The 120,261-nt window shown below is 44.8% G+C and overlaps 2 protein-coding genes across 5 annotated transcripts; one reads left to right on the forward strand and one right to left on the reverse strand.

Annotated features, from left to right (window-relative positions):
• Positions 1 to 12,925: 12,925 nt before the first annotated feature.
• On the forward strand, positions 12,926 to 28,891 carry ctxn1 (cortexin 1). 3 transcript variants are annotated; one of them, XM_082525125.1, is made up of 3 exons: positions 12,926 to 13,126; positions 21,977 to 22,077; positions 25,378 to 28,891. In XM_082525125.1, the coding sequence occupies exon 3, from the start codon at positions 26,396 to 26,398 to the stop codon at positions 26,774 to 26,776; it is 381 nt and encodes a 126-aa protein (XP_082381251.1). In that variant the 5' UTR covers positions 12,926 to 13,126; positions 21,977 to 22,077; positions 25,378 to 26,395; the 3' UTR covers positions 26,777 to 28,891. The 3 variants fall into 3 exon arrangements, with proteins under 3 accessions (XP_082381251.1, XP_082381253.1, XP_082381252.1); XM_082525126.1 differs by lacking the exon at positions 12,926 to 13,126 and adding an exon at positions 17,491 to 18,485; XM_082525127.1 differs by lacking the exon at positions 21,977 to 22,077.
• A 730-nt stretch (positions 28,892 to 29,621) lies between these two features.
• fbn2b (fibrillin 2b) lies at positions 29,622 to 93,010 on the reverse strand. 2 transcript variants are annotated; one of them, XM_082523671.1, is made up of 65 exons: positions 92,752 to 93,010; positions 89,158 to 89,473; positions 82,096 to 82,178; positions 81,869 to 81,964; positions 75,619 to 75,714; positions 75,161 to 75,256; positions 66,979 to 67,176; positions 63,951 to 64,076; positions 59,777 to 59,902; positions 56,807 to 56,959; positions 55,184 to 55,402; positions 54,939 to 55,082; positions 54,644 to 54,763; positions 54,417 to 54,542; positions 54,216 to 54,338; positions 53,322 to 53,597; positions 53,155 to 53,208; positions 52,949 to 53,074; positions 52,427 to 52,552; positions 52,208 to 52,327; positions 50,869 to 51,006; positions 50,691 to 50,741; positions 50,460 to 50,585; positions 50,150 to 50,377; positions 49,950 to 50,075; positions 49,727 to 49,855; positions 49,482 to 49,607; positions 49,240 to 49,365; positions 48,447 to 48,569; positions 48,245 to 48,370; positions 47,866 to 47,991; positions 47,481 to 47,603; positions 46,605 to 46,727; positions 46,398 to 46,523; positions 46,195 to 46,317; positions 45,982 to 46,104; positions 45,673 to 45,834; positions 45,519 to 45,587; positions 45,311 to 45,436; positions 42,696 to 42,821; positions 42,449 to 42,598; positions 42,296 to 42,367; positions 42,080 to 42,205; positions 41,586 to 41,711; positions 40,942 to 41,067; positions 40,494 to 40,610; positions 39,986 to 40,114; positions 38,994 to 39,113; positions 38,778 to 38,900; positions 38,532 to 38,684; positions 38,376 to 38,441; positions 38,161 to 38,286; positions 37,858 to 37,977; positions 37,646 to 37,768; positions 37,324 to 37,455; positions 37,113 to 37,238; positions 36,823 to 37,029; positions 36,499 to 36,624; positions 36,303 to 36,425; positions 35,823 to 35,939; positions 35,586 to 35,714; positions 35,341 to 35,460; positions 32,697 to 32,928; positions 32,438 to 32,591; positions 29,622 to 32,347 (listed from the first exon to the last, which is right to left on the reverse strand). In XM_082523671.1, exons 2-65 carry the CDS (start codon positions 89,334 to 89,336, stop codon positions 31,970 to 31,972), a joined length of 8,634 nt encoding a protein of 2,877 aa, XP_082379797.1. In that variant the 5' UTR covers positions 89,337 to 89,473; positions 92,752 to 93,010; the 3' UTR covers positions 29,622 to 31,969. The 2 variants fall into 2 exon arrangements, with proteins under 2 accessions (XP_082379797.1, XP_082379798.1); XM_082523672.1 differs by lacking the exons at positions 75,161 to 75,256; positions 75,619 to 75,714; positions 81,869 to 81,964; ... (1 more) ...; positions 89,158 to 89,473; positions 92,752 to 93,010 and adding an exon at positions 70,488 to 71,031.
• Between the last annotated feature and the right edge of the window lie 27,251 nt (positions 93,011 to 120,261).

The raw sequence follows: 120,261 nt of genomic DNA on the forward strand, positions 1-120,261 counted from the left end.
AATGTCTGAAAAAGGCCAGGAGCACAAACTGGACTCAAAGTGAGTGAAAACCTTCAGAAAGCCGGGAGAACGACAGCGCAGCGAGGTATGGGCTCACAGCAGGAAGCTCCTGGGTGTGTGTGCGTGCACTCGGGTCCTCGGGCTTCCTCCCACAGTCCAAAGATATGAATGTTAGGTTAACTGCAGATTCTTGACTGATGTGAATGTGAGTGTGACTGGTTATCTGTCTCTATATTTCAGCCCTGCCACAGATGGGCAACCTGTTCACAGGTGTACCTGCCTTCCACCTTATCACAGCTGGGCTAGCCCTTTGCTTTAAGTGCTGGTGTTTACAAACTGACAATAAAGACAAGCTGAGGAGTTGCAGGTGTTTGGTACTGAGCTAATTAAAGTTTGGCCCTGTTAATGGGAAGAACATTATTATGATTTGTCCTGAAAGGAGGCGATTCACTCAGCATCACACACGTCAACATTATGGTCACGTTAAAGCAAAAGTCCGGACCAAAGACACGAGACACACGCAAAGTTAGTCATGTAATGTGGCGCAATTTAACACTGTGACCTGCTTTTGGCATCACAGAGAACAGGTATCATGCTGAGCTGCCAAATTCATATTAATCCAAATCGCTCATAAACATAACACTAAAATCTCGACTTCATAGTTGAATTCATATCTTTAACAAATAGATATTTCTTTGTCATGAGACCAGCGCATCGTCTCTGACAGTCACGATGTTAGAAAGGGAAACAGGATCTGACTGCAGAACATTTAAACCCAGGCCATTTCTATTTGTGGCATCCGTTTTTGCTCCCATCTTCTCTTCCTTGTTTTCATTCTCTAGCTTGCTCGCTTAAACATTTTCCCACTTTCCCATTCTTCCACCTCCCAAGCATAACTTTTCCTCCTCTCTGTGGATCTAACGACCCATCCATCTTTCCTTCCCAAAGGCCAATCAGGTGACTGGAGAGATGTTTACTAAGGAGCAGCTTGTGGCTCCATAAAAGGCGTGCCACAGAGTCAGCGTAGTCACGGCTGGAGTGACGGATTGTGCCAGGCCTGCCTGGCGGAATAAATAGAGGCATTAGCAGCTCTGCAGCTGGCCCAGGCCACTCCTTGGGCTTACTGGTCTATGAAATGTGCAGCATGGCAATGTCCTGGGCCTCGCCACAATGTGATGAATGGCTTATATTCCTCTGTAAAGCATATTAAAGTCAGATCACATGATGGATAGCAGAGAGAAGACAGCAGGGGAGGAAGAGATGGGGGGGGGGATAAAATATGCAAAGAGAGGAAATTAAATCCCAGACAAAAATATCAAAACTGGTGCCCCCTTGCTCCCCAACTTCCATTTCTAGTGACTGATGAAAAGAGTGGAGGTGATTTTGAATATTTCATGAGTCCCCTTACTGTCTGGTCCGTGCATGCCCGTTAGCCTCAGCAGGAAGGTTCTTGTGCACTCGCTTTACTTCGCACAGTTCAAGTGAGCTCCCAAAGGAAGCATTTCTGCCCGTGACCCATACATCTCTGAATAATTGCCTTGTTCACAGTTTTCCCAAGGTAACCATACAATACCTGCCCACTGGCAGAATATACCTGAACCTCACATGCCACCAAAATGTTTCCGTTCTCTTCAAACTACAAGTGAAAGCAGAAAGACAGAGATCATTCTGTCAGATAGAAGAACTGTTTATCACATTATTGTTTCTTGCTTTCTTAACCTGTACCTCAGCTCACCTTCACACAGGAACTTGTGTTTATAGCTTGTACACTCTGTTTTAAATCAGTAATGCATTCTTAAAATATGTTTGCTATTTGAGAAATGGACTTTTTGAATCTTCCTTACCGTGAGATCAAAGATCATGCTGCTATCCTGTATATATTGTACATACTATTGTTTGAGTACTTACGATTGTTTTTTTTGTACTTTTATATTTTACATTTATATTTATTATTGAAACTTGCACCAAGGGAGTGGCACTCCAATTTCGTTGTACTCTGTACAATGACAATAAAGGCTATTCTATTCTATTCTATTCTAAAAGAGACCTTTTCTATGTGGCAGCTCGCGACCTTAGCCTAAATAAAGACTGTGCGCATGTTGCATCCATAGGATGAAATTAGCACCAGCTGTTCTTTTTTCTAACCTCGTGTAGGTTTATGAACGTGGTAAAGGGACTGATTGGAGTTTGGGTTGAATTACAGAACTTTGAAGTTATGGTTCAATTCATAATTACACAAAATACTTGTGTTTGAATCAGAAAACACACTCCAGTCTCTCATGTTCAAGTTAAATCAACCCAGCAATCCCCCCTGAAGTTGGCTGGACCAGTAAAACTCTGCTTTCTATCAGTGTAAAAGAGTTTAACTACACATTTATTTCTGTAATGTCATCGTTTATCTATCACTTATTTCCTCCAGTGTAGTATGCAGAGCTGTGGGGGAGGTCTTTATTAGTAGCCAAAGCATTAAAACATGTGAAAATACAGTTAAAAGTGCTATGCCCTTTTATTTATGCCCAACTTCACATTTTTCAAAACGATCCTGTCCGTCAGACTGAAACCTTTGGCCCGGCTCGGGTCCCCGGGCTGTATGTTGGACACCCCTGTTGTAGATCTAGAGTCCACATGTAAGTATGTCTGCAACCCAGTCTCACCGCTGTTCATGATATCTCTTGTGCTCCTTCATGGTCATTCAGCATGAATTTTCAAACATTACTTTGTGAAGGCCACCTTTCACCGTCTGCTCTCATGTGTGCATTTACCTTTTTATGGCTACTTTTTAATTTTTTGACCCCATTTGACCTCATGTGAAAGATGATTGCCATGTTCAGCGTGGTTGTCAGCAAAGGCAAGAAAACAATTTATTTCAGGGAAAGTAAACTAAACGTATCTTTATGAAAGATCGTTGTGTCAAATCGTTCAGAAGTGTAGAAGCTAATCTTAGAAGTCAGACTATGTTTCAGTCATAGCGGATGGAGCCCTTCCACTTCCCACCGGTTATCCAAATCTCATCCACGAACCCCCAAAATTCTCATTCGTGGCGGCTCACGGCGTGGAGCCTCGTTGAAGGATCAAGTTGGATTAGTTACTCAGCCAATATAAGAAATAGCTGAGCCACACAGTCGATGTTTGTCAGGTTAACTGCTGATTCTACAGAGTAAATGGTTGTATGTCTCTGTGACAGGTTGACAACAACAGTATTATTATAATAACATTTCATAAATTGGTCCCATGACTGTATGCTTCAAAGTGAAGAAGAGGTAATCCGTCGACCTACACTGTGCAGCTGCACATTCAGAGCTTTGGAGCAACATTGCGATTATTTCATTTTACCTGACACAGAACAGTGTCTCTGTGGTGTTTTCAAATTTCATTGGCCTGAAACACGCTAGCTTCCTCACAATAGCCTCTGAGCTAACATGCAGTAAAGCGTATGCTAAGCTTTCAGCTGAAACTGTTCTGGATACGATTGCTTGGGTGAGACCTGCTGCTGCTTTCTGAAATGAAAGACCAGGTTTCACATTGTTCAGCTGAGCTAGCTCATTTTGATAGCTACACCGCTACAGCTGATATTGGCTAACTGCTGATAGCTAACCTATGCTAGCCTGTTAGCTGAGCTATAATTACCTTTCTTTTGAAAGACATTTATTAACAGGCGACTTCTCTCAGTCTGCTCTCTCTCTAGAATAAATGACCTGTGCTTTACAAAATACAGGGTCTGTCTGTCCAGGGTGGACCAAACCATTTGATTCATTTGTAAGGGGTGAAAGTGGCGTCACAGAAGCTCTAGTATTTGTGGCATCAAGGTTCTTTAACCCAATTGACTTATTCAATCAATTATAACAATAAACAGAATTTTTAAAAATGGAAACAAAGTGTTCATTCATACAAGAGCCCCGTCTGCCTTTGGGGCCCTAATTAGTTCTACTTTTCTCCCTATTTCAGCGGCTGTGCTTTAACGAGCTTAGGTTCAGAGGTAGTTATGGCTGACAGTGTGTAGCTGTTGGAGCGAGCTGTTTTTCTAGCATTCTTGGCATAGAAACAACTCTAAAACTGAGTTTTTATCACTTTGTTCAGTATCGGCTTACATGGGTCTGCAAAGCACTGCAGGAATAGAGCTTCTCAACAAGCAAACAGCTTTAAATGAAAAGATCATACGAAGTGTACGAACACATACATCTGGTAAAGCATTGAACACGTGTCGCTCTGTGTGCATCTCTGTCTCTTACAAAATAACTTATGTTACCTTATGTGACCTTTAAAAATATACCTGCAGGGACATTTAAAAAGAGGCTTCAGCTGAAAAGCTGTAAGGAATATTTAAGGTTAACCAAGCATGTAACTTTCCTCTGTGGCTCCACATCTCTGAATTTTCTCATAAAACAAGTGGAGCAAACTCTCCTCCTCGAGCAGGTGCTGTGTGCCTGAAGATAAAGGCTAATTCTCCCGTGAAGTCGCTCAGGAGCACATAGAAGGTCTTTAATCCAAGTATATTTTACTGTCTTTTCTCAGGTTGTAGGCTACATCAGATCCAGCAGTTAACTACAGTTTGTTTAAAGAGGTTCATTCACATATTTAAATATGACACTTTAACGTAAAAGCATCAGAATAATGTTAAACAAATCCAGTGCTGAATTATTACGGCGTAGCGGTGACGTAGCATCCACTCGCGTGCTCCTGTCAGCTCATACAAACCCAGTGAAAGTTGGGTTTACATAACACTTTATACAGTCTACATCTTATTCACAGCGGGATATAGAAAACATCAAATGATCAAAGTGAGTAAACTGACCATTGTATAAAAACTGTGAGCTGGAAGCAAATGGCTCTAAAAATTGTGACCAATGTAAAATTATGAAGACTGTGAAAAGTGTAAGGCTCTGTCAGATATGAACATGATGCAGGAACATCGCAGCTTTTTTAAAACGGACTGAGGCAAAGTGGAAATCGGTATCCTTCAAACTAAAGACGACCTTTGGGCCTAATGTGAGCACTCAGCTCAGAAGCCTGCATCTCTGATGGGAGCGCAGCATTGCCTGTGGAACTGGTGGCTCGCACATCTGGAAACCATCAGTTTCAGGTCTGGATGCTCCTTTGCAGATGACGTCTGTTTCATAGAAGGCCTTGCATATTTCAGCAAGACAATGTTAAACCACATAGTGCATGTGCTACAACAGCATGGCCTCGCAGGAGAAGAGTCTCGGCCTGCAGTTCAGTTTAAAGAAATACGACGATAAAGACCCAGGACAGCAGCAGCTGGTCTCCACAGTTCACAGACATTTATGGGCTGTTGTTAAGAAACGCGGTGCTAAACACACAGTGCTACACACACAGTGCTAAACACACAGTGCTAAACACACAGTGCTACACACACAGTGCTAAACACACAGTGCTACACACACAGTGCTACACACACAGTGCTAAACACACAGTGCTAAACACACACAGTGCTAAACACACAGTGCTACACACACAGTGCTAAACATACAGTGTTACACACACAGTGCTACACACACAGTGCTAAACACACAGTGCTACACACACAGTGCTACACACACAGTGCTAAACACACAGTGCTACACACACAGTGCTAAACATACAGTGCTAAACACACAGTGCTAAACACACAGTGCTAAACACACAGTGCTACACACACAGTGCTAAACACACAGTGCTAAACACACAGTGCTAAACACACAGTGTTACACACACAGTGCTAAACACACAGTGCTACACACACAGTGCTAAACACACAGTGCTAAACACACAGTGCTACACACACAGTGTTACACACACAGTGCTAAACACACAGTGCTAAACATACAGTGCTACACATACAGTGCTACACACACAGTGCTACACACACAGTGCTAAACATACAGTGTTACACACAGTGCTAAACATACAGTGCTACACACACAGTGCTAAACATACAGTGTTACACACACAGTGCTACACACACAGTGCTAAACATACAGTGCTACACACACAGTGCTACACACACAGTGCTAAACACACAGTGCTACACACACAGTGCTACACACACAGTGCTAAACATACAGTGCTACACACACAGTGCTACACACACAGTGCTAAACATACAGTGTTACACACACAGTGCTACACACACAGTGCTAAACATACAGTGCTACACACACAGTGCTACACACACAGTGCTAAACATACAGTGCTACACACACAGTGCTAAACATACAGTGCTACACACACAGTGCTACACACACAGTGCTACACACACAGTGCTAAACATACAGTGCTACACACACAGTGCTACACACACAGTGCTACACACACAGTGCTAAACACACAGTGCTACACACACAGTGCTAAACATACAGTGCTACACACACAGTGCTACACACACAGTGCTACACACACAGTGCTAAACACACAGTGCTACACACACAGTGCTACACACACAGTGCTAAACATACAGTGCTACACACACAGTGCTACACACACAGTGCTAAACATACAGTGCTACACACACAGTGCTACACACACAGTGCTAAACACACAGTGCTACACACACAGTGCTACACACACAGTGCTAAACATACAGTGTTACACACACAGTGCTACACACACAGTGCTAAACATACAGTGTTACACACACAGTGCTACACACACAGTGCTAAACGTGGCTGTGTCACAACTTTTTTGAGATGCCATCCAATTATTTTAAAAAGTGCCTCTTTTACCTAAAGTTCCCAAAGCTTAAACATTTGATATGTTTTTGTGTTCTGTTGTGATTAAAATGTGGACCTATGAGATTTCCAGATAAATTTATTCTGCTTTTATTTCCATTCTATCCCAGCTTTTTTGTAATCATTGTAATCTGATTTCACGTGTTCAAATAATTGATAATCTATACATTTATGATCTCACCATCAGATTAAAAAGAAGAGAGATTTGACGAGGTTTCGGCTGCCGCTGCTGAAGGCGTGAGGAGGACGGGGAGGAGAGAGGAGGAGAGATAAGGAGTGCGACAGACAGATGACACAAGAGGGGTGAAGAAGAGGAGATTATTAGATAGATAAGACGCAGAGCTAAGCGACTTTGTCACAGTTCACATTTGTCACAGTTCAAAGAGCAGGAGCTAAACCAAGGTTGATCGATTTTCAAACCTGGCAGAGCGACATCCGTCCTGCCTGGGATACGACTGCTTCATCAGTGTCAAAAAACATTTTCTTTTTTTACTTATGCTGCTGAAAACTGTTTCTATAACAACAGTATATGTGTACACTGCCAAAAAGCCACCCTATGCACCTCACTGAGGCAGTAACGGTTCCTCCTCTGGGCTTTTCCCTGTTTTAAGATCCTGACGACATTCCTGTAGCAGAGGTGTGTGAGATTGATGCCAGCATTCTTTCCTCTCTGGCTCTCTATAAATCACCTGAAGGTGTCACATTGAAAGAGAACTTTCTAAACGGCGCGTGGGCTTTTCTCTTCCTGTGTGAACAGCAGAGCGCCCTCCTGAGTCACTGGTGTCACGGATGAGTCACAGAGGTGGGCAGCTGAGAAGTGCTTGGAAATGTTTTTGACAAAGAGTCGCAAAAATGGACTGAACTTGATTTGTAAGTAAGTTTAAAAAAGTGTGAATGGTTTGTATGACTCACAAAGAAATTTGACAATTCCTTTTCCACGAAATGAACAAAATGTATTAATAAATGATCATTAACGTCCTCGGCTATGGCATCAACTTTAAGAATGGTAATTACATGAACATTTCCCCTTTCATTAGCTAGCTGACTTCAAGTAATAGTTTTTTTTTTGCTGAGATGATGTCATTGCAGTGAGTGAAGTTGAGGTTTCTTGCAGTTGGTAGAGCTCTGCATAGAGACTGCAGCAAAAACCTGAGCACGTCTTTTAAAGGCTACAAGCTCTCTTTCTTCTGCTGAGGGAATCCTGCTCAGCACTGATCAAAACCTGATCTCTTTACTGATATCAGAGAAATTCTGCACCATCGTTAATATTTCATCTTACCTCATGGATGAGAGGAGGCTGATTCCTGGCCTTTGCTGTCTGATGGTTTGGACTCATTGGCTTTTAAGTTGAGTAGTGAAGGGTTAAGCAGGACGCATCAACTCCATGAGTCTCCACAGGAAAATAAACTAGGTGCTGACAAGATTCATGGATGTGTGTGTGTGTGTGTGTGTGTGTGTGTGTGTGTGTGTGTGTGTGTGTGTGTGTGTGTGTGTGTGTGTGTGTGTTTGCAATATCCTTACATGGCATGTAAAAAAAATGCAAATAGCGAATTTGAAATTGATGCATTGCAGCAACATGGCTGGTTGCCTTTCTGGCAAGGCTTATCCCTCACTCGTTACTAATATATTTATTATTTGTTTCATTAATTTATAGCAATGATCAATCACTTTAAATGTGGCCAGAATGAATCCTCCGGTGATGTTAATCGTGTGGAGAGAATTTGAAACGGTGCATCATCAGTCAACTGGCTCCATCACACTATGTTATCTGAACCAAGTGTCCTCTCATTTTAATTTCATTCAGTCCCCCTCCCACCGCTCCTGCTCCCCCTCTCTTGTTCTCAGAGAAGTAAAATTATGCCGTGAGTAGCGGTACAAAATGATTTTGGCAGCCTGCTCTGACAAACTCCTCCAGTCACTGTGCGCTGCTGCTGCGTGATCAGACCTTTACAGCTTTACACTTAATTTCCAGAGCTGATATCAAATGGTCATCAATCATTTAAGTCTGGCAGAAATGAATGTCCTCGGGCTCCGAATCGCATCAAGCAGTTAAAAAGTCTTTTACTGGGGACTTGCTTTCTCACTCTGCACGGGGATTGTTTACTGTTATTGAACATCCATGCATAATTAAAGCTCTTATGAATAGCTAAGGCCGTGCATTTAACCACGCAGCTCTCTCAAAATAAGCCCTTACAATGCTCTTACCGAGGTCAGGGGCTGCGCTAACGTCTCATTAAGATCCCATTTTGCCATCAAGGTAACAGGAGAGTGATGGGCTTCCTTAGGTATTGATCCAGATCTGATATGTTGGCATGAAAGCTGTATGTACTGTATGTGATGCACTGGATATTCACAGGTCTGTGGAACAGCCACGACCGACAGCAGGTGAAGAAAATAATAATAATAATAATAATGGATTGCATTTATATAGCGCTTTTCAAGGCACCCAAAGCGCTTTACAATGCCACTATTCATTCACTCTCACATTCACACACTGGTGGAGGCAGCTACAGTTGTAGCCACAGCTGCCCTGGGGCAGACTGACAGAAGCCAGGCTGCCATATCGCGCCATCGGCCCCTCTGGCCAACACCAGTAGGCAGCAGGGTAAAGTGTCTTGCCCAAGGACACAACGACCAGGACAGAGAGCCCGGGGATCGAACCGGCGACCTTCCGGTTACGGATACGCTTCCCAACCCCCTGAGCCACGGAAAAAAACCCAAAAACAAATTTAAAGCATTTTGTGGCTCAAAATTCAGATTATTGATTGAATCAAAAACAGAAGAAGTGAATAAAATGATACAAATAACTGTACAGTGAAGCTGCCATGTTTACATGTGAGCTGCTTCGTTATCGAGTCACAACACAGACACTGAAATCCTGGCACAGCCTTAAACACTTTGAGTAATTAAAGGAAAATAGAGAATCAAATGGACCGTGAAGTGTAGTTCAGCTGGTTGGGGATTGATGTGTGTGTGTGTGTGTGTGTGTGTGTGTGTGTGTGTGTGTGTGTGTGTGTGTGTGTGTGTGTACACAGTGCATGGCACTGGGACAATCCAGGGTGAAGTTGTGAGGCCGTATGATGAATGTTGCCCCCTAACCAGGACTGAAAGGGGACGATTAAACCCCGTCCACCAATCACCTCCCCTGGAGCTTGAAGGAAACCACCGGGGAAAGAGGACACACACAGAGGACACACAAAGACAAACGCCTACTGTATGCACACACACATTTAAAAACTCCTGAGCCTTGTTGACTCAGAGTTGAATATTTGCACATATCAGCAAACCCAGTAAACTTGATATGATTTAGTTCAGAGTGTCTGGATTCTGTTTGAAGGTCCACACTGATGCCTAAATGTAAATCGATGCATAACCTCAGCTTTTTTCTAATATGTGTCCAGAGATGGTGAAGAAAGGGGAAAATGTGCTGATACAGAAATGTTCTTCATCCACTGAAGAGTCTTCACCGAATTTCAATTAATGTTTGTGCGTTTAGTTGAATCCCACATTCAACACCTCGTAACGCTGCTTCTAAATATCTTTTTTGGAGGAACTGGCACACGGCTGCAAATGCACCGCTGTATCTGTGATGTCATCAAGGTTCCTCTGTGGTGATCAATCAGCCAAACACACACAGTAAAGTGCACACACACACACACACACACACAACAGCACCCCACAGGGGAAGTGACACGGCTCTGAAGGTCAGTGGCTACAAAACAGTCTGATTCCCAGAGGTTTTTGTGACTTTCAGACAGCCTGCTCTCTCTCCCACTTTCACTTTCAAAGCAGCCGCTTTTCATGCATGTTACACTCATGAGCCCTGAGTGTCACCTGTCTGCAGGGATGAGGAGAAATCTTTCACGGTTTGGGTGAAATTTCCCAAACACACACACACACACGAGAACACTGTGTCATCACAGCTGCTCAGTTTGTTTGCAGCCACACGTGTCTCTACAAAGTGTGATGCAATCCTAAATATCACGTTAATTTTCATTTCTGCCAGTCGTGATCACACCTCAGTCTCCTACAGCCCAACACGTCACTGTAACCCGTCACGCTGCGTCTACAAAAAAGGCTTTTCGACTCTAAACTGATGAATATGCTGCGCATCACATGCAGCCGAACGCTCCAGCTCAACACTAACTTTCCATACAGCACAAAGCTGATAAAACCTGCGAGCTGCAGCCCAAAAAAGCAGACACGTCATCTTTTTCAGACCATTTAAGAAACAGCAACATATCCTCCAACGCAAGAAAAAGCTTTATTTGCCAAACCATAAATGCGAACAGCATCCGGGGAGTTGTAAACGGCGTCTGGTCGGTGTGTGCGGCTCCAAAGGTTAATGAGCTGTGTGCTCTGTCGGAGGAAAAGGAGACAACGATGCTCTTTACGGTACAGGAGGCGTTACTCGCCCAAGGGGCCGCCGCAACGACACCACTCAGATCTCATTATCAGGCGTATTGATTAGTCATGGCCGCCTGCCCCTCCACCCACACACACACAGACCCTAAATGACATTCACAGACAGAGAAGTAGAAATGATTGCACTTCCCTCGCACACAGAGGCACTGCAAGGGTCCCTTAAATCCTGCAAGGATATGTTTTATTTAACCGAGAGCATCAAGAATTTCCTATATATATATATATATATATATATATATATATATATATATATATATATATATATATATATATATATATATATATATATATATATATATATATAACTTCTATATAACTTCTTAGCCTGCAGATTCTTTTTTTTTTGCATGTGTTAAAAGTGAACAAGTTTTGGGCACGAAATTTAAAAAGATAGGACAGAAACATTTATTCAGCTTCCCTGTCAGAGTCTAGTTAGGATGACACATATGGGCTCTCTAGCGCCAATCAAAGGTCCCCACTCCCACACACACATTTCAGCAAACACACCTAGGAAAATGACACACTCCACATTCATAATGTGCTCGCTCTCACCCACACAGCCACTCCACGGGGGACAAACACGCGCTCGAACATACACGGACGTTTTACAGCCCCTAATGTGAAGCTGTCATTTTGTTCCAAGAGAAAATTGCTTTAATTAAAATTAGCACAGCGGTAATAGGTGAGCTGTTGAAAGGCTTGAACACTGCTCTGTGTCAGCCCACATGTTCCCAGCATCACGGATGAACCGTGTTTCCGTAACGCGGCCTTCCTGTGTTCTGGTGGCATCTGCACAGAAATCGCTGATATTAATCAGAGGATTTTTTAAAAAGTCATTAAGCCTCAGCTTTGGTTGGTTTATCACTCCTTTACAAACTGGCACATTTTCACATTTAGCCCTTTTGTTGGTTACATGTTTGCCAAGATGCAAAGAAATAAACTCTCAGGACCAGAAAAGAAATCCATCTCTAGATGGTAAAGTAACATATGCTGCCTCTTCGCCCCAACTTCCCACCTGCCATGACCTGCTCTCCTGTGGACGTGGGCATGGTGCCTGGCATCGGCAGCTCCTGGCAGCAGGTGGCTCCCCCACCTGGAAACCTGAAACTGGAAGAGCACGAGGATCAGACTGGCTTTGGTTAGGATAAGAACCTGAGGAAGGATTAGTGTGACAGAATGAAATGAAACCATCGTGGCTCAATCGTGCTGTTAAAATGCTTCAGAAAACAAAAGTGAGGCGTGATTTGTCTTCCTGTGGGAGGAATCCCGAGTCTTTAGTGAACTGCACTGACTGTGCTGTGTGTTCATCCTCCCCGGACGCTGCCGATGACTTTAAGGTACCAGAAAGAGCCTGAATCACTTTTGTACTGGAGCATGAAATTAAAAAATAAAGGACTCATGTGGCTATAAATTGATTTTTGCTTTCGATCTCAGTCAAGTAGTTTAAACAAAGTTTGGCACTTGATAACTTCCATACTCAGCTGAACATTTCTATTGGTCCTTTAGCGGAAGCAGCAGAGAGGTTTGTGATTTGACAGGCGCACACAAACACCGACTTATTGCTGATATTTATCAGTGTCCATACAAAGAATGACCTTCACACCTGCACGTCCGCCCGCGTCGGTCTAAGCTGTGTTTGAGTGATCAGGTCTTTGCTCTCATGTTCTCCTCGTGACACATTCAAGTGTTTCTTTACGACAAAGTTGTCTCGCGTAAGAATCGTCTTTGTATTATTGTGCCGAGACCACATTTGTGATTGGCTGCTCGCCCTGCGGGAGGCCGGAGTGGGTGGGGAGCTTTGAGAGTCGCTGCCTGCCTTCAGTCGTGTCTCGGAGCAAAGCGACTCTCAGCAGCAGCAGCAGCAGAAGAAGGAGGAACAAGCGGAGGCGCAGGAGGAGGAGAGCCGAGCACATCCTAAAGTTTGTAGCTGCAGCTGTCTGGACGCAGCGGACGCACGTACTGCGCACCTGAATCAGGTTGGTGTCGTATGACGGGCAGAGATCTGCGGGCACGCAGCTCTGTAATGACTGCGACTGAAAAACAGCAGGCAGGCAGCGATCATTTAAGTAATCACAGCTCAAGTGTTCAGCGGGGCGCCTTCGTGTGTCGTCGTGTCGCTCCAAGTTCAAAAGTCCGCAGACGATCCGTTTGCCATTTGTGGCCAAACTTTCTCTGCTCTATCCTCCTGGAGCTCAGCCCCAGCCTGCCAAAGCACTATTAGCTGATCAGTGTTTCTGCCAGAGAGCAGCAGCAAATGCTCCTGTAGGTTTGGGAATAAATGGGGGTGAAGATCGAAGGGTCGGACGACCCACACTGAAAACACAGACGCTGCTGCATCGTTCCCATCATCGTCTGATTGTTTCATCTGTTGGAAATGTTGTAAAAATGTTTAGTTTTTGCAGTTTTAAGAAGGTAACCTTAGATCAGTAACCACGTGACCTGCTCACCTGGATATGCTTGAAAAAAAAAACATGCTATGGCCCGCTGTACCATGAAATTACTCTGACTGTCCTCTTGAAAGACAGAATTCATTCTCTGCTCATAGCCCTGTGCAGGCCACCTTCAGGAACTACGGATTGAATTATCCTGCTGAAATGGGCTGTTGTTGTTGCTGCTCTCTGAGTGCCCTGCAGGGCATCAGGTAGGACAATAGGATGGCACAGGTGCATACGTCCTACACAAATGGCAGAACTGGGGTCATTTCAACGTTGGTCAGAATAAAAATAGACGTTGGTTTCATCGTGAATTGAATTTGCTCGTATATTTGAAATCCATCTGCACACTGTGATCGGCTCTGTGCAGCTATCGTGCAGTTTGGGTTTTGGCCTGTCCTGCACCGTATCGTTAACTTATCAAAGTATAAATCTGTGTCAGCCATTGGATGCTCCACAGCCTCCTTGGCTTCTTCCATCCATATTGTCTCCTGTTACAGTGACAACTGCTGAATAATTTACCGTGCCTCGCTAACTGTAATCAGGAATCCAAGTTTGGGTATCTGATGGTGATTGCTGAGCAGAGAGGTTCGGTGCTTTGGAGACCAGTTGGAGCTTTCAGATTAAAATGTAAGTGATACCCCAAAAAGAGAGCTATTTAATTGTCTTGGCTTAAAATAGAACCAATAAAAAGACTCGCTCCGGTGTCTACACTGTGCTGGCGGCTGCATATCAGTGAGGCAAAGTACAGCTTCATCTGTCTAAAGTACAGACAGACATCGTGCTGTAATGCATAGTTACATATTTCATAAAAACGTTTTGTTTTTCTTAAATACTCCATTGGTATCTCGCTGCACTGCAGCTTTTAGACTTCTTCTGTGGTTTTGCTTGCACATTGACGAGCCAAGGCACCTTCATGCAAGGCAAACATGACAATCGAGAGCCATGGATTGCTTTCTCCTCCTGTATACAGACTAAATATGCAGGCAAACCGTAAGATTTTTACCTGGAAGAGTTGAGTTTGTACACAGCGTTCAGTTTGGATGAAGAGGAATTTACAGAAAAAGGAAGAAGTTAATGTGAAGTAATGGTCTGTGGCTACTCTCAGCTTACCAGTTCAGATAAAAACACAGCGTAGTAACGCTGAGTGCCACAGTCATCGAGTAATGACATCGAGAGATGGAAAGAAAAGAGGGAACCCAGGTGGGTTTAAGCCCGTCTTCCTCGCCTGTCAGGATCGACAGCATGGAGCACGTTATGTCTCACTGTGTCACTGTTATTAGCTTTGACATCATTTACTCTCTGTTGCTCACCAGGGTGGCTGCTTTATTACGTTGTTTGGCCCTCGTTTAAAATCGGCCGAATAAGGAGACAAAGTCGCTCGCGTGTCTTTGCTGCATCGTTTTAATTTCACTCCTGAAACGACTTCTTCGCGTGAACCTGAATCACCTGTATGTTACACTAAGCATGATTCATTTGGACTGTACATCATGTAGCACCACAGCCCAGTGAGCATAAACATCCCTTCTGCAGCAGGAAGGTAGAAATGACTTGTGTGTCAGAGGAGATGCAGCAAAGTCGCTGTAGGTCTTCAACGTTAACCAGTAAGAGTGACGTGGCCGGCTTGGATTCCTCGTTGAAGATCAGCCATCAAATATTCATCAAGCCCATAACTTATCAGCCTTCTGTATCTGACTCTGGGATTTATTTGCTCTGCTTCAGCTCGAAGCACTGACAGAAACTCCCCCACACGATTCTGTTAACTCCTCTGGAAAGAGAAAGGGAGACCAGTTCACTTACTGGAGTGACTCTGCCGATGGCTCATGATGCACGCTGTGCACAGAAGCTGTCCTTTCTTCTGCCCCAGGTATTTGGGAGGCTTAAAGGCAGACCAGATTTGCTGAACATTTCACCCTGATATTCTACTCTCACGGCGTTGGGTGGGGGCCGCTAGTTTTTATTCCCTCGTTGACTGAAAAGCATTGTTTTACGTCCGGACTCTGACTTTCAGGGTCATTTCCTTTTACTGTCCGGGAGAAAGCTTTTGCCTTTTTCCTTCTTTATGCTGACTCTCAGCCCTTTTCCACCTTGGATCTGAGCAAGTGTCGTGTGGGCAGGGCATGTAAAATATATGGCCGTCACCCTGGGCCGGCTGACTGGCTGGCACAGGTTCTGTTCTGTCCCAGTGGGCTTGACAGAATGGCTGTGATGGGAGGAAAGTGCTGCCTTCTGGCTTTAAGAGTGCTGACATCTCCATACTGCTCCTCACATGCACTCGCACGCCTTCCATCTCATCTGTTTGCTTCTCTTTCACCTCCTTCAGATTTCTTACCTGCAGATGCCCCCCCCCCCCGTTAGCTACACACCTCTGCTCTGTGTGAACTTACAGACTTGAGTCACAGATATTAGCGCCGCCACCTTCCTGCTTTTCTCTTTCCTCATCATTTGTCTGACCACTCCTCACTTCACCACCAGCTCTCTCTCTGAGGTCTTTCAAGGTGAGCTGCTGTATGTTCTTCGACTTATCTCTCATCCTCTTATCCGTTCTCTAAATTAATAAAAAAATGTTTCAAGAAGCCCACTCACGAGCCTTTGTCCACCCACTGCTGATCTGCTCAAACTTGTGAACTGGTCTCCTTTCATCCTCATCATTGTGTGAATGTTTCATGTCTGTGATTTGTGAATTAAACATAGGATCTAGGCAGATATGATTGGGCTGACATTTATTCACACTGACTGGTGGGACGGATGGGTTCGACCTGATTAGAGCTGCGGTGGTGAACAGGAGCGTCCTGTCAGCACACCTGCATCGGTGAGGTAGACGTGTTCTCAGCAGTCTCTTTGCTTTGAGTCGACCCCCAAAGGTCTCATAAATAGGAAAAAATGACATTTATAGTTTAGAGAGTCACGACTTGGTCCAATAAAATTCACTCTGTGAGTGTGTGCATTTAATCTTTCTGGGGGGTTTTAGTAATACTTTTATAGCTGCTAATATTTTCTATGACATTTATTTTACAGTAACCTTATTTAGCAGTGGAGGAGGGCAATAAAACACTGAACACACCATGCAATGCTCTTAATATCCAAACAAAGGTCTTTTATGCTCTGAAATCATGGCCAAATATTTCAACTCTGTCTGTGTAACGCTTTCTATTAGCACACAAGAACACACCGGAAAGTTGGGAATATATTTTTAAGCTAATAAATCTCATGATTTTCCTATTGTTTTATTCCTTCCCTGTAGCACTGATATTTTACATTTCTTGAGCTGCGTTTTAATATTTAAATTGAATTAACTCCAGTGAAACAGTCCATAAAATACAAGGAGAGCTGCTTATCCCCACTAATCTGGAAAGTGGTGTATATATGTCCAGCTTTCAGAAACTGTAGTTGAAAACGGTGGCATTTACTAAGTGTTCACTTTTAAGGTGTTTTCCTCATGCATTAAAGGTATTTATACATATATTGTACATAAACCATCTGTACAGTATGTCCCGTGTTACAAAATAACTTATAAGGCCTTGCACGGCCTAGAATTTCTTTATTTTGTAGTTAATCCCATATAGAGAAAAAATAAAAAACATTTACAGTGTAGCTCATTAGACTTCAGTTGCCTCCGTCACTCACTACAGACCTCTCTGCATTGAATCATATCTGTTATTAATCTCTGTCTCTCTTCCACAGCATGTCTTTATCCTGTCTTCCTTCTCTCACCCCAACCAATCACAGCAGATGGCCCCGCCCCTCCCTGAGCCTGGTTCTGTTGGAGGTTTCTTCCTGTTAAAAGGGAGTTTTTCCTTCCCACTGTCGCCAAAGTGCTGCTCATAGGGGGTCATATGATTGTTGGGTTTTTCTCTCTATGTATTATTGTTGGGTCGACCTTACAGTATAAAGCACCTTGAGGCGACTGTTGTTGTGGCGCTGGATAAATTAAATTGAATAGACGGTCTCGGTCTTTATCGATGATTTTCCCTTCCTCACTTTTCTATGGAGCATGTTTTGTTAAACTTGTGTTTTGCCTGATGACAACAGCAACAGGCTGCAGCCCCAACATGTCCCCGAGTAGGATAAGCAGTTAAGACAATGGATGGTTGGATGGATTGTAAGTTAGCAGGAATTGGACCTTTGAGTAATAAGTGTGTGTGAAGGTGGCTGTAGGTGCTAGCTGCTGCCCACCATGACGTCAGCTAATTCACATCACTGAACTTCAGCTCTCGATTGTGTTTTTTGGCGTTTGTCTCTGTTGCAGCATTTATAATTGGATTGTATCACAAATAATACAGCTTCTTGATTAGTTAACTGTAATGGCAACCCGTCCAAGAACTCTGCCGGGTACTAACCTCTTCTATGAGCATGGTCTCCTCTAGCTCCGAAACAACATCACCTAGCATTGACCACAGTACTAAATAGAGCAGGGCGATATGACCAAAAATATTTATCACGATATATATTTGAAAATTTGCGATAACGATATAACTGACGATATAATTGACACGAGACAAAATACTTTACAACTCCACAACTTTGATGGGTTTTTGCACTAATAATGTATTTTCACTTAAACAAGCAGCTGTTTTTTATCTGCACTAAAGTTATATAAAATGTAACAGTGCAAATGCAAACTCCTCGCTGACAGTTTAACCAAAAGGCGTTTCCAGTGGAAACTGGCCGACATATCCTCAGCATAACCATGTAAAATATCCACAAAACCTAAAAAGAGCTTATACACACACAACACGGTAATATTATGTTGAAGCACAGTACGTATCACTCCGCGAGGCTCCGCCTACGATAGCCGTAACGCTCCGACAATCCATCAAGCGGTGCAGCTTCGTAGCTCAGCAAAGTCGTACTGAAACATCTGACAGATTTTCGAGCGCCGTGCACATAAAATCATTTCGAGGTCAGTAACACAACCAGAGTTCATACATAAGGCACACGGGATTATAAGGGGCTCTGTCGACTTTCAGAAAAATCAAAGGGTTGATTTTAAGTGCGCCGTATTTTCCAAACAACACGGTAATAACGACGGCCCGCTAGCATGCGCTACCAAAAATAGTGCTTTGTTGTGTATCTGACGGACGAAAGCTAAACCAGTTCCACACCACTGAAGCTGCAGCATTTTTACAAACCAGTTCTGGTTCATCGTTTCATTCAACGATCCACTTTCGCTCTTCTCATTCTGCGTTGCCGCCATGTGCTTATGTAAACAAAGGCACTGCGCATGCGCATTTTACCCATATTCTATCGCCATATTTCATTTTCTTATGGTTGCCCAACATTACACCGGTATCACCGTGAACGGTATGATATGGCCCAGCCCCAGTACTAAATCACTGCTTTAAAACAGGAAGTAATCAGTGGTTGATGTCACAGTAACTACAGTTATGTAGAGCCCATAACATACCATTGTTACAGCTCAGAGTTGGATCTGCATTATGACCATGAAACATGTATATTGCGGGTTGTTGTGCACGATTTTGTCAATATTAATCCAAAGAAACATGTCAAAGGTGGACAGCACACGTAGACTATAATGGGCATATCAGTAAATATGCACAGTTTATGTCTGTAGAGCTTGATTTGGTATGAATGTGTATCGGTTAACGCCTCACATCTGCACGCCTTGCACAATGAATGTTTAAATGTTAAGGATCCAGGTCACAGCAGGACTTCCAGTCCCGTTCCTTCACTGAGCCACAGGATCCTTCAAAATATTCCCTGTTGACAGTCAGACGCAGCTTCAGGCTGTCAGAAAGAGTGACACGAACATCCCGGCGAGAGGACGCAGCACGCTGGACACTAAGTACACAGCAGGCCCCTCCCCCTAATGTCAGTAGACTTGATCCCACTTTTCTTTGGAGTAACACGCAGGTCAGTGTACAGCACACGAGTCTCTCGGGGATTTAAGCCTCGCTGTGCTCATGTAGAGCAGAAGGCCTGTCTTTAAAATTAAAAAACGAATCAACAGTGATGAAGAATCTTGTTTTATTTCACTGTTGATGCAGGGGTGACCTTGAGGCCTAAATATGCTGATAGAGAAACGAGACTTGTGCTCATCTGGGCTGTGATAAAATGATAGATCGCAGCTTTGAAGATGGATTTGTTCAGCTGCTGTTGAGAATCACAGAAGCCCTGTTTTTGCCCCTTTGCTCCCTCGTCTGTGCACAGCTCCATTTGTCTTTGCCTGTTTCTTCATCCCTTGTTTCTCCTGGTTCACTACATCAAAGGTTTCACGTGAACCGTCACCAAGAAAGTTTCCTGTAGAAGCGCCTGATCTCCAAACGTCTGTGTGGGAGCACGTCTCTGGATGTGTTTCTGTGGACTGACGGGTCCCTCAGTATGAAGTGTGTTGCGCTCTCTGTTATTTGCATCTACCTTTTTGTTTTCAGAGGTCAGCAGTCTTGAGTGCACTGCTGTCTCATTTGCATGTCTACTCAGTAAAAGAACAGGATGCTCGCTCTCACTTTGTGTTGTTATATCTGTCCTCGCACACACATACACACCTTCTCATCCAAATGTGTCCACGGAGCCGAACGAATGGCTGTCGGAACACTGGAATATTTAATTGGCCGACTTTATCACCATTACTGTAGCCACTGACTGTCTGCCAGCCCAATTATGACGGGCTATCTGCTGGCCAAGAGTAAAAAGTGCAACGGCTGCACAGACGCTCGGTGCTGTCTCAGTTTAAATGCTAAAAATACCTGTTAGACAGTCGTGCGCGGGTCATTAAATGTTTTTATGCTTGCATATGTACACGAGACCGGAGCTGCTGTGAACTCCAGGTTCAAGCCAGACGCGTCTGAGATCGTTAAGGTGGATTTTTATTTTATTTTTATTTTTGGAAGTACGTTTGTTGTACACAATGCAAGGTGACCCGGTCCCTGTTGTCCTCATTAGCCAATTGTCAACTCCCTTAGGCGACAAATGAAGCGAGACAGTCGTGCACATATGAAAGTCCCCCAAACCAGTGTCTCATCAGTGCTACCAAAGAGCTTCAGCAGGGGCCTCCAGCTCTTTGAATATATGCGTGCATGTGTGTGCAGTTTATGGGCAGATATGTTTTTCTGATGCCCTGGAAACAGCATTACTCCTCCGATGATGTAGTGGGGATGCCCACCTGAGCTGGTGGATCTCATGCAGCTGCCCTTTGCCTTTTCTTCAGGTCCACTTTATCTTCATAAGTAGCAAATTGGAAAGGGTTAATTCAATTCCCAGCAGGCTGTGGCTGGGAACATTTACCATCTCTCGCTTTCGCTCCCTCTCCTCCCTTTCTCTTTGTTTCTAAAGTCTAATTACTTTTAGAGAGTGGCTTTACTCAGGCTATAAATAATGACAAATCAAGGCTGTCTCTGCACTGAACCTTTACAGCCTTGCACGGCTGGCTATCTGTGTACATGAAGCGGTAGGACGGTTGTGGTCTGTGCAACTTGTGTTGGCTGAAAAGACGATGCAGGGTTTGGGTGTGAAATTTGCATGAGTGGGTATCGTGGGCGGAGAGCGGCAGCCAAAAGATGATGGAGACCACAGGGCAAAGAAAATATCATTTCTAATTCATTTTTACAGAAAGGCTCCGCAGGTTTGCCTTTGCTGCCCAAAGATGGACCAAAATATAATCAGTATATGAAAAGTTATGATGAATTCTTACGTGATACTAAGCGTGTACTTGTGTTCAGCATTCAGCTGCTTCGCCGCCTTTTATAAAAATGTAACTATTTTTGTCTTTGTTTAGTATTTAGATGAATAATCTACAGTAAATGGCCTGTATTTGTATAGCTTTACTAGTCCCTAAGGACCCAAAGCGCTTTACACATCCAGTCATCCACCCATTCACACACTGGTGATGGCAGCTACATTGTAGCCACAGCCACCCTGGGGCGCACTGACAGAGGCGAGGCTGCCGGACACTGGCGCCACCGGGCCCTCTGACCACCACCAGCAGGCAACGGGTGAAGTGTCTTGCCCAAGGACACAAGGACTGAGACTGTCGGAGCCGGGCTTTGAACCGGCAACCTTCTGGTGAACTGCCACCTCTTGAGCACGATCGCCCCCTGCTTTTATCTTCACCACCACATTATACAGAGAGAGCTGATGATGTGGTGGCTGGAGACACTAACACAGACCCCCATTTGTGTGGCCGCCTAATACTCCAAGTATTATACGAGTCCTAGTTTTGCTGTAAATATTTCCCCCTAGTGTCTCTGTCTGTCTGTGTCCTCATCCTACGCCTGCTGTGTACGTCTGAGTGGTGCTAAAGAGAACAAGAGTCTGCCCACTGTTGCACTGTCTGTTTTTGCTGGTGCACTCTTTGTGTGTCTGTGTGAGAGGTGTGCGTTTAACGGCTTTTTGACGAAGACTGACGAATGTCCGTTTCATTCCTCTTCATCTCAGGGGTCTCGTCACTGCCTGGAGGAAGTGTCCTGGAGGAGAGATGGAGTGGGCGAGAGCTAATGCGAGACGAGGCTGATGGACGTGTGCGCGCGTGTGTGATGGTGGGAGTGAGACTTAACGAGGAGGAAAATAAGCTGAGCAATCTCTCTGTCCTCCCTCTACCTCCCAATGACTTACACACACACACTCACTCACTCACTCACTCACTCACTCACTCACTCACTCACTCACTCACTCTCACTCTCTCTCTCTCTCTGTGAAACCTTATCTACAGTATGTGGCCAAAAAAATCGACTTCTCTGTATCCTGTATGTTTTACACTCACGGTTCTTCAGTCCAGCTCATTGCTTGAATAAATCAATATACATTAGCCACGTATGATAAATTTCACTATTTCAAATACAATAAATTGTTTTTATTAAATTCTTTTTCACCAAGTAATTAGAGTGATTAGAATCAGATGAAGAGGTTACATTTGTAAGTTACATGCATGCACGTTGCAGGTTTAAAATAAGACTTTACATGCCTTTGATAAATAGACTTTATTAATCTTTCACTGGGTAAATTCAATAATTACAGCAGCACAAGGCCGAGGAAGAAAAAGTCCATCAGAAATTTATTAGAAACCAATAAAAATTGCAAAATTAAAATAAATAAATAAATAAAGACGGGGTACAACAAAAGTGCAAAAATGAATGAAATACAAAGGTAACTTGTACTATATACAATATGCACGATAATATTTTTATGTACCTAAACTGCAGCAGAATGATACACGTGTGTATTCGTGGTTGTATGTTGCACTTTTTCCATGCAGGAGTCCAGCTGCTGTGACGTCTTCACTTTGGTATTAAGCTTCTAGCTTTGGATGAGAGCCTGGAATGCTAAGCTATCAGCTAACGTTAGCTTGCTGGATAGCTTCAGCGCTGATACCTGCTGGTCTGTGCTAACAGACTGATAAACAGTGCTGCAGTTTAACACTGAGCACAGACCAGACTGTCAGTACAGTTTGCCATACAGGAAGTGTCAGATTATTGTGTAGAAAAATGCTCAAAGAGGTCGCAGTGAGTTATGTCCCTGCACAGTTATTATTACAGCAAACGAAAGCTACAGAGACACTAAACATATTTTGACCTCATCAGAACATGTTGGTCATGTTAGCTGGTTAAAGTCTGTCGGGGTTGACTTGCTTTCAGAGTCTCAAGTGGCCATTAGTGGAACTGCAGCAGTTTTCTGTTTGTCTACATTCTTTAGTCATTGATGTTATTAATGACATTTTAATTTTATCACTTACTAAAAATAAGAATGTAACAAGTACATTACTGGATTAGAGTTCACTTTCATTGGACGTCTGATGTTTGTCTGCTATTTTATTGCAACTTGTTACATTTACCTTTGATCTCACCCGTTTCTACAAAAGCTACAATATGCTTTACCAAGACCTCCTACCAAAAACGTGTTATTTATGTCATTAACAGGTCATGTTATTATATTTATGATGAAAATTACAGTCTCTACTAACAGCTGTCCAATTATTTCAAACAATAAATTACACTCAAAAACATGTTTAAGCCCAAAATGTTGACTTTAAGAAACTGAAAAACATTTACGTGTAAACAAAGTAAAATGGAAATTTATCCAATCCAACTAGATGTAAACTGAATGTTTATCAATCAAGCATAGTTACCTTAAAGATGAATTATTTGACTGAATCAACCTTTGATTTTCTATATTTCAGTGACCTTTTACTCAAAATGATTGCTTCATGTTTACGAGGCAAATGATCATTTTCTTTGAGAGTATTCCAGCTGGTCGTGCTGGTTGAAGTTCATCATGCTGCTGGAAATCTGCTGCTGCTGCATGTTAGATAGAAATGCTGTACGTTATAAATACATTATAGAACTACTGACCCGCGACATCAAGAGCTTTGAAATGAGTCTTTTCAGTTTAGACAGCAGTCTGTGCAACAGCCCCACCTCTGAGTGGTATCAAAATACACCAAGTATGTTAAGTGGTTTGTATAAGTGAGCCACAAATAAACTGAGAGGTTAAACATTGAGTCTGTGAACGCAGCTTTTCTCCTACGAAACGCTGAAGACGTCCAGATGAATCAACGTTCGGGGATTTCCTCGCCTGGTTGATCGAGCATGCGTCAGGATTATAAACCAGTTCCAACATTTACAAAACTGTAGCAACAGTTTCAAAGCTTCTCCCGCGTTTCAGACGTGTGACGCCGTCCGTTCACATCGTCCTCGTCTTTGAAATCGGTTTCAAGGTTTTCGCTGATCACGTCACTCAGAGGCCAAACATCTGGAGCTGCCGGCACGTGCGCAGCAGCTCTGTTTCGTACACGCATGGATGTGCACGTTAGGGTTAGCCCCGGCGCTCATGTTTTTACACTAAAAACATGAGGGCAGGTGCTGAAATAGGAACAGCCTGCTGCCGGTGTGGGGCAGCAGGCTGATGAAGCAGCAGATAGAAAACCTTTAAACTGAACCCGGGACACAGAGAGGGACGGCAAAGGCATTCTGCCATCGTCACGCAGAGGAGAGTCAGTCCAGTCTGTGCCAGCAAACCTCTCCTCTGTACTGCTGCCTGTTCGCCACAGGAACTCCTGCTCTATTCATCCATCTTTCGCTCCTCCTACACTCCTGTTTGACTCCCTGTACATCGAGTCGCTCGCTTGTTTTTCTTCTTTAACGCAGCCATAATGTTCTGTGCAGGGCGGCTGTGAATCATGAAAATTCTTAATCCCTGCACTAATTTCCCTTAAATGACAATTTTAATTGTCCTTCTTTTTCACCCATCTCTCCCACCCACTGCTCTCTTATGACCACATGTGACCCCTCCTCTTGGTATCATGTTTATTTAAGCAAATAGCGTAGCCGCCACCCATCAGACAGGTGAGCAGGTAAAAATGCTTTCGTATCATCTTTCCTCAACTATTTGAAACCTGGTCGGCCGCAGGAGATTTTAGATTATTAATGAGGCTCCTCAGCACATTGTCTTCCCCTGAGTGAGTGAGCGAGTGAATGAAAGTCCTGGTGTAACAGTGCACCGACAAATACGGGCGAGGCAGCGTGGTATCGGTGTTTATAATCGTGCATTCATTACTGCTAATGTGGCTGTAATGGCAGCGTAATCAGAGTCCTAATTGAGAGTCATTATCGGGATGCTGGTGCTGTGTTCTCCTCACAGATGGTTTATATCACTGTCACTGCTGCTTATTAAGCACAGGGTTGTAATAATCACATTGTGGGGAAAATGACTTCATCTTCTTGTTACGCTTCACATTAAAAACGGTGCATCCTATTGGTGCAAATTTGAATGTCATGATTTTAGGCATATAGAGACGAGGGGCAATGTTCTAACCAGGTGGCTTTCTTTGGTGTTTCTTTCAGGTGTGGGAGTGGTTGCTCAGCTTAATCCGGACAATCTCACGACGCTTGGCCCGCTTCGTATCGGCCGAGGAGTGGAACGAGCCCATAAAAAGATTCTGCCAATCTGCATCTGGATGAAGACACTCTTCATCTGTGACCGACAGCCTAACGCATCAGATAAACATTTTCTACCTCTCGCTGCTTCTCTGCTTGTCAAGAAGGGCGTTTTTCTGAAGCGATCACCCCAGAAGGAGGCGCCGGAAAGGAGTGGCTTCAGCATTTGACAGCTCTGACCCACTTATCACGCTCCAGCCGGTCGAAGGGAAAACTTGGCATTTAGCAGACAGCTTCAGGAAAGGTTATGCATTGTTTTATATTCAGGGCCACTGAGCAGCTGACCTCCCAATCTGATTAGCTCCATACCAACAGCCACACATGTGCCCACACAGGCGCGCGCACACCGGGCTGCCGGCCTCTGCAGGCGCTTTAATAGTGCGCCGCTCGTGTCTGCGTTTCACTTTAGCGTCACAACACGGAGACGCGCGCTGAAACAGCTGAACCCAACTTGGTGTTAGAAGTCCATCAGCGCTCTTAACTCCCTTAGAGCACGCTGACCTTGACCGCCATCAGTGACGTTTGCGTTAGCGGGAGGCGGTGTCACGTCCTGTCTGCTCTGTGAGACGGAGTGAGAATGAGAGCTGGCGTGGCTCCGATAAATTCACTAAAAACATGAGCGCCGGAGGGCAGGCGCTGAAATAGGAACGGCTGAGCGTCATTAGACTTTTTAGGCAAATGTGTTACACAAAAAATAGTCCTTATTAATTGAAAAGTGTGTGTGTTTGACACACTGTCAGAACACATGAGAGTCAAAGCTGTCTGGGTCATGTCACTTTGACTGGCCTACATTTGATCCAATAAAGTGGCGACCATGGGACTGCGCTCATCGTAGACAAACGCTCTGCGGTCCTCGCTCGGTAACTATTCTTCTAAAAATAAATAAACAGGGTCTGCAATATTAAAAACTTTCAACATTTCCTAAATGAACGCCTTCCCTTCCTTCTCCGCACCTCCACCCAACACACCAACCATCCAGTCAGTGTGTAAGCCCTGTCTTCGGGCCCCGTGGAGGATGAACGATGTGCCCACGCTTGACTACGAGTTGCTGCTGTCCCCAGCCAGCTCCTCCCTCACCGGCAATCATGGCGGCGGCAGCAGCAGCCCTCCTCTGGCCTTGGTCGGGGTGGACACGGAGCAGCGTACCGCTTTGGCCTTTGTAGGCCTCCTCATGCTCTTCTTAGTCTTCCTGCTGGTCAGATGCTTCAGGATCCTTCTGGATCCCTACAGCCGCATGCCTGCATCATCCTGGACTGACCACAAGGAGGGGCTAGAGAGGGGTCAGTTTGATTATGCACTGGTGTAGGGGGGCACGGCGCAGGGGAGCGTGCCATTGCACACAGACACTGTTTTAAAGCACGGACTGGTTTAGAGGGACTGGTTTAGAGGGACATAACATTGTGACTGCACTGCTTAAGAAGGACGTCAACTATTGCAGGAAGTTTGTACTGAGTCACTGTCATCGTGTACTGGTGTAAATACGCGGCTGCAGGACCACAGGTAACCATAACGACTGTGGTTTGACATGAGGCTCGACGCACAGCTGCCTTAACCAGACCTACTGTAACAGGGGAACCATGCTACCCAGGCCACAGCATCACTTTAGGGCTAGCTGGACAGGATTTGGGAAATATTCACTCACAACTAACCTCAAAGCTAGATTTCTTTTTTTTCTTTTTTTTTTAAAACCCACTCCACTTGCATAAACACTAGGGGTGCAATGATACACAAAATTCACGGTTCGGTTCGATACTTTGGTGTCACTGTTCGATATTTTTTCAATACAAAAAATGTTCGTGCCTTTTTAATTTGTCATTTATTAAAATTATAAATATATATTTTAACTCAAAAGTACAGTTTTTAAATTTAATGTTGCTGAAACAACAAAGTAATAAAAAAATAAATCTGATGGAGGAATCCCTCATCTTTGGAAAAGAGTTTATTACAGAGAAATGGCTCTTTCAAAATAAAAGCTCTACTATACGCTTCTTCTGGGCTATATTCTCAGCAGCATATTAAACATATCAGGTCCCCATAAGGAGAATCCTGTGCTAACGGCTGTCTAAATGACTCGGCTAAAGTTTGTAGCATGCTGCTTGTTGTTTTTGTCTGCTTCCACTTGTCTTTGCACTAGGATGCTGTCGGAGTAAATGTGCAGTCATATTCATTTTGTTCCCACTAGTGCTGTCAGCGTTAATCTGAAATGACGTTAACGCCACAACATGGCAAATCTCCGTTAACGAGCTACCGTGGATCGCCCTGAGCGTGGGGCTGGACGGCCAACATGTTAACGAGAAAACTGCGCTAACACACTAGCTCCCACCCATGTAATTGAGCATTGCGTGGCACATCCAACATACTGTTTTACTTTAGTCCATGACTCGCTTACCTTCAGGGTCATACGTCACATGAAAACCAAAATAATTCCAAAGGCAGATCTGAATGAGGGTGGGGGAGGTTCAATTTGCCATGTTGCAAGGAGAGCTTAGCTTCTGTCTTGCTAGCTTGCCCTGCGCTCAGTGGATCTGCGCTCGACAGTGCAGCCTAGGCGGAGTAGTCGAACGCAGATTCACTGAGCGCTCAACACAGACAGCATCGTCAGAAGGAAAGTTTATAAAATAAATTAAACATTTTGTATTGTTCGATACATATGAGTACCGAACCGGAAGCACTGTATCGAACGGTTCAATATCGATACGAATATCGTTGCACCCCTAATAAACACAGCCAGAGCTTAGCTGAAGGAGTTTACATTTAAGCAGATGCCCCTTTAATGAACCGAAGCCCGTCACGAAGCGTGTGACCTTTCAGTGCTTGGCGAGGAGCACAAACACTCACCTTTATCGTGCTTATTCTGACTGCTTACACCGAACAGTTCCAGATGCTTTTAAGGCCCAAGCAGGTCGTTTGTGGCACTATAAAAATATTGTCCGTGTATATTTTGTCTGTGTCTGTAACTGAGAAGCCATACTGAAACTATATAATCCCGTATTACTGCGAGTAGAGTTTGTGTTAGCCGGTCGTGTCCTTTGCTGTAGTCAGCCTGCTGAGCGTGTTGATGAGGCAAACAGCAACCTTTAGGCGAAACAAAGCTTTATTTTTCTATTCTCGACTCGGGTTTTGGAGTCTCCTTTTTGCTATCCTTTTCTCTCTTCCTCTTACTGTGTAAACCTTTAGACTCTAGAACTTTGAGCTAGTCCTGCAGCCCAGTCTTAGGAGGAAAACACTTTGCTTTTTTGAGTTTTGTAATTCAATATTTTTCTGACTATACGCTTTGTTTTTGATACGCTGGAGTGAAACAGTGAAAAACTATGATTTTCTTCTTCAAGTACTCTTATATAACTTCCACTGATGCTGGACTGTGTGTGTAGTCCATGTTGTTCATGTTTGAAATGAAATAAAAGGACTGCTAGTTAAAGTCTCCTCGTGTCACTTTTGCTGTGGGCATTTACAGACTCGGCTCCTTTTAAATCTTCTGTTTACGAGGAGCAGCCAATCAGAGGAAAGTTGTCTTAAATGAAACGAGGCCTTAAAAGGAGACGAGATAAGCAGCTGTTTCGTGCACCGAGGCCCGCTGGACCTTTTTAAAAATGTATTATTTTGAAGTGCAGATAATAAATCTAGTGTTTTTCTTGCCCCAGCTAATGATCTCTGCATGTTCTCACTACATCATGACCCTCTTCTGTGGCCTTCCTCTTTGTCCAGTATTTGTGCTGTCCCTCTGGACATGTCCGAACCCTCTCAGCTTCTCTAACCTTGTCTCCAAACCCCACACGCTCATCTCCAGCCGGTCCACCCTGCCTCCACTCTCGCCTTCACCTCTCTCGTGCAGTGTCTGATAGCTGACCTCCAGGTATTTGAACTCCTGCTTCCATCTTCATTGTTACACACATGCTTTCATTCCTCTTCTCCCCAGAGCACACCCCCACCTCTCCAGGCTCTCCTCCGCCTGATCTCGCTACAGATCAGTCCACGGAGACTCCTCCCTGACTTCATCTGTCAGCCTGTCTGTCGCCATCATAAACACCACGGGGGTCAGAGCAGGTCACTGATGTTAGTTCAGCCACCTGTCACACCTCATGCCTCAGTTCCTCTTTTAGCACTCTATCGTATGCGTTCTCCACAAAGACGCAGTACCAAGAATACACAACTTAAAAATATAACCCACAATACTTTATTGCCATTTATGTCAGTGGACAAAGGTTTACAATATAATAGGAAGGACTCTAAGTTTTACAGACTGCCCTTTGGTGTCATAAATCTTTGGTTTTCAGAGATGATGGCACAGGATGTCCCGCGATGGCTGCTTTATTGCGTGATCCTCATCTTGTAGATGCTGTGTGACTGGATGATTGTCATATCAGCTTTCAGTTAAACTCTGGGATCAACAGGTGTGACAAATGCTGCTTTCGTTAAGCACAGGATACCTCGACGATGATGACGATATTCAAGTCTGACGCTGAAGCTGAGATACAGTAAGCACAGGCAACACGGTGCCCTTTCAAAAACATAGTGGCAAGTTTAAAAAAACATCAAAATACAAAATGAGAATAAAGATACAAAGTATACAAAGGTTCCCAGGTTAGAACGTGGTTACGTGTTAGAAACGTCGTCTTCGATGAAATGCCTCAAGTGTTCAAAGAGAAGGGTTAGCATTTAGCACCACAGGTCCGAGCACGGTGGCATGTCGGCCTCGATCGTTGTACACACAGTGTAAGCTTCCCTACTTGTTGTGATAAAAGAGCTCCTGATCGTCTCAAAGACTGATCTGACTGCAGCAGCCTTAACGCGTCAGTCAGTGGTGACCAAGCGCATGCTCGCTTTTGGTCAATCTGAGTATTTGGTCTGGCAGCTGTGACATTTAAAAAAAATCTACATTTCACTTAAAAATATACAATTAAATCTTCAAGAAGCAAGTTTAATAATAATAATAATAATATTGGTTTATCAGCACTGAGACAAAAGACGGAGACAACCGCAATAAAACCTGGTAAAAACAACAGACTGCGCTTCTTCTACAGCGTTTGGTATCATGTAGCACCTTTTTCCCCTCAGGAGGAAAAAAATCATGACAAAGGATGTATGACCTGAAGCATATTCTTGTTTTTGTGAGGTTTTGCGTTCTAATGTGCAAGCCCTTACTCTGTAAAGCACTGCTGTTAGTTACAGCTTAGCATGTCGTGTACCTTTGAGGCTGCTACTGCATTCACGTGTACGTCCCTTCAGCTGTTTTCACACATGAATTCTGGGAAGCGTCGGGAGGACGGGGTTGGTACGACGTCCCACACGGCAGGAGATGGTTCTGGCTTCTGGAGATGCTCCGTTTGCTTTGGACGGTGCCGTCTGTGTAGAGCGTGCAAGAAGGCGAGAGCGACGCCCGTTTGGTGAATTCAACAGATGCTCTCGAGTTCAAGTGAAATGGACGTCTGTGTCCTCAGGGCTGCAGTGCACGTAAATACGGCTCAGTCCTCAGACTCACGGTGAAGCCAAACAAGGCAGATAAAGTCAGCTTAATGTCATTAAATGTGTGACTGCAGTAAAGAAGCTGCAAGGCTCTGACAGCCAACACTGTAGGAAGACTGTTGGTTACATGAAGGCTCACAGGTCCTGAATCGGTGAAGTCAAAATCACTGAAAGCTTAGATCAGGTCAGATCAGGTATTTATCTTCTTTAAAGTCTCCGAACTACTCGCTGCTGCATTCCCTGCTCACGGTGGATGCTGAGGGACATTAGCACCCTCTGTTGTTTGAAAGTCAGCATCACAGCATGGTGTTGAGAAGTACTGAGGTAACCGAACGTGACAACACACACGCGCAAACACGCAGGACCAACGTCAGGCACACGAGAGGAGAGCTTGCTGTTTTCTAAAAAGACTCGTTGGATATCAAACGGAGAGCGAACGTTGCAGTCCTTTGTGTTTCTGAACAGCACAAATACAATAAATGACTTCCTAGGATACGTGAAGGGCCCAAGATCACAGAGAAGGGAGCTTGTTCTTAGACCAGAGTGGCACGCTTATCTTCAACCTTATTTTTCTCGACGCTACTAAACACAATGACGTCTGTAGATGCTGCCTGTGATTTAAATACTCGTCTAAACGCAGTTCTCAGCACTTCACTTCTAATTAAAGCTTTGTTTGTGTCTCATCTACAAAAGTGCTTCATGGACTCGTGAGCCTCCTGCCTGCTTTTGTTTGGGTGGAGGTGGCCGTGGTCCAAGCACAAAGACACCTCTCTGCGTCTCCTCCGCTGGGTCTCCGGGTGGAGAACGAGCGCTGGGGCGGGTAGGAGTGGAGGGGAAAACAAAAGCACAAAAACACAAAACAAGAACACAGAATAAATTGAACATTAACAAGGTGGTGGTAGAGCTGACTCAGTCTTTCGTAGCCCTCGATTTCCCCGTCAGTGAGGGGGTCCTGTAGGGGACTCTGTGTAGGAGTTACTGGATAAAAGGTTAAAAGGCTTTAGAGATCAGTCCAGAGCAGGATGGCACTCTGGGCTCAGTGCAGGTGGACGTGGAGCTTGATGCGCAGGGCGTCACCTATCTCCCCTTGTAGGTAGTCAATGTCATGCTGCTTTTCTAGTTGGTGCAGTTTTCGGGGCCCAAACAGCCGAAGGCTGGCAATCTCCAGCCGGTAAGATCCAGGTGGAGGCGGCTTCTTGCCGAGTCGGAGCACGCTCTTTCCGTCGCGGCGTTCCAGCAGGTGGAAATGTTCGTCGGCGTTGCCGTGGGTTATGACGTAACGGACGTGGTGCTCCAGGGGCTGCAGGGCGGGCAGAAGCTCGAGCAGAGGCTCCTTGTTGAGCAAGGAGGCCAGAGAGATGTTAACAGGGATGGAGGCCTGCGTGTCCACACTGGCCATGCTGACTGCTGCTTCCTGCAGGGGGAGCGAGGATGCAGAGGATGGCTGTCAGTTCTCATAATCTAAGAAAGTTCAACCTGAAACCAGAAGGAGCAACAAATATACCTGACTGAGCTCATTCTCATCAGCATCGCGCTTGTGTCGGCCATTCTTTCCTCCTCCGTTGATCTTACATTCGTAGCAGGCCTCGGGAGACAGGCTGTCTTCATCCTCACCCTCGACGTACTGGCCTGGGAAGCCTGAGCCGGTTATGCAGTGACTGGGTGGAGACGAGCACATCAGCAAAGTTCAGCGTGTGCACAGAGAAAATTCGTTTCACGATCAGCATCGGGAAAAATGTTTTGGTGAAATGTGAGCCCCTCACCCCTGTCCTGCTCTGTAGAAACCTCCAGGACAGCCACACAGGTAGCCTCCATCAGTGTTGGAGCAGCCATAGATGCAGGGGTTTGTGGACGTGGTGCACTCGTTCACATCTTGGCAGCCACCGGCACCCTGATCAAAGTCAAAGCCAGAGGGACACACGCACTTGTAGCTGCCCAGCGTGTTGTAGCAGGAGGCCGAGCCGCAAACCGACGCTCCCTGACACTCGTTCTCATCTGCAGTGAAAGAAGAGAGGAAGTTCTTAACTTCTTATGCACTCGCTGACCACCTGTGTTAACCAGCTGAACTGCTAGTTAACACAGATATCACCAGCTAGTTACATGGTAGTGACCTGAAGCATTTAGGCTTGTAAACATGTAGGTAAGGGTGTATGTCTGTTGGAGGCAGCGAGGCTGGTGTTTCAGAAACTGCTGGGACTTCTAGGGTTTACAGAGAGCTGTCATGAAGACTCCAAGCAGGTCCAGTGGCCGGTAGGTGTGTATTAAAACATTTCTGTTGTTTATCAATGAATGAACAGCAGAGGATGCAGAAAACACTGAAATGTTACACTAAACTTGCACAGACGCTCTAATAGGAAAAAAGGAAATGTATTTATTTGTGGCAGCAGATGATAAAATAAATAACATTTTTATTTATCCTTTCAGGACAGAATCACAAAGTGCTGCACATAAGATTACAAGTCACAAAAAGATTTAAAAAGACAAAATAAAACCGGCAAAAAATGAACCAAAAGCAGTTTTAAAAAGGTGAGTTTTGAGTTGTTTTTTAAAAACAGCTGCTGCGTCCACAGTTAATGTTGGGGGGGAGAGTCCACAGTCTGGGGGCCACAGTGACAAAAGCTCTGTCACCCTCAGTCCTCCTCTTAGTATTTTTTATAGCAAGTAAGCCCTGATCAGATGACCTCAGGGACCTGCTGGGACATCGGGCTGTAGCAGATCAGAGATGTAGGCTGGTGCCAGTCTGTGCACAGCTCTGTAGGTCAAGACCAGGATCTTGACTCTAAATTCAACAGGAAGCCAGTGTAGCTGAGATAACAACGGTGTCACATGTGAGTACTTGCAGGATTTAGGCCTAGCTGCAGCGTTTTGCACAACCTGCAGCCGATCCAGAGAACCTTTGCTTAGACGCATAAACAGCGAGTTACAATAATCCAAGCGTGACGAAATAAATGCACGTATAGCAATCTCCAGTTCAGAGCGAGATAACATCAGGCTCAGCTTAGCCGCATTTCTTAAATGATAAAAACAAGACCGAACCAGAGATTTCACATGCCCATCCAATGTGAGACTCGAGTCAGATTCCTGATAGAGGATTTAACACAGAGTGAGAGAGGACCGAGGGCTTTCACTATCTGCGATAGAAACCTATCAGGGGCGCATACGAGGACTTCGGTTTTCCCCTCGTTGAGTTGGAGGAAATTTGCAGCGTTTCCAACGTTTGATCAAATCTAAGCAATCATTCAGACGCTGAAGCTTAGATAAATCCTCGGGCATAAAAGAAACGTACAACTGAATGTCATCAACATAACGGTGATAAGAAATGTCCTCAAAAGAGCCCATTATATGCTGGAGGGGGAGAAGATATATTAAAAACAATAAAGGCCCCAAAACTGACCCTTGAGGGACACCATAGGTAAGGGAGGTAGAGGATGACCTAAAATCGGAGACCGCCACAGAAAAGGATCGGTGATGGAGATCAGAGAACCACTCTAATGCAGTTCCAGATACACCAACACAATATTTCAGCCTTTCAATGAGGACGTGATGGTCAGCTGTGTCGGAAGCTGATGTGAGGTCCAACATGAGTAGAACAGAGCATTTTCCTGCATCATTATCCATCAAGATATCGCTTGAGACCCTAAGAAGAGCTGTCTCCGTGGAGTGAAACCGACGCAAACCGGACTGAAACTTATCGTAAATGCCATGTTTATCAGGAGCTGCCATAAGCTGCTGAGCTACAACCTTTTCTAGAAGCTTAGCGATTAACGGTAACTTAGAGATAGGTCTGTAGCTGCTCCAAACACAGGGGTCAAGCTGAGGTTGTTTTAAACGTGGGAGAATAGCAGCGCTTTTAAAGTAAACCGGAACTATACCAGACGCCAGTGAAGAGTTGATTAAAGTGAGCACACATGGGCCAATAGACTGGAAGACATTTTTGAATAATGATGCAGGTACAGTGTCAGATGGCCCCGCCCCTCCCTGAGCCCGGTTCAGTCGGAGGTTTCTTCCTGTTAAAAGGGAGTTTTTCCTTCCCGCTGTCGCCAAAGTGCTGGTTCAAAGGGGGTCATGTGATTGTTGGGGTGTCTGTGTTATTGTAGGGTCGACCTTACAGTATGAAGCACCTTGAGGCGACTGTTGTGATTTGGCGCTGTATAAATAAAGCTGAATTGAATATTTTGATTATGACAACGCTTATTACAAAATAAATAAAGATACTTCAAAGCACACAGAGCTCTCAAACATCCGGATATTTCTGTATTATCTAAATCATTTTTTGCTCCAGCTTGTCTTATTATTATAAATATGAATCTATAGTTTCATTAAAAACTAAAATCACTAGCTCCTCTATCTGGTCTCTGCTTACTGCCCTGAACAAGACGCTGACAGACTCTGGGTCAGGCTACTCACCCACACACTGGTTCCACTGGTAGTGCTGGACGTAGCCCTGAGGACAGCCACAGCGGTAGCCTCCCAGCATGTTCTGGCAGCCGTGCTGACAGCGGTGGTTGCTGCTACATTCATCCACATCTGAAAAACATGAAAACTTCTCACTTAGTGACACGAATCAGTGCAAGAACAATTCTGGATCCCGCTGCAGCCTGATCATCTCGGCAGAAACACTCGTTGATCTCTGGCTGTAAAGGACACCTTACCTTCACACTCAAAGCCCGTCGTGTCCAAGGAGAACCCTTTGGAGCATTCACAGTTGAAGCTACCAGGCGTGTTGATACACGAGGCCCGGGAACCACACACGCTGCTCTGAGCGGTGCACTCGTTGTTGTCTGGAAACATTGAAAAAGTGTTTCTGCACCCGTGAAGTGTAAAAACACGCGTGTCTCATATTTAACCGGTTTCAGGTTGATCTGGTTTCCTTTTTCTTTTGCACTCACCAATGCAGGCAGTCTGGTGCTGAGAGAAGCCAGCGGGGCACTTACAGGTGAAGCCCCCAACGGTGTTAACACAGAGGAACTGGCAGTTGTGCTGCTTGGTCGCGCACTCGTCCAGATCTTCAGAGAGGAAAAAATCACAGTGGTTGGAAAAGCTTTTTCCATAGTTTAAGAATCTGTTTGTTTGAAAGCAGGAAACATTTGGAGGCCCAGTGAAACATTACAACTGTGCTAAACCAGATTAAAATGTAATCATATAATCATCTGTGTTTATTGTAAATGATGCAGTGCTGTCATTGCTCACCAGGGGGGTACAGACGCCTCAAAGCCATGAAACTAATACTTATAATATGTTTGTTACGTTGAATTCTAACCTTCGACTTTAGTTCAATAAACAGAACTTAGCGACGACAGCAGCTACAAACAGGACCAACAGAAACAGCTTGTGATTCGGACACAGCTACAGAGAGATGCAGTGGGTACCTTTGCAGGTCTTCCCATCAGGCTGCAGGCTGTATCCTCTGGGGCAGGAGCACAGGTAGCTGCCTTCTGTGTTCTTACACAGGAAGTTGCAGGGCTTCGGGGACAGGGCGCACTCGTCCATATCTGACAAAGTAAGACCACAGTGAGAACACAGACATTCTTTATCATGTTCAGGGAAAGCAGAGCGCAGACGTACCGACGCAGGAGGTTGCTGTGAAGTCGGCTTTGTATCCCACGTTGCAGTGACAGCGGAAGGATCCGATGGTGTTGATGCACTGACCGTTACGGCACAGATCCGGCATCACCTGGCACTCGTTGATGTCTGGAAGAGATGAGCGGTTACAGAAGACGGACAGCCACGCCGAGAAACACAGCCTCGTGCTCTGCTGTGTCAGCGCGCTTTGTGTCCCAACATTAATTCTTCCAGTCTTACAGGTTAGAATTGTAGATAATAATAAATAAATATTATTAAAAGCAGAAAAACAGAAGTAAAATCTTTTCTCATCACTGAGCGTCTCACCTCTGCCATCAGTGGTGTAGCCAGGACCGAGTGGGCACATCTTCTTGTACTGTATGGTGCCAGGCAGCGGGCAAAGCTCGCACTGCGACCCCCAGCCCCGACCTGCGTTGCAGCAGCACTCAGACTTGGTCACGCTGTTCCTGTTGGTTGATGACTGCTGGCACATGGTCTGCAGCACCTCTGTGAAACAGAAGCCCTTTCTGTTGTCTGCAGGGAAAGAAGCAGCACTTTAGTTACCGTTCACCCCAGCGCTGCGTGCTCAGCGGGCTCTTATGCTGCAGCGGTCTCACCGATACACTCGGTCCCAGTGGAGCTCGGCTCAAAGCCGTCGTTGCACTCGCAGCGGTAGCTTCCCACTATGTTGACACAGCGGCCGTTCTTGCAGATGCCGGGCTTGGTGCGGCACTCGTTCAGGTCTGCAGGGGTACAGAGACGAGTGAAGAGCACAATGCTGCATGTGCGAGAACTCCATCTCCCCCCGTGTTGGTCACTGTCACTCACCCATACATCCCTCTCCGTCCGGTCGGCGCTGCATGCCAGGCGGGCAGATGCACATGAAGGTGCCGATGAGGTTCTTGCAGGTCATGCCTTTGGAGTCACAGTCGTCCAGTCCCTCCGAGCACTCGTCCTGGTCTGCTCAGAGGAATGAGAGAGGGGTCATCCAAGGTTAAAGCTGAAGCACTAAAAAAACCTGTTACACTGTTTAGAAAACACACGAAACACGATTGTGTTCGTCACACATGAACACGGAGACGCAGGAAGGTGAGCTGTCTGCAAAGTAAAAGCAGCACTTTTAATAAGGAATCTGCGGTGGCGGGCTCACCTCTGCACATGCGCTGGTCGTCTCGCAGCACGTAGCCAGCGGGACACATGCACTCGTAGGAGCCAAACGTGTTCACGCAGCGGAAGGCGCAGAGCAGGGGGTTCTGGGAGCACTCGTTGATGTCTGCAGTGAAGGAGAGAGTTGGTTGGAGCCGTTATTTTATTAACTGTCCTCTGATGAGTCAGTTTGACTCGTGCTGCTGAATGACTGACCTTCACAGGTCATCATGGGTCCTGGTTCAAAGCCCTCCTCGCACGAACACTCGAATCCTCCCACCACATTGGTGCAGGTTCCATTTCCACAGGGGTTTCCTATCGAGCACTCGTCGGTGTCTGCAGAGGCCAGAGAGCAGACAGATGAATTCAAACTGAGCAAAAATTGATGCTGCACCGTGGATTTTCAAAGCATTCATTAGCAGGTTAAACCCCAGAATAAATCAAGGCCGGAAAACGACCCGGACACGGCGTTGATTTTGTGAATTAATGTGAAATAAATGCAAACTCTGCACGTCTCACCGATGCAGTTAACGCCAGTGTAATCCAGGTTGTATCCAAAGGGGCATTCGCAGCGGAAAGAGCCGTCTGTGTTGATGCAGATGCCGTTCTGGCAGATGCCCGGGTTGTCCAGACACTCGTTCAAATCTACAGAGAAGGACAGAGCGTTAACCCATCGAAGCCTCTCGCCACTCTTCTTCAAATGAAAGCGCTTCGCTCGGTGTTGCAGCGCTCACCTTCGCGAGCGTCGCCCAGTCCAGGCAGGGCTCCGTGGCCGTAGGGACACAGAGTGTTAAAGGCAGCTGGAGACACATCATAAAAGACGGTTTTAATATTTGAAGCATGCTACTGCGTGTGTTCGAGCAGCTTAATAATGACTCTGTTGCACAAACCGTCGGTTTCTCGTGGGCACAGCTCGCAGGGCAGTCCCCAGCCCTCTCCGGGCATCTTGCTGCAACAGCACTTGGCCTTGGTGGTGTTGAAGGCTTTGGGGACCGAGCACTTGCCTGCCTCGAATTTGGTGAAACAGAAGCTCTCTCTGGTATCTGGCAAAGCAGAAATAAAGAGTCAGCTTTGTTTTCAAAGATCTCCTCCAAGTTTATCAACGTGCCTCGACTGTACTCGACAGCTTCTCTCACCGTAGCAGCGTCGTTTGTTGTCAGAGAGCACGAAGCCCGGCTGGCACGAGCACTGGAAGCTGCCCGGGGTGTTGGTGCAGGTCCCAAACTGGCAGAGGCTGAGATCCACACACTCATCGATATCTTGGAGGTGAGCATAAAAGAGCGTGTGCATGAGCAGACGGCCTGACTGTCTTTGACTCCCTGATGTTTACGCGCACTCTTTGCGTGTCTTACCTATGCACTGGTCATTTTGCACCTCGTAGCCAGGAGGACAGATGCATCTGAAGGATCCGTCCAGGTTCTGACAGGTTCCCGGAGAGCAGGTGCCAGGCAGACTCACACACTCATTGATATCTGTGAAAACCGGACACAGGTGTGTGTCAAACACGCTGCCAGGGACTTTCACCACAGCTTTTCCAAACATACAGTAGCAGTATTAGTATTTCAGATGTTATTTTACAACAATGACCAGAGTCAAAATGATTAGCCTGATGCTAACAGGCCTTTTAGCTGGATAACAGCTCACTCGTCTCCTGAGCGATCAGAGCCCGCTCTTCTTCGGAGAATCTCTCGGGCTCTTCCTCATTTGATGGTCCTCAGACGTGGACCTTGGTCTTCAGTTCATCCCACAGACTTTCAGTTACGTCACACCTTTGTTCAGACCACTCGTTATTCTTCACTTTGGTCATCTGGAAGTAGTTCTTCACCAGGATGCTTTGGACCCTCGTCTGGTTGTAAGACAAAACCTGACCACTGAGGCTTCCCTGCAGCACAGCACTCCCATCCCAACTCAAACATCGTCTCTGTGGTTGAGGAACGTTTGTCTCAACGGACCAAAGGACCTAATCTTTCCTCAGGTTGTCCTCAGCACACTTCAGCCCATCGTGTCGCTTCAGCAAAGTCGACTTTTCTTGGTGGTAGTTATTGTCTCGTAGTTGCTGTGGGGTCTTTAGACACGTCTCTCACTAGTTTCCTTTCCAGAGTCTTTAAAATCTTTTGCTTCCTTATCTTCCAGCCTCGTTCTGACTCTCTTTGGATGTCTTGACGATACTTTTCTTGACACTTGGAAACCCTGTGAGAACTTTTTAGATCCTGCTTTGTGAGCATCAACAAGTCTAAACTGATTTCTTACAGCATGATGCTTTCTCCAGTGACAGCTCGGCACTTTTGTCCTGATCGTACCTCGACCTGGTTTCCTACTCTTGAGGATTTGGCCGATGACTCACCAACACAGTTCTTCCCATCAGGCGTGTTCTCATAACCTTCGTGGCACAGACACTGGAAGGAGCCCAGTCCGTTGATGCACTGTCCATTCCTGCACACTTGGCCCTGGAGAGCGCTGCACTCGTCTATATCTGTGAGGTAAACGGTGCAAAGATTAGGATTCGTCTGAATTTCTTCCGATTTTGGAAAGAATAAACCTATTTTCTCCTCCTAACATGCAGACTCTGTGACAAAGCTGCCTTCAGGAAAAAGTTCAAAGATGTTTAATACAGTTTGACAAATTTCCCCATGAAACCAAAGAACAGTAAGAACACAGGGCGAACATCTAAATCTTACTTCACGTCAGTCCAAATGTCACGGCGCAGCAAAGGGCAGCTTGTTTTTATTGAATTGTCAGGGCGCAGCTTTTAATAATATGACAACTACAGCTTTGTCAAGAAGCCGTTGACCTTTCACACAAAGCCCAAACTGCCGTTGACCTTTGTGGAGGAGAACAGCAGTGATTCGTACCCATGCAGTCGTTGTTGTGAGTGAGCTCAAAGCCGGGGAAGCAGAGACAGTTGTAGGATCCCACGGTGTTTTTACAGGTACCGTTACCGCACGGCTGCCGTTCACACTCGTCGATGTCTGAAACAGACAGAACAACATCAACGTAAAGTGCATTTATATTACGGTGAACCACTCTGTTGATGAACTTAGACCCAGTAGCTTGTTGACGCTGCACGTTAAGCCCAAATGTACACAACTGTATGTTTATTGTAACTCCTGTCCTGATTTAATCTTCCCTCTGACACTGGGCCTCTGTACAACACTGATGAAAAACACTAAAAGTAGCAACTGAAAGTCTAAATGAAATGTTTTTGCACAATAGTTGTTGTTTCCTCCTCTTTAGTTCTTCTCTATTTCCACACTCTGTGTGGTTGGAGCAGATAAAGTGTGCGCTCTGTGGTTTGCTCACCCATGCACATGGTTTGGTCAGCAGTGGCCTTAAAGCCGTTGTGGCAGATGCAGCGGTAACTGCCCTGCGTGTCGATACACTCGCCGTGGCTGCACACGTTGGGGATCTCCTGGCACTCGTTACGGTCTGTGGAGACGGGACAACAGAAAATCAGCTAAACGTAGCACACCGATAAAAAGCTTAGTTATGATCATCATGGACAGATTCCCAAAGTCTAAGCTGACATCTTTAACCTCCTAAGACCCGAACTCTTCCACAGCAGCATTTTAAATGTCTCTTTGATATTTGGGCCGATTGGCGCCCGATGAATGTAAAAACAAAGAATTACCAGATTTATTTTTTTTTACCTTATTTTTGTTTTTAAGAAAAATCTGAGCCACACATGAGGATATTCATTTACAATTTTGATAGAACAGTAGCAGCATAATGTCCTCGTAAGTGGATTTCAGGCCATTGTAGAGCAAAATTGAGTATTTTGGTCTAAATAACCCAAAATGTGATGTCCACATATGTGGACGCAGGTCCTAGGAGGTTAAATACATTTCTTTACATATAGAGAAGCTGAATGAACCTAAACCCATTTCGTGTCTCCCTGGACTCCTTACACGATGGCTCTGTGAGCCTGTCACACAGTGTGGACTCACCCAAACAGGCCCCGCTGGGAGACAGCTTGAAGCCTTGCGAGCACTCGCAGCGGTAGCTGCCGGGAATGTTGATGCAGTTGGCGTTGCGCTGGCACAGGTTGTCCCCGCTGTTACACTCATCGATATCTACGCCAGAGGAAGGAGGAGAGAAACAGTGGGCATCAATCACAGGCTCTGTAACTGTCTGGTCAGAGCACGGCGTCAGCTCGCGGACAGCAGGAAACACAACAGCGCCATTTTGGCTCTGATACAGTACAGACAGCTGCTGACTGGCTGACTGATGGCTCTGGCAGGTACTTCCGCTTAGAGCCACTGTGCTTTTTTACAAGGAGACACCTCTTGTTGGTAAAGGCAGCAATGACTATATTGGTAGAAGTGACTGTAAAAGCAACTATCAGAGTATTAATTCGAGTGTGCACAGAGTCTTCCCCTGTCGCACTGAGGATGGTGTGAGGACATTTCAGACCAAATGTCACTGAAAGCCTGAGTGCTACCTTCACAGATCAGTAGTATGTTGTTGTAGCTGAAGCCCATCGGACATTCACATCGGAAGCTCCCAATCTGGTTGATGCACACTCCATGGGCGCAGATGCCAGGAATCTCCCTGCACTCGTCAATATCTGCAGAAAATCACCACCGTGGTCTATTTACGAGGCACAGCAGTGAACATGCACGATAGCAGGTGGGGCTCTTGATGTCGTAATACTTACCAATTGGTTTGCCAGTATGGATGTCAATAATGAAGCCAGGAGCCTGGTTACCACACAGCAGCTGGTATTCAGCTGGAGAAAAAGAAATCCAGTGAGAATCAGCGATGGGAAACGGGCTGTAGCTCGTGTTTCGAGGACTTTGTTGGAACTCACTGGTGGCAGGAGTTGGACAGGCTTCACACGGCTTGTTCCAAGCTTTCCCCACGTTGTAGGCACAGCAGCACATCTTCTTGGTCATGTTGAAGGACAGCTCGTTCTCACACGTGTCGTTGAAGTTGCGGTAGCACACGCTCTTTCTCATGTCTGCCATACGAGAAGGAAAGTAGTCATCAGGAAAGGTTTGACACTGTTGGACATGTCATTAAATAAGCAACAGCGAGGACGAATCTGCTCCACCCACCCATGCAGTTGTTTCCTCCATTGACCTGCATGTACTCAGGCGGACACACACAAGTGTAGTTGCCCAGAGTGTTGTAGCAGGTGCCGGGCCCGCAGATCCCAGTGTGAGTCGTGCACTCATCGATATCTGCAAATAAAGCATGAGCAGCGTGTCAAAGACCTGCTGCTGGGCGATCGTTATCAGCTCTGGACATCTGAGTCACGCTTACTTCAGACTGGATGTGACATTTGATTATCGTTACAATTTTACTTTGTTACTTTTTCTCCATAATTTAATCCACAATTAATATCAGCTACTAGCAACAGCATTAGCTAATAAAATGTTCTATTTCATGGACTTATCTACAAAATGTGTCTGATTTTCTCACCACTACTTGTAACATTAATAACAAATTATGTATTAATTACATATTTCATGTAATGGGGGTAAAAGTGAAAACAATGTAACCAGAGGTGGGCAGAGTAGCCAAACAGTGACAGCAGCACTACCTCAACATAGTTTTACTCAAGTAAAAGTACAAAGTAGCCTCCAAGACATTACTCTAGTAAGAGTAAAAAAGTATTTAGTAAAAAAGGCTACTTGAGTACTGAGTAACTGATCATCTGATTTAATGTTTAGTGCAAATGTTGGTATTTTAAAGACTGAAAAGAATAAATCTAAGCAGCAGAAAGACGTTTCCAAATCATTATTAAACTAATATTTAGAGAAGGTAATATAGATGTAATTATATAAATACATGTTCGAACAGAGTGATGGTGTAACTTCATCTCCAACAGGCGGAGCAGACGGAGTAACACTAACAAACTGCAGGTTTGTGTTTCCTGCATTTTTGGTTCAAACGTGTTTATTATTCACTCGAGTAAGAGTCGCGATACTTCATCATAATATTACTCGAGTAAAATTAAAAAGTGTAATGTAGTAAAACTACTCCTAAAGTAATTTTTCCTAAAAGTTACTCAGTAAATGTAACTGAGTAAATGTAATTAGTTACTACCGGCCTCTGTAATTAACATATATTGTACAGGCACAGTGGTGAGACTCATTTTAAGGACGTGAAAAGAAACAGAAACAACACTGACGAGTGGCTGTTGTGGGGATGAACAGAAAAGTATTTTACCAGCATAATATAATCTGCAGTATGATCATTGTTTTAACAATGTAACAGATAGCTTTAAGATGGCCTTAAGATGTTTATGATGATATTAACTTTGTATTTCAGGTGCAGTTATAACTATTTTATACATATTGCATATCTGTGCTTATTTGAGTTGATGTTCAGGTTCATTAATGGTTTTGAGCTTCATCTAGTGAGAGTGTCTAGGTGATACATGCTGAGGGAAAACTAGAACATAGAAGGAATTGCAATACATGCTTACAAAACACTTATATCAGGTCATTTTATATTAAGGTTTTAGTAGAGGTTCTTGGTTAAAACATTTATTTAGTAGAAGACATACACATAGTCTCAGTGAGCTTCTGGTCTGGTAAAAGGTCAGAAGTGCAACAGGTGAATTGAGAAAGAGCATTTGAGGACGAGACACAGACAGTAGGAGGTGAAGAGGTGACACAAAGAGCATGTGAGGTCAACACATACACACATATTAGTTAGACTTATTTAGAGGAGAGATTAAGTTATGTCTCGACAAGAAAGAGGAACAATTCACTTTGAGACAAGAACGGAAAGTACCAAGCCATGAAAATAGAAGATGATTTTCTGGGTGAAAAGTCATGATGATGTTGATCTGATCTATGTATAAAATGTACCGGTGACGCATGAAGGGGCGTCAGTAAACAAACCCTGATGCTATAAAATAATTGTTTGTGCCTTAGTAAGTCGAAGATCAATTGCTGTGTTCAGTGATCTTCCCACGTGCGAATTAAAATCTTCGTTTGACTTCACCCGGCCGGACCAGTGTGGTTATTTTTCGATCACCTCTTGTACCCTTTCTCAATTCTTGAATCTTAACATTTGGGGGCTCGTCCGGGATCTTAACACTGTGTACAGGATTACTGAGTAATTACTGTGTAACTCAACTTACTGTAAGTGTTTGTGCTTGAATGTTGTGTGTGTGTGTGTGTGTGTGTGTGTGTGTGTGTGTGTGTGTGTGTGTGTGTGCGCGTGCATTTAGGCAGCAAATGAATACAAAATAAACACATTAAAAACATCTTGACTTTACTGTTTATCTGATGAACATGAAAGGAAGTGACTCAATAAATAAAAACGATGCAGTCGTACAACTGAAAGAACTCTAATAAGAGGAGGACGGTTGTCAGACATCCTCAGCAGGCGACGAAGAAGAAGGACAGGAGGGACGGGACACGCTCCATCATCACATGACCCGGGCTCAGGGGACGACTGCATGTTTACCTCATATGTTTATATCAAGTGTGATTAATACTAATATTTAAAAATAACTGCTAAGGTTTCTCCTCACACCTGTTCACTTATTTCAATTCTTCAACTGCAGTTTCTCATTGGTTTGTTTTCAGAGTAGCTGAGTGTATCTGTGCATGTTTCCTTGGTTACAGCAGACGTACACCCTGGTGTAGCTCTGACAGGAAGTGTCTATAACGAGGGGCAGGATTTTCAGTGTAACTGTGATTTCAGCTCTCACCTTCACAGATGCGAGTCTCTTCATTGAGGTAGTACCCTGGTGGACACTCACACTGGAAACTGCCAAATGTGTTGACACAGTTTCCACCCTGGCAGAGGCCTGGAAGCTCCTGGCACTCGTCAATATCTGGAAAAGAATTCGCTTTGTTACATCCATCAGTGACACCAACGTGTTGTCTTTAAACACAGGACAGAAAACAACGTTTTACCCTCCAGGATGACCGTGATGGGGTTGGGTCTGAACCCTTCTCCTCCCGGACACAGAGTCTTATAGTCGGCTGCAGACGAGACAGAGACACACATGCAGGTTTGCATTTGGAAATAAACACTGTAAATAAATGAAGCGAGTGGGTCTGTGCATACTGGAGTTGAGCAGGGGGCACAGTTCACAGGGGTTTCCCCAGGCGACCCCCTCTGAGCAACAGCAGGAAGCTCGGGTCACACCCACTCCGATCTCTGCGCTGCAGGAGATTCCTCCATCGCCGCGGGCGAGGACATCCAGGAAGCAGTTCCCAACACGGGTGTCTGAAAAAGACACCGAACGGCAGCGAGTCCAAGAATGAAACGAGCAACATTTTGGGCGGCGCACAGATATGTTAAACACATTAAACTTCATTATGCTGTGTGACCCATCCCGGCACAGAACAAACTGCATTTCTCAGTGTGACTCACCCACGCAGCCCACTCCTGTGGGGTTTAGCTCAAAGTCAGGTGGACAGTTGCACAGGTAGCTTCCTGGTGTGTTCACGCAGAGTCCATTGATGCAGTTAACAGGGTCCGCACACTCGTTGATGTCTGCGTTGACATGCAATCAGAAAACTTGTTCATATAAATGGAAAAAGCAGATGAAAGAAACCATTAATGAGCTGAGACAGAAGCACAAACCAGTGCAGTTTCCTCCACTGCGGTCCAGTTCGTAGCCATCGTCACACACGCAGCGGAACATCCCTGGAAGGTTCTGGCACGTTCCAAACACGCAGATGTTCTGGAAGTTACACTCATCGATGTCTGTGGGGAGGACACAAGTTTGGGTTTTTGTCTTTTGGACACCACCTGTTTGGAAGGAAAACGAGTAAAGTGAGCAGCACCTTGGCAGGCCTTGCTATCTTCTGTAGGAGTGAAGCCCATCTCACACTCGCAGCGATAGCCTCCCGGGGCGTTCAGACACTGGCCGTTCTCACACAGGTTCACATTGTCTGCACACTCGTCCATGTCTGCGAGAGATATGTTAAAAACTTACTGTGCGCTGGACACGCAGTCGCTGGCTTTAATCGGGACAGCTCCGACAGTCTTACCGGAGCATGAAAAGCCATCTCCGTTGAAGCCCTCTTTGCAGGTGCACCTGTAGGATCCCGGCGTGTTGACGCAGTCTGCGTTGGGATTGCAGTTGTGGTCCTCTGCAGCACATTCGTCTTCATCTGCAGGAGACAGAAGTGGAAAGCTTCACGTCAGCATATTCTGGATTTAACGAGGTAATTGTATTCCTTCTAGGGGTGGGGAAAAAATCGATACTGTGTAGCATCGTGATATTTTGTTTGCTAATAATGTATCGATACAGCGACAGCAGAAATCGATATTTTGTTACAAAAAAAGGTTTTGGTGCTCTGACTTCAGAGCATGTTGATCCTTTTTCTGAGCAACAATCCTGACACTGTCAAATGTGTTTAACTGTTTTTTGGCAGAAATAAACATGTCAGTTTACTTATTTTAATTTAAGACATGTTTTATTTTAATTACGTTTAAAACTTTTTTATTTAATGTAAAATTATATTTTGTTTTAATTTACTTTTAAATTCTTCAGTTGCTGAAGGGGCTCCATAGTTTTCATATTGCATAGTTCAGAATAGCTATAATTGTACCAGATGGTTTCAGTTAAGTTGGACTAGACTGTAATACAAACCGTTCAGTTTGTCAACAATAAAACTGAGATGAGAGAAAGACTGAGTGTGAGACTTTGTTATTAGATAAAATTAATATTGATGAAGTTTACCTTTATGGACAGAATCTGAATATCGCAAAATATTTTAAAAAATTGCAATAATATCGTATCGTGCGTTAAGTATTGTGATAATATCGTATCGTGGGATGTTTGGTGATTCCCACCTCTAATTCCTTCTATGCTCTTTCGAACCTGATGCCTCCACATAAACTACACAGTAATACCCACTCACCCACGCATTTGATGCCATCTCCCACCCAGCCGTCTCGGCAGCGGCATTTGAAGCTTCCGGGAAGGTTGACGCAGGCGGCGTGCATGTCACAGTTATGGGATCCGATTTCACACTCGTCAACATCTGGAAATATTCAGAGTTCAGTTAAGCAAAGAACAGGCAGTTTGTTTTCTAGCCCGGTACGAAGAAGAAGCAGGCAGCACTAATAATGTTGGTTTACTCGGGTGAAATTCTCCTTTATTTAAGGAAAGGACAACTCTGACCAGGTCTTCACTTTGAATGAATAATTTCTGAACTCTGGATCGGGAACTCTTGTATGCATGAACGAGCTGACTCAGAGAGTCCCGACAGAAGCTCAGGCCGCTCAGCTCGGCCTCTGATGTACCTGTGCAGCCCGTCGATCCCTTTTTGACAAAGTATCCCATCTGACAGTGGCAGATGAAGGAGCCTTTGGTGTTCTCACAGTCACCATGGAGACAGATGTTTGGGTTCAGATCGCACTCGTTCACATCTGAGATGGAGAGATGAAGATTATACATGAATGTTCTCACCGTGGAGATTAGAGTGACACAAAATGAGAGTGACAGTGGAAGTCCCACAGATGCTGGGCAGCCACAGAAAGCTCATCTATATTTATAAACACGTCAGAGACTGAATGAATAAATGAAGGCGGCAGACGAAAAAGACACAAAATCACAAAAGAGGGAAACGGATTTACAGATCAAGACGCCAGCGTTGGCTTCACACTCAAATTATAGGCCTACCGATACAGGTCCTCATATCCATGGAGGCCATGAACCCATCGAAACACAAGCAGCGATAGTCTCCAGGGATGTTGCTGCACTGGCCTCCGTCGCAGATGTCTGGAGTCTCCTCACACTCATCGATATCTGACAGCACAGGCAGACCGTTCAGTCTCCACACGCAGCGACGCAGTAACATTTCTCCTTCATGCTGTCTCTTTACCTGCACAGGTCCTGAGGTCAGGCATAAGTGCATATCCCTCGCTGCAGCTGCACTCGTAGCTGCCCTCTGAGTTGGTGCAGTGGGTCTCGCAGCCTCCGTTCATGATGGTGCACTCATCGATATCTGCAATGAGAGGTCGCAGCTATGAATGAAAACACGCATCGTCTGTGTTATTCGGGCGTTTGGGTTTCTAAGTGATTAAAGTTCATGTTCTGTCATAGTTTTATTTTATGTTTTCAGTTCTGTTATCTTCTGATGTGGGGCTTTGGTTCCTCCAGTTCTAGTTCTCTTCGTTCCCTTTAGCATTCCCATTCTCTTCCTGCAGTCTCATCTTTGTGGAAGTCCTCCTGTTCAGTCGTGTCTCTCTTCCTGTTTTATTTTGGTAAGTGTGTCGTGAGCTGAGTGTCGCTTCCTGTCTCGTTTGGTTTGTTGTCTGCAGCTGTGTTCCCACCTGTTGCCTCGTTACTCTTTGTATAAACGGTGTCAGTCTCCCTTTGCGCCCCCACTCATGTTTCTGTCCTGCGTGATAATCATTAAAGCTTGTCTCGGTTATTTCTCTGCACAGCCTTAAACAGTCTGGTTCTTTTGTGAACTTTTCTACTCTAGCTGAAGACTCGCAGCACTTCATACAACTTCTTCTTCTCTGGTGTACAGACTGGAGGATCAGCCGGGGAACGACCTCCAACCTCCTGATCAGTAGATGACCTGCTCCGCCTTCTGAGCTCCCATCATCTTTGCTGTTGCTGCTGCCTCGCTTTCACACGCCCTCTAGTATGACTTTAGCTCTACTCACCGACGCAGCCCTGTCGGTCCGGTGTGGCCTGGTAACCGGTGTCACAGGAGCACTGGTAAGTTCCCATCATGTTGACGCACTGGCCATTCTTGCACAAGTTGTCGCTCAGCTGGCACTCATTCACATCTGAACCAACAACAAGGTGCAGAGACTTTAAAATGATACGAAACTGTTTTTGGTTAATTATTAAAGACGTCTTAGGAGGATGAATGAATGCACTGGCAGCGTGACGCATGCCGCACCTTCGCAGGCCGATCCATCTGTGCTGAGTGCGTGTCCAGGGGGACATTCACACTCGTAGCTCCCTTCTGTGTTCAGGCAGGTTCCTCCTTGACAAAGCAGTGGGTTTCTCTCACACTCATCGACGTCTGTGAGGCAAAAGACAGCAGGACACAGAGGAAGTCAAAGGGAAAAGCTAAATATCGGCTGGACTGACGTCACTTTCAGTGTAGCGTCTCAAAACTCTCTGAGCGTGGTTCATCCGTACCCATGCAGTTCTTCATCATCATGAAGCCACTCTCATAGCCCTCAAAGCATTCGCACTCAAAGCTGCCGGGCGTGTTGACGCATGTACCGTGACCGCACAGGTCGGGAGAGATTCGGCACTCGTCGATATCTGAAACACAAACACAGAACGAGTGCTCGCTGCGTGCTCGTTACAGGAGACGGTGACGTTGCGCTTAGCTGCGGCCTGCGCCCGTCGTTCACACCTGTGCAGTTCCTCTCGTCGGAGGTGAGAGCGAATCCGTTGTTGCACCGACACCGGAAGCTGCCGATGGTATTTCTGCAGGTGCCGTAGGTGCACAGACCACGGAAAACCTTACACTCGTTCACATCTGAAAACAAACACAGAGAACGTGAAGCAAAAGAACGTATGGAAGCTGTGCATATTCAGGAAGCGGAGAGTGACCTTTGTAGAAGGGTCTGCCCGTCAGGATGTCTCCTCTGTTGGCAAAGCCATGTCCTCGGGGACAGATGGCTCTGTACTCAGGTGAGCCCTGTGTGGGACACTCCTCACAGTCGACACCCCAGGCAGCACCCACTGAGCAGCAGCACATGTCCAGACGGTATCTCCCAGGCACCGGCTCGCCACACTCATCCTCGTGCCACTTCAGGTAGCACTGCTCACTGCGCATGTCTAGAAAAATTGAAAATGAAAGTCATCTGTCCCAGAACTCTGGAAGAAAGGATGGTGTCTGATTTCACGGCAGTCCTCTTACCCACGCAGGTGCGCCCAGAGCTGTCCAAGGTGAGACCTTCGGCGCACTCGCAGCGGAACGAGCCCTGGGTGTTCACACAGCGGCCATTTTTGCATACTCCGGGGAACACCTCGCACTCGTTAATGTCTGCATTTGGAGAATCAAAACAATATTTTGAAGCAATCCTCAGGCACACGTTACAGGAAGTAATGATTCCAGGTCAGTTCTCAGTTAGACATCAGATGTTCTCACCTTCACAGACGAGGCCCTTCATGCGAGCAAATCCCCGGGAACAAGCGGTGTCTGAGAACCACGAGAAATCAAGATGTGATGTAAAGTATTTCTATGAAGCAATAGTTTGGTTTATATTTGATTTAATAAACTGCCACACGTATGTAGCTGTAATTAACACATCTACGAGTCTACGGACCGATCTCGCAGGGTTCACACGGGCTGCCCCACGCAGCTCCCAGCGTGGAGCAGCACTCAGACTTCAGCGTGGCTCCGTTGATGTTGACTTCACAGCGGTTGTCCTGAATCGTAAGCCAGCAGGTACTCTTCATGCTATCTGTAGAGCCAAAGAACAACAGCGTGAGGAAAGTATCGCTGTCGCAGTGACAGCTTTGCTCTAAAAGCACACAGAGTCGCGGTCTTTGAGATTTAGGAGACAGATTCATATTCTAGTTTCAGTTGGGCTTTTAGTATTTTGTAGCACATCTGACTTGGTTACTCCCAGTTCCTGTTCCCTTTGGTGTCCAGCCTGCTCCCAGTCTGGTTATAGTTTTAATAATGTGAGCACCATGAGTGGGAGACGCCCTACGATGAGTTGAAAGATGAACTTGTTCTTTATTCCTGTATCACTTTGTGTGTCACCACGCCCTCCCCTCCCTGCACTCTCTGCTTTTGTGTCCCAGTATTTTTATTGGCCCCGTATGAAAAAAGTCTGCTCGTGTCTCGGTTGTTTCCTGTTTTATTTTGATAGTCTCCTGCTTCGTGTGCTTTATGTTTTGTTTCGCTTTCCTTGTCTCAAAATGAGGGAACAGGTCACAGCTGCGTTCCCTCATTTTCCTCCGTGTGTTCATGTCTGCGTCTCCCTCTCTGTGAGTCTGTCGTCGTGTTTGCCTCTAAAGTTCTTTCTTTTGGATTTCCAGTTACGTTCATGTGTTGTGTTGTTTTGTTGTGAGGCGTCTGCAGCAAAGCTGCTCGGAGTTTTACTCTGAGTCTGTCGAGCCGTTTGGGCCTTTTCCTTCCTGCCTCACAGCTGAATAATAAAACCTTTTCCTCCTCCATCCTCCACAGGACGGGCTCTCAGCATAGCCAGTTGGACTCAGCCAGAGGAACCAGAGACGAGCACAACCGGCTCATGTGCTGTGCATGAGCATTCATTCAATGACTCATTCACCCTTCCAGCTGTAGTGATGGCATGTAGCTTCTTCAGAGAGATTTCCAAAATAAAACCTCTTAAAAATCGTCGTTTTAAATCTGTGGCAGATTTCTCTGAGGTAAAGAATCAAGGCCAGGCATGCAAGTGTTTATCTGAAAAGTCTTTTTGTGTGTTGCTGTGTCTGTGAGACCATCTGAGGATGATAATCCTCCTGGGTCGCTCCTGAAAACCTCAGCGTTTGTTTACAAAAGTGGAGAGCAGACGTGGACTAAAATCACTCGAAGGAAAAGAAATTATTGGTGTAATTGTCTCACACAAGCTGTGTCTTGGACCCCGCAGCGCTTCCTTAATTTGCACTGACCATTGAGGAGGAGCAGGATCTTACCCACGCAGATGGTGTTGGTGGAGTCCAGCTTGCTGCCGTGGGTGCACTCGCAGTGGAAAGACCCAGCCACGTTACGACATGCGCCATTGATGCACGGGCTGGACTCACACTCATTGATGTCTGGAACACAGGCGAGCACACAGCTGAGGTCAGAGCTGGTTCATCATCATTGTTTGACACACACACATTGTTATCGTGTGTGTGTGTGTGTGCGCTCACCTTCACAGGTCTCTGACTCCGGCTTGAAAACAAACCCTTTAGGACAGAAGCATGTGTAGGAGCCAGGAGTGTTTCTGCACTGGCCGTTGTCACAGAGCAGACGGTTCACCAGACACTCGTTGATGTCTGCCAGAAAGAGGAAACAGAGTGCTGTTTGGTCACTGCGTCCAAACAGGAGTAATGCAAAGAAACAAACATGCAAACCATCAGAACCTGTAATGTTTACCCTCTGACATGTACCAGCTGAGCTAACGTTAGCTGCTCTAGCTCTGTAGGCCTGTCAGTATCGTGCAGAACTGAACAACAGCTTATATGAGTCCAACACATTCATGTTTGTGCAGTGATTTAAGCTGTTCACTTATTTCTTTTTTGACATTTTCATGTATCTAACAGCTGAAACTGCAAAAGTAGAAACGTTGTGGTCAAAAATGAGTTTCTATACGCTGCTACTCCACGTGGCTCGCACCGAAAGCACAGCTAACTTTGAAAAGCACAGTTACGAACCACTTCAGACCGACTCACCGACACAGTTCTTGCCACTGGTGTCAGACTCGTAGCCAGCGTTGCAGATGCAACGGTAGCTTCCCCTGAGGTTCTCGCAAATGCCGTTCTGGCAGATGTCCGGGTCCAAGGCGCACTCGTTGATATCTGGGAAACATCATATTTTATTCAGATGATGCTGAAGATTTTTTGACGACACTGTGGTTACTTTCAAACTTCCTGCTCACCCCTGCCATCAGCTGTGATGCCAATGCCACTGCTGCACACGGCCTGGAACTCAGCTGGGCAGAAAGGATGTGATGAAAATTAGATTTGTGCGAGCTGAATGTTCGGCTTCGTTATCATTTTCAGACCATAACTGCTAATCAAGTGTAAGATGAACCAAAGAGGGTACCTGAGTTTCTGGCAGGGCAAGGTTGGCAAGGCTCCCCAAAGCCATGTTCCGGATTGGCACAGCAGCACTCCGACTTGGTCACTGCACCTGGGAACGGGCGCGAGCACGTGCCCATCTTGATAGCGCCGTAGCAGGTGGTCCGCATGTGTGTGTCCACACACACTCGACCATCCACATCGACAGCCAGGCCCGGTGGGCACTCGCAGCGGAAGGAGCCCTCGGAGTTGATGCAGCGGCCGTTCATGCAAATGCCAGGTGTCTGACACTCATCGATATCTGACAGAGAGACGGTGCCAATGCATCACATCGGGTCACGCTCGGTTTGTCATACAAGACTATAACAACCAGAATTACAACCGGTTTCCTCCAGAATGATTTATTGTTTGCATTACTCTCTCACAGCTGCTTCAAATGTTCTTTTCGTGCATGCAGAGTTATTTTGTTCTATTTCGTTTTATTCAAAGTAGCCTGCTGTATGCAGCGATGAAAAAAGAATAGTGTTGGTTTAGTTTGATGTTTGCAGAGTCTGCAGGTACATGAAGACAGAACAAGGTCACTCAGAGTTTAGATGATCTGGTTTAGCCGTGTGTGTTTTGGCCGTGCGAGCGCTCTGTACTATGGTACGATCGTCATGGGAATGGCGGCTCCTCTTGAATGTTGAAGGCAAAATCTCTCGACAGAGATTCGGAAATTCATCAATCTTTCTTTTTCTGGGCTCTGCATAAAAGCATTTTGGGGGAAGCCTCAAATACTCTGACTACTGAAGCAAAACTTCAAAAGGTCAACGGAGAATCTGCAGAATTTCAAACAACACCAAATCTGTCATCGCCGTTTTGAAGCAGAACGTCTTCGGGTGACTGTTAGTCTGCGTTTGTACTTAATAAATCGACATACCGGTGCAGTAGCGCCCGCTGGGTGCAAGTGCAAAGCCAGGCTTGCAGATGCACTTAAAGCTGCCGTCCTCGTTGATGCACATGCCGTTCAGACACATGTTGGTGGTGGCACATTCGTCGTGATCTAGAGCGGACCGAGAGGAAACGTTCATAGAGCTGCCGGCTTATGTGAGCTTCAGCCGTCTCTGGATTTGCTCCTTACCAATGCAGTTCTTTCCATCAGGGGTGAGCTCAAAGCCAGCATTACAGATGCACTGAAAGCTTCCTTCAGTGTTGACGCAGCGGCCATTGCGACACATCACTCCATTCACAATACACTCATCGATATCTTAAAAAGAAAAAAGACAGCTCCTTAAATGCTCTCTGAAAGTAAAAAACTTGAAAGGAAAACACAGATTTTATGATGTGACTTTGTTTTCACAGACATACCAATGCAGGCCTGTTTTGTGGGGGTTCCCTGATACCCCTCGTGGCACTTGCAGTGGTATGATCCATCTGTGTTGACACAGTCTCCATTGACACATGGATTACTCACACATTCATCCACGTCTGGAGCGGGAAAATAAGAGCACATAAAAGGTCAGAATAAACACGAACACCACGCTTCACATTTCAGACCCACGTTTGAATCAAGTTCCTTAGACTGGCAGAAGATGGCAGTGCAGTGCATGCAGTTAACTGCGGCGCTGCATGTACCCTCCACAACATGCAGCGTGTTTCTTACCAATGCACTCCCCACGAACATCCTGTTTGTAGCCCATGTTGCACTCGCAGCGGTAGCTTGTCGGCGTTGGGATGCACCGTCCGTTCAGACACAGGTTGGTAAAGTGTTTGCACACGTCCACCGTTTCATTCACAGTAACGGTGCCTGAGGAGACAAAACGGGCCCGTGAAGCAGACAGCACAGACACAAAGTCTGTCATCTAAATCTCCTTTAAAAGAATCATTCAGATGCACAGAGGGACAGACTTATGTGCTGGACGGTTCCCCCGTTGTTCCCAAACGTTCCTCCTCCGTTGTTCCCAAACGTTCCTCCTCCGTTGTTCCCAAACGTTCCTCCTCCGTTGCCGATCCCTCCGTTACCGTTGCCATTGGGGAACTTGAATCCATAGGGGTAGTGTCCATTGTGGTGTTGAGAGAAACCGTGTACTTGAGGAACGCCCACAATACACAGACGCCTGAACTCATCTGCCAGAGAAAGCAGAGCACAGATCAGAAGATCCCAACAACTGTTTGATTCAGAGAGCCAAGAAAAACCATTTACGTGGATTATTACAGCGATGTGGACTGAGAGGCCTCGACCGCTTAAAGCTGCAGCGTGGATCCACCTGAAATATCCGCTTCCTTCAGCTGCAGTGAGGCCATCGAGTAGAACCTGACTGAGTAATATGATGAAAACGACATGCACATAATAGACATGCAGCTATGTATGCACACGTGCTTTTTAGCAGGTAACATGGACGAATGTTAACCTCTTAGTTTGGGAAGTCCCGATAAATCAAAGCACACGAGCCGAAGTTTAACGGGGGAAGAGAGCGAGCACTCTGCAACAGAGTCTGGGTCACATGGTCTCACGCAGCTTGAGCAGGGGGATGATGGGTAATTATGTCCACATAAGTCCTTTCCATGCTTCTTTGTTTGCTCTTTGTTCATGACATCATGCTCATCAGTGGATGATGCCCTTACCTTTATGTCAGAGCTGCAACACAAACTCAGCCTCACGCTTACAGCGTCGTTTAGTTTGACTGTGCTGAAGGTGCTGGAGGGTTTTTCCTTATTTTAATCTCATATGTATCTCACAGAATGAGCCAACATGTATTTTTTATTATCAGCTTCTCCTAAAAACTCTCTAAGAAGCGTTGCCAACATGGTGTAGCTGAAGTACAGACGGGAGGCAGAGCCTCCAGCTTCCAGACCACAGCTCCCAGTTTGGGTTTGGGAGAAGGACGCCCTCTCTACCTTTATGATGAGGCTTTTTTAAAGCTTACAGTCAGAGCTGGAGCAGTCATGCTGCAACAGGCAGCTGCTGGGGGATTCCCATGATGCACTGGGTGTTTCTTTATCAGTCACCTTTGTGTTTACGCAGCTCTCTGCATTTAATCAGTAGTTATTATTATTGTCTGGATCGCTTCCACAGCGTGTCTGTTGTCCTGTCCCCTCACACCCAACCAGTCACAGCGATTCTGTTTCAATTCAACTTTATTTACACAGCACCAAATCACATCAACAGTCGCCTCAAGGCACTTTCTATTGTAAAGTAGAGGCTACAATAATACATACAGAGAAAAACCCAACAATCATATGAGCAAGCGCTTTGGCGACAGTGGGGAGGAAGAAACCTCTGGCAGGACCAGGCTCAGGAAGGGGCGGGGCCATCTGAGAGAAGGAAGACCTCCCTGGGCCAGGGTCTCTTCCTGTTTAAAGGGAGGTTTTCCTTCCCACCCTTGACAAGTGCTTGTTTGTAGCGGGTCATTTGATTGTGGAGTTTTCGCTCCATTATTGTAAAACCTTTTCCTCACAACACGAAGCACCTCGAGGTGACCTTGTTGTGTCGGTGCTATATGAATACAAATGAGCTAAACATATACTCACCAGAGCCTCTGACGGGGCACATCTCAGGGATCTGCCCTAAAGCCCAGCATCGTCCCGTCTCACAGCAGCACTGCATCTTGGTGTACTGACCAGTCAGATCTGCAGCACAGCGACCGTTTGCCAGAGCAGAGAAACAGGTTCCCGCACGCTGATCTGAAGAAAGAGAAGAATATCAGGTTGCTGAAAATACAGCAACAACTTAAAGACTTCATGCAAACAGGACAGCAAAACAAAGCTTTGTCGCAGGCCGCTGAGTTACGATTTAAAACATTCAAATCAACACAAGTTTAGGTCAGAAGGCTGTGCTGCCCTCTGTGTGGTGCCTGGGAGGAAGTTTCTTTATAGGTTAGCAGTGGGAAAGGTTGCCTGGGCTTTCAACTAACAGCAGGCATCTGAAGGGCCTCCAAAAGAGAGGTCTTATTTGTTACAGTCGGCCAGGTCGGGGTCAATGGGGCAGGATGTGGGGCGGGGCTTCAATGAGCGTATGTAAGGAGGTGACTGAGGGGGAAGCAAAAACCAAAAGACAGAAAAAATCAAGGCAAAGTGGCATTTTTATCTTTTTATAAACTGCAAGACAAACGTGAAGGAGATGTTTAAGAAAAGGAAAAACTAGGGAGCAGGGTGGGGGTCAGGGGCTGAGGGAGGAGTGCAAGTCGATTAACTCACTAATGAGCCAGCAGTCTGGAATTAATCAGTTCCATGTGGCGCAGTTCTTGCCAATTAGAAAGAACATGCGGTGCTGTGCTGCGAGACACATATACAGTGCAGCACGCAGGCTCATGTTTGCAGGCAGCACTGAGGTATACCTTCCATACATATTCACAAACATATGCTTTTCCACACATGCAAGTACACAGTGCACGCAACCAACTCCACAAACTATAAGATCCAGACGGTACGACGCAGCTTTAGGCACGGTGGAGGAGAAAGGGAGCGGGGAGGGAGGTGCTGATGAGGATGGTGATGACTTCGATTGGATCCAGATGTTGGTTTGCTCACTAGTGTTGCTCCAGTGCACGAGCATATGCTTTCATTTGGTGAGGTGTTTTTACAGACTGACTGACTGGACAGGTCTTCTTTTCTTTTTCTCTTCCAAACTTTCACTGTGTGACGGAGCATTAGGCTCTGATTACTGTCAGCGGCCCCAACAGGTCCCAGCGGTCCACTTCATCACAGCACAGCGCATCCAACAGAGACGAGAACAAACATGCTGCTTCTAAAACACGAGAGCAAACAAACAGTATGCTCTGTAAAAAAAAAAAAACCAAAGAGATCATGTATGGAGCTGAGAGCCCAGCAGTCACATGTTGAGGAAACAAGCTCAGATTGTGTTTTGTTTTTAAGCCCAGTTTTGTGGGCTTTTTGATTGGTTGGGATAAGTTTACTGATCTCCTCTTGGTTTCCTCTCAATCGAGCCTTTCCAAGGATGTACAGGAGCAAGACCAACATCAAACCGCAACCACAGAAGTAAGGCTCAGGATGTGGATGTCAGAGGGATGTAATGGGGAAAATGGAGGAGGATGGGAGTGTGAGAGTACTCCAGTTTGGGTTTTTTTAAAAAGGAGACAGAATAAGAGAACTGTTCCACTTACAGATAAAATGAGCTCCAGAGTAAATCACTGAGCTGCTAGCTGAGGGAACGAGCTGTGGTGCGAGCCATGCTTCAGGCAGAAGAAGGACGGTGTGAGAGAGACGGGAATAAAGTGAGAGAATAAGGTCTTTAGGGGAAAGGAGAATAACGGGGCTGAAAGTGATAAAGGGAGAAAAATGGCCTCGTGTAAAGACAAACAGATGGAGAAGGACTGAATTCGGTGACCGGAGCACTGAGTCAGACACGTGCACGACCCCTTTTTCATGTACGACGCTGACCAATCGATCTAAAGAAACCACATTTCTCTTTGAGAGATGGAGGTCGTCAGCACACGTATCGATTAGCAAGGTTTGAAGTCGTGCAGGGACGTACATTTCACTTCTCAGGCCTGACTTTAGAGGTCACAGCTTTTGTCTGAATCTCTTCGCTCTTTGTTTCTTTCACCGCGTGCTCGATGCTCAACAATCCCCTACATGACTGCGAGCTCTCTACCTGTGACATCTCCCGCGCTCTGTGTACGCGCCGTACGGATGCACACATCTGCACATCTGCGCGAGGCTCTTCTTGACATTTTCACACAAAGCTCCACTTTTTCCAAAACAAAGTCAGCGAGCCAAATACCTTCCACGGATGATGGATGACATATGTGAAACTAGGAAATAACTTAAATATAGGAATGTTAAGTTTAAGAAAGCACGATGGAAGCAAAGAGGCTGCTTTTCCCTCTGATGTCGTCCGTTTTGGAGCAAAATGACATATTAATGCTGAAGCTCCATATGGGGGGAGGATTGTAGGGGAGTCCATATGGGAACGCAGCAGAAAACGTGTATATATTAACTTTGTACTCGCTCATACTTTTTATTTAACCATGAAAGTGCCCCTGTTTGCAGTTTTGTCACATCATCACACACTGATTCCTAAAATGACGTTGCATACAGAGGCCACTTTCACAAGTAAATCATATTACGAGGCTCATAAGTCTTATAAGAATAAAATATCAACTGTCCCTTTGCATGTTTGCTAATCCTCGTCCATACGGTCTCCGTTAATACTCCAGAGTCTGACTCGACATGTCAGTTTGTTACGGACTGTGTGTGAGTCACTGTGTGTGAATGAGTCACAATGTTAGAGCATTAATCTGCTCTAACATTAGAGCAGATTAATGCTGTCAAGGACAAATAATGTGTGTAAGTTTGTTTTCCCGCACATGGCGACCACAGGTCTGCCGCTCGATTCACCAGAACTCCACTCACAGGAAGCGGCGAAGGAGGGAGGGAGGGAGGTTACCAGCCAGATGTGGAGCTCTTAGCGAGCCAGGGGGCGAGGAAGTGCACAACTGTAAGAGAAAGAAACGTCGAAACTGTTTATGTGTGACTCACCCACACATCTGGAGCCATCTGTGCTGGAGATGTAGCCTCGTGGGCAGGTGCAGACGTAGCTACCGGCGGTGTTGGTGCATTCTCCTCCGTCGCACACACCGGGAACGGTGCTGCATTCGTCGATGTCTGAAAGAGGCCGTTACATCATAAATACCTCCGTTCATCTGATCGTGGAGCACATCTGCTGATGTTCAAATGTTCAGTTCTTTGTTAGGATGCAGTAGCACGCTGCAGTAAAAGTTTATTACACTGGAGCAAGAGTTTCTCCCTCGGGGGAAACCAAATGGATCTGCAGCCTGACAAAGTGGAATTACTTCACTTCTGGTTTGTTCTGTTCTGGCTAAAACTCGAGCTCATCAGCCAAACGTGTAAATAGCAGGAACAATCACGCAGTAAACCACACGGCTCGGAGAAGGAAAGCACATCCGGCTGACCAATGCATCAAGGTAACATCAAAACAACCAATCAGATTACAAAATATCAAACAAACAGAAGAAACTAAGAACAACAATCACAGGCTGGGAACGGGACATGTGCAGACTAACACAGAACCTTTTCATGCACGTCTCCCTCGCTCTTACATTCAGCAGAAAAAGCTGAAAATGAAGCCCTGTTGGTGGACAGCCTGCACTGCCAGCCGAGCCTCCAGCGTGGCTGCCAGTAAGTGTATGAAATAAGCAAAGAGAATAAATTCATGCACAGTTAATGTTTCCGTTAAAATGAGTCCTGTTGTGCAATGAAAAAAAGAAATAAACAGTACGGGGTAAATGTAGTAACCACAGTTGCTTTCAGTCTAGAAATTACGACTCGACTTGAGGCTAAATTCAGAACAGGATAAAAGCCAAACGCAGCACGGCGGGACTCAGACTTATGCTGGTCTGAGAGCATCGAGGTACGACAGCGTCGAGCTCAAGTTGTATTATCCTGTGAGAGAGGTCCTTGTTGCTCCATGATGAGGGAACCCAAAGTTTTATGGTGTGTTACGCTTATTTATCCATATATGTAATTACTGTATAATTACAGCATCGGTGCAGCTCGTGCAGTAACACACAAGCGAGTGTGCTGAATGCGATCAGCTAGAAAAGTGAAAAGCGTGGTGTAAGTGTTTGTCTTTGCAGGAGTGAAGAGTGTGTAACTTAAATCCACGCGTCCTTTGTCTCTATGTGCCTGCATCTCAGTGTGCAGCTACAGGCTGTCCTCCCCCTGCTGAAGGCCGAGGTGAGGCTGTAAAAGCCCAGGCAAATAAACCTTACGTCAGCAACAGCAAGCCAGACGTTACTCCAGCGCTTGAGGGACTGCCTGTGTGTGTGAAAGGAAACGTGTGTCACCTGAATAAATGTCTGCGAACAGCCATCGAGTCTGCTGCGTGTGCACGACTGTGTGTACACGGGAAAAACTCCCACATACATGTAGATAAGCTAGACTGCAATATTCATTTTTTAATCTAATTGCGACTTTTATATGTGAAAACCGGAGTAAATGCATGTGAATCTGAGGGCAACAGTGAGGTCTGTGTGCAGTGATTAGGTCTCCCAGATGCTGTTAAGTGTTTCTTTGTTCAGCACTAACAGCTGGTTTTGAGCCAAAGCCTTTCCACTGTATTTATGGAAGAAAAATGAAAGGCGAGGCAGAAACAGGGTAAGGAGGGTAAAAAGCAGAGGCTGTTAAGCAGACCGAGCTCAGAAAACAACAGGTGTCCCGGTGGGTTCAGGTACTGTGTGATCAGACACCCACGACATCTCAACCGCTTCAAAACACGACTCCTCTAACAATGAAAGCTCTCATTGTGGCCGCTTGTTCAATAAAACGCTCCCACAGGATCTGGTCAGATTGTGCGGGAGATTTCACTAAACACGGGTTTCCTGCGAATCTGTGACGCACACGCCACAATTGTCCTTTTGTTTTTTACAAGCTTTGCAAACACTAAACTCTTACTCCTTCACTCTGCACGAGTCAAACAAACAAATGGCAATATAAATAATGAAATCAACAAAACAGCACGAGGGCTCGTTTTTCAACCAAATTTCAAAATAATTGAATAATAAGACCAAAAGAAGTCGTTTGCCGAACATGTTTCACACGACACACCTTATTTCAGCTGTTTTCTGAGGATAAAACCAATTTCATTGCTGTCACCTGCTATTATTATGATCATACCTACTCATATTCTGTTACTGCTTCAGTCCCAAAGGATCCCAAAGTCTCAGGCAGGCTGTTGCCAGACAGGCAGCAGGCTGCTTTCACAATAAATATGTGCTCAAATGTCTCCCAGGCCACATCAACGAGTGGTTTGAGTAATCAGATTACATTGTGTCTTGGTGGTCATCTATGCTTTCTATGATCTGATTGCCCAAGAGCAATTTTACAATGGGAAATATTTGGTGGGAACTCTTGTGGTGCTTTGACCAGCACTAAAGAAATAAAGTCATCCCACAGTTCACACGCGGCTCCTCTTCTCTCTTCTCATCGCTGCGTTCATGCTGCAGATGTCAATAAAGTTGTGGTTGTGAAACTTTAGCATCTGGTTCAAGGCTCCAGCCAGAAGTACAGAGGATGAGCGCGTATTTCAAACCAGCAGGTAGTTTCACAGTTTTCAAACAGCTCAACAAATATCACAAAACATACACAGTGTTTCTGTGCAGCTGGGCCCACAACACGTCCACAAGCTAGAGGTACAGAAGCTTGTGGACAGACAGGGAGCAACAAAAGGAAATAAGAATAAGATAAATAAAGATGAAATACGTGGGGTTAGGGTTACCCAACCCTACAACCGTCGAATAAACCCTAAAAGGAGGTGAAAGGTTGCAGTGATGCATCCTGTTGGGACGGGTGCAGAGCAAGCTGTGGTGTTCATGGTCAGTATTAGGCTAAATCACGGGTACTAGATGTTAATTCAAATTTAAGATGATCATCTGCTTATAGGTCACAAGTCACAACTACTGGAGTTCATTAGACACATTTTCAGTTTTGTGATTATTTTACCCAGGCTGCACTGCTGCACCACATATTCCCCATGGGCCAAACCCCAGTCTAACAGGCCATGCGGAGATGTGATAATTGCCAACACTTGGTGACAAAAAGCTTACAAAGAGCTGCTAAATCTAAGATTATGGGGGGTTTGTGTCCACCTTCATAAACCTTAGAACAGGGGTGTCCAACTCCAGGCCTCGAGGGCCGGCGTCCTGCAGGTTTTTGATGTGTCCTTGATCCAACACAGCTGATTGAAATGACCTCCTCAACATGTCCTGAAGTTCTCCAGAGGCCTGGGAATGAACTAATCATTTGAATCAGGTGTGTAGACCCAGGGTGAGATCTAATACCTGCAGGACACCGGCCCTCGAGGCTTCGCTAAAATCACGTCTGTGACTCTGGTAGATTCAGTGAACTCATCCGCCTCATTTCCTGCTCCATTCACGGAGACATGAATTACTTTTTGTGCGTGACGGTAACTGCCTCTCATGAATCTGAAGGTGGGAACCAAAGTTCCCAGCAAATATAAACAGTTGTGTTCGTCTGGTACCTGCTGCTGCTGTTACTCCTGCTCATGAAGCAGGACAATGATTCACACGCTGTGCACCCGCGGTCTTGTTCAGCAGAGTAAATGTCATCTGGCTCAAACAGTTTCTGTAATCCTCTCAGACGACTACGAACACATCGGCTTCGGTCCAACAGACACAACCCCTGCCTCGCTAACTGTCCGACTGTTTAACCTGGGCATCGTTTAAATTCCACCCAATCGACACGCTGTAACGTGATCCCGCTTGTGTGCGTGCACGTGCTTCAGTGTGTTTGTGTGTATTTATGCGCACATGTCAGGACTACTTTAACTTTGGATACGTCTCCGCTTTTAAAGCGCCTGTGGAGATTTGTCGAGCCAATCCCAGCAAACCCGGAGTTATCGTAAAGTACACAGTCTCGACTGCCTCCCTGTTAAATCAACAAAATCTCATTTACTTTTAGAGGTTTTTTGTTTTTGACACGATTGTGTCCATTTAATGCGTTTGGTTAATTATCTGTAGCCACTAGATGCAGATTAGCACCATGAACTCAGGAGGAAAACAATGCCTTGCTCAAGAACGCTTAAGAAAGATAGATGGGAACTTATTATTTATTTATGCAGATTTTTTCATATAGTCGTTCTAAAATATTCCTAGCTCTTACTTAGAAGGCTTACCTTCACATTTGTGGGTGGTTTCGCTCTGACGGTGGCCAGCAGGGCATTTACATTCATAGGAGCCGACGGTATTGATGCAGTTGCCCCCAGAGCACAGCCCTGGCACTGCCTGGCACTCGTCCACATCTACAAAAAGGAAGCAAAGACACTGAAATGAATGACAAGCAAACGCACATGAGAACAAAGGTTGTAGTAATTACTGGATCCCCAAAGTTTGGGAGGCACAGCGTCTTATAAAGATGAAACCTGCACAGACTAACTTCAACAAGATGCAGCGTTCATGGTGTCAGTTAATGACAGGATCTTTTTGTGTCTGGCAAATACTCTCTCGCTGTAACTCTCCTCTGGTTTTTCTTTTTGCTAAGAGAATGAGTTAAAACAGGCAGTGACTTGGCACCGGCTGCAGAGTCTGAGACCACATCCAGAAAGACCCGCTTCAGCTCTTGCCTGAACAGGAAATGGCTTTTTAAATGTACATTTTTCCCAGCATTCAATGTGAGTCACTTTTACCAGTATTGGGAATATGTCAGTGGGCGTACTCCTTTCAACATAAAAAAATACAAATGGGAATACCTCTGATGTTGTCTGGGGCCGACCACTAAGTAGAGTCAGAGCACCGTGAGTGGCTAATCCCTCAAAAACACCGAGCAACATGAATAAATCTGCATACAATGCTGCTTTAATGGGAAACAGTTTGTTCAATCATGAGCTCTCCGTGGCACGGACTGGGAAAGAAAGCAACTACTGGCCAACGTCCTGACGCGGAGCCTGGAGCTCAGTCCTTACATTTGGATTCAGAGTCATGTGTGCTTTGTGCTGCTGCCAGAGAGACGCTGCTCCTGGCTCTCTGGGCATTAGGTATCTTTAGTGTGTGAGTGAGTTAAAGACAAGAAAAAGACAGAAACAGATATTCTGAGAGAGATGGAAGCACAGACACAGACTCCTGGAGAGGAGTTAGTGACACATGAGCAACCTGGCAACAAAAGAAAGGAAGCTGAGGAGCTCAATGGAAATCATACTGGTTCCACATCCTTTACATTTGCCAGTTACCCCATAAATAAGACAATTATACATATAGATGAGTGAACTGTGGAATTACCATCTCATCAGACACACTCGGCCTATACTGTAAATAATTACTGCTACACGCAGCATTCATCCCAGCTGTGTTTGAGGTGATAAGCTGAATACTTACCGTAAGCATCTACCAGCACTCTGACACTTGTGTGTCTGGACTTTCTGGGCCTTGCTCTGCTCTACAAGCGATGCACTATGTCACCTGACAGAGGCGAAACTAGCAAAAACTGCATGCATCTGCACACAGCCGGCTTGAAGCTGTAAAGAAATAAAGCTGTAGCTAAACAACAAGCATCTGCATGCATCCTGTCAGTTATTAGGTTTAAGGCTCTGGCTTTAGCTGAGTTTAGCACTAAATTATATTATTTAAATTAAAGTCTACACTGTCCCACCAGGATGAAGCAACAAAGGGCCTGACTGTGATCATTCTGCAGTGGACATGACCTTCACATGAGGCAAACATGGAGAAGGCCTCAGGTTATAAGATATGCACGCAGAGGGAGTCCGGTTTTATCTGGGGGGGTGTCGATCAAAGAGGGGGACTCTCAGTTCATGTTACTGTCGCTCTGCTCGCCTGATTTTATCACTGTGTTATGTCCACACTGCATGTGTTAAAGAGCAGTAATGGCAAAGGGATCCGTGTGGATGCTTTGTGAGGGTGCAGTTCTCGGTGGAAGCAGTTTGCTGTTACTGAAAGCTGAAGACATTCCCGTTCCCTTAAGCCTCCATCCTCTGTGCAGAGATTACTTGAGGTTGCCTGAGTTCAGAAAAATGTATCTCAGTGCCCGCCCACTTCGAGTCGGCTGAATGTGATTCTTTGCTCTTTGCCTCGCTGTGACCGTGAGCGGATCCTAACCTGGGATTGGTGGATTGGACTTTTAGTTCGGAATGCCTCCGATTTTGTTTCTGTCTGTGTTTTGATTCTGTTTGTTATTCCAGCTTTCCCAGTGTTTTCCTGTCTTTCTATGATGTTTAGCATGAATCTCGTCTCTGTGTTTGGTATTCACTTCTGGTCTACTTCCTGTTTGAAGCTGAGTTTGCTGTTGTTCCTCGGTGTTTGTAACTGCCGGCACCTTGTGTTGATGGCTTTCACGTGTATTCTGCTCCCTCGTGTGTGTCGCTGTGTAACCCGTCCCCTCTTTGTCAGGTTGTTTGGTTGTGTTCCCTTTTGTGCATCCCTCCTTGTATACAGCTCGTGCATTAGCCAAAATAAAAGCCTCCTTTCATTTCATTCATTTTGTTCTCACTACATGCATTTAGTACCTCACTAGAAAACAAGCCTTCATGTGTTGTTGAGCCATCCCACAATGTTTAAAAGATCCTCCTTTTACATTATGGAGCTGCCTCTAAGTGGTTAAAGATCCTTCAAATATTCTAATGAAATGAAACTTTCTGTTTTCGTAGCTTATTAGGTTGTGGATGCACCAAATCTGGTTCACTATCAGGACAAATCGCTGGAAAAAAACAAAACAGTGTTTGAACTTTCCTCAAAGTTTTTCCCATTAGGACTGTGAAACCAATAAACTAACAGGCTGAGGCTTTATTTCCTCAGCATGTCACACATTTGCAGCAAATAGTTCAAAACAACCAAACTACGTGTCGGTCGACTCCTGTCCTTTACCGTTCGTGGCCCCGTCACGCGTGCGGCGTCAGCGCTCCGGCACCGCACCGACAGCTTCAGCTAAATTAAGACCTTAACGGGAAAATACAAGCTCGTATCCGGACTCCTGTGTACATGTAAACACGCTCTGTGCTGTTATCACTAGTCTGAGGATGTTGTACAGCTGAGACGATGATGGATAAAGTGATGGTTTGGATGTTTATCGTGCTGTGTGTGCGTCTGTGTGCGTGCGTGTGTTATTATGTGCGTCCTTTTTCATCTCTGTTAACATGAAGCGGTGAAGACGTTCTGCCAGGTGTGTAGACAAGAAGAGAGAGAGCGAGGTCTGACCTTGGCAGGCTCCAGTGCGGATGTTGGGTATGAAGCCTCGTCTGCAGGGGTGGGGCTGGGCAGGACACTGCTCGCAGGGGTGGCCCCACGCTCGGCCAATGGTAGCGCAGCACAGAGTTTTGGTGCAGACGATTCCACTGAGCTGGCCCTGACACATCTGGTTGTTCACCTGGGTGAAACATGGCCCCGTCCTGTAGTCTGCAGTTTAACAGTGAGATCAATCCTTTGTTAATTGGTGGCTGACCTAATACTTCATTGATTAATGATAAAGCAGTGATTCATTTCCTGCAGCACATCTGGTGCAGGATTAAATGAAACCACACAGTACATTAATGAGACATTTCTAAATGCAGGAGGTATATTTCCTGCAAGTCTTCCTGCCTCTCTTTGTTTACTACATGTTGGTGCAACATTTTGGAGAGATGACTCGCCTTTCAAACACATGCCTGCAGTTTCGTTTCTTTAAACGTATCGAGCACTGGTTTAAAAACAAGAGGAGACAAGTTTAGGAGTCCAAGACTTTCGATAAACAACAGGAGGCTTGGTTCCACTAAAACAGGTTAGTTCAGATTTCAAGGTTTCAAACATTAGCTTATTAAATTTGCTCACATTAGGCTGTAAAAGTGGTTTCACTCAGCAGGAATTTGGCAATCTGATAAGAACAACTTCTGCGTATTTAGAGCCTCTATTAGAACCACATTCAACGGACAAACTGAAGCACGTTTCAGCTCTTTAACGAGGAGCTGACAGCAGGCTAAACAGTGGAGCTTATAATTTCCGCCACAGCTATGACTCAACCAGCTAAATAACTGCCACAGAAGAAATGAAAGGGCCTTTGAACACTTCTGTAATCTATCGTGGGGACAATGCCTTTTATTTTGGCTGTGCAAAAACACATTGCTGCTAATGACCGACACTAATGTTGTGTTTGAAATGAACACGAGCATCGCAGACGTCAGACTGATTCGTGCAGCTGTGACAAACTGAGCTCACAGGTTGCAGAGCTCCGGTTTGATCAGTTTATCATCAAACTTTACTGAGGACACCAGTGTAAGTAGTTCGCCGCACACACCCCTGGGCTTTGTTTTTGGACATGCTTGTATTTTTCTAGACATTCAGAACTACACACACATGGTAACAACGGCAAAAATAATTGCACGAGAAAAGCACTGACCACTCGTGCTGCACTGCTGCCTGCCAGTGTAAATGGCATAATCTTGTTAACTGCACTTCACAAATCAGACTCGGTGAGCTCAAGCTGAAACCATTTCAGCAACACGACGTTCGTCCCCTCAGTCACATACAGCCTAATGATTGCTTCTCTTGTGGGAGAAAGCCTATTAAGTTCTCTGCAGTGGCGCCAAACTTAATATAGCCTTCGTTAAAAGAAAAGTACGAGAGAAAAAGAAGCAGATTGTTAGATTGACTAACAATGAAATGAAAGGCTAACTGCATGGTTGGCTCGCCAAGGCTGTGACAGAGAAAGAGAGCTGCCCGCTCAGCTCTGAAGGACAAAACGAGATGAAAGATTGGAGGATTCGAGAAGTGGTGGCTGTCATTCTCCAGTCTTGTTGCCCTTATTCGTTCCTTGTGCCATATGAAAGGGGATGACAGAGAATGGACCAAAAAGTAGGAGAGGCAAAAAAAAGAGCAGAAAGTAGGTCAAACTGAGCACGCAGCAGTTTGCAACTCTCACCCATCTGTCTTCGTTCTCTTTGTCTACTTTAGCTCTGTTTGTCTTTCACTCTCGTCTGCTTCCTGCTTGCCTCCCTCATCTGCTCTTTGAGCTTTCATCTTCATGTGACCTGGTGTCACATGGCCGACTGTATGTGATGCATTTTTCTCATGGTTAGCTCTAAAGCAACACAATGCATGCAAACGCCTCTGTGCACAACAGAAAACGCACATTTAATTCCAGATTAAAAGTGAATAAAACAGAAAAAGAATAAAACTGCTGGTAATTTATAATTTACATTTTTTGTCAATAAATCCAGTGCAATCAATGATAAAGGTCTAACTGGTAACACTGATCTTTATCAAAAAATACTGGTTTCTGAACAACTGTGACATAGAAGAATAGCTTCATACACACACACACACACACACACACACACACACAGACACACACACACACACACACACACACAGAAACAGACACACACACACAGACACACACACACACACACACACACACACACACACACACACACACACACACAGCGAGTTGAAAGACAGATAAGAGAAGCAAACAAATTCCGATTGCTTTATCCGTTAAAACCAAACTGTTTAAATTGACATTAAAAAAGAAACAAAAGGAAGAAAATCCAAATAAAAAAATAAAAGTCTGGGTCTTCCAGCCTCCTGTGTTTCATTTTGTCCCTGCATCAAAAATAAATGGACTCTCTCACGCTCAAGTCATCGAACAACACTGCATAACCAAACGCAGCGGCCAAGTTCATCAGCGTATTCGTCTCTGCTAAATTAAATATATATGCATGCACATTCTTTCTCAAGCAATGCCCCACTGTTGACGGTCTCTGACACACATTAACACACAAGGATGCGTCTGCTTGTCTGTGTACATGACGGAAAACACAACATCTGCACGAGCTGCAGCGTTTAGCCAAGCAAAGACTGGAGCAGCAATCACAGCTTAGCTGGAAAGAGTACCGGAGAATAAAGCTCTCCTGTGTGTGTGTGTGTGTGTGTGTGTGTGTGTGTGTGTGTGTGTGTGTGTGTGTGTGTGTGTCTGCTTAATGTGACTGTTGCACTTCCACCTCTGTTGGCTTATACAGTCAACCATCAAACACTGTTAACAGAATGCAAGCTTTCACATATGATCTTGTTTTATTAGTAAATCCTGTCTGGGGCTTAAAGCACTCTAGGCAAACACTTTCCCATCAACTGTCTCCAACTGTAGGATCACAAAGATGAAGAGGGCACGGGCCTGAGCACTGGGAGGAAAAGAGAGGGGAAGACAAATGGCACAAGGGAAGAAAAAAAAATCTAATTTCAGACTCATTAATAATCGCTGAAGTATTTATAAAACTCCCAGGAGGGAAAGTCTGGGAAAATAAGAAACCCAGTAGGGTTTTTTTCATGGAAATCAGGCTATTATCATTTATACATACTTGCCTATGACAGGAGTTCAACAAGTCAAATGAATAAAGCGTGTATACAAAAGCCTTTGAATGTGTATGTGCGCGTGTTTACATATCTTTGTAGGGACCAAAACATTGGATGTTTACTATCCGGTCGTTAAGTGATGACGTGACGAATCCTACTTCCGGGCCTAAAGTAGTCTGCGTTTAATATGGCTTTTGTGTTGTTAACATGTTTAATGTTTTGTATTTTCTTCTATTTGATCTCCAAAAGCTCCTAAAACAGTCAGTGATCACTGTTGACCTCCCTCGGCTTTTATTACCGCTAATCATTTATTTAAGCTCAGTTTTTAAAACCTTAGGATGTAGCTACAGCCCAGCCCATGCAGCAGTATATGAATGACTAACCTCGTATTGTGGATGGATTATCTCAGTTGTTCTCCTGGCTGAAGTTTGGTCCTTTTACAGCATCCTGCCATGCGATTACATTTGTTCCTGACCACCGAGAACACTCACGTTAACTTTTATCGAGTGGAAAAAAAGTTAGCTTGTTTATATTATGCTAACATAGCTGTGTCGCTAGCGGTCACGTAGCACATCATTATATAGCAGCTAGCCAAACTTCAGTAACCCTACAAACGTCACTGCTGTTTAGTTTTCTGTCTTCATTTATGCTGGAAGTGATAACAGAGCTGTACGTTTTAATTTGTTTCCAAAACCCCGCAGTCAGGACATGCTATATTGTATTTAGATAGAAGCTAGCGAGCTAACTCCCTGCTAACTTCTAACTCTGTTAAATGTCATAAATTCCGTTTTCATGGATGCCTGGATGTTAAACTCAATTGTTACACCTGGTAGAGCAGAACGCTGATCATTTTATTAAAGATGAAAGACTTTAGACAGTTTTTCAACTCTCAGTAATGCCATAGTGATCGTTTGATATATGGACCTGCAGCGGAGTTTAGGTCCAGACACGGCCAGTGTCAGACTTAACAACCGGATACTCGTAGGGACCAAAGTGCCTGTCCCCACGAGTCTGAAGACATTTTTGGGACTCAAAATGAGGTTGTAGTGTCAGGCTTGCAATTAGGTTATGGTTATGGTTAGGCGTTCATTTTTGATGGTTAGGGTAAGCGGCTAGGGAAAGCACTATGCCAATTAGATGTCCCCACAGAGATATAAAAACCAGCTCTGTGTGTGTGTGTGTGTGCGTGTGTGTGTGTGTGTGTGTGTGTGTGTGTGTGTGTCGAGCACACGTCTGGCGGGTCTTGTGGAATTTCTGATAGCAGCGTTTTGTTTGTGTTTGTGTGTCCTTCTGCTGATGTGGATGTAAATAAATGATTCAAATGTGTGGGCTTGTTTGTTTACATGCGTGTGATTGTGAGCATGTCTGTCTGTGTCTCCCGGCCAACCATAGCAGTCTCTGTTAGTCTTATCAGTGCCATTATCAACAGGCCTGAAATCGCTCTTTTCCTTTAGCCGTAATGATTCTTTAAGGAGCCTGTTCCTTTCATTTCTTCCACACTGAAAAAGCAGCCGCTCAAACGTGACTAAATGTTTAACGCACACAAGAAAGTCCAACAACTGTGGGAGAATGGCAGAGGGAGAGATAAACCCTCAGCGTTCAAGATCTGATAGCCTTTTGCCTCAAGCAAACTGTGTAAAGGCACAGCTCACACAGCCATGCCAGTATCCAGGAGAGGCTGTGGATGCTGCACTTCCTGTTATTGTTTCTATATCGCGCCCATTGTACTGTACAATGTATTTGGAGTTCTGCAGCTACAGTATTTTAGTCTGCTTTAGGAAACTTGTCTAACAGTGGAACAATAATCCTCACTCTCATGAATGCAAACAGAGTCAGAGTCAGTCAAGTGGGCTCTAATCTGCATCAACAGCTGCCATTCATGAGCCGTTCTCCTTCCTCAGCAGTGGGAGAGTCTTTGTAGCGTTTTTTTAAAACTGGAGCAAAACTAAATCGGTCCATTTTTCAACCAGCCAATCAGAGGCGGCCCCCGCCCACCACCACGGAGCAGCGATACTTAAATGCTGATATGAATGAGATGGATCGTTACACTTAGCGTCCCAATGAAAGCAGACACTAAAACAGCTAGTGAAACGTGACAGTCCTAATTATGTTTAATAAATACAGGATGATTTCACTCAGAACATGTAATCATAAAAAGTATCTGGATGAAGGACAGGATTGGTTACGCCAGAGTTCACAGAGTTTGCACATTTTTAGCAGTTTTCTGGCCTCTCGGCTGATATTTGCTCCTTAGTGGTTCGATTTATTTTAGCTTTTACTGCAGAAGTTTCTGCGTATGCACCATTAAAAGGCTTTCTGCAGGTCAAATTTAGCCAGGCTCCAAAGTGGCTGACTCTCGCTAAATTGTCACCGGGGGATATTTTCCACCCGTGCCTGCTCCAGCGCCCCCACACGCCCAGCGGTGCAGCCATCCTGTCCAGCCATGTTCTGTCCGCTCTTATCCAGAATCAATAGAACAGAAATAGCACAACTTCCTACAAGTCCAGCACCTCAAATGCCCCTGACGTCAACACTCGCTGATGTACAAAATTGCTCCTCTGTGATTCTTGTTATATTTGGGCTGGACTGGAGACAAACTGGCGTTTGAGACTTTATAGGTCTGCAGAGACCGACCGATTGGACCAGACCTGGAACAGAGGAGGCACAAAGTTTCAGACTCAGCTCGTTCTTACTGTGCATCATACATGAACACAAAGGATGACCACACGATTAACGTTGTGTGTTAATGTCAAGCTCATCGATGTTATGGCCAAACATTAACTCACATGACGCTGCAGGTTTCCCTGCTTGGACAGATATATGGGTACACACATTTGTATCCATCAAATAACCATGGCGACTGTACAGATGATATATGATCCCCAGACCTCGAGCGTAGGCTGTTCGCGCATAGCTGCACGAGCTCACGCTCCCCACGCCCGCCGGGGCTTCCCATGAGCCTGTCACACACGGCGTTCACCATACTGGTTGACTTTCACTCCCTCCATAATCACAGCTCATCAGCAGTCTCCTCACTGCATCACACAGTAAATCTACTGACTCATGGCCTCAGTTACACAAACTCTAAAACCGCATGCAGCCTTATGGCGAGCGCACCCGAGCACACACCAGGGACACTGTGGCCTTTTCAGGCCAAACCCAAAGTTAAAAAATTACTGCTCAGACTTGCAGGATCATTTTTGGACTTTAAATTATTGTTATGGTCAGCGTGACAACACTGCCCCATCCATCCATCCATCCATCCATCATCAACCTAGCGTCATGGAGGACAACCGCTGCTCCTCAGTATCAAAAGGAGGTAGTTTTAGTAGTAAGGATGCATCTTAGGCACATCCCTTTGGAAGTTTACCGGACACGCCCAACTGGGAGGAGACCCTGGGGTAGATCCAGAACCCTGTGGAGCGATTATTTATTCGTCTGGCGTGGGAATGCCTCAGGCTCCCCCCAGGAGGTGCTGGAACGTGTTGCTGGGGTCAACAACATTTGAGATGTTTATCCTGCTGCCATCGCCACTCGACAGCTCATGGATGCATGGACTCAGAAACAAATATATATATAAAGTCATTTTGCTTTAAGGGTTTACAAAGGAAGTCAGTTAAAAATTAATTTAAACTTTAATACCTGATCTTCAACCTTCATGCCAGCAAGAGACACTCTTCATGTCTCGTAGTCATAAGATTCCCTGTTACTCTATTACTATTACTTTCAATCTGAAGCAGCTACAAGGCACCAAAAACACTTGCAAGCATTTCTCTTGTGATTTCCTTAAAGTGCGTCGGTCCCCCGACTCCTTTAACAAGGAAAACATATACCCCCCACCCCCAACAGCCTGTGTGTACACAGCTGGGGAGTCCATTTTCTCACCCCGGCCCACCCATCCTCTTCTCCTCCACTGCCCCTCTTTCTCTTGCTCTGATTTCCTACCTTGTCCCACTTCTCATCAGGAAACATGACGAGTCCATAAGGAAACTTTCCTTTCTTAGTCCTGTGGGGTTGTTTTGGTGTGGGGGGGGGGGGGTCTTTATGACCAGATGTTGTGCTGACAAACTCAGCACTGACGGTGTTGTAGTCTCTAAGAAAACAGGAACCAAGACTTTTAACACGGTGGGAAAAGTGTTCAAAGAATCTGATTAAGCTGACAGGTCGTCCAAAAGAAGCTACACATGTACACACACACACACACACACACACACACACACACACACACACACACATCTGCAGAAGCATGAAGTGATTACAGGCTGAGAAGTTATCCTGGCCAACAGCAGGTGGGAGGAAGAAAGACAAAAAGGGGAGAGGATGATGAAGGTCAACAAAAGGTAACGTGACAGAAAGTATCTGACGATTCTGTTTTTCTAACAAACTGAACAGAAACGACTGGAAATTAAGAAATCGACCACGGCGATCGTTCTGTGGACCTTGGGACTTACTTCCCTGCCATCACTCCCCACAGCACACATACCACAGGATACGGTTCAAAGCGCAGGACAAACACCCACTGTCTGTCTGAGCTATGAAGTCATCCACCTTAGAAGAGCCTGAGGTCTCACCAGCTCTGCTGATAGGAACAACACTCAGTCACAACATCAAAGCTTTCCTGGTTTGATAGCTTTCCTAACATTAGTGCATGTGCGTGGGTATGAGGGGCATTGACGAAAGACAGATCACTCCTCCAATCCAAGAGGTCCGCTCGAATTATAATACGCCAAATACACACAAACCTCTTATTTTCAGTTTTTAGCCATTTTACTCTGTTACAGTGTTAAAGTAGCTGCTGAGAATCAGTGCAGGTGTACAAACAATACCTTAATTTACCCAGATCATCTCAACAGCGTCTTTGGGCGCGAAACAAAAAGCAGGCACACAGATTATCATATCATTCAACCCCAGCAAGCATAACGAGAGCAGGGTGTACTGTCTTTGTTCCTCGTGGTTTTCCCACCAAAGTCCGAGCGGGGATTCATATTTGAAGGCCTCCTCTAAGGAAGAGAATCAGTCACACAGTATAAACACAGCAATAAGGATGAGCGCTCACCTCTCTCGCACTGCGGGCCAGTGAAACCGTAGACACAGGCACATCTGTTGGGCCCGATGCAGCGCCCACCGTTCTGGCAGCCATTCTCACACACAGCTGCCCGAGACAGAGGAAAAATGGATCCAGTGAGAAATACAGACTCTCTTTAATTCTTTGTTTCTTATAGAAATGTCGCGACCGCATTCTGTCTTGTGTTTGTAATGAATGCTTCTGCTTGTACGCTCAGCAGGTAAAGACAGCAGCAACAGGCCTGTTGGCGTGAGCTTCAAATGTCCTCGCTTCTGTTCTTATGAGGTTTAAGCGTAAAACTGTGACCAAAGTTCTGCAGACTTGAAGAATATCAAACATTCTTCTAAACACACGTGGTCTGCGCAGCACACAAGACACTAATGCAAGTTACACATATGTGCATGCACAGCGCACCGCCCCGCACCCAGGCTCAGCAGTTTTGCACTCACGTTGTCCGCAGTGGTTGCCGGTGTATCCTTTTGTGCACAAGCAGGAGTCCTCGGCGCAGCTGCCTCCGTTCATACACCTGACATTACAGGACTGAACTGTAAGAGAGAGGAAAGGTTTGGCTCAGAAGGCCCATCAGCAGCTCCGTCTGAACACCTGCATTTTAATTAAATATGGATTTTACACATGTTGGTAGTTTACACATGTTTGGAGGGTTCCGATTAACATACACTGTTCAAAAACACCCCAAGCTACAAATCCGGAGCTAATCATACGGACTGGGGTTAGGCAATATGTCAGGCCAGCTGAAGGCTACAGCCAGTCAGGAATTTGCTGAAAAGAAAACTGGGGGAAGGGAGCAAAGAGAAGAGCGCACAAGAAGCAAAGAAGAAGAACAAAAGCCAACAGGGTGTGAAGAAGAGTACGAAAAAAGAGCCATAAGCGGAGTCTCTGTAAAAACCTTCCAGGCTGTCAGACTGCTTTGGTCGAGAGGGTCAATGTGACGATCTCGAACACGTAGGAGCAGCTTCCTTTAGAGCAGCTAATTGGCGCTCCTGGCCGACAGGCAGCTTCTGCTGAGCCAGCTTTTGACTGAACGTAGCAAAGCAGAGACGCCGACGTTGATTTTATTGTCCTTTAGTCCTCCTTCCCCTATAAACTCTGTGCCTTTCATGCTCTTCTGTTTTTATCTGAATCTTAAGTTCAACATTAATTTCCTCTCTCTTCCCTCCATCTGTCTGTGCGCGTCTGTCTCTCTTTAACATTTCTGGCATGCAGCGCTCTGCAGCAGAGGGGAAATGACTGAGCTTCCCCAGAGCTGACTTTGTCTAATGAGACTTTCTGAGTTTGCACACTTGCCAACAGGAGGTATTTCAGCCACTATAATCCACCCACTTACTCTGACTGTACCCAAACACACTAAATATGCCTTGTGTGAATCATAATGAAGGAATACGCTCTGAGGTAGCTTTTCATTTTGAGATTCCTGCCTTACTGGAAACTCGCGCAGCACCAAGTTTTAGTGTACATGAGTCAAAGCACAATGGCACGAATCCTTGGATCTGGATCCTGTGCAGTTTTGGAAAATGTAAGGCGAGGTATTTTTCACAGGAATGGTTTACAAAGCTCTCATTTGTTCCATAGATTGAATGCATCTAGAAGTCCCAGTTAGCTTTCTGACGTGCAACTCTTGGCAGGCTCCATGCACAGATCTGGCAGAAGCTCATTCTGTCTGGACTGCTCCTCATAGCAACACATGGTGATAAATGAAAGCAAATAGTTTGGGACTCTGGAGGAGCCTGCATTTACAGGTCAGTGTACTAGTGGGCTGCCTCTGTCTTTCAACGTTCTTCTTGTTCATCCTTTAGGGAGTCGGGTACGGCCTTGCTCCCAGCTTTCAACCTTCAAGATGGAAGATTACAGCAACTGTCTGTAAGGCCAGCAATAGAAGCAGTCATGTGAATCATAAATAATGACTGCAGTGAGTGATTACAATTTTCCCCACCATGAAACAAACCGTGGAGAAAACCCCCTAAACTCAGGGCTCCTCACAAAAACATGTTTTTAAATAGGTCCAGGAAGAGCAGGAAGACTTTGGCTAACAGCAAGAGACGCTGTAGTGTGAGGCTCTCTGTCTGCTTATCATCCTCTGCTCCTCAGGAGGATAAGAGGCTGCTGACTGAAGAGAGAGACACTGGAGGTAAGCTTTCATGTCACGAGCTTTCTCTGTTACAGGAGCTCATCTGAAGGAGCAGGAGGAGGAGAGGAATGACCACATTTGGACACAGAAAATATGATCTCATTGGATAGCTTCTCCTCATGACGCTCCATCTCCTGCAGGTGGAAAGAGATGGTCTGCCCCAATGACCCGTGCATGGGAAGCTGGACGTGCAGAGCAGCATGATTGGGAGGCTGTGTGTGTGTCATCCAAAGAAGCAGGGGTGCAGGGTTGTGGCAGCACAATGCGCTTCTGTGTTCTGGTTGTATCGTCGGTAAGCTGCTCACATCTGGGTGTTTTTTACGAGAATCTGAGAAACACAGGAAGTCGAGGCTCGCGTGTGAGTGTGTGTTGGAGCTGAGCGGGAGTGTGATGGAAAACTGAGGTGCTTTATAGCTATGTTGTGTCCTGATTTACACACCCCAGAGACCTGTGACAAGTCCCCGTGATGCAGTGAAAACAAAGGTTGCACAAGATGCTCTCAAAGCAGCTCCGACCACAAAGGAGTCTTTGAGTTCCAGGAAATAACCCTCCCCAACTTTTGTTTAGTTCTGCACCTCGCTCAAGTCATCAATCAGCTTTTGGGTTAATGAGAACAACTCTTTTGTTTTATTTGCATTTTTAAACTTTACACCAAACAGCACAGAGACTCACTTCTGTGCAAGATAAAACTGCAGTGGAGCGACTGGTTTCAAAGCCGCACTCCTTTCCTTTCATGGAATATGATGTTGGTTTCAAGCCTGAATGATCGTGCTGGTTCTTTAGCACAGACGTGACTGACCCGAGACTCTGACTGCATTAGCAGATAAGCCGTATCGTAACTGTCTTTGGATGCTTTTTCTGTTTGGACTGCTGAGTCAAACTGTCAACCTCAGTTTCCCATGAAACACACTCAGACGTATCCTCCATGTGTGATAGAATAACTACAGGATCATTTACTCAATAAGTCTCTAAATCTGCCTGTGTGGGTTCCAGCTTTACTTCTTATTAAAGACAGCACACACTGGTTGCAACACCAGTGCCACAATCTGGAGCTGTTACAGTTCTTCTCAGTTGCTTTGGCACAAAACTCCTGAGATGCAGTCGAGCTGTTTGAAATCCTTCGAATCAGCGCGCAACGTGTCTCCTAGTAGAGCAGTAAGGATGTGTGGCAGCGCAGCAAACAGGAAGACGTCAGAAATAAGAAGATGCAGAAAAAAGTGCAGGTGATACACACACACACACACACACACACACACACACACACACACACACACACACACACACACACACCTGTGGTGAAGTGAAAGACAGGCTGGCCCTGTGTTGTTACTCAGATGTACAAATTCACACAGAAATGCTTTTTTCTCTCTCTTGTTGTTACTTTGTATCAGTATTTTAAGTCCTTTTACTGTGTAATTTGTATCTGTGTGCAGCACTTTGGCCAATCCTACTGTTGTAATGACATGTGCTATATAAATAAAATAAACATAAGCAAACATAAACAAAAGCGTGTAAACTTTTCATTGTTCCTGTTAATAGTTTAGGGGCAGCGTGGACGCGAGGTGGTTAGCGCTTGTTGCAACCACCTTTGGGAGGATCTTTCTGTGGGACGTTTCCATCTTATGCTGCTAGGACATCCTGTAAAAGCTTCGATCATTCAGAGAAAATATCTAAATATTTGGGTTACCTACGTTTACACAGTGTCAAAGGAATTTGTCATTTTAGTGGCACTGACTTATTCATTGAAGCAAAAACCTCATTTTAACAAATGAATTCATGGTTTGGGGCGAGCTTCAGGTTTTTCTAAGTATGCATGTTTTGCAGCTGAGAAAAACTGTAATGCTGGTTAAAGCCCGGCAGTCACCTGAGAGCAGTTTAGAGGTCGGACAAAGACCAGTGACTATAGTGGCTCTTTAAGCGAGCCATGTAAACATAATCATGTCTGACTGAGACTTGATCAAATCTGCGTCTCTCCAGCCCCAGAGCTCAGAGACAGCTGTTTCTCAGCATCAGCGCATCTCTGGTAACGATTCTGTAATTACGGTTATTGCGAGACGAGGTTTTAAAGACACCCCAGCACAGCTGCTCTGCCAGAACTCGGCTGCTAACAAGGGCGACTTGTCTGGAAGCGACGCGTACTTTCTGGTTATCGATAAATGTGACTCATTTATTCGATCAGCCTGCTTTCACACACATTCAACATTCCTTCTTCTGGACATGTGTACGTTTCCCAAATCCTGCCTGGCCTTGTTTCCTGGCAAACACGAGATTCCAGGAAGAGCTATTTATGTAAACCTCTGCGTTCCACAGGCAAGACGTGAAACATGAAAACACTATCTATAACTCTGGAGAGCAGGGTGCTAGAAGTGGGCCGTATAATTAAGGCGGAGGAATTGGCATTTAAAAATGGAATTCCATAGAGCTGCAATTTGTTTCCAACTGCACTGAATTATCCTGTTAAATGATGGACTCTGGCCAAAGCTGAATTAGGGAGTTTGCATATTTGGGACGACAGCAGCCACACAGAGAGTGTAGATGAGCCCTGGTAAACTGGTCACGTGGCCGTTGCCGTGGGTACACCCGGCTCGGGGAGTGCGACAGGAAGTTTGGTCCAAGCTCTCCCACTAATCTCTCACTTCACTTCCACGCCCCTGAGGAGCATGACTTCATAGCCAGAGCACAGATTTCACTGCACATCTGTGCGTGTTCTGCCAGACAGGTCAAAGGCACGTTTCCCTCACCCCGCCCTCCAGCCTTCTCCTAATCGTTACTTATGGCGGGAAGAGATCCTGTTTTACAGCTCTGAGCCAAATGATGATGACTGTGTGTGTGAGACGCATTTTTCTGTCTGTTTGGATTTCGCTTCGAGTGTCTCTGCCTCGCTGTGTGCGCCGTGTGTGTTAGTGGGCTTGGAGGAATGTGAGTCTGTGCAAAGGGTCTGGCAGGGCCAGGCGTGACTGATGAGCTGACTTTGGCCCACTAAAGCAACGAAGCTGAACGCACTGCATGCGACTTAACACACACCAACACAACTTTCTTGCTCCCACAGTGGTGCTTAACAACAATGTTTGCAGTGTGTCTTGCACATATTAACTTTATACTGAAAAGCCGCACACTGTGCAGTAATCTCATAAAGACAAACATGATTTCACACACTCTGTATGTGAAGTACAACACTTTGCTCCAAACACACATCCTGAGTGGTCTGTAAGTAATCCAGCAGACTGAGCCGGGCAGCCAGACTCTCCACGTTAATCCTGACAAACCCTTTGACCTGAGCAGGCTCCACACACTGCTATTACACGGGCCTGAGTGTTACTATAAGAGTAAGGTGGGACAGAGACGTGTGGCAGAGGAAAAGAAACACTTCACAGCTTCGAACAGCAGAGTGAAGTAAGGCCTGAAACCATGCAGAGGACTAAAGGAAATACACCATCTCTGCACTTTCCACTATAACAGTGACAGCTGATTATTTTGCTTGTGCTAGTAAGGAAACATACAAGTGGACGCCATGCTCTCAAGCAAAAGGCTTGAATTTGAAGAAAAAGAAACCACCTCATGTTTAGGACTTGATACAAGATACATGTGACTCTTACATGATGTCATTTTACATGAATTTGGTACCCGACTATTTGCAGAAACAGCTACAGGTTTTCTGCTTCTGAATAACTCGACGGGTCTTCTCATATTTATGCTAAGATGCTGCTGGCTACGTCCTGCTTAGATCTTCTGTGTATCGAGTTTTCAGAGGTTTTAATCTTCGGCAAAGAGAGAAAGCGGCTTTGTTTGATTTACTTAATCTACTGCTACAAATGCCAAATCAGCCAATCACATGGCAGCAGTTTATTTAAGTATGCAGACCTGGTGATGATCTGCTGAAGTTCAGACTGAGCATCAGAGTGGGGAGGAAAGGTGATTAAAGTGACTTTGAATGTGTCATGTTTGTTGGTGCCACACTGAGTATTTTCCACACAGTCACGGTTTACCAAGAATGGGCTGAAAAACAAGGAGCATCACGTGAGTCGCAGAACTCTGGGAAATGCTGTGTTGATGCCAGAGGACAGAGAAGAATGACCAGCCTGTTTGGAGCTGATAGGAAGGTAACGCTGGACAGGACGTCACTCCTGTCAGCTAACAACAGGACACTGAGGCTCACGCTCACCAAAGCTGGACAACAGAAGATTAAGCAAAGGTTTCCTGGTCTCAGTCTCTGCTTTGGCATTAAGGTGGCAGCGTCAGAGTTTGGTTTAAGCAGCATGAAAGGATCCTGCTTTGGTTGTGGTGTAACAGTGACGGCGATACTGTTTGATACATATCAAAAAGCATTAAAAACCACAGCCTACCCAAAGACGGCTGCTGACCGTCCCTTTGTGACCACAGTGTAACCGTCAGGATAAGGCGGCTCGTCACAAAGGTCACACTCGGTTTAGAAAGTGGAAAACTTTGGAGATTTCTTGGCATCCCAGCGAAGTCATTATCAAACTGATTTTTATAGTTACAGTTATGATAATCATCATAACTGTGTGTGTGTGTGTGTGTGTGTAGGTACTGACCTCCTGCTCCACAGCTCGGGGAAAGCTGGCCGTTCGAGCAGGTACACATGTTGGGTCTGGAACAGAAGCCATCACCACAAGAATTCCTGCAAATCGCTGGAGAGCAAAAAGACCAAGACAGAGCGGAAAGGAGAGTCGATCTAATGACCATACATAATCACACGAACCAATCGTGCTATGCCTATTTGCTATCTTCTCCGCTGAGTTTTGCGATGTGGGGAACTTACGAACAATGCACTGGTTTCCTCCCGGCAGAGTCTTCCAGCCTGGACAGCAATATGAATGGAAGCGAGAGCCGCACACATTGGGTCTGATAGAGAAAAGAACAAAGAAACACACTACTTACTACTGCCAGCACACTTCAGTACATCATTGAACAAACACACACACATCAGCTCATTTCTGAGGAGCCCAGAACCTGCTCGGTCTCTGCTTTCAGAAAAAACAAACTTTGATATGAAAGCATTGTAAAGTGATGGATTGAGGTATTCTCAGGCTTGGTAGGAGGGAAATGCAAGAGGCCTTCAGCTCAGTGTTTTGTTTTCCTTCAATGCTCATTTCTAAGCTTGGAAAGACAGGATGTGCAGAGTCCTCCTCTCTCTCAAAGATATGCCCGGCCGCCCTGATTTCTGGCACAGACCCTGCTGGTAGTCGGCTCTGATCCTTAGTGGCAGACAGCAAACTTTGACCCTGTCTGACAGATGTAACACTCATCACAGCTCATGGGCTGCTTGTCTGGCCTTAAAGGTTAGCCACAGAGTTTTCCTCAGAGGAAATGGCTAAACCACATCTAGAACCGACTGGGTCTGCTCACACACTCAAGCACACACATAAACATGCCGTCAGGACTGAGGTCTGTTTTACAAGCTAATGAGAGGAGCTCCGTGAATAAAAGCACCTCTTTGTATATTTAAAGGAGGAGCTGTCCAAACGGGCATCGGTCGTCAAAGACTCGTGCAAGCACGAGACACTCAGGTCAGTGTCGGTCAGGGTTCCAGCTGTGTGGCTAAACTACTGTTATCCTCAGTCACCGTCCAGAGCGTATAATGACGAGTGTTTGCGGTCATCCAAGTTGGTCATTTGCCGATGGCATGACTAAGTAGCGACGGACCGCAGCGTGGTGAGTTTGGATGAAGCCTGATCCAGATGCTCATAGTAAAATAATTTGCCACAGGGACAATTTTCTACCCCCAGGATTTAATTTATCGTGTTGTGAAAACAGAAACTTTTTTTGGTAAAAGTAGATTACTCATAACTTATAACACCAAACATGAAGCAGTACAAACCAGACTCATAAAATAAGTTGGCAGAGCTGAGATGTTCTGGTCCCTAAGTGACTGCTGGATACTACATTTCCCATGATGCAGCTCAACACAGTCCTGCATTAGAACTTTTCCAGAGCTAACAGAAATATCTTTGCCCCGTTTCTTTCTAAGAACATCAGCTCAAAGGCAGAAATGTCGAATTAAGAAATGCTGAATGGACTCCGGTCACCCAGCACTCTACTCTGCTCTCACTTTACATAACACACACGTTCATATTTATAACACACACACACAGTGTTGGCTGTGATGCATTACAAAGTAACGAGATACTGTAATCACATTACCTGTTTCAATAACTTAATAATGAGACGCATCACTGTACTAAACTCACTGCTTACTTTACAGTTACAGTTACTGTATGTCGTTACTTGTGCTGGGGAGGCGCTGCAGTTACCTGCGTACCAGGTGGATAGAAAGAAAAAAAATCAAACAAAAGTGCGTTTTCGTTTACGTGTGTTTGTTACAGTCGGCTTATTTCGGTTTCTGTGAGAGAAGGTCCATCGATACAGGTCTCGAGGGTGAAAATATGGATGTTATTTCTATTTTTATTGCAAAAACTGACAACGGCGCAATGGTAGAGTGGAAACTGCAACAGGGACAGAAACATCCGCATTATGTTGCAAACACAGCTTAAGCTCTTTGTAAGTATCTGCACAGACAGCATGCTAACACCAAGCTAGCCAAAAACACAGAGTGACGTTTGACTGGGTGCGTGTCCGGGTTTCAGACCAGCTCGGCTTCATGAGACGATGCTAACACCCTCGTATGCAGTGGGAACAGAGGCCTGTTAGCGTAGCTTAGCATTAAGACTCAAAATGAATAAAGCAGCTAGTTTTTCTTGATCGTCGGCTCATTAGCGTCTTTAAAGTTCAATAATTAAATACATTTCATTTTCTTTTTGCTAACTGTGCAGAAATTGTTGCCCAAATGTTTAAAAATTACAATTTTCCACTTTGCGGGAGTCGATGTGCCCGACTGTTTTTGTTTTTTAATCGGAACAGCTGAAAAGATTTTAGATTTTAAAACATTTTATGGGGAAACTAGTTGATTTTAGTGAATAAAAAAAAAAGACAAACCAGTAACAGTCAGGTTGATGTATTTGTAGTTCCAACCCACTAACACCACAGTGCAGCTTTTCCTTGATTAATCCCAAATAAAACTGGAATTTAAGGCGTTGACGCTGATGAACTTAAGTTGCTCCTGTGTGCTTACCCCGCCTCACTGGGCAGCATCTGCAATAATCCTAGTTTTTTACCAGGAAGATGACAGCTGGAGTTTGAGTCTCTGATATATGGAAACACACCTCCAACCACATTCCCAGATGGCACTGCGGGACAACAGGACAGAAAAACAGGTGGGCAGGCAGACGAGAGATATTAATGAAGGTAGAATGAACGGTCAGACAAAGAAAGAAGACAAACACGTAAAAGAACAAAGAAAATTTCTTTAAGGGTGTTTGCAGAAACCAAATTGTGACCTTTGGAGAGAAAGGGTGAAAAGAGCGAAAGGAATGGTGATTAGGAAGAGGAAAGACTGGTTGGTGGGAAAGGAACAGGAGATCAGTGGGAGAGAAAGCAAACAAGTTTATGTTGAGAAGAGGAGGAAGCAGGAGAAGCGGAAAACAGAGATATGAAAACGAAGCAAAGAGCAGCGTGAGCTGCACGGACCCTGAGTGGGGGCTGCATTTCTGCAAACACACAAACCGAAGTTCAGAAATGGACACAGCAAGAATCTAAATGCCGACGCCTAACGAGCGCTCGCGAGCAAAATTGTTTCCTGATCCATTCCTTCACGCGGCACTGACGATTTTCCGCTGACCTGATGTCAATATACAACGAATTACGAGGGCGCGACCCCGAGGTCAGAAGCTCTGGTTTGTTTTCTTTCCTCTTTCTTTCACCTCTTTCCTCTGGGTCAGGGCCTTGTCTCCCGTTGCACAGAGGAGGCTTTACAGGACGAACCAAGAGCGAAATGAAAAACTGCCATAAAAAGGAGTTTAAGCCCCGGGGGGTTCCCCCCAATATTGAAACGTCCTACTGTTCTCACAGCTAAAACTACAACAGGTGAACTCTTCTGTGGCCATGTTGCTGCCTTTGAAGCTAACCCCCGTCCTGTGGATCGCTCATTAACTGCCATTAATAATAACAAAAGGGAAATAGCTGCCACCTCATCCAAAGGAAAGTGAAGAATGAAGGCAAAGTTACAGGGAAGTGGCCCAGAAACCTGGTATGCTGAGAAAATTAGTCACCCTGATCTGCGTTGGCCAGTGCAGAGCAGGCGGACTCACGACGCCGGGCTGACTCATTCAGTTCACGGTGTCTTTGCCCACGTACGCTTGTGATTGTACTGGTCACAGGTTCAGACGCCTGAAGCCTCAAACAGCCCGTTTCTCTACAAACGAGTCAATGAGTCTGACGATAAAGAAATGTGAGAAAATGAGCTGCAGACAGATACGAAGCTGACGATGATCGGTAACTTTTTATGAGTCGGCTTTAACAAGCTGGAAAACATAATGTGCAACAGACAAAGGAGGAAAACTCTGGCCCAGCTCGAATGACACGTTTAAGCCCTTAAATATGTGCAAAATGATTCAATGTCTGATGCTTTCAAAGCAGCTGAAGAAAACCATCAAGTTTAAAACCTGGAAAGAAACTCAGGCAAGCGAGAAAATTAAAAACTGAAGAACAGACTGGAATAAAAAAAGGAGGAACTCTGAAGATGCTAAACGCTGAGCGATCAAAGCGGAGCAGGAACTACAATAAATCTGTTTTATCCTGCGTCAGTCAGAAGGACTGAGGGAGATAAAGTTTTACAGTAACTGTCTGTGTTTGTGGTTTTGTAGGCCCAGCGCGAGTGTTTGTTCTTATTGCTTTGATATAAAAAGAAGTGATTATGTTTCTGTGGGCAGAGATTATTCATGCCATGAAAAGTGCTTCTTGTGAAGAAACATGGACTAATTGAACAAAGGTAATTGTAAAACAAATACAGCTACACAAATGTGTTTTCTTGTGCGTACATATCAGAAGAAGGAAGGAAACTTGTGGCTAAGTCTTTTCACGCAGTCTGACATTAAGCAGGAGCCACACGCCAATCAGCTGTCCCAGATAATCCTGTCAGCTCACTCGCAGCGAGCATAAAATCCCAAAACGGACCCGAATGTGCAGAAAAGAGAAAGGGAAACTCTGTGGCTATATTTTTAAGAGGGACTTTCTTTCCTGTGCTCTGAAAGCACTCACACTCCTGCAGGTCTGAGGTGAAACCGTTTCGATATCCAAAATCGTTCTTTATTCTGTTTCAAATCAGGCACATGCCAAGGCAGTCTGTAAATAGAGGACCCCATCCAGGCCATCAGGGTGGTATTGACATCATCCTGGAAAGTAACTAAATGTAATCCTCTGGTTTGAGGCCGACTGGCTGCCGGTTTGCCAGCATCTCAGCCGGGCGAGGAGCCGCCGAGCAGGGGTAAGTTAAAACGGTGAAAGAAATCATGAAGCAAGACTTTTCAGCCCGAACGTACGAGCAGTCTTACTAAATGATAAAGAAATGATACACTCGTTTGAGTTAGTCAATCACAGATTTAAGTAAAGCAGGTGGGACACGGAGCCGGCCAGCTCGGATTCGATCCCGCCTTCACATGAGGCGGTGCCAGGGTGCGGTGTGCTGCGGGAGCACAAAAATCAGTCAGTCAACATCAAACCCAGCACTGCCGGAGACAGACCAGGGGATCTGGAGCTGTAGCCAGCAAATAAACACTGCACCTCAGCCCAAGGCCAACGTGATGACCCACACGGAGAATCTGTGAACGCCGAGTTACCGACAGCCTGCTGTGATTAGCACCACTCTCATGAATACAGACCCAGTGTGGATGAACTGCCATGAAACTCAACAAACACTGAGCTCGCGCTACAAAAGCCTAACAGCCCAAACTCGTCCCCAATGAGATTTCTTCATTTTCGAGGCTTCCGTCCAGAGCTGCTCATGTGCAGATGACTAATTTTACCCGATGTCGGATGAACCGCCGTCGCTTCGGGCCAACGACCCCCAGAGTGTAGCTGAAACTAGATTCGACACTTGGCCTCGTGAGCTTTGGCCGGAGCGCTGCAATACACGGGAGGCAGCTTAAAAGAATCATTTCAGTGACAGTTACCAGGCGCACCGAGGCACACGAAGTAATCCGATCAAAATAATCAGAAACCAAGTCCAGCGTTTTGTTAAACAACTCTGGTTCGTGGTACTCGCCGTGGCCCCAAGCCCAGCGTGCGAGCGGACCTTTTTTAGCCTAAACACGCCCGAGTTTCAAAGCAAAGATGCTGTGAGTTCACTTCAGCGCAACTATCGCTGCATGAGCATTTTATTCCTGACACTGTGGGGTTCGCTCAGCAATGTAATGGAAAAAAGTCTGCAGGCTTTTGTTACTTGTTCTCATGAAACCGCACTCTATTTGATGGTAATAGTGCGCTATTGTGCAAGGCTCTCCTGATTTCGTGCCTCTCTCTCCACTGCCTGTCACACGAACTGTGAATGTGAATTATTGCTGATCACATGTCCGTGCTTATATTTGTGTCAGGCAGGATAAGTCGTAGGATTGGTAAAGGGGTCGTGCACTTTGGCCTATCTCCTTTAAATATGTCAAGGACAAACACGTGAGTCAGTCTGAGCGACGGGCAGGCCGGCCTATTTGTGGTTCAGTGCTGGACATGTTGTGAGAGAAAACACCGGCTCGGTGACGCCGCCCCGCACTTCTAATAAGCCTCAACTCAAAACCTGCAGCTATGCGCTCATAGTTTTCCTCTCTGGTACTCGGCTGTCTTTCATTCCAGCCCCACGTTACTCCTTCAGCTGCTCCGTCACCTGCAACGGTGAAACAAATGCCCTTTTCATACCCCCCGTGGGTGATACGAATACCTCATTTCCTGTGACTTGGCACCGGGGGAACCGTAAGCTGGGACAGATGGGAGACTGACTGGAACAACTGATGCAGACACTGAAGCTGGCTCCAACAAAACACTCTTTGTTTGTCAAGAAGAGGTGAAATACACAACGAAAACTCTGATGCACTAACGTGTGTGTTCCTGATTCATGATGTTTAGGTAACAAAGTGAAAGAGAGTGAAACAGGAGGGTGAGGTGAGCGGCTGCAGCTGCTGACATGATGTTTCTGGATGTTCCCCACACACAGACAAATAAACAGCACTTTAAAAACATTCATAGGTTCAGATGTAAAATGCTTTGGTGTTCAAACTGTGTCATGTTTGGCATTTTTCAAATACTCAGCTAAAGAAATGGGAACAAATATGTGTTTGTCTGGGTGCACGACACAGGCTCGTGGCGTATGTTAGATGCCTTTTTATGCATGAATGATTTAAAGGTCAGCATGAAGTAGTTTAACAGTGAAAAAGACAGTCCTCAGAAAACTCCGAAAAGCAGCCAAAGCCCAAAGAAAAACTTTGAAAGACCTCCAACAAAGAAGAACTACTGCTCGAAAAAGGAAAATATAAAGAAATGAGGAGTGGTTGATGTTATTGCACAGCACTGCACCTCCCAGCTCACTGAATTTCTCTGTTAAATACTTTAAACACTGAGGCCTATAATCTCCTTACATTCCTGAATACCTTTGTATAGCGTAACCAGTACACGTCGGGGTATTTGGGTCATGACTTGTATAGAAAGTTCCACAAAACACGGGAGATTTTATTCTGGCGAGCGGTCTATTAATGTCAAATGTCCTGTTTTTGACAAAGCGCTGTAGTATCAGCAGCATGCTCTGGTATAAGGCTTCGGCTCGGTCTGAGCCCAGGAAGCACAGCAGCTCAAAGACGGAGAAACATTCATGGTTTGGATCCTTGTTCAGACACAGAGACAAATGTTGCTACATGAACTTTGGGTTCATTTCAGCCTGCAGTGCCATGTGACTCTGTATTATGTTTGTGATTGGCCATTGACAGTAAAACACACAGATTCTCACCCTCTCAATGTCTCTTGGCCGCGGCGTCGAACCCGCTGCGCCTCCCTCTGGTCCACGGTGCCGGTGAAGCGGCTAGCTTGGTACGGGCCATTCCCAGTTTGACTGCAAGCCACCTGAACCGCCCCGAGGCACATCACCACCCATCCCAGCAGAGCCTGGGTCAGCTTCCCAGATCCCATCGGTCGGCTATACCTCCACCTGAGTCCCTCCTGTGCTGATGCTCACTCCGTGACTCTTCACTTTACGGACCCAGACTGAGCAGCAGGACCTGGACCTGGATCCAGACCAAATCACGGTGTGCACTCCACAGTAAGGGCTAGACAGAGGAAGAAAGGATATTAAAGTTAAGAGACAAGTTAAACACAGACGTTGGTCTAACAGGAAGCACCTTTCCATCAGATTTACTCTGCAGGCCTCTCAGATGGGCCCATTTCACCAGAATGACCTGAGTTCATTTGAATAAATTAGATTTTTTAACGCTGCTAATTACAGAAAAGTTCATCTTAACTATGTTTCACATCAGCTCTGTGACTCCATCACATCATCAGTGTTTTAGTTCAATTCAATGTTATTTTCAAAGCACCAAATCACCATAACAGTCGCCTCAAGGTGCTTTAAATTGTAAGGTAAAGACCCCCACGAACAATCGCCCCTATGAGCTACAACCTGACAGCAGTGGGAAGGAAAGCCTCCCTTTAAACAGGAAGCCCTCTTCTGCAGCCGGTTGGGGGGGTGTTTTGGTTAAGCATTGATTCTTCAAGTGGCAGATGTTACATTTATCAGTCCTTTATAGTATCTTTGGCTATTATATCTGTTTCTTTACAGTGTTAGCTAGTTAAACTACTTCAGTGTTTCAAGAAGCCAGCAGTTTCAATTATTTTACATTTTAGCTGTTTTATCTGTTCCTCGTTTGAACTTTCAGACGACATCTTGATCTTACAGTGCTGCTCGTGCAAGCTTCCCTGTCTGGGTCTTCTGAGAGCACCAAAGTTACATCCCAAGAGGTTCACGCCAAAGAAGACAGTAGATTTATGCTTCTAGGATGAAACCTGACAGGTTGGACACACCTGTGCGTCATGTGTAGTTACACTTCGGGGGGAGGTGCATGTCGGGTTACACGGTAGGTTCTGGTGGGCGTGGCGATGGTGTAGAGCTGCTGTTAATCTTAGTGTGGTGTATTAACAGCCTCACATTTACACTCAGGCCTCGCAAAGCTTTGGATGAGGAGAGTTTAACAACACCACTTCAACTTCTCTGCTTCATATCTGAATTTCATACACTCTTAATTTGTAATGTTGTTACAATAAACGATTTTATGGTATCTTATTGATGATGATAACTTTGCTAGTTAATTAAGTGAGTTTATATATCGTTAAAGCTCCACGTCTACCCTGTGTAATGAGCAGATGAAATAAATGATGCCCATCATAGATTTCTGACCACTGTGAAGAGAACACGATATACTCCGATGCAAAACACTTTGCATTTCATTTTCTTCTTTTCTTGTTTTCCTTTGTGATGCTGGGCGGTTACAGTAAGACAATAGAAAACGTGATTTGTGGACACGCAAGGAAAGAGAAGAGAGACTTAAATTCTGACTTCTAGCAATCTGTTTTCAGTATACTGCACTTCAAAGCCTTCTCGTAACAAGTTTATCACTCAACAGACACAGAAAACTGCAAAAACTGGGAAATGAGGTCATAAACTGATTAGAGAAACATGCTGTGTGTCAAACATACAGCGTTCAGTGTTGTTTACTGGCATTAAAAAGGATAATAAAGATTTTACTCATTAAAATTAAAACAAAGTGAAGGGGGAGGTTATTTTTGCCCTTTGGGACACTGGACCATGAAGAAGCTTTTACACTGCTGTCCCTTAAAGGATAGTGTGTCGTTTACACATATTATCTTAAACTTTAGCTAAACTTTATTGTTGAGAACATAAATCTAACAGCTACTGAAGCACTTCTGCTGTGATTTCATTTGGCTGCCTTCAGACCAGAGGGAGCTAGAGAGCAGGACTAACGGCGTGCTGGGAGAAAAGCGCAGGAGTTGAGGGTTAGATAGTCGTGTACAGTATCACATGATCAGTCGGGTCAAAATGCCACATTTCACAACCAGAAAGAAAACAAAGAACAATTAGACATTTATTCACTCATACAGTGTTCATCAAGTGATTTATGAAGCCTTGGTTTCTAAATGTAACTGTGCAGCTCAGTCCTGAGGGCGTTAGGCTAAATTCAAATGAAAAATATCTCGACGCCAGCGGCATTAGACAGCCGTGAGGCTCCTTCTTTACCTCCTCACAGACTACGGGTTTAACGGGGAACTCTGGGCTCCCTGTGATATACAACCTCAGCAAACCCAGTGTCCAACCGCATCACATAGCTGGGCTGGACACGGAATACAGGAGAAATATGGCCCCACATCCTTAAAGGAAGAGGAGAGATGGATGAGCCGTGAACTCAGTCAAGTATGCAGAGCTCAGACACGGGGAGAGGTGCTGGCAAAACCCGGCAGGAAGAGATGGATGTTGAGGAAAAAAGAAATGTGAATATAATTGTCCACTATTATACTATAATTCACATTTCCCGTTTCTTTAAGGCAAAAAAAAACCGGAGCGCGTCCAAACATGAATCTGGCACAACTTTTACGCGACGTCCTTTTTTAATCGTCGCTTTTTGTTCTAAACACCGATTCAAATAAAAATCCCTCGAAAACCAAAATGTTGCGCTCCCTGCAGCTGAGTGTGGAGGCGGGATCAGAGCCGAACAAAAGAAATGCATGATCAATTACGGAGAGCGAGCTCTGCCGAGCACTTCTCCAAGCGTGCTGTCAAAATAAAGCAGGTAAAGCATCCGTCAGGATTATCGTTTAATCGTCGGACCGCTGGTGCAAAACATGCCCTTTAACACAAAATGAGCCTATTTGCTTAGAGATAAACATCACACCAAGCACAGTTTACACTCTTTTCCACCTAAACAGTTAATAATTACTTAAGGTGCAACATTACAAGTACATTTAAGCCTGCTGTTAATCCACTACAGAGAAGCACCGATAATTTGGAGCAGGCTGTGCACAAGTGTGTCTGGTTCAGTCCCCAACTCTTAAAAAGTGCAAACCAGCCATTCAAGACATCTGCTGCAAGCTGACCAAAAAGGCACATAAGAGTTTCCACGATAGTGACGCGCTGAAAACACATCTGCACGCCACCACGACTTTATGAATGGAGAAAAAACACAACATCAACTCCTACTAGTTGAAACACAACAGATGGAAAAATAGGTGAGTGCGCTCTTCATTCCGCTATACTCTGCTAGAAACTTAAGACCACACTAAAACTCAAACAAGGCGAGCAATGCACTATCTGTAAAACGCGACGAGCCCGTTTTAACACCAAAAAGCCGGTTAGAGAGAAAAGTGCAGCATCCGCGCTTCATCCGTTAGCATTCTTACATTTTTCCATCTACCTTTGTGCATCTTCAGATGGCAGCCATGCATATAAAGAGATCATCTCCGTGAAACAACGGGCTGCTGAAAGAATGGTCAGAGCCATTGATAAGCAAATTTTAGTGTTCTCAAGAGGTACTAATACCTTGCAGCAGTTGGAGTGCCTTGGCGTCGAGGAGCCCCGTCGGAATTCGAGACAGGATATGTGCCCCCGAGTGGAATATTGAACTATAGCCTTGTGAGAAAAAGAGAAAAGTTAGGGAATTGCCCTGTTTGGGAGAGGGGAGGGGACACAGAGTGAGGCAGACACTGGGCGAGAGGGGGGTAGTAACGGACTGCAGGACAAACCCACATTCCTCAAGACTCCTAGAGTTGTTATAACAGGGGCCAAGTAGCTAAACCTCCACACTGTGGCTGACATAGCTCCACTATCATCACGGAGCACAAAACTCCCCTTCAGGCTAAACCAAGTGATGAGATAAGAGTTCCTCAAAGGAAATATTCTTGGATGCCGAACGAATCGCAACATCAGGAGTGAAGACAGAGGCAAAACTGCCAAATGGTTTCTAATGATGTTCGTGATCAGAGCCTAAAATACTGGGATTAGGTCGTTGTAGATATAAAGTTTTAAAAAATCCAACAGCCTCACACGTGGCTCTGATCACAGACAATTCATTTTTCATTTACATCTAAGTATAAAGCAAGAGTTTCAAGTGTGCACTTGCTGTTCAAACAGATTTATCTGTTTACTGCCGGTGACTGACACATCCTTTATTGCCACAAGTGTTGGTAGGAAGTTAGCATTCATGTTTGGTTATACTGGTTAGGACAGCTGAGGAGGTCTCAGAGCTGAACTGGTTCAGGGCAGTTCTACAAAGGAGACTTTTAAAACAAAGTCTCATGAAAATGAAGATTCATCTTGGCTTAAACACAGCAGTCAGTTGCATTTTCATAGCTAATTCACTGCTAAGGGGAAAGGTGGGATTGCAGTTGCACTGTCAGTGAGCTCAGGCCAGTGTCCGACCAATTTGCCTGCATGTGCAAAGATAATAAAGGAAGCGAGGTGTGCTTGAGTTTAAAAAAATCTTCTTTAGGTTCCTCAAAAACGTCTTGGATGAAACGTCGTCACAAACCAGCTGCCTTCTTCTTAAGCAGCTGAGACGACGTGACCCAGATGACTGAGAACCAACTTTTTACCAACTTTTAAACTTTTGTCACTTTTGACGTGCAGATAAAAACGATGGCAGTGAAGAGTTACGGCTTTCATGGTGCACCTCCGAGTCATCTGAATATCCTAACCCTGACCCTAGTTTGGAGAGCTATCAGAGTTAAAAGAAGCACCGTGTGGTTTAATGGAACCACTGATGTTTCTGAATACTCAGGGTATAAATGCTCCTTTGCCACGTGACCACTAAGCCCTCCAATGACCTCAAACTCCTTGGAGGAGAACGAGCCGATTGGGTATTTACAGGGGACACTTTGTCTGGTTGTTCGCACATCGGTTTGGTATGCGTCATAAATAGTATTTTTACACAACACCTGGTACCTGGAAATGCTTTTTATTTCCCTAAACATCCTCCACTCGAAGCCTGACAAAGGAGCTTTGTGGTAACATCTTCGGCCCGTTTTCGAGGAGAACATTAACAAAGCTGGATAATTACGACCATGTGCGCGATCCTTTTTTGTCTCTGCGGGACATGGCATGATCTAAATTTGCCAAACTGAATGCTGGCGGCGAGGATTTCCGGAGAAGAGATGATGTAAAACCACTTGTGATTATCACGGGATGTATTTAAGTTTTATTGTTACTTATTTCCACATCGTGTTCACTGATAGACTTTGTGTGCACTTGGCACCAAATGCCTGACACAACAATGAAAGTATTAAGCCATATTCCCTTAAATCGGATCTCAGCGTTGCCGTTTTGTCTCCTTGGAGGCTGAAATAGACACGCAAACTTCCACATAGTTGCTTCACGCTGTTGGACATGGCAGGATGTTCTAGTTGGGAACATGCAGCATGCTGTGGGACCAGCTTTTGACATGCAGCAGAGTTACCCAGGATGATTTGCAGTGTGCTGCACGAGCTCTTGGGGAGTCTCACAGTCTCACACTGACACAATGAAAGACTGAGACGACTAGAAACAAAGACCCTCAAGGAGCATTAAGCTCATTGTGTGTGTGTGTGTCTCCACCCTCTAAACAGGACCACATTTTGCCGAGCATTGATCTGGCTATAGTGAAAACACACCACTGTCTGGAGTGCATTGTACTTTTGGAGCCCAGGGACATACTTTTACTGCCCCCCCTCTCTGCACTCGCTCTCTGTCACTTTCCACACATACATTTGTACACATGTGTAAACACGCCCTCACGCAGGCCTACCATGTGTCGACCAAAGGTAACAATGCACGGCTGGAGGAGCAGTGAATGGAATGACCAACGAATGGTGTGCACTGATTTTTCCAGTCGAGGACGATGTTCAGCTCAACACTTGCACATTACAAGATAAGAAGGTAAAAGAAGCTTTCAGGTTTATTATTACTCCTTGAAAAATGGTCCCTGTGAGACTCGTGGTCGGCGTTGTGGTGACAATAGAAAGCCATTTGTTTCACACGGACCAGACTACATCATCCGTCTGGCTCCGAACCAGCAGGAATGTGGGAGATCGGCCGCTGGTGTAGAGTGGAGCTCGGGGTTCCTCTTGTAGCTGACACGATATGAGAGATGACAAGCCAGTACAGGAACCAGATGATGTTTGAAAGTCCTCACATGAACATCCCTCTGCTCACGACACGCACACATAAAGCCCGCGTACGCTTCAGTTCCCACACCTCACAGAGTCCATGTCTATGTCAGCTTTGATCATCACTCACAGACTCAGCAGTGTCTCTATGACTGTGTAAACTCAAAGGAATTACTTTCACCTGCACTTGTGTACTGGCTGAATTCTCTCCCAGTGCTAAAAGAAAGAACCATTAGAGACCACCAGTGCGTGATGGAGGCTTTTAGATCATCTTTAATCCCAGCCAGGAGAGCCGTTACCGAGCCAAATCACTTTCCTCTCATTCAGAATTAGTCTGTACTGCACTGCTGCCCATAGAGGTAAACTGGTGCACACGCAGGACGAGTGATCTTACCAAAGCTATGTATTATTACTCTGTACGACTGGGTAACTAACAGTTAACATTCACAAAGTTTAAATTCCCATTATCATCTAAAACATATTAGTTCAGAGGTTCCTGCAGGCACAGTGCACACACAGTGAACAAGCATGTTTGCCTTGTATTTGCATGTTTGTGACACTTCTAGGTTTCAAACCATCAAACTAATATTAATATTTGACATAAATAACCCGAATAAATACAAAAATGCATTTTTAAAATGATGACTTTATTTATTAAAGAGAAACAAAACTATCCAAACCTACCTGGCTCTGTGTGGAAAAGTAATTGACCCCCCCAAACCTAATAGCTGGTTGTGCCACTCTTGGCAGCAAGAACTACAATCAAGCGTTTGCTGGCAACGAGTCTTTTACATCACTGTGGAGGAATTTTGGCTCCACTCTGTTTCGCAGAGCTGTTTTAATTCGGCCACTCTGGAGGCTTTTCCAGCATGAATGTCCTGTTAGAGGTCCTACTGAAGTCTGCACTGTGACTAGTCCACTCCATAACCTTCATTTTCTTCTTTTAAGCCGTTCACAGATGAACTTGTCTGTGTATTTCACATCGCTGTCCTCCTGTATAACCCAAGTGCTCTTCAGAATACAAACGCATGGCTCATAATAACATCTGATGATTTGAAACATGTCAGAATAGGAAGAAAAAAAGAAAAACAGACTTTTATGAGCTGTTTGCTCCTCTTCTAACCTCTCAGTTGGCACATCCTTGATACCTTTCCTCGACTCATCCTAGTCCTCTTATCTAGGATATGAGTGCGGGACTTCAAGGCAACAGGTATTTAAGTAAAGGAGATGCTCTTGCTACAGAGCTGTAATTTTAAAGCATCAGTTTAAAAGGTTGTTCGTGGCAGAGCTGCTGCAGTTTTTTATGATTCCTACCAATTAAACTTTAAGGTGTCCATTTATATCGTTAGCTTCATAGCATAATTGCCTAAGTCATTGACTTAGTCAAATGACTTAGGCAATTATGCTATGAAGCTAACGATATTCAAATTAATTGAGGCATATACGCCACAGGTGAGGAGACCTCTCCAAAGGGAGTACCTGTCCACCAACAGGCCTGTTCTCATCTCTGTCTGTGCCTATTATGGTGCCTACTGTGTGCCGAGAGCGATTTCTGGGTCACAGAAGGAATGAGAGAGGAGGGACGTTAGAAGACCTCCTGGAGACCCAGTTGAATTATGCTTCAGGCCGATGTTCAGCTCAGTGTTGAGAGTTAGAACTAAGCTGCCAGCAGACCACTTTCAGAGCACGGGGTAACACTAGGACGATGAATACTAACCTTAATAAAGTGTTTGCACATGTGCCATACATGATGAGACGGAATAAGTGTTTATGCATCCTGTGTCTTCAATAAAGACACAGGATGCAGGATCATGACCGCTCTGATTGCTCTTTCCGAGTTTAATCACGATTACCGGAAAGTCAAAGTCCTCACACAGTGAAAGAATTTCAGAACTTGTTCGAGTGCATCGCTGACTGTCACACTTTGCATTATGTTCATATGGAGACATCACAGTGGTCATAGCAGAGCGGTGACCCTGGGGGGACGGGAGCATGGAGATGTGTGTATCTGTGTGCACACGTGATATATGTTTGGGTGTTAGGGTGGGGCTGAGGGTTTTCAAGGATGATGTCTGGGTTAAAAGGTTGGTGTCATCATGATCTTGGGGTTTGTGGTTTCCCAGCAGGGGAACTTGCGGTCCCACTTGTGGTTTTTTCTCTGGCTGGGTAAAAATATGATTATTGCACAGAAAGACACACAAACTCGTTCAGAATTTGACAGACACACAGTCTTACTGCATCTCAAATGTTTTTCCTCTTACCTCTTCTTCCGCCGTTCTTTCTTCCATCGTTTGCTCACGAGGCAAGCCTCACTCGCCTCGTCTCACCTGGAGCGTTGCTTTTCTCGGCTCTGCCTCGCGCAGCTGTGTTGCCCCAGTGATGCAGTGGGAGAGGAATGTCAAACTTCAAAGTATTACACGGGCAGAGACAAAAGATGTCAGTGTTCGGGTGGGGGGATGCGAATACGTGATCTAATAAAAGAGCACAGAAACACATTGGTCCGTTTAGACAAGGTTAGGCTACAGAGGAGGAGGAGGAGGAGGAGGGAAGACCTGCTTCACATGTCCCCACCCTGCTTTGTGTGCGAACCAGGAGCAGAAAGAGGCGGGTATACACGTGATGCTGCTCCCAAGTGACAGAGCACACTGCAAGCCTCCAAAGCCTGCTTGGCCATGGTAAAATGACTCTTCAAGAATACAGCGGGGCTAGAAATGAAGAAAGGCTGTTGTGTATGAGACAGATGGAGCGTGGAAGAATTTGGTTTCAAGGGGTCCACGGAGTAAAACATTTTGGATAAGAGCAGTGAAATTCCACAATCCCTGTAACTGCAAAAGGCAGAGGTTGCAAACGTGAAAGAAAGAAATGTAAAGAGAAAAGAAGCAAAGAGAGAACTGGAGCGAGAGTCCACGAGAGCGGAAAGAATCCTCAGACTGCTTGCTAACAGTTTGAGGGGCTAATGGCTTTCAGATGTGTGCAACTCCTTTTGTATTTTCAAAGGAGCATAAAACATTCCCTCTCAGAGGAATCCAAACAACGGCTGGAATCCACAAAACTCACAACAGCCGTTACAACAAAATGTTTATCTCATGTTCGCTCACGTTTCAAGCATTATATGCCTCACGGCCTCAGACAGGCCTGTATTTTTCAAAAACCATCTTTCATTTTTGAGTTTCGCCTGTAATGTTGGGTTTCTCTCTCTCTGAGAGCGCTGTAATGGGTGCGAGGAGCTGGGCGGGGGTAGTGTTCTCCCTATTTCCTGTTCAAACCTTGGGGGAACGAGACTTGGATGAGGTGAGGTCATTTCTTGTTCCAACTGTAAAGTTGGCTGCAAAAGGGGGAGGCAGCCGAGTGCTGGAGTTTTCCTGACCAGCCTCGTGCACATTATGGCTTCATGGAGATGCATATGCATTTTAGCCTTAAAAATGAAAGAGACCAAGCTTTCTAAGAACGCGCAGCATAAGCAGCTTAACTCAGGTTAAAATCAAATTGGGAAACTTTGTGAAAATACGCACATTTACTTTCAAGTTAAGTTACAAGCTACGTCTCCAAAAGTTGATTCTGTTCATCTGGACGTAGCGTTTTGTGGGAGAAGAAGTCACTTGGATGAGTGATGAAACGTTTCTCATTTACTTACCTGGATGATTGAGAATGCATCAAGACGTTACAAGCTAGACACTGCTGGCTGTTAAATATGAGGCTACAGTTAGCAACATGTTAGCTTAGCTTAGAAGACAAACTAAAAAAAAAGGAAATATGGGAAACACTTGTCACTGACTTCATGTTTTGAAGCTTTGGACGTTTGCACCACTGCAGTTTTGTTTTTTTGGATCTTTCATTGACCACATGTGGAAATAAGACAGTGGAATGCTATGCTATCAGCTAACACTGGCTAGCTTGGTTAGCAAGCTGCATCCATAGACTGAATGGGAGTGTCATACATCTGCTAATTAGTTTTGAAATTTAAGAGAAACAAAAGCCAAATTTTACTCTACAAAAGAAGTCGACCATAGACTTGTTAGATGACCCGTTTGGAGACAAATAAAATTATTGCATTGAACATGCGATCTTGTTGCACTTGCTTCAAAGACCGATGATCACTGTAGTCTTCAAAGTGACTGTGGTTTGTGCAAAATGCAATCTGTTTGTAATAATGCAGCAGTTAACTGTGATAAAAGTCACAGAAATGTTGCTGTCTAAATACAAAAGAAATTCACTGAATTTCACATAAATTTCTTATAGTCACAGTCCAGTCATAAATTCCTCCACAAATTGCCAAATAGTTGCTGCAGGATTTAATTGCAAAATGACACAGACAACCTCGTTTTTATATAAGGGTATAATCAGATCGGGAGATTTCTTGTAGTATATTTTACTGTATACAGCGCTATTTGTACATAATACAAAGTACTTTCCTAATTCTCCATTTTTGGCAGTTTTTCTTCTTTTTTCTATTTTTAATTTTAATTTATCTCTAATTCTAATTCTATCTGACTCTTGTGCTGCTGTAATGTTAATAAAGTCCACATTTGTTAAATTTGCAAAGAGACCAGTTGCAGCTGTTGTCAAAGATGGACCCCAGTTGTTTGGAGACAGTTTGCCTCTCATCAGTCAACCCGTCCAGTCACCTTGCAGTCAAATGTGATACCCCAGAAACTGAGGTTGTTGCATTTGCTGATCTCATACATGAGAATTTGATTGATCCTCTCATCTAACTTCAACCTCCATCAAACAGACGCAACCTTACTGCAGGACAGACATTCATAGATCCCAGTCACTGGATGGAGATTCTCATATTTAGATGTGAAAATACTCATTTCAGTGTTCTCATACAAACCACATGTTGTCCACACTACTGTGATTCATGATTTTCATGATTTTCTTTTTGGTGTTTAAGCATTTGCTGTTTAAAGTTTCCTACATCTACTGCCTCAGATTCAGGACTTGATGTAACCAGTTTTACTGTAAAACTATTCAAAGTGAATAGTTTTTTAATAAAAGCTTCCAAGACTTTTCCTCCAGCCTCTGCGGTCAGTATAGAGCATTTCATATTGAGGTGTGGTCCTCCCAAATGATTTATGCCACCGAGTTAAAAAGGAAAATGGTGAAAAATGAACATTAGCCCTTCTCCCCCTCTCGCCGGCTGTTGGATTGGGGGAAGGGCTGCAGCGGCGTGCTAGGAAATGGAGTCTGGGTTCTGAAAGCATGTGTCGAGTAGAACCTCAGTATAATAGATTTGATATGTAATCCTCCCCGCTTCTTAAAATGTTTGCACTTTAGCATGTCATAAACTTGTCATCTGGATTCGGCGGAGCAGTAATTTGCACATGCAGATAAAAATGTGCTGAAGTCTAGAAAAAGCTGTGCTCATTGTAATTCACATGACTTTATGACAACATTGTTTTACACGTGCTGGTTCTTCAACCCTGATGTTGTAATTCTGCTTTTTTTGTTTTTTGCTGTGAACTTTGCTCTACATCCTTCTGTACTTCTTCACCCCCAAAAACGATTTTACACAACATGATTGCATTAAATGCTCCTGACAAGAATCTATAGCAGTAAAAATAAAAATTAAACAAATTATGCAAAGAGTGTCAATTACAAAACAGTGAGTCGTGCCCCGCTGTAACATGTTGTTACTCTAAAGCGTTGGTGGATTGTTGTGACGTCCAAACTGTTCGCATCAACAAAACAGACAGATGTATTGGCTTTTGGAGGAAGATTTGGAGAAAGCAGGATTGATGGCAGCAGAAGGTCTAAAGCAAAGAAGAAGCAGCCCACATGTGACAGTAGACAGCTACAACATGCAGATACCTACAGACTACCAATGCATTACTGTGCTGAACACTTCAGGATCATAGAGGAAGGCTGTGTTGTTTTAGTGGCAGCCTAGCATGCTAGCTTCACTCCTGCAGAAGAACCGAGCCTTCTGATTAGCAGACAAACGGAGCTGCAGCCCCCCCAAACACACAGCACATGTAATTTAGTATCAGTCTGCTTTCTCTCACGTTTTTCTGCACACAATAACACATGTGTACATTTGTCCATGTGTTTGTCTCGTAGTATATGTGCACAAACACACACACACACACATATACATGCATACCTTAGAAGGCTAAGTGTGTGTTCTGGTCAATTTATGGGTTGGAAAAGCCACAAAAATCCTTTTATGAGTGTGAAACCCCCGTGAACTCTTTACTCCAGAGAGCAGGTGTACCGGACAAATGGGAGAACAGGATGTCCAGGAAGAACCAGCCTCCTACATGGCAGGGAGCGCTTGGAAACTCCTCTTAAAAGCTACCTGTCTGTCAGCATTCCTTCCATCCAGCCGGACCTTCTGTTATCTCGCGGTTGTGTCTTGTTTTTGGAAAATGTTTTAACGTGAGTCACAGAGCTGAAGACAAAGGAGCAGTGGGACAGATCTTTATTGTACGCCTGAAAGAAACTAACTAAAACAATAAAGAATGGGGTGTGGGTACGGGCACCGAGGACTGTGCTAACAATAAGAGAAAGAAAAGCATATACAGTATACGTTCTGATACAACAATCCGAGAAAATGCCTCTCTTATCCTCTTTATGGGAAACTGAAGGCCTGACCCTAAATTGACACAAGCAAATCCTGTTGTACCCCGTGACCGTCTGCGAAACATTTGTTTAGGGTCAAACTTTCATTACTGTAAGACATGTGAGACCCTCTAAAGCTGCGTATCAATAGACCACCCAAGCACAAACCAAATAAAGGGGTTGGGTTGGGGGGGTGAGATCTAAAGAGGTGATGAGTTGATTTTCACACTCAAAAACTTCTAATTTAGACAAATGGTTGTGACACATAATGTGTTTGCATGAACTTTGTGTGAACACAAGACTACATGGGCAAATTGTTAGTAATGGCTCCGCCGTGTAGGGTTTACACGTTCACCTAACAGGGAAAAGATCCAGGGGTTATCCCAGGAGGAGGCACAAATCCTTTCAGTGTTGCCTCAGGAAGAGCATCCGCTGAAAAATCTGCCAAATCCAACATGCAGAGCTACCCACTGTCATGACCCCGTCGTGAATATGCGAGCGACCCAAAGTCGCTTAGCTTGGGCTTAAAGCATCAGGTGACCAGCTGTGTTTACTACATCTGAGAGTACTTCCCATCTCTCTCATCTGCCGATGCTTTGCTAATGTACACAGTGTTTTAGAAGCTAGTTAGCTCACTTTCTAATTTCTGCACCTTCATTCGGGGATTAGTGGTGTTGCTTCACAGCAGAGGGAGATGGGGGATTGATTTTCTTCCTCTTTGTTCTTTGGTCAGTCCAGATCACATACTGTCGTCTTACGTCACATACCTGCTGCTCAGTGTATGGCTTTTTGTCTGCTGATGCGGTACCAGCTACTACCGCCTACTGGGAAACCCTAAAAACAGAGTCAAGCTGAGCTGAGCCGAATAGATACCAGTGGAAACTGAAACGGTCGAGCTCACGAGAAGGTTGTTAAAATTGCAAAGAAGGAGAAATTTTGGATGAGAGAGATCAAGGTGCTTTCTTACTGTTAGTGTTTTACTAAAAAGGTTATTCCAGAAAGTCACTGCACTTTTTTTAAAAAGAAAAACGGGACATCTTCTTCAGATTAACAAAGGAAAGTGCAGATAACGAGCTGCCAGTGCTTTTCTGTACTTTCTTTTTTTTCATTTCTTAGTCAAGGCCCAAAGAGCCAAGCTGAAGGTTTCAGACACCACAGCATTTCTTTATAATGTGGAAACACTGAGACATATTGTTGAAATTACACTTAATCTTCTAAGGACATCTCAGGGATTAAATGTGGAGTTAAACGAGGTGAGAAACACTTTAGAGGCTTCTAACAGTAGTTTCACTTGTCTGGCCCACGTAGGATCAAACTGGGCTGTATGCGGTCCACAATGTTCTCAGTTTGACATTTTGTGCGTTACGCTAAAATGTACATTCACAAGTATGCATTACATTTGAAATCCCACTTTTGAATACATAACGGGGAAAAACGTTACATTAAAGCGCTGTAGGCCTGGACCAAAATCCACAATAATACACCCACATCGTTAAGAGTGTTCATGACTCGATGTTGTGACAGAGTTTTTATAAACCAAAGAAAGAGCTCTGTTTATCCACCAGTTGTTTTTTGTGGTCTTTCACCGAGGCTGAGCTGGTCAGTTTGTTTCTTCTTTTGAAGATTGTCATGTTGTTGTTGTCTCTCTATTTTGGTCTTTTACCTCCACATCAGCATCAACATCTCTTTGGACCTCATGTTGAGAGTGAACAGCTACTAGGTGCAAGTTCGATACTTGGGATCAACTCTGAAAATCAGGAACTATGTACAAAAAAATTGGAAATATAAATATTTGCGTGTGTGCAAAGTCCAGTTTAGTGTCTTAAACCAGGTAAGGGTGAAGCCTAGCAGCTACAACAAAAATGAGCTATGCAGAACAGCTTTTAATAATAATATAATAATATATAATATAATATATAATAATATTTATTATGATGGTCATTTCCTTTTGCCACACTAACGCACAAACATAATGACATACAGTACGTCTGCTGTAAAGGTTGAGTTGCTCTTGGAGACACCCTCAAGTGGCCATTCAATGAACTGCAACTCTGTGGTGGCATTTCTTTAATTTAATAATGAAGTAATTTATCTATTTATTTATTTTAGCATGTGCTCCTCAGACTCTGGGATCGATCCAGATCGACGGGCAGGAGTTAAAGAAGACCACCCAAATACCTCGGGTCCCTGGTCCCGGTGGATGGCGAGACGCTTCCAGATGTGCGCTCACGAATCAACACAGCATGGCTAAATAGCACGAATCCACCAGCATCCTGTGTGATAAGAGGATGCCTGAACACCTCAAAGCTAAGATCCAGAAGACAGTCATATGGCCGGTGGCCCTGTATGGAGCAGAACGCTGGCCAGCCACCACGAAACACGAGCAGATCCTCAATGCTGTGGAAAAGAAGACAGTCAGGTGGATGGTGGGCTTCACCCTCCTGGATCGTGTGACGAATGAAGCTGTTTGAAAATGACTAGGAGTTGCCCCAATCACAAAGAAGATGAGGGAAGTGCGCCTATGGTGGTATGGGCACGTCATGGACACGTATGCGCAGTGAGGAGAATTCAGTGTCAAGAACAGCCCTCTGACTCGACCCTGGAGGCCGCCGACCGTGAGGAAGACCAAACGAAGGATGGATGCAATCACCGAGTGGATCTTGCCCCAGAGTACACCCAAGATCGATCCAAATGGAGAAGAAAGAGCCACGCAGCGGACCCCATGCTGGGAAGACGCTAGGAAAGACAGACCTATATACTTACCGCATTTTTCGGACCATAAGGCGCACCAGATTATAAGGCACATTAAAACAGTCAGATAAGTCAGACTTTACTCAACTCATTCTTCTTGCTTCCTCCACTTCTGTACCGTTGATTTATGAATGTTGAATTCTCTGCAGCTGCTCTATTCCCATGTTGTTGCAGTATATTAATGACTAACCTCGTATTGTGGATGGATGATCTCAGCTGTTCTCCTGACTGAAGTTTGGTCCGTTTACAGCATCCTGCCATGCGATTGCATTTGTCCCTAACCATCGGGAACCCTCACGTTAACTTTTATCGAGGGGAAAAAAGTTAGCGTTCATCCTCCAGCTTCGCTGTGTTTATGCTATGCTAATATAGCTGTGTAGCTAGCGATCACATAGCAAATCATTACATAGCAGCTAGCCCAACTTCAGTAACCCTACAAACGTCACTGCTGTTTAGTTTTCTGTCTTCATTTATGTTGGAAGTGATAGCAGAGCTGTACGTTTGAATTTGTTTCAGAAATCTCTCAGTCAGAACATGCTATATCATGTTTAGGTGGAAGCTAGCGAGCCAACTTCCTGCTAACTTCTAACTGTTAAATTTAATAAATTCTGTTTTCATGGATGTCTGGATGTTAAACTTAATTGTTACAACGCTGATTATTTTATTAAAGATGAAAGAATTTGGACAGTTTGTAACTCTCAGTGATGCTGCAGTGTTCGCTTGACTTTGTGACCTGAAATGACGGAGTTTAGGACCCAGATTACTCCGCGCGGCTCCTGACTACGGTAGCTGTAATGCTCCAACAATCCATCCAGCGGTGCGGCTTCGTAGCTTAGCAAAGTCGTACTAAAACATTTTTGACAGATGTTTGAGCACCGTGTAGCACATAAAATCGGTTCGAGGTCAGTAAGCACAACTAGAATTCATACATAAGGTGCACTGTCGATTTCTGAGAAATTTTAAGGATTTTAAGTGCATCTTATAGTGCGGAAAATATGATATTTATTAAATTATTTATTGGCTCCATGAGCTTGCTGCTTGTATTTTCTTTCTTTTTACAAAGATCTGAGAATCTTCCTTTGCACATCTGCCAAACATGGTTTCTCTTTTAAGGCAAAGGCTGTAAGCATAAATGCACGTTCTGCTTTTATCTTTATGTTTGAGTGTAAGGACATGCAATCGTATTCAGTGACTCCCTTGGTCCAAACCACAAGTAGCCACTCTAGCCATAGCCACTCTCCAACATGTGTTTCCTTTGCTCTGACAAGTGTGATCCTGCTCAGCTGGGCTATAGCTGTTTGTCACCCAACTGGAGCTCCAACACAGGGCGCTTTGAAGTGATGTGGGCCCCCCACATGGAGAAAGCAGTGCTGTAGGTGTACAAGCAGACAGAGGCCCGGGGGTGGGACACAAGGGGTTGTTAGGATGAAAGACAGTGCTGTGGCAGTCCAGCTGTTTGCTCTGCCAGCCCAGCGCTAAAGAAAGACGGGCTAAGAAAGAGTCAATATTTGGTGCTTTGTGTGTCTGCTCATGTCAGTAATAGACTTGTTGAACTCTTGAGAGATGTTGCTCAGCTGCCAGTTCACCATTTTTGTGGTTCTTTGAATTCATGCTTTTTCAAAGCTGTGAAAAACACTTTTAATATATATCCTGAATAAACAGCAAACCTTGGCATCACATTTTCCCAAAGCTTCCTGTAATGTTAATCAGAAGGAAAAGAAGCAGAGACATGACACCGAAGCTGTGTGTGGTCTTAGTGAGGAAACCAATGGAAGCTGGTGGTTTGATTGTTCTGCACATTTTTGAAAGCCTCCACCACAGCAGCGCAGTGTTTGACTTGATTAGCAAACTTTACTCTGCGTCACCAAATAAAACTCCACATGCAGGCAGACATCGAGAGCTAATTAACAGAAAGCAAGCATAAGTGCACACACTTGTCAAAAGCAGGGTCGTGTTTTCCCTTCACAGATGAAGAAATAGTGTGGAAAGAGTGTCGGCCTCTTTCCTCTCAATCAGGGTCCACGCAGGATCGTGCTAATAAGATGGCATAACTGAAGTATGTTTGTGTCTTTTTCTACATATCGAAGAGGAAAAGTTTGTATACACTGAATAAATGAGGATTAAGCTCAGTAATGTTAGAGTTCAGTAAAGCATACCACAGTGATGTGGGGATGTGTGAGTGAGAAGCAGCCTGAGGAATGTGACTCGTACTGTCAGCGCTCTCTGCAGCCCGTCCATCTTCATTATACCTACAAAATGCTCATGTGATTCACTTCTCCAGTGGGCCCCAGCTCTTGTGATATAGGGCAAATTCCTGAGTGGGATCAGTCAAGTTTCATAGCCAGCGGGGGTCAGGAGCCCAGGAGAGTGGAGGCATGAAGATAGGACCGTGGGGAGGTGATAAGAAGCTAGAATTAGTGCATACAAAGAAAAGGAAAGGAGAGATTAAGCAACTTTAGCTCATATTTTTTTATCATAACAACATATCAAATGGCAGAGTTCATGCAAACAGCAGTGCCAGAGTGGAGCATTACGCAGCTAAAGAGTCTGAAATATTATTCAGGAGCAGAGATGTGAAAACAAACAAACCCCACAGAGCTCGGAGAGATCAAACACTGAAGTGGCATTCACTATGTGACCATCTGAATGCTAATTTCCTGCTTGCTGACAGGTTTGCCATATGTGCTTAAAGGGACAGTTCACCCCAAAATCAAATCAACATGTTAGCTTGTAGTGCTGTTTATCCATCCAGAGGGTGGCCTTAAAGGGACAGGAGCTGGAAGCAGAACAGCTCGCAGCAAGGTGCAGTTTAGACAAGTAAAACCCACTTTAGTCCAAGAATGCATGCAGTGTGATGCCAAACCTCAAAAACATAAAAGCACCATATAGTAAGACTGTAGTTTTAAGAGCTAGCAGACAACAAAATGCACAACAACACAGAAGCAACACCAAAGCAACTGGTGTTGATTTATAAGTAACACAACAGGCCAGAAGAAAACCGTGTGTGTGTTTATTTCTTTGTGAACTGTCCCTTTAAAAGGAACAAAATGCTGAGATCTTAGCTTGTTTCTGCTGCCCACAAGTGGCCAATGGATCATCTATTGTAGGTTTAATGCAGCGATGTACATGTGACTGATAACAATCAAAGACATGAGTGGGGAAGACAGACAGACAAAAAGAGGAAAATCCAAACGAGTCACTTCAGGCTTTTCTCTGGGAGCTGTGAGGTTTTACTGTGTTTTAAAAAATCCAAGTTTTGTTGATACAAGACCTCAGCAGAGATTGCAGGCAAGTTCAAGGAAGCAGCCAGCTGCGCAAGACACAGCTGTGGGCTCACGTAGTGCTGTGGTGGTATTCAGCCTGAAATGTAACATATGCTGTTCGTGCACGCTGTCGGGCTTTTATACGACATGACGTACGGTTCAATTTCACAATGGAAAGAGGCGCCGGTGCCAAAATCCACTCGCGCTACAGATTTACGAAGCTTTAGAGATAACATTTGTAGCTCCTACCAAACCGCATGTAAACCATGCGACGTAATGTGTTGTCTCTTAATGGTGATTTACTTAAAGCTGCTGTGTTTCTATCTGTTTACATCTCAGATATGTTAGTATCAGCTCCGTGGGAATAACATTTTATGAAATGATCCAGCTGTCTATTAAAATGATATATACTACTCTTTAATTAGTTTAGATATATTTTGACAATGTCTCAGGATTACTCGGATGATAAAAACATGATGTGTAACAGACTGAAGCCAGCCTGTAAGAGAAATGAGCTAACGAGAGCTGCGTGAGTCGTGTGGTTGAAAACTGGGAAGCACATGTCACTTGCATTGATTTCTTTAATAGCCAGAAGCTGTGTATCCAATGGGAGGAAGGCTTTAAGACAGGTGATTTCAGTGACTCTGAAACATGATTGCTGGCAGCAGACTGGCTGGTCTGGGAATTTCATAAATCAAAATTCAAATTCAAATTTTATTTGTCACGTACACAGTCATACACAGTACGATATGTAGTGAAATGCTTGGACAACTGCTCGTGACCTAAAGAAAACAAAAAAGGAAAAGGCTATGAATAAGATAGGAAATAAATATGAAAAATTAAAAAGGGTAAATTTAACTAGGAAGGAATAAAATATAAATTAAGGTTAAAAATGAAATAACTGTACAACACAAATTAGAATGAAGGGTAAATGTAACTGGGAAAGAATAAGATAAAATATATAAATTAAAGTTGAAAATAAAATAACTGTACAACAAAATACACAATATAGAACTATATAAGAATGTATGAAGAAATATAAATAAATATATACACAATAACAGCAGCTGTACAAGTATTAACCGGAAATGAAGAATATAGTGACCAGTGTTGTGCAAAACCAAAGTCCAGAAAGTCCAGTGTGTGTGTAAGAACCATATGTGTGGGTCAGTACTGTGTGGTGGTGTGATTGAGAGACCGTATCGCCTGCGGGAAGAAGCTCCTCCTCAGTCTCTCTGTGTTGGTCTTCAGGGAGCGGAATCGCTTTCCTGACCTCAACAGAGAGAACAGTCTGTTGTTGGGATGGCTGAGGTCCTTCACCATCTTCCTGGCCTTGGTCCAGCACCGCCTGCTGTAGATTGAGTGCAGGTCAGGGAGCTCGGAGCGGATGGTGCGCTCAGCTGACCGCACAACCCTCTGTAGAGCTCGTCTGTCCTGCATGGTGCTGTTCCCGAACCAGGTTAAGATGTTTCCCGTCAGGATGCTCTCTATGGTGCACGAGTAAAAGTTCCTGAGCACCTTGGAGGGCAGTTGGAAGTCTCTCAAGCGTCTGAGGTGGTAGAGACGCTGTCGGGCCTTTTTCACCACGGTGTTGATGTGACAGGACCATGACAGGTCCTGCGTGATGTGAACTCCGAGGTATTTGAAGCTGTCCACTCTCTCCACTGGGCACTCGTTGATGACGGGGGTCTGGTAGTTCCTCTCCTGCTTAGTGCTGAAGTCCACTATCAGCTCCTTTGTCTTACTGACGTTTAGAAGGAGGTTGTTCCTCTGGCACCAGTTCTCCAGATTCCTAATCTCCTTCAGGTAGGCCGTCTCGTTCTTATCAGAGATCAGGCCCACCACGACGGTGTCGTCAGCAAACTTGATGATGGTGGTGGAGCTGGTAGTGGCCACACAGTCATATGTGTACAAAGAGTACAGCAGGGGGCTCAGAACACACCCCTGGGGGGCTCCAGTGCTGAGAGTGGTGGAGGCTGAGACATGTCCGCCCATCCTTACTGCCTGTGGTCTGCCAGTTAGGAAGTTGGAGATCCACTGACACATAGATGAGCTGAGTCCCAGATGCTCCAGCTTGGTGGTGAGTGTGGAGGGAATTATGGTGTTAAATGCAGAGCTGTAGTCTATGAAGAGCATTTTAACATAATTCCCCCTTCTAGTGTCCAAGTGAGTGAGTGATGTGTGGAGGAGATGAGAGATGGCATCGTCTGTGGAACGATTTGGACGGTAAGCGAACTGTAGTGGGTCCAGTGTGTCTGGTAGTGAAGAAATGATGAAGTCTCTGACCAGGCGTTCAAAGCACTTCATCACTACTGAGGTGAGGGCTACAGGGCGATAGTCATTGAGAGAAGCAGGGTGGGGTTTCTTCGGGACAGGAACAATGATGGACTCTTTGAAGCATGTGGGGATCACCGACTGAGATAAAGAGATGTTGAATATCTCAGTGAACACAGGAGCTAGCTGGTATGCGCAGTCTCTTAGGATACGACCTGGGATGCCGTCTGGTCCTGCTGCTTTCCTGGTGTTCACTCTCTTGAAGGCTCTCCTTACTTCATGCTCGGAGATGACGAGCACGTTTCCGGTGCTGGCAGTATCTTCCTGTCTGCAGCCGTTAGCGCCGCCAACACTAGCATTGTTGGAGACCTTAGCTGCAGCCTCGAAGCGAGCATAGAAAGTGTTCAGCTCGTCTGCCAGAGTCACGGCCGCGTTCGTCATACCGGTTGTTGGTGCTTTATAGTCCGTTATTGTCCTTAGTCCCCGCCACAGGCTCCTAGAGTCACTCTGTTGGAGTTGTGACTCTAGTTTCCTCCCGTAGCGCTGCTTCGCCTCTTTCACCGCCCTCCGCACGTTATATGACGCGGCTTTGTACGGGTCCATGTCCCCCGTCATGAGTCCCGTGTTGTAGGCAGCGGTGCGGGATCTCAGAGCGTCGCGGATGGTTTTATCCACCCACGGCTTCTGGTTGGGAAACGTTGTGATAGTCTTTGTCTCCACGGTATCATCCGCTAGTTTCCCGATGAATCCCACAACCGCTTCCGTAAACACGTTGACGTCATCGTCGGAGCTGTTTCTGAACATGCCCCAGTCTGCGTCATCGAGTGCGTCCTTTAACGCGGCCACCGATTGATCCGTCCAGCGCGCGACCTTCCTCTGAACCGGAACTTCCTGTTTCAGCCTTTGTTTGTATTTTGGCATGAGGAAGATGGCGGCGTGATCAGATTTGCCAAACGGGGGGCGGGATTGTGCCTTGTAGCCGTCCTTGACCGTAGTGTAGCAGTGGTCCAGTGTCCTTTCACCCCTGGTGGGGCAGGTGATGTGTTGATAAAAGTTCGGCGCTGCGCGTTTGAGGTTGGCGCTATTAAAGTCCCCCGTCACAATAAGCGCAGCGTCCCGGTGTTGTGTCTGGTGCTGTGTGAGTGCCTCATGCAGCTCGCATAAGGCGGTGACCGTGTCCGCTTGTGGTGGAATATAAACGGCACTTACAATGACCGATGTAAATTCTCGAGGTAGATAAAAAGGACGACACATGATGGACAGTAGTTCCAGATTTGGTGTGCAGGAGCGTGTGAGAGGAACAACGTTCGCACTGTTGCACCAGTTGTTGTTCACCATTAAACACACGCCGCCTCCCCTTGACTTCCCCGAGTCCCGTGTCCTGTCCATGCGGTGAACCGAGAAGAACTCGGCCGGCTGGATGGCGTGGTCTGGCACCGCTGGGTTCAGCCATGTCTCGGTGAAGCAGAGGAGATTGCAGTCCCGAATGTCTCTCTGGAACTTTATCCTGGCCCTGAGGTCGTCAAGCTTGTTCTCCAGTGACTGGACGTTGGCGAGCAGGATGCTAGGCAGAGGTGTGCGGTGTGCACGAGCTCTCAGCCTGTTCCTGACGCCGGCTCGCTTCCCTCTAGGCCGCCGCCGCTTCCCTTTGTTCTCCCTCGAGATCTCACTCGGCCAGCTCGGATCCGGAGTTAAAAACTTCGAATTGTGAGTACATTGTATACCAATAGAAACAAGAGTGTCACTGTCATACCTAATGTACCCAATGGTGATGATTTTGCCGATTTAGAAACGCTGAAAACTAACTTAAAAAACAAAGAAAAAGTGGTCGGAGCAGTCGTGACGGCAGCCGACCTCACCGGCGCTCTGTGGGACCTTCCCACATAATCATCTTAAAGGTTTACAGAGAATACGCTGAGAAGGGGGAAATATGCATTGCATGGCAGTTTTCTGACTGAAAATGCATTGTTAATGCTAGAGGTCAGAGGTCAGAGAAGAATGGTCAAACTGCTTCACTCGATCACTTTAAACACGGTTTGCAAAAGAGCCACAGCAGAAGATCACAGCAGGTGCAGCTAAGGGCAGGAACTGAGGCTACGATTTGCACCGCCTCACCAAAGCTGACTATAGAAGACTGGAAAAGGCGAATCTGCTGCAACATTTGGATGGAGGTGTCCGGATTTGGCATAAACACCATGAAAGCAGGGATCCATCCTGCCTGGTGGCGTAATGGGATGGGGGATGAGCACACTTTGTTCCCTTCTACTGAGCATCATTGAATCACTCATCATTACCACGGCCTACCTGAGTGTAGGTGAGTAATGCACCGTTTCACAAACTGGTTTCTCCGACATGACACTGACTTCTTACAGATCTCAGTCCAATGACAGCAGAAGGAGGTCAGCTGTGGCTGGCAATAGCACGCTGTACCTAATAAAGTGTCTGGTGAGTGTATGTTCAGCATGTGCAGGAAACAATGAACATTTAGCTCACAGAGACCCACCCACTCGCCAACATACAGCAGCGCTATGAAAACAAGGAGGTTTGTAACCGTGCCGACACATTCCAGGCTGTTGTTCCCGATGATAAGCGTCGTTGCTCCGGGGCGACCATTCCTGCCTCGCCGAGGGGCCGGTCTGCTCAGACAGCACACTCATTACCTGCTTGTACAAAGAGCTTGTGACGTGAGGTCATGTGGCAGACGTGGTGTGTAATGTCTTCAAACAACTTCAGAGCTCAAAAGGGCAAAAGTGAGGTGGTGGGGAAAGAATCAAAGTAGCAGCTGGCAATAAAAGCACGCATAAAAAGACTGGGACTGGTGTTTGTCTGCTGGGAGCCAACAATCAGATGATAATAAATCTGATTAGTATTTACATGATAATAAGGCCAAGTAACATATGACCACAGCAGCATATGTTGCTCCGACTTGAACATTGTTTTCCAACCCCGGCACCTCTCCTTCCTCCTCCACCCTACATCCCTCTGTGCCTCCCAAACCTTCATTTTTTCCTCTCCTCCTGTGATCCCTTTTCTTAAAGATGGGAAAGAAGTCAGCCAAATATGATGCAGTTACAGAGAACTTAATGGCAGTATGATAATGATAATCATTACTGAAATGATGATGAAAGACGTGCGCCGTGAGTAATTCTGTGATGTCAGTGGAAGACAATGAAAGCTGAGGTGCAGAGAGGCAGCTGTGCACGTCCTGACCTGTGAAGCCAAAGGACGAGGCTGAGGGCAGCTGGGATGAAGTAAGGCTCGCGAGATTCATTGTGAAGGACTAAGTGGAGGTTGTCAAAGGGAGCGTGAATTCTGGAAGGATTTGCAAAATTTATGATCAATGAGGCTGCGTTTGTATTTTAAACTTTTGGCAAAATACAAACAAAATTAAGGTCATGTGGGAATCAGGCCTAAAAAGAACAATGTGTGTATACTTAATATGATGAGCGGGGATGAAATCGGAGCATCTTCTGGAGCCAAGATTTTCCAGATCGGAGCTTTTCTGGTTTCCAAATATTAAAACGATTGCTGTAAATATGAAAAACACAGAAAAACCCAACAATTGTGTGAGGAAATCTTCTACATTTAAAAACCAATAACCTGTAGAGGCTTTCTACGATTGTCCTGCTAAAAGCACGTGGATTCATCCAACAGCAGTGAGACCAGCCGGTGTGTTCATGACAGCGTGATGCTCTCAGTAGGAACAGCAGGCTGTCGTCCTCCTATCAACAGAATCAGTTTGCTTTTGTCAGCAAATCGAGTCTTGGAGAATAAGACTGATTCTTTGCACTTACATGCATTTCTGTCCGTAGCTGTTATTCTAATTCCCTTCTTCTCCGTGGATCTTTCCTACTGACCGGTTCCTCTGCTAAATCAAAGAACTGCTTTCCTGGACAACTCTGTGATCTGCTTCAAACTTTGCAAAGTGGTGCTGAGAGGTCGATGTCCTTTCATGTGTTTTAGTGAAACATGGCGTAGTGACGTCATTCTCCCCCTCGTGTTGTTTGGACCATCAGATGGCCACGTTTGAACGAGCACGAGTGGATGTGTTTGTGCAGAACCAAAGAAATTCAGAAGATTGTTTATTTTCTCTGAATCAGTCTCTCTCTCCAAATCCCCCAAGTATTATTATTATTATTATTATTATTATTATTATTATTATCATCATCATTATTATTATTATTATTATTATTATTATTATCATTATTATTATTATTATTATCATCATCATTATTATTATCATCATCATTATTATTATTATTATCATCATTATTATTATTATTATCATTATTATTATTATTATTATTATTATTATCATCATCATTATTATTATCATCATCATCATCATTATTATTATCATCATCATTATTATTATTATTATTATTATTATTATTATCATCATTATTATTATTATCATCATCATCATCATTATTATTATCATCATCATTATTATTATTATTATTATTATTATTATTATCATCATTATTATTATCATCATCATTATTATTATTATTATCATCATTATTATTATTATTATTATTATTATTATCATCATCATTATTATTATCATCATCATCATCATTATTATTATCATCATCATCATTATTATTATTATTATTATTATTATTATTATTATTATTATTATTATTATTATATACATAACTGTCGAGACTGGGCAGTGATAGGACGAACCAGAGGAGCTGAAGAAATAAAACACAGCTCAGAGGAATGCCACAAAACACATGTATACATGAGAATGTCTGTGACCTTTAGCCCGCACAAAAGTAGCTAAACAGCAGGTTTGCATAATAGCAGGTCATCAGGTGTAGTCCTAGCTGAGGGCGAAAGGCTGATAGCAATGATTTGGCAGCTCGGCTTCACCTGGTTTTCTCTTTCCAGACGTTTTAGAGCTGCTGCAGGACTGGTTGTACCGTAGTAAGAATTGTTTCCTACGTTAGCTTCAGAACCAGGTTTCCAGTTTCTCGGATAACATGAAGCTAAGTCAAAGATCCAACTCAGCATCAAAGCGTTACCATTTCCAAAAACTATTTACATATTACACTTCAGATGTTGGCTGATGTTAACTTCATTTTTGGTCATGGAAATTTCAGATCCACTCACACCAGTTTGTTACTGATGATTCATTTCAGCCGCAAGTATTATTGAGTGGTTTCCATAGCAACGTAGCAGTACTGTAACATGGAGCAGGAAGAGGAAGTACCCAACACATCACCGTGTGCGGCTACATTAGAAACACAGTGCGTCTTGTTAAATGGGACATTTTCATGTCCCACCAATCTCAGCTGGTGCAGGCAATGGTTTCAGAGCCATCCACACTCTGCTGCTGTGTAGTCGCCCTGATGCTCCTGCTGTCCTCGACCTTATTGAGGAATTTTCTCCACATTGAGGTGGAACGTGTATGGTAGGCGTCCGCATCAACACGTGACCCTTCTCCGGGCCGTGGATGAGGCATGCAGGGACATCACAGCAGACCAGAGTCCGGCTGGATTCGTCACGCCTGAAGGTTCTTTCCAAGATGTTTGGCAAGTGAGAACATTTGTTCTGACATGGATGAGAGAGTGTGGCCAAGTCCACGTGACAGAGCTGATTTCAGAATTGTTGCTTTTCTTTCAAAGGAGGTCGTGTTGTGATTTACTGTGTATGTCATCAGTCAGATGTGTTCAGTTATTCCACTGATCTCTGTTGTTTTTATGAGTGCATGTAGCACCACGATGAGACATGCGACACGTCCTCTGAAGCTGCATGAACAACAGTGAAACCGTGTTTGAACATTAGCCTGTTTGATTTTTGTGTTTAGTTTTGAAAAATAAAGAAAATGTTGCTTTGCTACAATGTAAGTTGCAAATGTTACTGACGAGTTCACAGCGCTGTCAGTGTAAATGTCACCGCCTTTCTATAAAGTGGTACATGAGGAACACTACAAAGATGTTGATGAATGATTACAGGATGAGTTAAATACTGAGAAAACTAAACTAAGCTTCAGAGTAAGTGGCTGACGAGAACGCACTTAACTCCCATCATGTCTCTGCCAGTGTTTCAGATGTTATTAGTCCTTTATTTATCCAGGTAAAAATCTCATTGAGATTAAAAATCTCATTTCCAAGAGAGACCTGGCATCATGGCAACAAAAGTCAGATGTGTGCACTAAATGCCTGAATGAAAAGGGTGCTTTGTTTCATTGGCTGTGGGAATATCCAGACATCCAGAACTTTTGGAAAGATTTCAAATGTTTGTCAGAAACACTAAATATGAAAAATCCCTTTTGGTCTTAAACTCTGTGTTCTTGGAATATCTTCAAAAGACTTTTAGGTAAGATCAAGACGGAGCAGACGTTTGGACAGCAGACTGCTTCAGCCCAAGACGGTTATTTGATGGTTATTTTGGAAAAGTGCAGCTGCATAATCACTGAAACATGGCTGAGAGAGCTTTTGCGCTGCAGTGATGTGGAGAGACGAACGAATCGTTAAAGTAGGAGAACTTCTTTTTTTAATGCAAATCTTTTTTCCCCATTAAGTCCTATTTTGACTGTTGTAGTAAATTTATGTTAATATGCATTTTTATTTAATGAATGTCCAGTGTCTGTGTGCATTTGTGTGTTTGTACGAAATGTTCTGTTTTAAAAAGGTAACAAAGAAATACTCCAAACACTTTGCATTGAAATCAATGGGAGAATTTGACACAGCAAACGATGATAGACATGGATCACCTCGAAGACTAAAGGCTTTGTTAAATCTTCTTTGGGCCACAGAAACATTTTAAGCATTTTGATTTACTCATAAATTTATTAATTTATCAGATTTCTCTGATTAACAGTTTTTTAACCACTAAAATTAAGAAATTACAGGAAAAGGACCCAGAGTCAGACTGAAACAACATTTAAATTAGCAATGCAGGCAGAAAAACAACGAAAGGAAACTATGACAAGGACTCAGAGGAAGACACAACTATATCTACACAACAGGGCAGTTAGAGGACACGAGCGCTGCTGGGCACAGGTGAACAGAATCCAGGTAACGACACAGGCAAGGAATACAACTAAATACACAACAGAAGAGACACAGGACTGCAAAAACAGCAGAAGGAAGTCGCTGACTAACACTTACACGAGAGCCTAACACACTCAAACACCACATAGAAGATCAAAGAAACCAGAATTCAAATAGAAGTAAAGTGAAGCCGAGAAATAAACAAAGTGAAATATAACAAACAACAAGAACCAAAGTGAAACCACAAACTCAAAACACTGAGTCACAGACGCGGGACCGTCACATTCATCAAACTAAAGCTTCAAAATAGACTTTTTATGACGGCAGCCAAAGAAAGGCCATGCTTCCTCGCACAGAGTAATTCCTCCTCCTGCAAAGACATGTTGATTACATTTCCCTCGTTAACCTGATAATGTAACTATAGTTTAATTTCAGAGTGCCCTTTCTCTTCATGTCCTCTTTAATCCTTTATGAAAAATGGTTCATATAAATAAGAATCACCTTTGATTAATGCCATTGTTTCTATCAGCCTTCACGGTGACAGCGAGTGAGACTGTTTCCACTTACTGTGGATAAAAAGATAAAAATGGACCTTTTGACCTTTTGCTAACTAAACGAAACATAATCAAACGTGTACGCGTTGTCTCGTGGTCTGCTTGCCTCCTCAGCTTTTCTGATTAGAAGACCAATAAGTTCTGTTACTGTTAATGCTGCCAATACTCAGCGTAGGTTGCTTCTCTGGGAGGTTATATTTTATGACTTTAAGGTCTCTTAAATTCTTCCAGAGTGAAGCTATGAGAGCATGACCCCCAGCCTGGTTCCACTGATGACATAGCCTCCATCTAGCTTGAAGTTTGCCTGTTAATTAAGTCTGTAAACAGGTGGGTGAGAGCTGCTTTGTGGCTTTATGCTGGACCATCAAACGTCTCAAAGACTAATGATGTTTACCTCTCCAGGTCCCCTTGAAGGATGGAAATGTACCTTTTTCCAAGCACGCGAGCACATGTCTGTGCACAGGCACACGTAATCTTACACTTTTCTTTCTCTATTGTTGCCTCCACAGGGGAAATCCATTAAGAGCAACGATGCTGTCATTATTCTCCTGAAAATAACCGTGACCTTTACAGTTATTGGTCATGGCTTGGAGACTTATTTTCAGAAACTAATTGGAGGATAATTTGTCTTTTGTTTAAAATAAAATATACAAGGACATTTTTTACCCTTGTGTTGTCCTGGGGTCATTTTTTTGGTGTATGGAAATCCCGAGGACATTACAAGGGTTAAATGCAGCTTGTTTTTGATGCCTGTGCCTCTATTCCACTTCTCATTTAAAGAAAAGCAGAGTAAAGTCTTTTATATACAACTATTACAGCAGTAACTGGTGATTTCTGGAGAAAATGTGCTTCGATGCACTTTTAGTTCTGCAGAACTTGTTAACACAAAGTATGTTTATCCAGTTTACACTCTGTGTGTCTCAATAATTAAAGGTTAGACGCTTCTGTGGGTTAAACAACTGCACATAATATTTTCTCTGACTCCAACCCTCTGCTGGAGTGGCACTGCTATAAACTGAAGCACAAATACTCTTTAAAATGATTAATACTTCAGATCTGTTCTTTCATTTTAAAATTGTATTATTATGCCTTTTTAAGTAAGCACAGTTATCATAAAGCAGCAATGCTTAAAACACAGTGTGCGCGACGTCCTGTCCAATGCTGCTCTACTTAACCTGCGATGTTTGGTGCCCCCTGCAGGAGCACAGCAGCCTCTGTGTCAGTGCTGAATGAGGTCAAACAGTCAGGAGACTTCCAATCACTCCAGCAGGACCGTTTTTACTGAAAGCCTGCAGCGGTTGCTTTAACTGCGCCTCTGACAGACTGAGTGAGCGAAGACTCGCTCTTAGAGCTGCAAAGTTCACTGGTCTCACTCTGAGATTAACTAATGCAAAACAATAAAAACAACAGCAGAGAGCACAAAGAATGTTTGAAGAGAGAAATTAATAGAAAGCAAAATTGAGAAAAACATAAATGAATAATAAAACAAACAAAGAGTGGAAACAAAGAAAGGGAAGAAATCTTCCAGAACAGAAGTCTTGGTGTGCTGACAAAACAAGGGACCGACAGAGACCAGGGGACAAAGCTAAATGTACGAGCATGAGTGTGTTTAACCAAGAAAAACAAGAGAAGAGAAGAAAAATGTTAAACATGCAGCACAAGCATCCATGCATGCTCGTGTGTCTGGACAAACACTGAATGGGTTTAGATGAGATGTGAATATGGGTTTATTTGACATCTGTGGGACGCTGTCTGTGTTTCTTGGAGGACGCCGCTCACTTCCAGCTCAGCCAGCCTCAGAGCTGCTGCTGTGTAGCTTCCTGCAGCTTCCTGTCCACATTCCCCACCTCCCTGCCTGTGTTTTTGTTGGCCAAGACAAAAGGAGGCACAACTTAGAACTTCTCCTTCATGTTCAATACTCGAAGTGTTATAAGATTGCTGTTCAAAGGTTCCCACCATGACTCTTGTCACACTTTTTTACCCGAGACGAGCGTGGGACTCACTTTTCTGCATTTTGAGTAAATGTCTCACTTAAATGGTTTTATATGAACTCTAATACACGTTTTCAAGGTAACCGTCCATCTTAAGGTTAACTGTGACTGGATTCTTTCTTTAAGTCTTCAGGTAACACCATCATCAGCTGATGCAGGTGTGTGTGCACAGCAACATAAGCGTGTGTCACTCGTTCGCTGTAATAATACAGGTGCAGAAATACCTGGTGTTCAGACTGAGTCCTGCATGCAGAGCCTGTTGTTTTCTCTCTTTTTAACCTGAGATTTATCTGTGCAGCACACTGACACACACGTGTTGTACTCTGTGTTTCTGCTGTGTTGTTCGTTTTTGAATGTTTTTGTGAGGAACATTCAGATTTGAGCTTTCCAAACTTTTTTCATCAGGTAATTATACAACATCAAATCACCATGTTTAAGAAAATTACATGTGTGATTGATGAATGACCTTCATGAAGTAAAGGATTGACTACTCATTTGTCCAAAACACA

Source organism: Aulonocara stuartgranti (assembly GCF_965226115.1).
Source record: "Aulonocara stuartgranti genome assembly, chromosome: 23".
NCBI lineage: Eukaryota > Metazoa > Chordata > Actinopteri > Cichliformes > Cichlidae > Aulonocara > Aulonocara stuartgranti.

Bases quoted from the DNA above. Each gene is read 5' to 3' on its own strand.
- ctxn1 (XM_082525125.1), top strand. From the start codon at position 26,396: ATGAACGCCTTCCCTTCCTTCTCCGCACCTCCACCCAACACACCAACC.
- fbn2b (XM_082523671.1), bottom strand. From the start codon at position 89,336: ATGGGATCTGGGAAGCTGACCCAGGCTCTGCTGGGATGGGTGGTGATG. The intron at 81,965-82,095 runs GTAAGTTCCCCA...TTTGCTCTCCAG, and splicing joins AGGAAACCAGTGCATTGTTC to CGATTTGCAGGAATTCTTGT. The intron at 64,077-66,978 runs GTCAGACCTCGC...TCCTTTTTGTAG, and splicing joins CCGCACTGGAGCCTGCCAAG to ATGTGGACGAGTGCCAGGCA.